We start from the raw sequence: 144,179 nt of genomic DNA, 5'->3' as shown, positions 1-144,179 counted from the left end.
TGTACTAAAAGATTTGATATTAGCCGATGGATATTTTTAACCCATTCATGCCTAGCGTCCTGAAAAAAGGACATTGCAAACAGCGTAAACCCAGATGAGACGCCGCATGATGCGGCGTCTAATCTGGGTCTACGCTGTTTGCTTAAAGGAATTTCTGTAAGAATTGTTCTAAATATAGAAAAAAATTTACTTGACATCCCTTATTTTGGAAATAAATTGATCCAACTTAGAAGGATGGGAGAGTCCACTGGGCATAAATGGGTTATTCAGAACTGTTCACAGGCTGAGTTTCGAAAATTATTTCTTTTTTTTTAATTCTTAAAAGATTTCTGTAATTATATTACTGTTTCAGTATTTTGAAATTTCGATTTGTGTATTCCACCAAAATTGACATTATTCCAAAAACAAAAACATAAGAACAAGTCACTCAAAATGGTTGCATATTTCTGAGGATATTAACAGAGGAAAACAAATCCGTCCTATCTTGTTAGATTTTAATACCAGTATTTAACACAGGTGTTTTTGAGGTACCATTTAAATAGGATACAATTGCAAAATAATAAAACACTGAACTTTAACTGTAATGTATTGCAGATTTACTGATGTATGTTATGTTAGAAAGATCCTGTAAAAATGATCTTCTAACTTTGCACACAGTTCCAGCTATTTAAAAACATGTATACGTGTTCATCATAAACTGATGCAGTATACATTTTATGTTACGTTAAAACTTATTTTATTTTTCGTTTGAACCTACTTTATTTACAGCATAGAAGCACATCCAGTTACTCCGAAATTAACACCGTTTTCGAACTGTCGTTATAATTACAAAACTTTATTTAAGTAATATCTTTTAAGTAGAATGCTGAACGCATTAACTCTGCTGTACTTAACCCTTTGCATGCTGGGAAATTTGGCGTCTGCTAAAATGTCGTCTGCTGGATTTCTTAAATTAGCATTTTCTTCGATTTGTTTCAAAGAATATTATCAGAATAGCAAACAGTTTGGATCCTGATGAGACGCCACGTTCTGTGGCGTCTCATCTGGATCCAAACTGTTTGCAAAGGCCTTCAAAATTCGGTTCCAGCACTGAAAGGGTTACAGAAGTTCATACCTAAAATTGATGATACACACCATAGAAGCATATCAAGCCACTTTAATTTTTTAAACTGTTTAAATACAAAATTAGAACTATATGGGCTTTCAGTTTGCAATATGTTCTGAGCAAAATAGTGTGAACGTTTTGCTGTAAGAAAAGGAGGTATATACTTATAATGAGCATTATAACGACATGTATCATGATTACACTTGACCATGTTCTGATATGGTTTTAATCCGATTAGAATTTAAGAATGCTATCTATTTTTTCTATTCAGAATAGGTAGCCAAGACAAGGCGCTAGCAAATGTATAGTTTCAGGTATGTCAATATTAAAGTATTTTCTTATATTCATTATTGTTTAGGTTTCAAAATTACTTATTGCTTCTTTTTTCGAATAAGTAGTATTTAATAGTAACTTTTTATACAGTCTTTAATAGAGAGTTTGTAACAATAGATATGCATAATACATACAACAATGATATATCATGCTTTTAATTCGTTAATGTGTAATTATAAAGAACCATTGTTATTCATATTATTTTATATAATCTGATTACACAAATTGTTAATCACTAATAACGAGGTGGTTAGTATTTACTTTACACGCGCATATAATTTTGCAAGCCCGCTTTTGCATGTTTATATGTTATCCAACCAATAATTTTGTGATGCATGTATAATTATCATTATTATAACTATCACAATTATTATAGGTTTGCTTTAGCGGCTATATTTGTCATTACATCAATATCTTTGCAATGCATCGTATGCCAATGTACATTTTATACATTGCATTATTATCATTATTATAATCATTACAAGTTTGCTTTATCGGTTTAGATGTGATTTAATCAACATTTTTGAGTTGCATGTTATGCAAATTTACATGATATACCTTGCATCATTATAGTAGAAAATATTTATTATTATTATTATTATTCTTTTTCGTATAAGTAGTAGTAGTAGTAGTAGAAGTATTAGTTGTATTAGTATTATTAGTATTATCATAACTAGTAGTAGTATTTATGTTTTAAATGTCATACATTGATATCCTTATATATTGCAAATTTGTAAACACTGTATGCATAATCATTGTCCACTTGGGATGATATTGGCCTTCTGGGTCCGATATGAAATAAACAACTTATTTTCTATTTTTGTTTTCTATGTTGCTTTTTTATTTTTAGATATCTTTCCACTAGTATCACTGTACAACATTTTGGTACACTTTAACGGCTTGGGCTATGGACTTTGGCAGCTTCATTTAAATACATACCTAGCAATCGTCTAATTGTTTCCTTTAACTTTAAATGGAGACTTAAAGAGGACCTTTTCTGATTATTTAAAGAGATAAATGCTGAAATAAATTGTCTTTATGACACACATTTCACCATTTATTCGAAATGGTGATATGTTTGCATTTAAAACTAATGTTTAGTTAATTCTAGGGGAACATGCATGTTCATATCCAAAAGCATATATTATAAAATACAAATAAAAATTTAATAAGTTATACCAATAAAATAAAAAATGATTAAATTTTTTTTAATCCCTTTAAAAGAGTTTAATGCATATATATATATATATATATATATACATATTGTCTGCAGGACTTAAATTTTCCCCGATATGTATATTACCATGTATTTTGAATGGGGATCTAAATGCTTTTAAACTTACGGTTCAGATAATTCGAGGGGAACATTATTTTCATATCGTACAGCAAATATTATAAGATACATAAATATTTGTTGATTTGCACTGTAATTATTGTTTGCACTTGACGTTTCTGTTACAATTATTACAATTACAAGTATCAAAATATAAATGAAAATCTTAACAGTGGATTAAGGTTTACCATAAGTGATCTATTTTTTAGTAACTGCTTAAAGGGCTAGGTTCACGAAGGGTTGAAATATGCCCTGTTTCAGAATTAAATGAATTTACTTTTATCTTATAGGGCAAACTATTGTATATAGGAAAACAACATATTTATAATTAGTATCGCTTTATTATGGTTGCTATGGCAACATGATAAATACGTGAGAATATTTGTTATGGTATATAAAAATCAATTGCAAACGTATATATATACATTATACGTCATCATGAAAATTATAAAATTGTACATGAGTATTGAATACACACAGCATGTTGTAAAAAAGCAACAAATAGTTGTTGGTTGTCATGGTAACGAGTAAGACATTGACATTTTTCTACATTTTTTGTCAAAGACATCAAAGAATATAAAGAATAATTTAACATGCACAGCATACTTTGCCTGATGCATACCCAATTGATCGGAATATATGCAGGTAAGTTTTAATTAATAATTTCTGAAACTACAATTGCCGTTTCCATGGAAACAATTTAAATGTATATGATATATGCCACTTTTTAAAGTAAATATCGATCGGCAAACAACATAAACCGAACAACTTAAAAATATATATTAATTATTGTATTATTCAATTGTTTAATTACTGCAATAAAAAATGAATCTTTGATGATTAAGATGTTACTATGGTAACGGATTTTTAATTAGAATGCAAACAAATAATGTACATACTAAATACAAGCTTAACATAAAGCATCCGGTTGGCAATTTAAAATAATAAACCAGTTACCCAGTATTACATTATGATAACAATTTGTTATAATTCACAATACTTCATGGTATTACATATCATAAACAACAGTATTTTATACAAGATTTGACGTCTTCAGCGTTACAAACGCATCAACGTATCAAAATGTTACTGACATAAGCAGACTTGCATATGATAATGTATTATAATGCACAATACCTCATGGTATTACATATCATAAACAACAGTATTTTATACAAGATTTGACGTCTTCAGCGTTACAAACGCATCAACGTATCAAAATGTTACTGACATAAGCAGTCCTGCATATGATAACAATTTGTTATAATGCACAACACTTCATGGTATTACATATCATAAACTACAGTATTTTACACAAGATTTGACGTCTTCAGCGTTACAAACGCATCAACGTATAAAAATGTTACTGACATAAGCAGTCCTACATATGATAACAATGTGTTATAATGCACAATACCTCATGGTATTACATATCATAAACAACAGTATTTTATACAAGATTTGACGTCTTCAGCGTTACAAACGCATCAACGTATCAAAATGTTACTGACATAAGCAGTCCTGCATATGAAAACAATTTGTTATAATGCACAACACTTCATGGTATTAAATATCATAAACAACAGTATTTTATACAAGAATTGACGTCTTCAGCGTTACAAACGCATCAACGTATCAAAATGTTACTGACACAAGCAGTCCTGCATATACCTTAATTACGTCAAATAACGTACAAATGTCTCATCTATGAGTGTATACTTTTCACTTCACAGACAACGGATTTTAGTTATGTAACAAAATGATACAATATTACATTTAAATATTCCTATCATCCCAAAAAGATTAACGTGTTTTATCAGCCGAAAGCTTTTAACAACAGCTGGCAAGGGACTATAAAAGCGAATGTACCGGGTGTTTCACATAAATCTTATAAGTGACACGCACATATGTATCTATTAAGTACGGAATCCGGATAGTTCCATCTATAATCTCGCCCTTCTTTCATCAAGGGCGACAAACGAAGCGACGCACGAATTTTTGCGCGACAATCGCGGCGACGCACCATATTATGCGCGACAGTCGCGGTGACGCACGATATATTTAACACAATACATCGCCCTTGTGTAGGTAGCCCATAAGGCTATATGTCGCTTTGAATATCTCGTGCGACGCCGCGACTGTCGCGCATAATATGATTAGCGTATAATCTGACGGTGTATTGTGCAAATAAAGCAAACATACCTTTGTAACTAGCCGTGAAGAGTTTGCCAAATCAGTTGGTAGTTGTTGCTTCCTCGCGGCAAAAATGACGGCATCTGCGCGTGGATCCCGAGCTCTTCAAGCAGAGAGGTGGCATCACGGAAGCCTCTGTCGACAACAAATATGTCGTTTTCCTTGACCCAGTTTTTAATTTCTTCGATGTTGATTTTAATTATATGATGCAGAATTGATGCGTCGTTATTTTTGCTGTTGGCCAAATATGGACCGATTACGGAAATAAAATATCCTGATGTTGTTACAATAACCATGGGTTTAACTAATGGTCTTCCCTTGTGCATACTATATGTTTGCCGTTGAAATTGAAAGTTTCCACTTTTTTGAATGTAGATGTATGTTCCGTCGAGAACGAGGATGACTTGTTCCTTATTTTCCGTGAAAAGAAGTTGTGCCAAATTACGCGTATGTTTATTTATTACATCTTCGCGTGAAATGTGTGAAAAGCCAAGATTAAAAGGCACAAAGTCGGTCATAAGTACTTTTCTGGATGTTTGTATGGCTCTTCTGACGCTTGATTTTGAAACGTCAAACAAAGTTGACAGGACCTTATTTGATAGACCTGACTTTAACTTAAACAAGAAAATTCCAATAGTAGTTGCTACAGTTCTAGCAGTTCTAGCAGGCGTGTTTCTTATTGATAATTCGACGGCTTTCAAGAGTGCTAAAAAGTTCGACACCGAAATGCCGGTAAGATTTAACAAGTCTTCTTCACTGAAAGTTGTTAAGTCATCAAACGACAGCCTCTTACTTTTTGAACATACGCAGTACTCTCGAACTGCAGTAAGAAGATTAAGAAGAGATGATCTGTTTAAAAAAAACATTGTCTATTGTAGACAATTTTGAAATTACATTTTATTCAAAGGATGTACCATTTTGCTTGAAATGACCGGGACAATACCTACTTTCCGCTGTTATTAAAATATTATGTTGAATGAAGGTTTCTGTCCTTGTAGAAGTAGGAACGACAATCAATTTTGGTCCAGGTTTCTTGCAAATGAAACAATAAGCATGGCTTTTTGATGTTGTTTTAATATTCAATTTGATTGAAGGAGGACTGTTTGGGAGAACATTTTGCGGCGGCAATGAGCTGGTAGAGGCACAAGAAGGTTGTTGTGCACAAGAAGGTTGTTGTGATGCAGCGTAACACGCTGGCCGACTACACTTGCCACAAATAAATTGATCTTGTGTTGTTTCTATCAGGAAATTCTTTTTTAAATATTTTGCGACATGTTTATTTACAGGACGGCGTTGGTGTATTTTGAGCCGTTTTTCGCATAAAATACACGCTTTGAGAGGCATTCTGCAAGAAAAAGAAAAATTATATTAGATGTTTCTCTTTAACACAAATATAAAACTAAAAAAACGTTAAAAAATTAGGTGCAATATTTTTTACAAAGTTACGTTTTTATTTTTGCAGTTATTGTAACAAAAAAAAATGACTTAATCGAGAATCGAACTACAACCATCCGCGTGGAAGTCTGACGCTACATCCATTACACCACACAGACTATCGTTAAAAATATCGATAATGATGTATATTTATTGAGCAATATGACGTTCACTGCAAGTGTCGTCATCTTAAATGGTTTTAATTGTTTAAATCGTAATTTCTCTCAACTTGCACGTTTTCAAAAGCTTGAACATTTTTTCAACCAATTCTATACAACTATATATAAATTGCGATAGAAAACAACGGTTTTCACAACAATATTGCTGGAGTCGTCTGCAGTCGCAATACACCAGAATAATCGAATGGATCTGTCAACAATTTATTGACTACTGAGTATTTCAACAGAAGGAACACCATTTTTACGATAATAAAACATTTAAAATGGTAATTTTAAATGTATGAAAGTAAAATAAAGATTAAAACTTACGTGAATGCTAGTGATCCTTTAAAATTATCGATCTGAGTGTTGACTACATGTTGTCATGGAGCGATGTAAACAATCATGCAAGAGTTGATGCCCTTCCTAACCGTAGTTAACAAAATTCGTATATTTACAAAAAAATATTTTATCTTCGCATAAATGAAAAGACACATTACACTGTGCATGGAAAACGTGTTCTAAATATAACCACAGTATGAATCAACAACAAAACACATATAATTTACTTTGTGTTTTAATGTGCAAAACAACGAGGCATTTGGGTTACACTGTAACTAACATCTACCAATATTAAAATTCACAAAACTTCAAAATTGAATATGAAGGCATATTTCCGACACAACGTAATTTTTTGATTGCATCTAACTCCGAAATATGAATCAAAACTTAAAATATGAAAGTGTGGGAAACTTGCCTTCATATTCTATTATGTCATTAAATGTCTAAAAATTGTCAAAATTTAGGTTATTTTGCTGAACTATACATGTTTGTGGTCAATTGTAGAGATGTTTAACGCAATTTGTAAGGCAAAAGTGCTTTTTAATGAGACAGATAAGATGTTAAGCTCCACAAATATACCAAATTTATGATGATTTTTGAAACTTATTTTTTTACAATTTCATAGGGCATATAAAGCTGCTTCGTGAACCTAGGTAAATCTATCTCTAATGGATATTATTTTAAAAAGAAACAACACATATTTAAAGCAAATTATTTAAAAGAGTGAAAGCGTTAAATAAAAACATTTCTTATGAGAATCTCGGAGAACTTTAAACAATGAAGTCTCAAAATAAAACATATAGAGCGCTTATTTGCAGGCCTGAAAGGTAAGCTCAACATTTCATTTTACTTAACAAGGTTATACGCCATCGAGATATTGGTGCAGCCTCAAACAAAAATAAATAAATAACACAAACGATATAAAACCTAAACAATGAAGATGATCGCGAAATAATTAACCAAACCAATAAATGCTTTTTTTTTAAACATGTTATTATGACTCCCTTTATAAGCAAACAAAAATGAATGGAGCTGCGAAGATGCTAACGTAAAAAAATGAATTAATTGTCCAAAATTAACTGAATGCATTCGAAGGTGACATAACTATAGAGGAATACAGTTTACAAAAGTTATCAAATAACAAAATCCCAGGAAGGTCTAACTTTAATGCATACGGAATATTACGCTAGTCAATTGTTCCAAGAGTTTGTATCACTCGAGTGGCTTGTGTGATGCGAAATAGCACAAGCCACGAGAGTGATACTAACTCTTGGAACAATTGACTAGCGTAATATTCCTTTTATTATATACAACAACTAACGAAAACAGTTAACAAATGTATTTTTTACTTTAACGAAACTGACAAAATAATGACTAAAACGGAACGCCATAGTTTATTTAAGACGCGTATGAATACAGTTTATGTAAATTAACGTGTAAACATTCTAACCGGGAAAACACAGGTTTCTAACACGCTTACCTTAATGCCATCGTTAATCCAATTTTTATAACAATCAAGTTGACAACTTTAATCCGATGTTTATAACAAAAACGTTTAAACTATATGCACTTCCACTGCTATCTTCCATGTCTTTATCGAAACTTAGTTTTAACCACACTATTTTATTGTATTCCTATCGAAATATACATTTATGCATGATAAACACACATTCGAAAATACGTTTTTAACACATAGTTTACTGCTAAAAAACACCAGGTCCGACATGTTCTTACAGAGTTTAGATAAAACTATTGTGTTTTGTCACAGAAATGGCGTCACACGATGTACTAGGTAATATATTGCGTAATGTAAAATATTTCTATTTTCGGTGCGTGTAATGTGACGTCATTAAATGGGTCGAAGTAGTCCGGCTAGTATGGTATTACGGAATTGGAAACAGCGAGTAGCGTAATACGGGATTTTTTATTTCAACGAGTGATACAACCTGTATTTTGTAAAAAGCATGCAACATGTATATAATAAAGGTTTGTATTAATGTTCTAAAATAAATAGTATTTTTTGTTGCCAGATCCCAAGATGAATCTTTTAGTTGTTGTAATTTATCGCTAACACAAATTCAATGTATGATTAACTGTTTTTTTTAAAGGGGGATAAATCTAGGTTTTTTATACAAATTCGGCGATCAATCGAGTACTCATTAATAGATTTACATTATTCAAGAATAAGTTCGTTAGAGAGAGATACATAGGAGAGCAAAAAGGAGAGTTAATATATTATATTTTGCACTACTTTGAAGAAAATAAGATCCTGGGTTTACTTCTCATAATACCGGTAGACATTGATAAGCAAGTCCATGCATTTTCGTTGACTATAGTTACAAAATGCTATTTTCTTGTTTTACTTCGGTCCAGATATAAGTCGTTGGTTTAATACTTTATGTAAAGATTTTAAAGGGACTGTCAACCGCGATTAACGAAAAAGAAAAGTTTTAAAATACCGTTTCTTTTTTAATAATTAGTTTATATTTATTACAATATCACGACTGGTATATTGCATTAGGCCAGAATTTTTTAATTACATGATCTTCGGATTTTTGTTCTAAAAGTGTCGGGTAGGAGGACGGAAAAAAAAAGATGGGTGACCAAATATGCACTCATTTTAAAAATGTTATGGTATTTAGTTCTTTTTTTTTTTTTTTTTTTTTTTTTTTTTTTTATTCAATATAAAACATACAATGTAAATATGTGCATAAGCAAGAGCAAAAGTGGTATAATACAACAGTTATAATGTCAAACACATATTATACATGATATGCTAGTATATACTGTTTTTTTTTCTTTGATTGCCTGTGGTGTATGCTGTTATTTTTAAATGTAATAATCAATCATAGAGATGATTTGCGGAGAGTTAGGTAGAAGACAACTGGACTGGGTTATGAAAGTTTATGCGTTTCCATTTTTGTTCAAAAGTATGAAGTTTATCGTTGTTGAGGGCTATTTCTTTTTCAATTTGGATCTTTAATTTTAAATAGTTTATAAAACAGTTGAAGGTAGGTATTTGTTTTTTGTATTTGAAGCTAAATATAAAATATTTCATGAGTATGATAATGTGGTTCACAGTGTTATTAATTTCTGGTATTTTAAAAGTATTCACACCGAAACTGATATTTAAGAGAGACAGTTTAAATTTTAATTGTTGTTTCTCTAGAAATGTTGTTAACTGGTTCCATAGAATTTGAATATGTTTGCACTCCCAGAACAGGTGTTTTATTGTTTCAATGTGTTCGCTGCATATATCACATAAATTTGTGTTGGATAGTTTGCACTTAAAAAGGTATTTATTTGTTGCTATGATTCTATGCACATATTTATATTGAAAATTTCTCAGTGTGCTATCTATAGTTGTTTTATATGGCATGATAAATATATGTTTCCAATTAAATTCATGTTCTCGAAGCAGGTTTTGCCATTTATTTTGAATCTTGGAGTTTTCTGCAGGGTGTTTAATTTGTAGTTTGTAAAATATTTTGTTTGTTTTGTTTTGTTTTGCAAGTATGTTTTCCGTGAATGATGTTTGGGTACATGGTGTGTTATTTGAATTAATTGTAGATTTAATATGTATGGGTATGCTTTTAATTAATGTGTAATACATTAGGAAATTGCTTGAAGGTATTCCGTATATATAACATATGTTCTCAAAAGAATAAAAGTCATTTATTCTGTAATCGTACAATTGGTCGACATATTTAATGTTTTGTTCAAACCAATGTTTATAGAAAAAAGTCTTATTGTTTGAAGTTATGTCTTTATTGTTCCATAAAATAGTTTTACTGGTGATTTGGGTTTCTAGATTATGAGTAACATTAGTCCATGCTGATAAAACACTCGATAGAAATATGTTTTCGTTTGCAATTTCATGCAAAATGGTATTGTTGATGTTACATTCAAAAAGTAAGGAGTCACCATATTTTTTTAGGATTTTCTGGTAGAATGATTTCCATTTACTTGTATTGGTTTTATCTAGATATCTTTTAACCCAGCTGCATTTGATTGCATTCAAGAATGAGTCGATGTCCGTTAATTGGATACCTCCATTTTCTACAGATTGAATTAACTGGGTTCGCTTAATTTTATCAGGTTTACCGTCCCATATGAAATTAAATATTGCTGATTGTATATCTTTAATAATATCATTTGGTGGGTTTGGGAGGACTGTTAGTGTATAAATTAATTTAGGGAGTGCAAACGTTTTCAACACCGTGTTTTTTCCAATTAGTGTAAGTTTACGATGCTGCCATGATTTTAAACAATTTTTAAATTTTTGTAATTTAGGCAATATGTTTTTTAGAATTGTTTCATTTTCATTGTTTGTAAAGGTTATTCCTAACGTTGTTGCTTCATCTGATGTCCAGTGGAATTTCATTTCTTTTTTAAGTTGAATATTACTTTGTTTAAATTTACCTACTCGTAGCACAGTGCATTTACTTGTGTTTAGTTTTAGACCTGATGCCGTTCCATAAAGGGTTAGCGATTCTATAAGGTTATTGAATGAGTCACTATTGTCATTTAAAAAATAAGTTGCATCGTCAGCAAATAAGGACTGTTTAATTTCGTCGTCAGGTTCTAGCGATATTCCTTTTATATGTTTATTTGATTGGATATAGTGTGATAGATACTCGATGCATATAATAAATAGCGAGGATGAAAGTGGGCATCCTTGTCTTACCCCTCGTTCGATGTTAAAACTGTTTGAAAAAAATCCATTGTTAATAATAATGCTGTTTATGTCGGTGTAAAATAGTTTTACCCATTTAATTAGACTTTCACCAAAATTCATATTTTCTAAACAAGAGAACATAAACGAATGATCTAGTGAATCGAAAGCCTTTTCGAAGTCTGCAAAGAAAATAAGGCCTGAATTGTTTGGTTGGTTGAAATAATGTATGCATTCTTGTATCAGACGTACATTTTCACCAATGTAACGTCCTTTTATGAAGCCAGATTGAGATCTTGAAATGATTGATGGTAATATTTTTTTAATTCTGTTGGATATACTTTTTGTTGCAATTTTATAATCATTGTTCAGTAAACTAATCGGGCGCCAGTTTGATAAGGATTCTAAGTTTTTTCCAGGTTTTGGAATGAGTGATATTATACCTTGTTTTTGTAGCGTAGTTAAGTTTTCGTTGTTAAATGAATAGTTAAGTGAATTAATTAAATGTGTTTTAATATCGTTCGAGAATATTTTATAAAATTCGATTGTGATGCCGTCAGATCCTGGACTTTTGTCATTTTGCATTTCTTTAAGTGCTAGTCCACATTCATATTCATTAAGTAATCCGTCACACAATATTTTTTCCTCTTGGTTTAAAGCATGATGTGTATTTTTAAACAGGGTGTTAGTTTCAATATGTTTTCGTTTATAGAGGGTTTCGAAAAATAAACGTTGTTCCTCTAGTATTTGTGTTCTGTTTGTTATATCTTTGCCATTGACTACTAATTTGTGTACAGTTTTTTGTTCACTTCTACGTTTTTCGATGTTTGCGAAGTATTTTGTGTTTTTTTCATTGTGTTCAACATGCTGTGCACGCGCTCGTAGTAATATTCCATTGAGTTGTGTATGATAGATTCCTTCTAATACTTGTTTGTTTGATGTTATTTCATCTTCAATGGCTTTGGTATCATTTGTAATTGTGTCATGCAATTGTTTTTCAAGTGTTTCAATTATTTTCATGGTCTCAGTTTCAAGTTTTTTTGTTTCTTTTTGTTTAAATGATGTGTATCGTATTGTTGTGTTACGTATATTACCTTTAATTATTTCCCATAATGTGTTGGGGTTAGCATCTTTGTTATTTTGAGCTGTATTGGTTATTTCCTGTTTTATTTGCGTTTGGTATTGTGTGTCTAATAAGATGCTGTTATTAATTTTAAAGTATCCTGGGCCCCTTTCAGGTTGTATATTGTGCAGTTTAAGTTCAACTAGAGAATGGTCGGTCATAAATCCTGGTTTTATGTTGCATGTATTAATAATATTGCAGAGTGACTCAGATATTAAGAAATAGTCCAATCTGCAAAATATTGTTGGTTTTGTGTTTGAATGCCAAGTGAATTTTCTCTCATTCGGATTAACTGTACGCCAGAGATCGATTAAATTGTAGTTTTCAATTATGTTATTCAAAATTTGTCTATTTTTTGAGTGAGAATATAGGTTTCCATTTCTTTTATCTAATAATGGGTTTAGAACAATATTGAAATCACCTCCGACTATAATGTTTTTATCTTGGTTACTTATTATATACGATTGCAATGTCTCGTAAAATTTGGATTCATCTATGTTAGGGCCGTAAACGTTTATTAATGTTAATTGTGTTTCGTGTATTTTTATATCTATGCTTGCTTGTCTGCCAATTATTATTTCATTGAAGTTATCCACTATTATTCCTGTATTACTTTTTATCAGAAAGGCGATGCCTTGTTTATTTGTATGTTGTCCACTTAGATAAATGTCTCCGTCCCATTCATTTTTTAAGGTTTGTGCTAAGGTAGGTGTTAGATGACTTTCCTGTAAAAGACATATATTATTTTTTTTTTCATCTAACCATTTAAAAATTTTAGTGCGTTTGTCTATGTTATTTAGCCCTTTTACATTTAGAGTACATATTTTAATACTCATACCAAATGATAGTTAAGTAAATGGTAATTTTCTGTGCGCCAGTCCAGTTGGCTGTTAGTACCGTTTGTAAACAAGGGCAAAAATTTTAAGTTAATGATCTACAGTCTAAACGGTGATTTGAACAGCATCCAACAGACATTCTAGTTACAAAGGTTACAGCAATATTGCAAAAGAAACAAAGACCAAAATATAGGTATCTAGACATAATACATATATCTGCAATCATATTGTATATGAACAACACGATACAAAAAATAACGCTATTATGATGTAAAATGTCTTAAGAGAAATGCTAACAAAACAAACAACAACAACAAACAAGTAAACAGCACACAGGCCAATTTTTTAACTTTAGCAATAGTATTGTAGTACGGGTATCAGCTTACTGATTTACAAAAGTTTTCAGAAACAAGCTCAAGTATATGAAGCTGAAAATTGATTTTTTAAGGTAGTTGAAAAAAGTCTTTAAAATATGTAGATCATTTTATCTAAACGTCACTTTTTGTTGAATACAGTGTATTGCTATGTTATTAGTGTAACCAGTATAAGTTTCTACCAGACAAAAAACGTGGTTATTTTAAGATGTTTTGTACAAAAAATTAAGATGTGTGGTTATGTAAACATCAGGATTTTTTAAATAAAGATGGTATATATATTTCGCTCAGCTACATATTATCTATGCACTGAACAGATTTTGTGTTTTTTTTTATATCTTTATTTACTATGATATTTTTATGTTAGCATTGAAATAGTTTTTTCCCTTCTTAAAAACAATTTGTTTTACAGTATAAACTGTGTATATATAAATGTTATAATGAACATCTGCATAAACATAAACAAGTAAGATACAAACAGTGTTTGATTAACAGTATACAAGATACAGTAAATATAAAAACTATTTTTAATAAGTGTTAATAAGATCGCATGGAAAGATATTTGCGTACTAAAAAGTTGTTACTAAAAACAATTTTTAAGAGTTCACTTTTTCACAAAAGATACTTTCAACATAATTGAATACCACTGGATCCCGTGTGCCTTTTGTGCAAGTACACACAGTTAATCATTAAGAAAACAAACTAGATATGCCGATATTAATTTAACTATTTTCAATATGTGTTTCTATGACATATATTCGTTCACTAGGTGTTGCTACTAAGTATAATTTCCATTAATCAATTTACATTTAACAAATGGCAGTTTTGAACATATTGGAAAAAATACACATCACTAGATCATAACTAGATCATAACAGTTTTTAGTTCTGATACACAAACATGTATTAGTAACAAAACTAATATTGGTATGAAAATTCAACTAGGGAGACAAGAATAGGCATACTAGTAGTGCACAGTTATAAAACAAACGGTTGGTACTTTAATTTACGTGTAATAGTATTTAAAAGAAAGCAAGAAAATAAACACTAATAATATATATGGTACAATTTCTGGTGCGATTATTGGAATTTCAGAAGGTTTTTCATTTGAATATTAATTAATTAAATTCTTATCGTGCACATGAACACATTTAGCTTCAGTTGAAAGCGAAATAGAAGCCTTATTTACACACGAATTGTTAAATTAAGATTAATTGTGTTATGTGGATTTGATTTTATTTGAGACACAGATGCACCAGCGATAAGAGTCACTCAAACAAATTAACAGAAAATTTTCAGAAGGTTGACAGTTTGAATATTAATTACGTAAATGCTTATCTTACACATTAACACATTTAGCTTCAGTCGAAAGCGAAAATGAGGCATTATTTACATACAAATTGTTATATTAAAATTTGATTTATTGTGTTATGTGGAACTGGTTTTATTTGAGACAATATGTAACAGCGATAAGAGTCACTCAACAGATTAACAGATAAAATCAGCTTTTCTTACACATTAACACATTTAGCTTCAGTCGAAAAGCGAAAACGGGGCATTATTTACATACCAATTGTTATATTAAAATTTGATTAATTGTGTTATGTGGAACTGATTTTATTTGAGACAATATGTAACAGCGATAAGAGTCACTCAACAGATTAACAGCTAAAATCAGCTTATCTTACACATTAACACATTTAGCTTCAGTCGAAAGCGAAAATGAGGCATTGTTTACATACGAATTGTTATATTAAAATTTGATTAATTGTGTTATGTGGAACTGATGTTCTTTGAGACAATATGTAACAGCGATAAGAGTCACTCAACAGATTAACAGCTAAAATTGAGTTGTTAATTCAACGTTTTAGTGTTTTCATGTACATATGAACAAATATATTATATTGTATTTAGGTTTTTTATTACAAAAAACAAAACAAAAACACAACAACATGTCACTATGTAAATAAAATTGAATTGTGGTTTCAGTTACTTAAAAATTACTGAACAGTACAGATCTAGTATGTGATTGGCGACAGTAGTACAGTATGCGCATTATAGTTAAAAGTATAATGTACATGTTTATATAAACCTGTTACGTTTTTGTGCTTTTGTTGTAAAAATGTTTTTAGGATATATTGTTTCATTGATATTTATGAATGATCTCTAATTTATATTGTCTTTTCGATTAAAAAACAACAACTGATACTTGTGCATTATCTATATTTTAATAAAATCTATTGGAAAAAAGGCATCATTTGAAAAACAACAAGCCAAAAAACTGTAAAAGAGAGAAAAACTTGCGTTTTTTTAACAAAGACTTGACCAAAAACATTTATAGTACAGCCTTTATGGGTATAGCATTAATACATCTTTGAAAAATAGATTAGTCAGAGCCTTTTACATACCACATGACAAAAAGAAACGTCGATAATATTCCATCTATACCGTAATTCATAAAAATACACTGCCATGATTTGGAGTATTATTTGAGTCTTTTAATGAAGAAAAACATCATTAAACATAGTTGTTGTTATTTTGATTATAATCATGGTAAATTTATAAATAGGGGGTGCAGCTTTTTTATGCGACAGAAAAAAACACACCAATACGGTTTGCCAAGGGAGATAGAAAGAGTTGACTTGTAGTTAGCAGAGTTACCTTGCCTCTATTGATCGCAATTTATGTTATATATAATTTACACGTTTATTGAAATTAGAGAAACACGAACAATGTGTAAAAAATAGTCAAAGAGTTCAATTTAAATCGGCGTAATCGCCTATGGATTAGGTACTGTATCGTTCGCACACATTGTATGCTTACAACTTAGTTACGCTTTTGCTGTGAATGTTTTTGGTTCCCATTGTGCACCTGTTCGACGCTTTGGGAATAGCTTTTTTTTGGCCATGATTTTTCAAGCCAACTTTTGTAATCGGCATATTTTATTTGCACTGCTTGCTGGTTTCCCTTGAACAGAACATATATGCTTCCCTCAAAGGACCACGCCCTTTCTACGTTCTGAGGATCCTTAAGTCGCGTCGAGGCAAGCACTTCCGCATTTAATTTGGTCAGGTCATCGTTAACAAATATGCCGGATCCTTTGAATCTTTTCGAGTTCTTTACTATGTCAACTTTTATCTGCCGGCGGACGAATTTGATTATTACAGGTCTGTTTTCCCCTTGTTTGAATTTGCCCAGCCTGTGTGCAATATCTATGTCGCTTTCGTTGATCGGAATGTTCAAGTACCTGTTTACAAGGGAGACAACCTGGTTTGTCACAGCTATCGAGGATTGACGGTCTTGGTCACCGGGGACGCCTGTCATTCTCAAATTATTTCTCCTGCTATATTGTTCAGCGGTGTTTGCAATTTCTTCGTATTTGTTCGATTCTTTATTTTTTTCGTTCACCGTTGCATGGATTTCACTTTTTAGCTTTTCGATTTGTGTGTCTTTTGATTGTATTTCTGTTTTTAAAAATTCAATGTCACTCTTTTGCTCAAAGACAGTCCCTTCGAGTATTTCAAGCCTTTTGAGAACTGACCCAAGTAGTTTTTCCTTTAACTGCTCAACAGTTTCTTTGATGATATCTTTTATAAAAGACGTATCGTCTTTTGTGAGGACTTTTGACAATTTTGCGCTTATTTCATCAAGCTGTTTTTTAATGACATTTTCAGAATGACTACCGTTTTCTCCTGGTACCATTTCAGTATACGTTTCGATAGTTTTTTGTTTTTTGTATCGGGCTTTGAGGTTTTTTTCTTACTCTTAGCGTTTGTTTTGCTGTTACTATTTTCAAAAACTGTGTTGTCTAAGAGGCTTGAATCAGTATTTGTAGCCTCGCTCGCAGTGGAGGAATGTATTCGCTTATGCATCGCTGTACTTTACCGCCGACTAGCGGTATTTTTCCTGATTGTTATACTTCTCACTGGCTAAGATAATTAGTTGATATACACTTCAGCTCTATAAATTGCTCATGCGTGACGGATTAAAATTGCGATAACTTTTCCGTGCATATCGATATTCAATAACAGTAAAAAGCTGTAGTAAATATTAAATTTATACCCCACCCATAGGGGTTTGCCGTTTTCAATAATTTCTTCTAACAAATTTCTTTCAGCAAAAACATGTCTACATACATTTTGGCAGCACTTCTATTAGTCCATTTATAATCACTATCCACACCCTCAATCCTTTAATCCTGACCTTATGTGCTGTTTAAAGTATAAATTTCTACATTTGTAATTTCATGTTTATATCAACCGGAACCGGAACCGGAATTTAGTTCTTTTTAATAAGCAACAACACCAATTGTTTTCAAACATGTTGATGTGCAAAATGATCATAATCAGACTGTAGGTCTTGATGTGCAGTTTTTAAATTAGTTTGAATTAAAAAAAAATGTCTTAACTGGTTCAAAAGGTATGCAATTTTTTCAGTTGTCCATAAAAAACATTTTGGTGATTTTTTTTGCCGAGCATTTTGGTCATAGTACCTGTGCGTTTTGCGGACTTCGTGCGTGGAACTGGCCCAAAAAAAGTTGTCGCCACTTTATCGCCGGTTGAAAACCGCAGGTAATTCCAACTTTATTAATAAGGACAATCATTTAAGGAACCTTACGACATTAATGAATAATGGCATAATATTTTTATTACTTTGAGAAGTATGTTAATACATAAATAACATTAAGTACCTTCATAAGTCTTTATAAGCTTTATTTTTATATAAATAAGATTTTTTTCCACTTGATAAACCATATAACCAACATTATATAATAACGTTAACAATAATGTAACAGTATGCTGCATAAATGTTTCAGAATTATTTATTACAACCTAGAATCACACAAATATACATCATCTGAAAGGAAAAATAAATCCAACATCAGAAAATAAAGCATCTCAATTCAAATTGTTAAACAGTTACATTTGGTCATTTGGACATGATATACATCAACTTCTGTTTATTATCAAATTTTACAATTTCTAAAACAACACCTATTTTAAAAAGGTTTTCTGTTAGCTGTGGTGGTCGATTTCCAGGTTTAATTAAATGAATATTTTTCACATCTATTTCTTGACAGAAAGGCCCATGATAATTGCCACCATCCATTCTTGTTGTCTGAAATAACACAAAACATATTTTTACAAACTATATACAACAAATCAACACATAAATATCACTAACTTTATATGTCCGAATTTTAACATATCCGAAATAAAGTACATCGAGGGAAAGACCTACTTTTGATTTCAGAAATAGTTGGTATCTTAACTAAAATATATCGTTCCCAGAAAATTAAAATAATGAAACTGTTAAACATAAATGCTCACAAATGCCTGTTGAAACAAGCTAACATGTGTTTTTGTAATGGTATTGATTAAAGAAATAGCGTCCCTAATAATCGTTATAATTATTGATCTTCGTGACAGTTTATCCCAGGATAACATATTTGATAGTTCAATGTCATAAAGAAGCCGTTAATCCGATAATAACCCCCATAAACATAACTATTTTATTTGGGCATTCATGGCTTGAAATCGTTTTAAAAACTGTTGATTTTGCGATTTTTGAACTTTTGGTACGAACCAGTTTGGAACAAAACCGAAGTTTCGTACCCATTTCGTACCCATTGAAAATAACGAAAAAACACATTTTATATGCACACATTCTTCACTACAACTGCATTAAACAGCACATAAATTGTATTCTCTAAAATATGACCGTATTTGTGCGTAAAATATGGAAGGTTTAAAGTTGATAGGCGTAAATGGGTTACGCATTTCGAGAACCTGTTAAATTAAAATCTTTCTTTTCTTATTGCTTTCATAATAATTTTTAGTCATTTGAATACTATCAATTTTATAAAGTTGTAAAGAAATAATAAAATATTTAATTACAAATCGATTCCATTCAGGATTTCATTAGACGGTTGCATAATTATTGGGAAATTAGCAGACTTTGCTGATGAAAGCGTTTTACATAGCGTTCTTGAACAAACAATGATGGCGTAGCTTTTGGTAAATTCCAGCACATGTACATGATGAAGGATGTTCACGTATTCATGTGGGTAATTAAACTGGGATTATTATGATGATTTATAACTCATTTGAACTTTTTCTAAAACCCGGCAAGCGTTCCGTGTTTAAAAGCCACTTTTGGGATTCGAAAAAAATCGAGATTTTTTTTTTTTGGCTTCGTCAAAAATTGGAGTCGGCGGGTCCGAAAATCATTTCATTAAAAAAAGCTGGCCTTACTTGAAAAAAGTTAATATTGTCAGTGTATTTGGTAATAAAATTTCGCGATGTGAAATCGAAAGTAAATCGCGAAAATAGGTGACATAACGATATACACACTATAAATAACGCAGGTAGATTGATCATTTTATATATAAAATATATACAATGTACAACGTATGCACAATTTGCATTCCTGGGTTTGCCACGTGACGATGATGATCAATCTACTTGCGTTATTTATAGTTAACTGGTAGTTACCTGGTAGACATACCCAGTAACATTTATTACCGAATATAGCTGAACATATGAAAACCTAATCAACTTTCTTCAACTAATGTAATATACCAGTCGTGATATTTTAATCAATATAAACTAATAATTGTAAAAAATACGGTATTTGAGAACTTTTATTTTTTCGTCAATCGCGGTTGAACTTCTCTTTAAATCAGCTGTTTGTCAGTGCGATTACTTATCTAATTGTTATGTTTATTCTCTGCGCTTAAGTGCTGTCACTTGTATTGAGATCTATCGACAATATAAAAGGTTTAACAATATATAATGATGTACTTGATCAATTATTGCCCCAGTTTGCGGACGGTACTACTATTTTGTTAGACGGTACTGAACAATCCTTTAATGAAACGCTGTTTTAGATGATTATGCAAAATATGAATGTAAATTGTATTTATATGTTTATGAAATAGCTAACAACAAATGTAGATCTGATATCATAGAAACGAGATTAAAATTAAACAAGATAAAAAAAACAGCTTTTAAATGCTTGTATAAATGTCAACGGTGACCATTCACGCATATTTAAAATATTGTTCATGCTGAATTGACTTTACGCATTGTATAACAGTGTCAAATAACGCTTTAAAACATTTTGAATTTAAATCTATAAATAAATGTATTTTGAAATGTGAGAATACCAATGTGTTTTTAATGCAAGATCTGCAGGTATTCAAAACGAGTATAAACTCTTCAATCGATCGGCTGTGGTTTAAAGATTTGGGACTATTGGTAAAACATGAAGTTATCGGGTGGTTTATACGTACCGGTTGTTTTTTGTCCAAGTTTTTTCAAAATAAGATCACTTGATTTGGCGCAAATAACAATTAACGGTTTATTGTTTTAATCAAATACTCACATTCGGTGTCATCAAATAATTGATGGACAATAGTGAATCGGTTGTTTAAAAGAAGAAAATGCCGAAACGAAGCCTTCATGTTCTGATAGACAATCTGAAGACGGTGTATTTTCCGGGCGACACGATAACCGGACGTGTACAGTTCGACGTAGATGTAGCCCTTACAGTAAAATGTAAGTTACCATCTTTTGTGTAACCCATTTATGCCTAGTGGACTCTCCCATTCCTTCTAAATTGAATCAATTTATTTCCAAAATTAGGGAATGTATAGTAGATTTATTTCTATATTAAGACTATTTCTTACAGAAATTCCTTAAAGCAAACAGCGCAGACCCTGATGAGACGCCGCATCAAGCGGCGTCTCATCTGGGTCTAAGCTGTTGGCAAAGGCCTTTTTTCTAGACGATATGCATAAATGGGTTAATACGCGTGTTAAAATGTAAGGTCACGAGTATGATTATAGTGGTATATATAGAGAATAATAGGTTAGCGTTGAATACAGAGAAGTTTATGTTGCGATGCTTAGAACGCCGGAAGCGCGAGCCTTGGCGAGCGCTTTCGGTGTTCGAGCCGAGCAACATAAACTTCTCTGTATTCAACGCTAATCCTAGTATTCTATTTATCACATTTGATTTTTTTCAACGTGACATTTAACATAATAGATCTAATAACCTTAACAATAATTTTAATTCAGTCATAAAAGCGCTTAAAATCTAACAAATGTAACCATGCGTAGTGTTATACATGTATTTGTTCTGGTACGCAAAATAGTCTTTAAAAAATTCACACACAAACTGTAAAACTAGTAAAAATATCACCATATGCCTATATTCAATTTTACGCAGTATGCGAATTTTAATACATTACGACCGCGAAAAGATGATTTTACTTTACTATAATGCATTTTATTTTCGAAAGAAACTGATCAAAATCCAATATGGCGGCGATTGCTCCTGACAAAATGCTGTCGATGTCAACATATGTGTACACCATCGACGACCTAGTTCTGGCTACCATAACTTTAAATGTCGCTTTTTATGATTTTTGACTGGCGCGACTTTGTACAGGTCTGTCAATACAAAATAAACTGTACGCTGAAGTTTTATTTAGCTATCGACGACCTTGACAATTTAGACGAGTAAACAGACCATTGCAGCGACTGACAATTTATTTGACAAAATATACAGGGCAATACGTTTTCCGACTTCGGACGACGAATTTAAGGACGCGCAGAATGTATTTTTTATATAATGTTATGGGTATGCCGTGTGTGATCCAATGCATCAATGGCGCCCATGTTAAAATCATTTCCCCGAGAACAGGGAGCGACAAAATTACAAACAAGAATCAAAACACGTAAAAACTAGTATCTTACCTTTAATTATCCTTTAAAATCCATCTAATAATCCATTTAACTCAATAATTGACAATTGTGCATCTAGGGTCTTTAATAATTATTTTAGCATAGTTAAATAATGACCCTTATGCCATTCTATCACTTTATTCAAATGAGTTTATGAACGCGATAAACTTTCTTCTTCGTCACACGCTACGTCATGTACTCTACATTACTGCTGTTCAAATGAACCGGAGCAGTTTATCTAATAATAGCCGTTGAGTAAACTCGGTTGCATTTGCAGATTTCTGCATACAAACATAATTATGTTTAAACTTGCACAATATTTTATTTATCTATGGTAATGCCCTTTAACGTTTTCTAGATTCACAATAAAATGATATATAGAGAATACAAGGTTAGCGTTGAATACAGAGAAGTTTATGTTGCGAGGCTTAGAACGCCGGGAGAGCGAGCCTTGGCGAGCGCTTTCGGTGTTCGAGCAGAGCAACATAAACTTCTCTGTATTCAACGCTAATCCTAGTATTCTATTTATCCAATTTGATTTTTTTTTCAACGTGACATTTAACATAAATAGATCTAATAACCTTAACAATAATTTTAATTCAGTCTTAAAAGCGCTTAAAATGTAACGAATGTAGCCATGCGTAGTGATATAAATGTACTTGTTCTGGTACGCAAAATAGTCTTAAAAAATTCACACACAAACTGTAAAACTTGTAAAAATATCACCATATGACTCGATTCAATGTTACGCAGTATGCGAATTGTAACAAATTACGACCGCGAAAAGAAGATTTTACTTTACTATTATTAATGTTATTTTCGAAAGAAATGATCAAAATCCAATATGGTGGCGATTGCCTCCTGACAAAATGATGTCGATGTCAACATAGATCTACATGTACACCATCGACGACCTTGACAATTTCGACGAGTAAACAGACAATTGCAGCGACTGACCCTTTATTTGACTTAATATACAGGGCAATTACGTTTTCCGACTTCGGACGACGAATTTAAGGACGCGCAGAAAATGTTTCTTATATAATGTTATGGGTATGCCGTGTGTGATCCGATGCATCAATGGCGCCCATGTTTAAATCATTTCCCCGAGAACAGGGAACGACAAAAGTACAAACAAAAAGCAACACACGTTCGAACTAGTATCTAACCTTTAATTATCCTTTAAAATCCATTTAATAATCCATTAAACTCAATAATTGACGATTTTGCTTCTAGGGTCTTAAATAATTATTTTAGCATAGTTAAATAAAGACCCTTATGCCATCATATCACTATATTCAAATGAGAACTCAATAAACTTTCTTCTTCGTCACACGCTACGTCAAGTTCTCTATGTACATTACTGCTTGTTCAAATGAACCGGAGCAGTTTATCAAATAATAGCCGTTAGTAAACACCGTTGCATTTGCAGATTTCTGCATTACAAACATAATTATGTTTAAACTTGCACAATGTTTTATTTGTCTATAGTAAATGCCCTTATTGTACAAGAAAATAATGTAATATATAAATACAGAAAGAATGGAAAACATTCCATTACACAACAGATAAATGAGTGGATAATATTTACACAGCTCTATGCCTAACGTGAATTAAATAGGAAAGCAAACATAGCAGATTATTCATGAACTGTGCGATATGTGTATGGCTTGTTGTACATTCTTAATATTTAAGTTAAATGTCAAAAGTAGATCTATATGCTTTGGTTATAAACAATGCACATTACACGAAATAAGGAAAATGTGATCAATTGACAATTCAGATATGTCGACATACAGTACATGTAGATAACATGCGAAATAAGTCGCGTTTATAATAAATCGTCAAAAAATGGGGAAAATGACGCAATAAGTATGTCATTTTATGACGCCATCAATCAGCTGATTCATTATACGGATGGCGAAAAATTATGTCACATGACTAGATTTAAAGGTTGAAGGTCGTATAATTTTGAAGCTTAAGTTTTGTCGACTTTGTTTCTTATGAAAAATCATTCAGTGGTAAAGTAAATATAAATAAAAAAATAACATAACAATAATCGTGTAATTTTATATTTTATTTCAACATTTCTTTTGGTGAATATGTCATATATATATTTTTCTGCAAAATATGCACATTTTCTTCTAATGGGTGACCTTAAAATTCGATCAATTAACCAAACAATATCGACCTAATTTTAGCGCAAATCGCATGACGTCATTTAAAAAGTAGTCCGTTCTCGTGACAGGTATATTCCACAGTGTTGAATACAAGCAAGTATATTCCACAACGTGTTATACCGTCAATGTCGCGGTGAAAATGGGATAAAATAAAATGTCGTAACACCTTCTGGATATTGTATTTATTATCTGTATTAACAATAATGAAGTATCAACGCTTATAAACAGGTGTTGGGCGAAAAATCTCCGATCAACCAAGAAAAATAACGTATACAATCTTTAAATATTACACGATACTAAGACTTTATCTTTTTCTTGTTAGAGGCATTACAAAATATACACATAAATCCAAAAGTATAAACATAATAGGCAATAAACTAACAAACATTCTAAGAAGCCGAATGCTCAAGAAGGCACACCCTGTAAGATTTATAAGAAAACACCATACTTTAAATCACATTATTTACAAGCACCATAATATGGCGATAAACATACGCATTTGACATTTTCATAAACGCTGTTTAGCCCCGCACTTGATTAGTAATCCCTCTCCCAAAGTCTACTCGAACTCACGCCTTTAAAGGCATACGTCATTGAAAGTGTATGCCTCGTGTATACTTTATATCGTAACAATAAAGTTCTGCACTTATAACCGATTGTGCGTTGCCCACTTAACGTGTGTCCAGGGAAAAGTTTTTTTATTGTTTAAATATCAAAAAGGGCGTTTATTAAATGGAGGCTTAAGTGATACATATTTAATACATATTTCTTCAAAAAGATACTATTTTGTTTGGAAATAAAATACCGAATAACCGTTAATGTCACCTTTAAAAAAATGTGTACGCTATATTCTCATCAGCGAAATAACACTGATACTATATTTAAGATCATTCCATATATTATAGTTTAAGTAATGTTTGGAAATATATTTCATGACACGTTTCAAAAATAAAAAATGTGTGTACACTTACCTTAAAACACGTTTCAAGTATACTTTCAAATACTAAAATAAATAATTCAATTGAACATATCAAAAATGGTATCTTTTCACAATTATAATCAAACCAAAACATATGACGCTCACAAATTGAAATGAGGTACATTTTGGTGTATGTATTAACCACATATTGAATACAACTTGAAGGCTAGATAGAATGAAGACACCAACACAACCCCTTCTTTTTAAGCCATCGTTCTGAAATTTGTGGGATGGGCGCACGTTCACTGGACGGGAGACAACAAAAGACGAGGATAATGTATCCGTCATTGAGAATTTTAGTAGCCAAGAGGATTACTTCAACATAAACCACACTCTTCTAAGCATAGGTGAGCAAAGTCCCCGTTTGAAGTCCCGAAATGTTATTACATGTATGTTCAACGATGCTTATCCGTATGTTCTTATTAACATTCAATGCAGAGAAATCGCTTTTGGTGACATTGGGGGAAGGTCACAATGGAGAAATCAAAGATATCTAAGCAGAGATATCCAAAGATATCTAAGCATAGGCTGAGCAAATTTACAACTACAGTCTTTTACATTTTTCGTTAAGTTGCACACTCAATTTCGGATTTAGTTCAATATACATTTATTTTTAAAATGTATAAAATTCTCCCAAACACACATTGAGTTAAAAAGAATTACCAAACAAGTGCTTCATGTTGAAGCATCGAAAAACATTACAAATCGAAAAGAACTTACCGATATCTGTAGAAAAATTAGATAGATCTTGAGGTACTATTGATACTATTATATTATGCATAACACATGTTTTATTCTAAACGTGCATTAATGTCCCATATCCATCATCTAGGTTGCTGCTCTAATAGATTTTAATGGGCCGATACAAAGTTAAGTACCCAGAGCCAGCGGGCACTATTCGGTGTGGGTGCCCTGCTCTCCAATGGTCGTAGTGTAACCACGGTATTGAATTCTTGGACAAATATTAACGACTTTTCTTTAAGTGTAATGTTCGTATCAATAACTATGTAGTTGCCAACAAATCGTTCATAAATTCCGCGATGGCCAGTTTTAATAAATTATGGTTGGTGTTTACAAAATAAATCATGACAAAATCTAGGATTTGGAAACGGTGTAATTGATGCGCTCCGTTCAAATTGAATCACTTTAGTACATTTTTTATTACAAGTAAACTAAAAATTCGTTAATGTTATCTAATGAGACTCTTGACCTTTCATCAATGTAAACATTTGTTAAACTTTAAGAGTGTAAGGTGTAATATACGATGTAGCAAAGATCAGTTCGGCCTTTTAGTAAACCTAAAAGGCAAGCCCGCGGCTTCGGCCCGTTTACCGTTTTGGGACTGCCTTTGAGCACCACACTGCTGACACATTTGGTGACATAATCAATGACGGTATATCGAAGAAATGTTCGTTCACCGTTGGTCAATATGTTTCATTTTTGTTATTTACGTCAAAATTGTTTCTTAAATGTATTATTTAAGATATAGTTTTCAATTGTTAGAAATATACAAGTAGCTTTACGCCAATGACGTGGTTTGACAGCTGCGATTTTATTAACTTTATGATTGTTAAGTGATTTACAAATTTGGAAACCCATTTCATTTAGCCACTAACTGGCCCAGACGCAATCGTTTTGTCACTGAATTCCCACACATACCCATTTAGCGTTGCGCTGCCGTACAACATTCCGTCCTCGTACGAGTCCCAAATCGGACGGGTGCGCTACATTTTGATTGTGGACGTTGAGATACCCTGTGACTATAACATGCGCGCTAAACACATTATCGCCGTGATAGATCCACTGGACCTGAACACCATTCCTAACCTCGAGGTAAATACTGACAGCCTTTATGACCGCTCAGCAAGTAAGGTTCCTATAGCCTACGCTTTGGTGTGCATACAAAACATACACAATTTCATAAACGTTTTTAATGTGTAACAGTTTCGTGGTTTATTTAATTAACGTGTTTATTATCTGTACATTTATTTTCCGTTCACATGGCATGACAATTTTAATAGTTTTTTTAGATCTCGCCAATATCACGGTCGTAATCCGCAAAACACTTGTTACAATGAAGATCTGTACAAGCAATGCCCTTCGAGTATAGTGTCACTTTAGTTAAGACTTCAACTATTTGATAAGAAATTTTGACAATGCTATGTTAAATAACTATTTGTTGTTTGTCAAGAGTAATATACGGAATACTTAACCGCTTACAGTCACGAGCAGAGAAGACGGACCAGAAGGTGTTGTGATGTTTGTGCTGCGCATCGGATCCTATTTCCGCTCATGTCCGTCTTGAGAGACAGGACTACGTTCCCGGCGGAGACATTCCGTTTTGGGCGGAAATCAACAACCACAGTAACAAGACAATGAGTTGCAGCGAAGCCAGGCTTCTTATGGTACTCAAACGATTTGAGCATGTGTATCTGTAGTATCGGCCTTCTTAATGAAAACATCGAAATATTTTAAGTGAACATATTTAAAACCATACATGTTGATACGTCAATCTATAATTTAATGTGCATTCTTGGAAGTTACAACAAAAACTGCATATAAATAGGAAACGTTTCGCCAAACAACTGGCTAGACTAAGCCCCATGCCGTAATCAGTATCATGTACACCGTTCCTCATAATATCGGCCCTTCTGATTGGTTGCTACGGTTTGTTTCTACGTGCATGTTCTTATTTTATAAAAAGTTTCTTAATGGAAAAACGGAACTCTTGTCCATGTTTTTCTCACATTTTCACAATTTCACAAATAAGCGGCTTATAAAAAATTTGATAAACCTACTAATCAACCAAAAACTAAATAACACGATCATGTGTTATTATAACATCGGTCGGCAATAAACATGACCTACTTTCAAATGAAAACCAGAAATCATCAGAAAGATCGTCGTAATATAAAACAAGAGATTTTAGCAGATAGTGGTATAAATCTTTTTTAACTTGTCAAACATGCCCCGAGCCTAGGGCGGTTACTGTTAAGTTGTTTACGTCTATTTACTTTCCAAATGCCACGAGAACATCTCTTAGACTATTGTTCCTTGTTCTTTCAAGACAGTGGCTTCTATCGATTTCGCCGACATTTACTGTTGGTTTAAAGGCCTCGCAAACTCCAACTACCGAGGCGTTGGTGTTTTAACTATCGGATTCTGGTATGCAGGAAATCCGCAAACAGTTTCGTTTGCTGTACTGCTCAGCTTCGTCTGAGCGAAGTTAAACGTCTAGATTACATTTTGTAAGCTTTTGGTTAGTCGCTGTCAGGATGTTGTTTTCATTTTCAAGTTTGCAAACTTTTGATAACAGTCAAGAAATCACTCGAACGACAATTGTTTGCATTGATGTCTGAAGCATTACCTCGAAAATGATTTGCTTAGTGCATTTTAGCGAAGCGGCGATTTCATCAATAGCGCCCTGGTCCAGATAAATATTCGATGCTGTTGGTATGTTCCGAGTATTCCTGTGTTGCAGGGTTTTGAGGGAAGGTTAAATTTATGATTGTTGTATTCCTAGTTCAAATTCTGGTGACGATGATTCCCTCTTTTAGTGTTTTGAATCTGTGTAGATATATTGAACATAATACGAGTATAATACTTGGAACAATGTACTAGCAGAACCCGATTATCGCGAGTAAGATACTCAAGAGTTAAGTATGATCAACACTTGAATAACGGTGTTCTGTTGTACTTAAGCGAGTAAAGTACATGCATGTTTATACTTGTTTAAAACTGTTTTGATGACAACAGTTTACATCAGCAACTGAAAAACGTTAACGTTTACTCTATATTACCTTAAGTTCCTCTCAGGCTTAATATCCCAATCCCAAATCACCGAGATAGCCACCAAAACATCGCATTTAGACTTCAAGAAAATTCAAACAAACTTCTCGCTATATTATCGGAAGGAGTGGTTTAATAAGTTCACTCGAGACTATGATTTCCAAGGATGCTTACTCTTGGACGAATTTTAATTTATTTTCTTTTTTATTAAGATGCGACACAATACATGTTTAATTGAATTTTTAAAAGAAGATGAATCTTAAAAATGAACCGGTCCTTCCAAAATATGGTATATAGGAAGTACAAGAAAAATGCTTCTAAAGTTGGCAGTTTTAAAATGGGACGCAGAATTTCTGAGATTTTGACACTTAGTAATTTCAAAAGTTAATAAAAGCAGCAACTTCAGTAGAGATAATCACATAACAACAAGAAAAAACAATACCACACCAAACAGATTCGAGAAATAATTTTTTTTTAAATTTATAGCGTTTATTCACCTCCGTACAATACACAATTTATTGTAAGTTTGCATGTTAATATGTTAATATACAATAGCGTTATTTTAACAACTCAAATAGGTTGATACAATAGAGGTAAATAAAAGCTATACATTCCTTATATATTTAGACATGCATACAGTTCACACACACACACATAGACACATACAAAAAATGCCATGTTATGATAGAAAAAAAGAAAAGCTTTGGACTTCAGAAAATTATAAACTTAAATCAGACGTTTGGACTTCAGACAATTATACACATTAATCAAATGTTCTAATTTAATAATGTTATTAAATATTTTAAGCAAACAAAAAATTTACGATAATACTTTTCTATTGATCTACAAAAAGTTTAAGAATGTGCCCGTTTAGTACTTCTTTTTCTATATATTTTGTATTAGATTGGATTTCCCAAGCTTTTCTAAGATAATTATTCAGCCCTATTATTGAAGGTAATAGACCCTTTCTCTTGCATACAAATATATATTTTTTAATTTCTAGGATGGGAATATTAATATCAGTCATGTTAATATTTGTACAACCAAATAACATCGTTTGACATGAAATCTCAGTACATTGTTGCACATTATGTGATCTTAAAAATTCTACAACATAATTTACAATTCTCTTTGTAAAAATGCAGTCCCAGAATATATGTAATAAGGTTTCTTCATTTTCACTACAGAAGGAACATAAATTGTCATAAACAATGTTTATTTTAAATATTTTAAAGATTGGGTTCCTAATATTCTGTGTACAATCCTTGTCGGGAACAACTTAGTGTATGTGTCTCTAGATATAATAAAAACAAGTGCATGCACTTTTGTCCATTCAACGTTATTAAAAGTGTATTCCATTCTGAATGGCAAGTGGGTATTTCTGTATTAAAGCTAAAACATGTTTACACAAGTTTGTTTTGATTACCCCCAAATACTATGTTATTCAAGTAAAATGATATAAATGCACAATGTATAATTGGCTTTTTTATGAATGGAAGTCCTGATAATCTGATAAATGAATGCCTTCACAGTTCTGATTAAACCTTCATAAAATAGGAAGTTAATTTTACAACCAATGAGATTTTCTATAACAGATTGTTTTATAAATTCTCCAGAAGTACACAATATATCTCTTACATATCTAATTCCCCTATCATACATATTTTTATTATATACAATATTCATACCTATCTTAAAATTGTGGTTATAAAATAAAGGCATATCAAGGATATCTTCACACTTACTAACATTTTGTTTATTGATATACTCGATGTTACATGTAAGGACATATCTCCAAAAAACAATTTTTTAAACTTATCATAATTTTTTCTATATAATTTTTCCTAAATTAAACATTTTCTTCACATCAAAGATAGAATATACTAGTTGGAAACATTGTCCATCACTTAATACAATTTTCCTTAACCATTGTCATTTTTATAGTTTTTTGAAAAGCATATATATCAGTCATGGCAAGTCCTCTCTCTTCATAGAATTTAATAGCAATAGTTTGTTTAATTTTTGCTGGTCCATTCCATACACAATTCAAACACAGGCTATTTATATGTTTTAAAACTTTTTTCTCCTGGACTTGGAAGAGCTATACACAGGTGTGTAAAAAGGGGAAGTAATAGTGATTTAACGACAGGTTATCTTTCCAAGAGATGTTAAAGTTCTTCTTTTCCAAAAAATTATGATAGTTTTGCAGCTTTTCAAGCTTACTTGAGAAGTTTATTTATATAATTTTTTTTAAAATCAACATCAAATAATATTCCTAAAACTTTAAAGTTTGTTGTGCCCCAGACTAGTTTATATTTAGTTTTTATTGAGTGTATGCTAAACATTTTGGAGCCAATCCATATAAGATTTGTTTTGTCATAATTGATTTTTAAACCAGAACATAAGGCGAAGTTATTTAAAAGATCAAGGGTAGCATTGAGAGAAATATCGGTGCCATCCAGTATCATCAGCAAATTGAGAAATTTTATATTCAATAGTAGTCTATCACTATACCTTTAATTGCATGATAATTTCTAATTTTAATTGCCAAAATGTCAGCACAAAGAATAAAAATATAGAAACTTATTGGATCTCCTTGTCGGCAGCCTCTTTTAATTGTAATAGATTCTGATAAAAACCCATTGATTTGAATAGCTGTCGAGGTATTATGTAGGAAAAGTGAAATCCATTTGTTCAATGTTGTAACAAAATTAAAATAATCTAATGTTTTTTCTATAAAATCAAACTCAAGGGTATCGAACGCCTTTTCAAAGTCAATTGTCATTAAGAGTCCAGGGATATTGTTATCTTCTGTATATTTCATAATGTCATATAAAAGTCTGGTATTCTCACCTATAAATCTGCCTTTAATAAATCCTGTCTTATCTTTAGAAATTAGAGTATCGAGGATAGTTTTTAATCTGTTAGCAATAGTCCTGGATGCAAGCTTGTACATTACATTTAAAAGCGTTAATGGCCTATGGTTTTTCAGAAAATGTCTAGGTTTATTATCTTTAGGTATACATGTGATTATACCTTGTTTTTGAGTAACTGACATGGATCCAGAGGTAAAACCATAGTTGAGGCTTCTCACTATAAAGTGGCCCAAATCTTTCCAAAAAACTTAAAAAAAATATGCTGTGAAACCATCTGATCCTGGGTTTTTGTCATGCTTCATATTTTTTTAAGTAATTGATATTTCCTTAAGTGTAAGAAGGCCTTCTAATGAGTGAGATTGTGCATTGTTTAATTTAACTGTGTTAATGCCTTTAATGTCATAATTTACATTATAAGAGTCATTAAAAACAGACTTTGTATACAATGTTTTGTAAAATTGGGCAGCTTCTTTTAAAATACTATGATTGTCAAATAGCCGTTGACCTTCGTCGTTTTCAATAAACGGGATGCTTTTACTAGATGCATGTTGTGTTTCTAAGCTACAAAAATATTTTGAAGGTTTTTCACCTTCATCAATCCACTGTGCCTTAGATCTACTGAAAGCTCTTTTCATTTTAAAATTCCGAATGCCTAAGAGTTCTTGATGCAATAGATTAAGCTATTCAATGTTTTCATTTGTTATATTGTTTTCAATGTCTTCAATTGCTTTTAAAATATAATATTCTTTTTCTTTTCTTTTTGTAGATTTGAAGCTCGAATATGATATGGTTTTTCCTCTGATTTCCATTAATAAAGTTTCTAAAAACAGTTGATCATTTATGGTAAACTGTATTAAGTCATTTTCTATAGTATTCAGACATTCAATGTTATACAGAGGTAAGACATATTGCTGCTTAATTTCTTCAATTTTTTGTTTTATACATTGAAGATATTCTAGGTCATAGAGTAACGAATTATTAAATTTCCACAGGCCCTTTCCATGTTCTAGTTTGCTAAAATTCAATTTCAAAGTAATAGGGGAGTGATCTGATCTGTAGCTTACGTTTATTTCCGATTTCCGGATATACTGACTGAAATCATTAGTTGTTAAAAATAAGTCAATCTGGCTTGTTGGGCAGTGTTGGGCTTTCACCAAGTTAAACATTTTGCATCACCGTTTATGACTCTAAAAGTATCTATTAGGTTTTCATCATTGATTACAGAAGATAACAATTCCCTCGACTTCTTATTATTATTCAATTGGTTTTATAGTTGGCATAATCAATATTCACATCAAATACTAAATTAAAATCTCCACATACAATTTATGACTTATTTCCTATGGTCTCTATTATATTAAACAGTTTACTATAAAACAAAGGAGTATCATTATTTGGTCCATAAATAGTACACAGAGATTCGAGAAATAATGACTACTTTGAATTACATTCATTACCGAGGACAATCGATTTCTTTGAGGATGCACCTCTATGTTCTCTGATAACTCATGATGTAATCTGCATATTAACCCGTTGCATGCTGGGTAATTTGTCTTCTGCTAAAATGTCGTCTGCAGAATTTCTAAAATTAGCATTTTCTTCGATTTTTTTCAAAGAATACTATCAGAATAGCAAACAGTTTGGATCCTGATGAGACGCCACGTTCTGTGGCGTCTCATCTGGATCCAAACTGTTTGCAAAGGCCTTTAAAATTCAGCTCCAACGCTTTAAGGATTAATTTACCGCATATGCTATCTTCGAAATAAAACAATTATTGCTTCGTTTTCAGGATGTCTCGTACCATGCAGAGGCTAGAGCTTACGAAGAGTCAATCGTTCTCTCCCAAATCAAGCATCGCGAGATTGAAGGTGGCGGCACTGACGCCTACGTCAACAAGAAACTTCATATCCCTGTGGTCCCCCCTTCGTTCCTTAAGAACTGTAGGATAATTGATATCCGTTACTATGTTGTGGTAGGTGGCATTTTTGAAAAAGTATATCCACTGATGTTTAAGGTACCTTTAAGTGATCGACTTCGGCTACGATATCACAGCATAGCCCGTTTTAAAATGCTGGCATATGCTAATATATTTTGTTGGAGCCCTTTTAAAAATGTTGATATCTGCTACTGACCCATGATAAAGCCTGATTTAAGAGACACACTTCCTTTATCTGTCATGTTGTGACCCGTTTTAAGAGTCTTATATATACTACTATTTTAGTGACCCGTATGCAATACTTAGACGGGTATGTTACTTCGTATTACACTTATATATGTTAAAATTTCGTCGTAACGGTATGTCCCATTTTCAAAGACTGACATCCGCTACAGAATATTTGTTATTTAAGGTCCATTTTAAGATACTTATATCCGCTTCTATGTCAAGTATAACCCATTGAAAGAGACCGATATATGTAACTCTCTAAGGTATTACTAATTTTAAAATACTGATATATGTTTCTATGTCATATCATGGCTCGTTTTAAGAGACTGATATCCGCTACTATGAAATGTATGATCCGTTTTAAGGGACTGATATCCGCTACTATGAAATGTATGATCCGTTTTAAGAGACTGATATCCGCTACAATGCCATGTATGATCCGTTTTAAGAGACTGATATCCGCTACTATGAAATGTATGATCCGTTTTAAGAGACTGATATCCGCTAATATGAAATGTAAGATCCGTTTTAAGAGACTGATATCCGCTACTATGCCACGTATGATCCTTTTTAAGAGACTGATATCCGCTACTATGAAATGTATGATCCGTTTTAAGAGACTGATATCCGCTACTTTGTCATGTATGATCCGTTTTAAGAGACTGATATCCGCTACTATGAAATGTATGATCCGTTTTAAGGGACTGATATCCGCTACTATGAAATGTATGATCCGTTTTAAGAGACTGATATCCGCTACTTTGCCATGTATGATCCGTTTTAAGAGACTGATATCCGCTACTATTAAATGTATGATCCGTTTTAAGAGACTGATATCCGCTAATATGAAATGTAAGATCCGTTTTAAGAGACTGATATCCGCTACTATGCCACGTATGATCCATTTTAAGAGACTGATATCCGCTACTATGAAATGTATGATCCGTTTTAAGAGACTGATATCCGCTACTTTGTCATGTATGATCCGTTTTAAGAGACTGATATCCGCTACTATGAAATGTATGATCCGTTTTAAGGGACTGATATCCGCTACTATGAAATGTATGATCCGTTTTAAGAGACTGATATCCGCTACTTTGCCATGCATGATCCGTTTTAAGAGACTGATATCCGCTACTATGCCATGTATGATCCGTTTTGAGAGACTGATATCCGCTACTATTAAATGTATCATCCGTTTTAAGAGACTGATATCCGCTTCTATGAAATATATGATCCATTTTTAGAGACTGATATCCGCTACTATGTCATGTATGATCCGTTTTAAGAGACTGATATCCGCTACTATGGAATGTATGATCCGTTTTAAGAGACTGATATCCGATATTATACCATTAATGGTCAGTTTTAAGAGACTGATATCCGATAATATGCCATGTATGATCCGTTTTAGGAGACTGGTATCCGATCCTTTGTCATAATATGGCTAGTTTTTAGAGACTTTATCTGTTTCTATGCCATGGTAAACCCCCATTTTTTGAGACGACTAAAAGTCTAATATTATATATGTACCAATTAATCGACACTGATATCGACTTCAATGTCATTGTATGTGTCGCCTTAAAGGAATGTATCATATGTTTCGCCATGTACTGGATTTTCTCATTAAATGCTTTAAATTGATTATTGAAAACATTGGGACTAAATATCTCACGTAAAAAAGAATACAATTTTAAAAATTGATAGAAGTAATCCTCAACTGGACTTGAACCATTGATCATTGGAGTAAAAGTCTAGCACTGAAACCACCCGGCCATCCAAGCTTATATATTCATGTATTTTATTTTATATTTTATATAAGTAATTCTCGTTATGTCACAAACATATATAGCAACCAAACACTCCAAATTATTCAATCGCTTCGCGTTTGTAAAGCTTTATAATTTCCAGGTGTTTAAATCGTCAAAAGACGCAGTTAAAGGACATATAGTAGAGCATGGTAAATCTTTAGTATTACTTTTAGTTACAAATATCATAGCTTTAACACAAATTTGCAAATTTGAAACATGTTTTGTATGTTCTGTACAATTCAGCAAAACGCTAAAGGTCCCTTTAAGACACTGACATCCGTAACAAACACATTGTATCTTCCGTTTTTTAGAGATTGATATCAGCTTATGTCATATATTGCACTCCTTCAAAACCTCGACGGTGTTATAATACTGTCCGTTTTTATTAATATTAGCTTCTATGGCATGCATGGTTCGTTTGACAGACATCCGTTATTATGGAAAGGTATGGTCTGTTTTAACAGACTTTTTGTCGCTTCTCTGTACGGAGTGTTGGCCAGCTGTAAGAGACTGATATCCGACTCATTTTAGAGACTGATATCTACAGCTATATAATGTGTTTTGTCGCTTGAAGATGACGGAACGGGCTACTTTGTCTTCCAAATATTTGCATGATAGTTTTTAATACTTTTTCGACATATGTCGAACTGCTTTGAAGCGGAGCACATCTATGCTTACAGATTCTCGCACGATACATTAATGACGGTAATTTGTAGTTGTTTTTTCTAGGGGATACATTATACACGGTCGTAAATCACGATCGCCACCTCTTTTTTAAGATGCATTGATAAATTAGCCAATTGATGAATGATTTAGGATGAATTAATCTTCGCTGAGTCGCACTACATAGTCCGATTTTTTTTTAAATAATGCGATACATGCTTGAAAATATAAACACAAAACATAAACAACGTTTTCAACCTATAAAATAATCCATTAAATTTCTTAACATCCGGACCTAAGTGCCACATCGGAAGTTGCATTGGCTCATTTATTAATGCATCTCGAAAAAGAGGTTGCGCCCGTGGTTAACGGCCGTGTTGTAAATCGACCTCATGCCAATTCGCCCAATGTGAGAAAGCTATCGTCTTTATATTTTGGTTAAGCGCGGAATGTCTTGATATATTTAACGGTCTACCGTTTAATTTAGTCAATACATATTTGACAATAATGCGTCATCAAATATATATTAGTTTTAGTGTAAGCGTCATGCTAATGTAATTTGCAGTAACTGTATGTTCGCAGATAACAGTAGAAATACCCGGTCCCCACTTCAATCTTCATGTTCCAATTGAAGTTGTGATTGGCTCCATTCCTCTCCGATCCGTCGCCCAGCAGCATGGACTCGCACTTCCGGATCGCCAGGCTCCTACTGCCCCATTAGCAAACCTGCCGTTACCACCCCCACCCTACTTAGGAGCTCCCGTGGGACTCTACAACTTTACTGCGCATCCTCCTCCACTTCGTCAGTAATTCTTATTAGATTAAAGAAGTTATGTAAATCTTTACCAAGTGTGATGCAATTAATGCATATATAGCCCCCAGATTAATAAATAGCAACATACATGTTGCCGTTTCGGACAATTATTTTGTCAAAGTAACTTTATATTAAATGGCTGTTAAGTTGATAAAAAGAGAAAAACTTTGCTTACTTTTTCACGCCGGGTATGCAGATACTTTGCTAACGGATGGCACTTCGATAACAGAGAACAACCAAAGCCCAGCGCGAGTGGAGAGGTCTAAATTTTTTTGCATTTATGTTCTGTTCATCTAATTTCAGATACAGAACATTGTTTGGTCAATTAATGGTATAGAATTTCGAATTGTGTAGAAATAAATTAGCGGAAAAAACGGTGGATGGTGTAAAAAACGATAAAATTCCATCGATAACCATCATGAATTGGATGATCAGCACATATTTCCAACAAAATACAAATACTTGTATATAAATCAAGAACGTGCTTACTTTTCGAAATAAAAGATCAATATGTCCATTAATGATACAACAAATAACATTGTAGTTTATTAACGTATTTGAGAAAGAGTTTAAAGAGTCGGATGCCAAATTTTCATCGACACTTATTTAATCGATCATCTCAATTACAAATGGCTCTATCCCCTATTACTCGGTACTTTTTTACCAGATATAACGCACTTTTAAGTGAATCAGAAATGTAGATTTCGCCACGGAATGCTTTTATGGCTATGCATTAGTATCGTCTTGATGATGCGATTCTTAGAAGCACCAAGTAGATAGGATTTTATGAAGAACAAATATGCATTGCCTCTTAAAGACCCCTTCGATCCCATTATTTAGAGTCCTGCTTTTAGTAAAACTAGAAATAGCGCGGCAGAGGCCGACGCGTATCCCCACGCCGCATGTTTGACCCAGGGGCGCCCCAGGGTTTGTAATGGGGCCATGCATGGTTGAGATTAACCGTATGGCCATGAGAGAAGTTCAGTGTCAATTCGAAGTGAATCGATGTAGAAATGACGAAGTTATAGTAAAAGGCAATTTAGGGTGGGTGTGGCCTATGTGGGCGGGGCGCCCTAGGGTTTTTTATGGGGCCATGCAAATATGAGATTGACCGTATTGTCATAAGAGACGTTCAGTATCAATCTGATATGAATCGGTGTAGAAATGAAGAAATTATAGTAAAATGCAATTTTGGGTGGGCGTGGTCTATGTAGGCGGGGCGCCCCAGGGTTGGTAATGGGGTTATGCATAGTTGAGATTTACCGTATTGCCATAAGAGACGTTCAGTATCAATTTGAAGTGAATCGGTGTAGAAATGAAGATATTATAGTAAAAGGCAATTTTGGGTGGGTGTGGTCTATGTGGGCGGGGTGCCCCAGGGTTGGTAATGGGGCAATGCATAGTTGAGATTGATCGTATTGTCATAAGAGAGGCTCAGTATCAAATTGAAGTAAATCGGTGTAGAAATGAAGAAGGTAATATAAAATAACCTAAAAAATGAGTGAAAATCTCTGACCCGGCCCCACCCCGACCTCCATAACTTTTGACCCAGGGGTCAAATCAAAATTCCTAAAAGTACAGGGTCGCACATATGCTCATAGCTACCATGTATGTAAGTTTCAATGTTCTAATGCAATACTGTAGGAGGAGATAGTGGCCAGGACGGACGCTTTTTCAAAAAGCGTGGGGATTATAAGTAAACACGAACGGGTTGATCCACATTATCCATTGCATTTTCCTCTCTCTGAATCACAAGTGACCACAACAAAAACAAGTTCATTATGTAGAAAATCTTTTCCGATCGTCACTTGAAATATATTTGTTAAAAAAACGTTTTAATCTTATATTGCAAATATAATTGTAATAGTAATGTGTTTTTGAAAACGAATAACGCCATCGGTCATATTTCGCATGTGTTTATTATAAAGTTATGCATATATTCCCATATTTGTCACGCTTGACTATGCACATTGATCCGTATTTAAACATGCTTGGTAAAAATAGGTTTAATAAACATAAATCTATTTCAGGTATAACATAAAACTCTGATATCACAGTGTCCAATTTGTTGATGCGGCGTCTCATCAGGGTCTGCGCTGTTTGCTTAAATGAAATATTCAATCCAATTTAGAAGGATGGGAGAGTCCACTAGGCATACATCGGTTAAAAACAAAACTTAGGAACTTACCTCTGTCGCGTGGCTTTTGTTTTTCTCTGTTATCAAAGTGTCATCGGTTATCGAAGTATCGGTATTACCAGCGTGTCTATTAACATTAACAAGTTTGCCAGTGTTATTACTTTAATTGGTCCATAATTATACACAACACTTTGTAACACTGAAGCTCAAATGAAATGAGCGCTATTGTCATTCACTCGTCTATAATTATATAAAAGCTTGTTATTTGTTTTCCAATTTTAAGCAAAAACGACATTTTTCCCGGAGCATTAAAGCCTTTAATTGCTCCGTCATTATAGAAACGTATGTACATTGTGTTGCCCTGTTTTAGCGCCAACACATTTCGTCCAGAGCGCTCTTGTTGTTTAGTTGCTGTTCATTGAAACGAGTATTATATATCTTGCCTTATTTTAGCGCAAACAACTTTCGCCCCGAGCTTTCTCGGAGCTCACAGCACCAAGGAGGCAGGGGACAAGGACTACACCTATGGAAACACGAAGTTCGCACCCTTGTACACGTACTATAACTGGAGCAATCCTAGTCCTTACACTTGAGATCAATGGATAATTTGCTCGTTTGTGTACTAAATTGAATAGCCATGTACATGTTGTAGTTAAGTAGTAAAGACATATGGATTTATTATTCAAATCCATAAACTGTTTTTGTATGCGCTTATGAAGCAATGGCCAAAATGTTAGCTACATACATTAGTAACAATCCACTATTTTATTCGCCAATAGAAGAATTAACCCAGTTGTGCCTAGCGCCTAGAAGAAAGGCCTTTGCAAACAGCGTAGACCCAGATGCGACGCCGCATGATGCGTCGTGTCATCAGGGTCTGCGCTGTTTGCTTAAATATATTTCTGTAAGAAATATTCTAAATCAAGAAATTAAATTTCTAGACACACCTAATTTTGGAAATAAATTGATCCAATTTAGAAGGATGGGAGAGTCCACTAGGCATAAATGACTTAAGGCTTGCGTATGGTAACGGTAGCTGTGTATAATCACCGCGTTTTGATCTGTTAGTATGTATTATATATGTAGCAGTTGTATATCAGTTGTATATCTTTACTTGCCTTTAAAGATTACGTATGCACTGTTTTGCTCTGTGCAATATGCTGTACAACATTTTAAATTTGTAGTAAGCTAACGTATTTGCGGACATTCAAATATGAAAAGAGTCGGACGCCACATTTTCATGGGAACCTCTTTATCTGATCATCTCAATGACAATGGCACTTATGTTCCCGATGACCCGACACTTTTTGACAGATATAACACGCTCTATTGAAGTAAACCGAAAACTGGAATTTAGCTGTAGAATATGGTTATAGTAGGAAGGCAATAAATAAAAATTTATGTACTGACGTAAACACACAAAGGCACAACGAAAATTTGCCTTATTGTTCTTATTATCATGAGTATAATGGCATGATAAATATTTGTTTCCAATTAAATTATTATTCTCTAAGAAGGCTTTGTCATTTATTTTGAATCTTGGAGTTTTCTACAGGGTGTTTAATTTGTAGTTTGTAAAATATTTTGTTTGTTGTTTTTTTTTTGCAAGTATGTTTTCTACGAATGATGTTTGAGTACATTGTTTTTTATGTGTATTAATGGTAGATTTAATATATATGGGTATGCTTTTAATTAATGTGTAATACATTAGGAAATTGTTTGAAGGTATTCCGTATATGTAACCTATATTATTATAAGAATAGAAGTATTTTATTCTGTAATCGTACAATTGGTCGACATATTTAATGTTTTGTTCAAACCAATGTTTATAGAAAAATGTCTTATTGTTTGAAGTAATGTCTTTATTGTTCCATAAAATAGTTTTACTGTTGGTTTCGGTTTCTAGATTATGAGTAACATTAGTCCATGCCGATAGAACACTAGATAGAAATATGTTTTCGTTTGCAATTTCATGTAAAATGGTATTGCTGATATTACATTTAAATAGTAAGGAGTCGCCATTTTTAGAATTTTCTGCTAGAATAATTTCCATTTACTCGTATTGGTATTATCTAGGTATCTTTTAACCCAGCTGCATTTGATTGCATTCAAGAATTAGTCGATGTCCGTTAATTGAATACCTCCATTTTCTACAAATTGAAATAACTGAGTTCGTTTAATTTTATCAGGTTTACCGTCCCATATGAAATTAAATATTGCTGATTTGATATCATTAATAATATCATTTGGTGGATTTGGGAGGACTGTTAGTACATAAACGAATTTAGGTAGTGCACACGTTTTCAACACTGTGTTTTTTCCGATTAATGTAAGTTTACGGTGTTGCCATGATTTTAAGCAGTTTTTAAATTTCTGTAATTTAGACAGTATGTTTTTTAAAACTGTTTCATTTTCATTATTTGTAAATGTAATTCCTAACGTGGTGGCTTCATCTGATGTTCAAATGAATTTCATTTCTTTTTTATGATGGACATTACTTTGTTTTAATTTACCTACTCGTAGCACAGTGCATTTTGTTTGTTTAGTTTAAGACCCGATGTCATTCCGAAAAGGGTTAGCGACTCTATAAGGTTATAGAAAGAGTCACAATTGTCAATTAAGATATAAGTTGAAAAGTCAGCAAAAAGGGACTGTTTAATTTCGTCGTCAGGCTCTAACGATATGCCATTTATATGTTTATTTGATTGGATGTGATGTGATAGATATTCGATGTATATGATAAATAGCGATGATGATAGTGGACATCCTTGTCGAACCCCTCGTTCGATGTTAAAACTGTTTGAGAAGAAGCCATTGTTAATGATTATACTGTTAATATCGGTATAGAATAGTTTTACCCATTGAATGAGACGTTCACCAAAGTTCATTTTTTCTAAGCAAGAGAACATAAATGAGTGATCAAGTGAATCGAATGCCTTTTCCTGGGTACATTGATGTTTGTGACGTCATACGACCTACTTTCCCAGTTGTAATCTACATGCATATGTCATTGGGTTTATATTTTATTTTTATTTTCTCTGTGACAGGCGTTTCTTGTTTGATTTACTTTTTTAGCAGTACCTAAACAACCAAGCAATGTAATATGGAACTTTTACACCCATTATTGCTGCTTCTTCCTGTATTTGTGCGATAATGACCTGAAATATAAACTTCATGATGCTATATTTTTAAATCTTTTTCTATAAAGAAGGAATGTAGTTGACACTTGTTCATAGTTTCATTCCATCGTTCCTCAAAAAGTTGTAACTCTGTTGCTCTGGTATCTTCAATACCATTGAGTAATTAAATGGTAATACAATTGAACGCGTTTTAATTCCCTTTTATTATTGTTTAATTTGAGTTACAATACTATGAGGTTAAATTTTATTTACACTTAAATGTATTATGAATATTGCTCGGCCAAGTGTGAGGTTGAGCGCTCCAAAACCGGTTTAAACCCCCAATGCTTTGCATTGACTGTTCCAAGGCCGTGACCCCAGCTTTATTCTTATTTGTGTTTATGTTGTTTTGTATTGTGCTGTAGTGTGCTGTTTTGTTCTGTTTGGGCAATTGGTCACTTGCCTTAAATAAAGGAACTTCTAATTGTTTATAATAATAATTCAATAGTACTCCAGCAGCTGGAGTTTCACTTCTTTATATTTTCAAAGTCTGCAAAGAATATTAGACCAGAATTATTTGAATTGTTGAAATAGTTAATGCATTATTGTATAAGACGAACGTTTTCACCAATGTAACGTCCTTTTATGAAACCAGATTGAGTTTTTGAAATGATTGATGGTAATATTTTTTTAATTCTGTCTGCTATACTTTTAGTTGCTATTTTATAATAATTGTTCAGTAAGCTTATCGGGCGCCAGTTTTACAAGGCTTCTAAGTTTTTTTTTTACGGGTTTTGGAATTAGTGATAGTATACTTTGTTTGTGAAGCGCAGTTAAATTTCCATTGTAAAAGAATAATTGCGTGAATAAGTTAAATGGGTTTTAATATCATTCCAAAATATTTTATAAAAAATCGATAGCGATGCCATCAGATCCTGGGCTTTTGTTGTTTTGAATTTCTTTAAGAGCTAATCCACATTCATATTCAGTCAGTAATCCGTTACATAATTGTTTTTCCTCTTCATTTAAAGCATGATGTGTATTTTTAAAAAGGGTGTTATTTTCGACATTATTGCGTTTGTAGATTTCGAAAAATAGGCGTTGTTCTTCTAGTATTTGATTTCTGTTCATTATGTCTTTGCCATCGACTACTAGTTTGTGTATAGTTTTGTGTTGGCTTCTTCGTTTTTCAATGTTTGTAATTTCTTTTGTATTTTTGTCATTATGTTCAACATGTTGTGCTCGCGCTCGAAGTATTATGCCATTGAGGTGTGTATGATAGATTCCTTCTAATATTTGTTTTTTGAAGCAATTTCATTTTCAATGGCGGTGGTATCATTTGTGTTTGTTTCATACAACGGTTTTTCAAGTGTTTCAATGTATTTTACGGTTTCAATTTCAAGTTTGTGTTTTTCTTTTTGTTTAAATGATGTGTATCTTATTGTTTTGTTACGTATATTACCTTTATTTTTTTTCGATAAGGTGTTTGGATTTGCATCTTTGTTATGTTTAACTGTATTGATTATTTCTTGTTTTATTTGTGTTTGATATTTATATCTTATAGGATGCTATTATTATGTTTAAAGTATCCTGGGCCTCTTTCAGGTTGTATTTTATGTAGTTTAAGTTCAACTAGCGAGTGGTCAGTCATGAAACCTGGATTTATGTTGCATGTGTCAATAATATTGCAGAGTGACCCAGATATTACAAAAGTCTCATCTGCAAAATATTGTTGGTTTTGTGTTTGAGTGCCAGGTGAATTTTCTCTCATTTGGGTTTACTGTACGCCCGATGTCTATCAAATTGTAGTTTTCAATTAAAGTATTCAAAATGTTTCTATTGTTTAAGTGAGTATGTTTTCATTTCTTTTATCTAATAATTGGTCAAGAACAATATTGAAATCACCTCCGATTATAATGTTTTTATCGTGGTTACTTATTATATAGGATTGTAGTGTTTCGTAAAATTTGGATTCATCTAAGTTAGGGCCGTAAACGTTTATTAATGTTAATTGTGTTTCGTGTATTTTTATATCTATACTTGATTGTCTGCCAATTATTATTACGTTAAAGTTATCCACTGTTATCCCTGTATTTTTTTTTTATCAAAAAGCGATTCATTGTTTATTTGTGTGTTGTCCACTAAGATAAATATCTCCGTCCCATTCGTTTTCAAGGCTTGTGCTAAAGTAAGTGTTAGGTGACTTTCCTGTAAAAGACATATATTATACTTTTTCACCTATGTAAGATATTTATTTATACATTTAAGATTCCTAAAAATGTTTAACTATTTTCTTAAATAATTTAACCCATTATATATTTTGCTGAAACAATATCGGTGAGATTTCTGAGCGGTGTCTTAATCTTTTTTGAAACTGTCCTACCATCCCAACTATTGCCAGACATATTCACAAAAAACATTTAAAATACTTATATAACAATAGCATGATAAGTAAAACTAAATATAAACAAAATATAATACGCAATTCAATTGGCTTGTGTATTAAAAACAGTAGTTTAATATAACTATTTTAACATAGTGTTGAAAGATGGTATTCACTATTGATACAGTTTCTCTAAGTTCATTTTCAAATGTGTGTATCAATTTAGTACACATCATTTATGCTTATCTGTCACATAATTGCGGTTTCTGCTTTGTTTTTAATGTAGATATTGTTAATGTTGTTCCTGTATGTGTTTTATTCAAAACATTTATGTTGTTTGGTCTATGACCTGTATGATAAACCGATCATTTATTGTGATATGAAGTATCACACATTAAAATATCAATCAACTCCTTATATGCTATATCTATAATATAAAGAATACACAAATTAAATATGCATTCATGAAGAGTTAAGCAAATTATAGACCTTAAGATGTTGCTCTTAAATCTTTTTTTCTATTTCAGACAAAAAATGATGAACATAAATTATATGTAGACCTGTGTTTCGTAAGAAAACATCGATTTTCGCTCATGTGCGTGGACATAGGATTTATAAATAATGGACTGAATTATACTGCATATTACAGCAGCCCCTTTAAGTACACAGATATTTGCTATGTACATCGGGACTATAGAATCATCCTTTAAGTTGCTAGTTCATCATTCAAGTCAAACTTGTACTGCTCTGGGGAAGCATACTTGTACATATGGAAACAACGAAGTAAGCTCTATATAAAAAGGGGGCATGCGTATACGGCAGCTTACCGGGTTTAAATGAGGTTAGTTGGAACTTACTTCGGATATTTTCACCCGGTAAGCCCTTTAGGCTCTACCGTGTTTGCGCTTCTCTCGTTTTTGTTTGTTTCAAGATCGTAGACGTCGGGATAAAAAAGGTTTTTTAAAGGAATACCGCCCACAAATCTGTTACCTACTTACGTGGCGTTCGTGAAATCAGATGTAAAAGTAAAAATATCATTTACTTTTATAACACACTTTATTGACGCACGTTTACAGTAAAATATAACTAAAATCCCGACGCCTTTTCATCTCTGATAACTAATTCATTGTCGAAAGAATTGGTTTAAACCCTCTTTTTGGCACTGACTTACTTTTAAGCACATTTTGGGACCTGACGTCCCAATGACAAACAGCTTGTTCCTATGTTTTTGAGCTTGACACGAAATACCTACCCATCTTTAATAAAATTTATATGTCTACGCACCCCCCCCCCCCCGTTTACAAACATAACTTAATTCATTGAAAATTTGTTTAATCCATGATGTGTATGTACAAACAAACCTCATTAAAGTAGCTAGTTCATAATTCAAGCCATACTTGTACGTCGTGGGAAAGCATATGGGATCTTGTTTTCCAGAGAATTAAGCGTTACATTAAAAAGTATGACCGAAATAATTGTACGCCTGATTTATTAGATTAATCCATAATGACAGTGTTGTTATTAAAACACTTTTAGCGTTTAGTTCACGTTTATGACACGTGATACGGATTAATGTTTCTGTATATGTTTGTTCGTTCGCTTTCTCCCCAAGTTTGGACCTTTAAACAGACATTCGCAATATTAGGTTGTATTAAATTGTTTGCATTTTCCCTAAAGAATACAGTCTTAACAGCGATATTTAACATGTTTCATATGAATGTGTATTTTGAAATGTCATACCAGACTATTATTCATATTTACTTGCATATTCAATCCATGCGATTTAGTTCTTTTCTGACTTTTTGTGATATGAAACTATTTATGTAAATCGAAACGGGACGCATGCTTAAACGATTGTCTTTAGAAAATGTTTGCTTACTTATTTGCAAAATCGTCATTAAAAACACCGTGTTGTGTCGCTTACAATTAACAAAAAATATGTTGCTGTCCGTAAGGACCAGATACGAAACAAGCGAACGGCTTTTCATTGTCATTTTTATTTAGAATATAAGTAGTGAATCTACATTATTGGGAAAATGAAAGTTCAGTTATAACTTGTTATTTGTCTTATGATATTTAATTAAAATGCGCAAATGATGTTTATATCGCATGACAGATCTTGTCTCGGAGATTCTACTAATTGATTGATAAAACAACTCCTATTAAAAACTTGTGCACTCTAAGTATGCATTCTTGTACATAAGGATTTATTTTAGCGACATCAGCTTTAAGGTGGGTTCCCACTGCCGATCCGATCAACTCAATCAACCCGATCACAGAAATTTCCCGACCAAACCCGACCAAGCTCGACTAAAAAGGGTATACACGACTTCTTCTCGACCTCTTGTCGATAACACACGACCCCCACACGACTCATTCAAGACACCCACTCAACCATCTTTCCGATTTCCGCTCGATCACCTCGACCTATACGCGAGCCCTATACGATCTCAGCTCGACCAAGTGGACCTCAGCTCGATCGCCACCAGATCTTCACACGACCAGATCGTGATGGTCGTACTACAGTTGTACAAAGCGATCTAATATAACTCGGGTAGAGGTCGAGCGGATCGGGCACAGAGCTCGTGTATGGTCAAATAGCAATCGGGAAGTGATCGTGTACGGTCGACTAGCCGTCGGGTAGCAGTCTAGTAAATATGTACATCAAATCGAATAGAGCTCGAGTGGATCGTGTAGCGATCTAAAATAACTCGGGTAGAGGTCGAACGGATCGGGTACAGATCGTGTTAAAGATGTCAATCCGATTGCCACACGATTGCTTTACGATCAAATCGATTTTCTAATAATACTAATACTCGACCACTTCCCGAGCGCTTCTCGATCCATTTCCTACTCGACCGCTACTCGATATTTTATGACATGTCAAAAAATATCGGGTAGAAAGGCCGACCAATGCCGACCTACTCGACCGCCCCCGACCACTCATGCCGACCGAACCAGACCAGTACCCGACCGCTTGGTCGGGCTTGATCGAGTTGATCTGATCGGCAGTGGGAACCCAGCTTTAAGCTCTTAAGCCCTTGGTAACATTGGGGATCATAATAGGGAAACCACAGATATCTAAAAATAGTTTTGTTAAAACAATCAAAATTATCGATATTTTTCACTTCTATTTTTAACTGTTTAAAACAGTGAAATACCAGTTTTAACTCACTGATATTTCCCTATATACCATCGGAAAATATCAAACGAATGACATTATGCACTTCTTTGTAGAAAATGAGATCCTGTGTTTACTTCGCAAAATAGACTTCGAAAAGTCATTCCATGCATTTAAGTGGTCTATTTTCACAAAATGCTCTTTTCTACTTAAAGTTCAGTCCGGTGCTTTCACTTGTATTGAGATCTTAAAAGAACAAAGAATGTATAACAATATAATATGATGAAATTGAACATGTATTGCCCCAGTTTGCGGACGGTTCTACTATTTTGTTTGATCGTACTGAACAATCCTTTAATGCAACGCTGTTTAAGATGATTATGCAAACTGTAAATTGTAATAAAAAAATGTTCATGATATAGCCAACAGCAAATATAGATCTGATATCATAGAAACGAGATTGAAATTAAGAAAGATAAAACACAGCTTTTGAATGCTTTTTTAAATGGCATCGGTGACCTTTCAAGCATACTTAAAATATTGTTAATGCTGAATTGAATTTACTCAATGTATAACAGTGTCAAATAACGCTTTAAACCACTTTGAATTTAAATCTATAAATACATGTATTTTGAAAGGTGAGAAAATCAATGTGTTTTTATGCAAGATCTGCAGGTATACAAAAAGAGTATTATTATCGATCGATCGACTTCATTTAAAGATTTGGTATTGTTTGTTAAACGTGAAATAGTCGGGTGGTTTATACGTCTCGGTTGGTTAATTGCAGAAGCTATTTCAAAATTAGATAACTTGATTTGGCGCAAATAGCAATCAACGGTTATTTGTGTTAATGAAATACTCACATTCGGTTTTATGCAATAAATAATGGGCACTAGTGAAACGGACATTAAGAAGTAGAAAATGCCGAAACCAAGCCTTCAGATTATGATAGACGACGAGAAGATGGCTTATTTTCCGGGTGACACGATTACCGGACGGGTACAGTTCGTCGTAGATGTAGCCCTTACAGTAAAATGTAAGTTACAATATTTTGTTTAATACGCTTGTAAAAATGTTAGGACATGAGTATAATTATAGTGGTATATCAGAGATCGGGATATTTTTTTCTCAGATGGGATTACTGCCCCATATATGAAAAAAACAATGGGCACTTACAAATTTTAATGGGCACTTAGCAAAAATGAATTGGCAATTCTAAAGATTTATTTTGGGTAAAAAATACATACAATAGGAAAATCAGCGTCAGTAAAATTGCGACCCCATCAAATTTATTTCCGAGTCTGTCAGACTGTGATGCAACTATATTGTTTAATATATTAATTACATTAAACAAACCCGATATTATAGTAGATTAAAATAGAAATACCTTGTAATCTGATAATTAGTATAAATAATCCAATAAAACACTGCCATCATTTACGATATATGTGTTTAGGAATGTAGTAAACACGGGCGTCCGCCATAAATAGGAAATGTACAGAAAGTTTATAAATCGGAACTAATCGGTATATCTCATGACAACAAGTCAAAAACTTTAACAAGCATTACCGCGAAGACGCGGGGATCGATCTACCTCGTTTTCTTTATGAACGATCTCGCATGTCGAGTAAGAGCGAACAAATAATTTGTGTAAGAGTAGTTAATCTTATATTAGATTTATGCAACGTGGATCGCATTGCGTAATGGTGCGCATCGAATTACAGAAATGATGCGCAGTTTTACGTTTTTATGGGAAAAGAACGCACTGCGCACCATTATCCCAGTCTCTGGTATATAATTACATGTCGTAACACCTTGCGGATATTTTATAATTTGTATTAACAATTATGAAGTATCAACACTTATAAACATGTGTTGTGCGCAACTTTTGAAAACTCTACGATCAACCAGAAAAAATAACGTATACAATATTTAAGTATTACACAATACTAAGACTATATTTTTTGCTTGTTAGAGGCATTACAAAATATATACATAAATCCAACAGTATAAATATAATAGGCAATAAACTAAGAAACATACTACGAAGCCGAATGCACAAGAAGACACACACTGTAAGATTTATAAGAAAGCACCAATATTTAAATCACATTATATACAAGCACCATAAATGGCAATAAACATGTGTGACAATTTTTGCCGGTACTTTATCCTTTAGGTTCATTATTCTTTGAGTTAATTCCTATTATTAACATTAAAACGAAAGTACGTTTCCCGCCGTGTGCATGCATTTGTCTTTTCGGTAAGTTCCACGCAAATAGCTTGTGTATTTAAAATTGATCATTGTATGTTCATGTTAATACGTTAATGATTTAATAATAAAAGTCGGTTATTTAGATGCTCGATATGTATGACATAATATAGTCGCAGTATTCTTCAATTATGGTTTGTAACGGTAGGGTTGTGTTTTCATGAAATGAAATAGTAGGGTGATGTCTTTAGGTAACGGTTCACGTGAACTATCAGTATATAAAGCGCTGCTCCACTTGGAGCAGTCAGTCTGCGTTCGATTGCCGAACAGATCATAACGTTTAATACGTTACAGTAATTAGAGACCATATAGCATTGGAAGTATCTGTGACTTTGGATACCTTTTGAGTGGAGGTGGCCCAGGTGTTGCCGTATGGGCAATGTTGCCGTATAGGCGTTTAGGGTTCTTTCTTCGAACAACACGTTTGGGTTACTCAATATATTAAATTTACGATGTTAATTATAAATATACATCTAAATATCATGAATCGTATGCAAAGAATGACATTCTCTTATAATAAGTATACATTTCAATTATATGTAAAAATGATGTGTTCCGACGGTAAGATACCAACAAAATTAATACACAAATACTACTATTAAAACAAAATAAATACAATAAAACAACCAACAGACATGAATATAAAAGATACATCAAATGCATATTTACCTAAATATATTATATTGACGATGTTAATCATAAATATACATCTTAATATCATGAATCGTATGCGGAGAATGACAATTAAAATAGTCATTCATGCACACGGATGCGGTTGAGTGAATAAACTCATGCGTGACAAGCCAAAAAGTGTTAGTAAAAAGAGTTCAACTTTCTTCTCAGTCTCTACATACTAAAAACTAATCAAACACTACAAAAGAATGCTACTAATCCTATTTACAGGTAAAATCTACTCTGCCCAATCATTAAACAACGAGAGCAATGTTTTCCTTTAACAATAATTTACTTCAATATCATTCAGAATAAATATATTTATGAAATAAATATATTTACAACAACGACAATTTAAATACGTCTATAACACAGGCAACTTTGCGCATAACATACCATAGCTTGGAGGGTAAGCTTGAGACTCATATATTAGTTCGGGTCACAGGTCTCTTATGGTAATATTAGTCAGTGCACGTTTCTGGTCTCTTAGGTCAGCCTGAGCTAGGGACTTCTTTGTGACTTTCGAGTAAGGTGACCCAGGCAACTTTGCGCATAGCATACCATAGCTTGCCGGGTAGCCTAGATACTTATATATAAGTCCGGGTCGCAGGTTTCCATTCCAGTTAGTGCACGTGTCAGGTCTCGTAGGTCAGCCTGAGTCTGTCAAGCTTCTTATTGTCGCTTGTACTACACTGGTCTTGTCTTCCTTGCATAACGCATAAACTGGACACTCTGCAGACACGTTAATTTAGGTCGAGGTGACTCTAATCGACCCAAGTAAACCCAAGACAAACCAAGTCGACCCAAGTCAAACCAAGTCAACCCAAGACAACCCAAGTTAACCCAAGTCGACCCCAAGTCAATCCAAGTTAACACAGGACACCCAAAGACACCTCAAGTCGACTCAAGTCGACCCAAGTCAACCCAAGTCGACCCAAGTCATCCCAAGACGACCCAAGTCAACCCAAGTCGACCCAAGACACCCCAAGTCGACTCGAATCAACCCATGTCGACCCAAGCGCGGTGTAAGATTGTCTTCCGAAAAACTAAATATTAAAATACTTATTTTAAATTTTGTAAAGCCTGATTGATTTATGTGTTCTTTTGTTGTGCATGGTAGGAATACCCTACCTATCCATTCTGAACTACCCCCGACCATACCCTTCGTATTCAAGCCAACGTCTCAGCAATTTTCCCTCGACCGAACAAAGACAACTGTGGTCGCCATCTTGGTTGACAATGTAAACAAAACTGACAGAAATGGACTTGGCTCACATCTCCTGCTGTCTGCTCACCTTCCTGTTAATCATAGGCTCAAGCATCCGTCACTCCTTCCAAGATGTCTCATATACCAAACTTTCCCCATTTCAAGCTTTTTAAAGTTGTTAACTACCAATCAATGGAGGTACAATGCTCGATTGTAAACAGACGCCTAAACACTCTGTCTCTGTAACCCAGGTGTACGCATGGACAAGCTACACACATAACTGTATCTTTAATACTGCTGATAGCCATTTCATCAGATGTTGAGCTCATCCCAGGTCCCCGTTAGCCGAAGTATCCCTGCCAGATCTGCACTGTCACTTGGAAGCAGAAGGGTGTGGCATGTGACGACTGCCAACAATGGTACCACGAGCATGCATATGAACTCTATAATCTATGACTCTGTGTAATTACAGCAATATATAATGGCACTGTGACCATTTTGGCATGACATTGTATTTATAGTCTCTAGCGCCTCAGCCAAAAGATCAAAGCCAGTGAAAAGACGTATCTACCTATGGAAAAAAGCTGACCTTGTCTCATTGCAAAACAAAGGCCTCCAGTTTCAGCAATTCTTCAAAGGTACATACACAACCATAAGCAATATAAATACAAGGTGGGAAGACATAAAATATCATCTCATCGGTTTAGCCAGCCATGGATAAATAGAGAGATCAAACAACTTAGTCTTAGAAAGAAAAGAGCATATGTCAAATCAAGATCTAGCCAAACTTCTAAAAACATAAAAAGATATGAAGAACTTAAGAAAAAATCCCAACTTGCCTGTAAAAATGCCTACAATCAATACATAACAGACATTATCAGCCCAGATTCCTCATCTAACCCAAACAAATTCTACAGTTTCATTAAAATCGAGAAAACTGACAGCCAGGGAATAACTCCATTGAAGGCCCAGACGGGCATTACACACTCAAACAGCGACACAAAAGCTAACATCCTGATGAGTTTTCTTCCGTCTTCAACAAGGATGAAGACATAACAACAATCCCTGACATGAGACCAAGCCCGCATGACCCTGTGGGGCATATAACTGTAACTGCGAAAGGTGTGTAGAAGATCTTTGCTGGACTGGACCCACACAAGGCAACAGGACTGGATCATCTCCCAGCAAAACTGTTAAAAGAAGCAGCAATTGAGCTCTTACCAGTTTTCACACTGTTTTTCAAGGCCTCGTTGGAACAAGGAACCATCACTGATGACTGGAATACCGCCAATGTATTGCCAATATACAAGAAGGGGGACCGCAGTAAAGCAGAGAATTACAGACCTGTCTCACTGACATCTAAAGCATGCAAGACATTTGAACACATCGTTGCAAGCTCAATCATGAAATATCTGGACAAAAGCAAGATATATACAGATGCCAAACATGGTTTCCGTAAACGCAGATCCTGTGAGACCCAGCCAATCCAGACAGTTCATGATCATGCACGCAACATTGATGCCGCTGGCCAGATCGATGTCATTCTATTAGACTTTTCGAAAGCAATCGATAAAGTCCCCCGCCAACGCCTTCTAACAAAGCTCAATTTCTATGGAATAAGAAAGAACCTTCTGGAATGGATTTACAGTTTCCTAGGAGAGCGGAGCCAGAGAGTAATCATGCATAGCAGCAAGTCGGGAGATACGCCTGTACAGTCCGGAGTCCCTCAGGGCAGTGTCCTAGGACCTTTCCTGCTGCTGCTATTTATCAACGATCTACGTGAATATGTATCGCCAGAATCCAACACTAGAATGTTTGCAGACGACCGTGCCCTCTACTGCCACATCAAGACAGATGAAGATGTTAGAGCCCTACAACAGGATCTTGAAGGCCCTTAATAGATGGGAGAAAGATTGGCTGATGGAGATTCACCCTCAAAAGTGCCAGATACTCAACATAACCAACAAGAAAAAACCTATTAAATAACCCTATAACATTTATGGACATATATAAGAAGACGCGGACACAGCTAAATATTTAGGCCTCAACTTCCAAAAACCACTCAGCTGGAACCATCACATTGACATTAAAACAAGAAACGCCAACAATGCCAGATCATTCCTACAAAGAAGCATTCAACAATACACCAAAAGACCAAAGAGCTATGCTATTTAACCCTGGTGATGTCAATTATTGAATACTCCTGTATCATCTGGGATCCATTCACCAGTGCAAATATGTGTAAGCTTGAGATGGTGCAACGCCGAGCCGCAAGGATGGTCTTTTCAGACTACAGAAGGACCAGCAGTGCTACTGCTTTGCTCCAGCAACTAAGGTGGTAATCTCTCCAAGAGCGCAGAGCCCAAGCAAAGGTTGCCATGATATACCGCATCGTCAATGGTCTTGTTGAAGACCCTACATCCAACCTCATTGCCATCAGTTCCGCAAGAGGTCATGGACTCCACTATCAGGGTCCATTTGCTGGAACCCAGTGTTACCAAAAATCATTCTTTTCAGACACCATTCGCCTCTGGAACAGCCTTCCCCAGTCAGTAGTCAGCTGCGCAGCCATCGACCGCTTCAAGACGGAAGTGCTACCAGTGACCATCCGATAGGAAACAGAACTTGGCGTTTTAACCTGCACTATATATTGAATTTTTATTCTTTTTTTTTAAATTTCAATCTCATCAACTGTACATAGACACATCTTACACCGCAATGCGCTAGTACGAGTATACGCCGAAAGGTGTCTGCACTGTATTGGAAGTAGAAGAAGAAGTCACACATGGCATATGAAACCGGCTTGTATTGTGATTAAACGTTTATCATTCCAATGATACAATAATTATAAATCATTAATAGTATAAATAGTCATTGATTCCAGTTTAAATTGAGGAAGTTGAGTATCGAATCAAACGGCTTAGGAAAGCCCCAGGAAAATCCGTGTGTTGAAAAATACCACTGGTGTTTGCTGTCATTGTATATATCCCGAAGAAACGGTAAACACGTTACACATGCCCATGTGATCTTTTCATAAAAGCTGTTTAGCCCCACTCCTGATTAGTAATCCCTCTGCCAAAGTCTACTCGAACTCACGCCTATAAAGGCATACGTTATTGGAAGTTTACGACTCGTGTATACTTTATCTTCTAACACTTTCTGCAATTATTTCTGATTTTGTGTTGCCTACGAAACATGTGCCCAGAGAAAAGATTGTAAATTGTTTAAATATCTTAAAAAAGAGCATTTATAAAATGGAGGCTTAAACATGTAAACATAATTCTTCAAAAAGATAATATTTCGTTTAGAAATAAAATACCAAATTACCGTTAATGTCTCCTTGAAAAAAATGTGTACGCTATATTCTCATCAGCGAAATAACACTGATACTATATTTAAGATCATTACATGTATTATAGTTAAAGTTATGTTTGGAAATAAATTTCATGATATGTTTAAAATAACGAAAATGCAATTACCTTAAAACTCGTTTCAAGTATACTTGCAGATACTAACATAACTCATTCAATTGAACATATTAAATATAGTCACTTTTCACAATTTACAATCACAGACCAAAAACATGACGCTCAAAATTTTTGATGATGTACATTTTGGTACATATTCAACACAACTTAAACGCTAGAAATAATGAAGACAACAACACAACCTTTTCTTTTTAAGCCATCGTTGTGAAATTCGTTGGATGGGCACGCGTTTATTGGACGGAGGTAAAAAACGGCGGGCATACGACTTACGTGGAGGAATTTAGTAGCCACGAGGATTACTTCAATATCAGCCACACCCTTCTAAGCATAGGTGAGTAAATTCCCCGTTTAGCGCCCCGAAATGTTATAACATGTATCTTCAAGGGATGCTTATCCGCAGTTTTTTATTAAAATTCATTGCAGAGTAACCGCTTTTGGTAACATTTCGGGTCACAATTGGGAAATCAAAGATTTCTAAGCAGAGATATCTAAAGATATCTAAGCATAGGTAAGCAAACCAACAACTACAGTCTTGTTTATTCAGGTCAACGTTTTTGTTAAGGTGCACAATCGATTTTCGGGTATAGTTTAATATATATATATATATATATATATATATATATATATATATATATATATATATATATATATATATATATATATATATATATTTGAAACATATGAAATACTCCCAAACATGCAGATAGTTAAAAAGAATTACCAAAGAGTTTAACAAGTGCTTCATGTTGAAGCACAGAAAAACAATGCAAATCGGAAACCACTTACCGATATCTGTTGAGTAATTAGAAATATCTTGAGGTACTATTGATAGTATTATATTATGCCTTGCACATGTATTATTGTAAACGTGCATAAATGTCCCATATCCATCATCTAGGTTGCTGTCCTAATATAGTTTAATGGGCCGATATAAAGTATAGTACCCAGAGCCAGCGGGTACTATAAGGTGTGGGTGCCCGCTCCCCAATGGTGTAGTGTAACCAAGGTATTGAATGCTTTGACAAATATTAACAACTTTTTGTCTAGTGTTATGTTCGTATCAATAACTGTCTCGTTGCCAACAATTTGTTCATAAATTCCATGAAGGCCATTTTAATGAATTATGGTTGATGTTTACAAAATAAATCATGACAAAATCTAGGATTTTGAAATGGTGTACTTGATGCGCTCGGTTAAAAGTGAACCACCTTAGGACATTTGATAAAACAAGTAAACTCAACATTCGTAAATTTTATCTAATGAAACTCTCGACCTTTCATCAATGTAAACATTTGTTAAACTTAAAGACTGTTAAGGATAATATAAGAAGTAGCAAAGATCAGTTCGGCCTTTTTGTAGAACAGTGACCTAATAGTTAGCAGAACAGTGACCTAATAGTCAAGCACGCGGCGTCGGCTAGTTTGCCGTTTTGGGGCTGACTTTGAGCACCAGACTGCTGACACATTTGGTAACATAATCGATGACGGCATAATGAAGGCATTGTTCTTTCACCGCTGGTCAATATGTTTCATTATTTGTGTTATTTAGGTCAAAATTGTTTCTTAAATATATTATTTAAGAAATAGTTTTAGTTTTCAATTGTTAGAACTATACAAGTAGCTTTACGCCAATTACGTGGTTTAACAGGTAAATGATATGTTGGAAATTGCGATTTTATTTAATATATAATTTTTAATAGATTTACAGATTTGGAAACCCATTTCTTTTAGCCACTACCGGCCAAGACGAAATCGTTTTGTCACCGAATTCCCACACTTACCCATTTAGCGTAACGCTGCCGTACAACATTCCGTCCTCGTACGAGTCCGAAATCGGACAGGTGCGCTACATTTTAACTGTGGACGTTGAGACACCCTCCTGGTCCTTTAATATGAGCACTAAACACAGCACTCAACACATGATCACCGTGATGGATCCACTGGACCTGAACACCATCCCCAACCTCGAGGTAAATAATGACAGCCTTTATGACCGTACAGCATGAAAGGTTCCTATAGCCGTAGCTTTGGCGTGCAAACAAAACATACACAATTTCATAACAGTTCTTAATGTTTAACCGTTTTGTGGTTTATTTAATTAACGTGCTTCTTATGCATACGTTCATTTCCGTCCACATGACAGTTTTTAATAGTTTTGAATCTCGCCAATATCACGGTCCGAATCCGCATAACACTTTTTACAGTGAAGACCTGTACAAGCAATATCCTTCGAATATAGTGTCACGTAAGTTAAGACTTCAACTATTCGATAATAAAATTAAATAAATCGTACAAAGACGTCACTTTTGTTTATTAAAATATCTTAAGTACCAAACATGTTTCGGCCGTAGCCTTCATCAATAGTACATCAATATAAACAAATACAAGGAAGTGACGTAAACGTCTTACAACAATGTAACGTCGTTTTGCGGAAAAATATACATAGTACATCATATTACATAATACAAAAGACAAAGATGGATCAGTGATGATTCAACAGCCTATAAGTAATAATATAATTTATTAAAAAAACGTTTTTTTATAAACTATTTGATAAGAAATTCTGACAATGCTATGCTAAATTTTAATTTGTTGTATGTTAAGAGCAATATACGGAATGATTATCCGCTTACAGTCACGTGCAGAGATGACGGATCAGAAGGTGCTGTGCTGTTTGTGCTGCGCATCGGATCCTATTTCCGCCCATGTCCGTCTCGAGAGACAGGGCTACGTGCCCGGAGAGGAAATTCCGTTTTGGGCGGAAATCAACAACCAAAGTAACAGGAAAATGAGTTGCAGCAAAGCCAGACTTCTTATGGTACTCAAACGATTTTAGCACGTGAATCCGTAGTACCGGCTCTCTTAATGAAAACATCTAAATATTGTAAATGAACATATTTAAAAACAGACATGTATAATACGTCAATATATAGTTTAATGTGCATTCTTGGACATAACATCAAAATCTGCATGTAAATCGGTAATATTTCGCCAAACTACTGGCGAGACTAAGCCAAAAGAAGGATTCAGTATCATGTACACCGTTTCTCATAATATCGGCTCTTCTGATCTAATATGTTACTATGCGCATGTTCTTTTTCTAAAAATAGTTTCTTAATGGAAGGACGAAATTCTTTTTCTTTTAATTGTTTTCTTCTCAAATAAGCGGCTTATACAAACTTTGATAAACCTACGAATAAACCAAAAACAAAATGACACAATTATGTGTAGTCATAATATCGGCCTGGAATAGACATTACCTACTTTCAAATGAAGGCCGGAAATCATGAGATAGATCGTCGTAATAGTCACTAATATACGGGAAATAAATTAAAAATTATAAAACTGGAAAAACATTTACTGTCCAGCACTTGTTGATGGAGTTTTGTCAAAGGAACAATACACTGTGGAGGCGCTTAGAATACTATGTGAATAAGGGATAACTCTTGCTCAACTGTTTAAAGATTGGTTACAATTATCCCTTTTGGACATCAGTTTCGTTATTTATAATGGTACTTACTTAAGTATCCAGTACATCCACATACTTATACTATCGTTTGTACTCATTCACTCATATCATGTACGATTTACAGACCATTTTTATACCTTTTTATAATAGATTCATATGTAATACCATTCGGTGTACATTCAACACAATTTTTTATCGGCGAGTATTCGTATAACACTCCACACATGAAATAACCACTAGGAAAAATGATATCACAAGTGGCGTGTAAAATATATCATAATTAATAACACTCTTGGTAATCAGACGGTGTATTGCATAATTTAGCCTCTGGTTCAATGATCGCAATATGTTGAACTACTTTCAATATGGCCGTATCCATAGCATCGAAATTTAAATTGGCAAATGCCAGACAAAATATTTAAATAACTGAAGAGGCTCCAAAAAAAAAGAGTTGAAGACGAGTTTAATTTCGCCAAGTTTAGAAATACATTATTAGGGTTTTAAAGTAGAATATTGTTATTGTCCACAGTGTTCAAAGACAATGAACTGGTAGTGCAACTGTTTGTAAAAATCAAATTGGAAATTGAAAATAACTAAGCATTCGTCATGGTGAATTATCATCAGCACCATTTCTGTGGAGCGTTGCAATATACAAAATACTAGTGTTTCATAGCAATGGTGCAGTTCACTAACCATCAAGATTGGTACATGTATGCTTCAATACAGCCTGTATTACAGGAAAAATGTTTTTACACATGTTTACTTTATTGGAATGTGTATAATTAAAATAACATCATACATCATTATAAATGTAACACAAAGTACATGTATTTCTTGAAAGAAGACAGAGTTGTCTCAAAAATAAAACCGGTCTTGCAAAATTTGATATATATGAAATACAAGAAAAATGCTTAGAAAGTTTGCAGTTTTAAAATGGGACGAAGAAGTATGCGTTTTTGACCTTTAATAATTTCAAAAACTAATTAAAACAACCACTTTGTTTCCAATAATTAAATAACAACAGGAACAAATATAATAACACACCAAACAGATTCGAGCAATAATGACTACTTTAAATTGTAATGATTACCGAAGAAAATCGATTTCTTTAGAGATTAGCCTCAATTTTATCTGATAACGCATGATATAATCTGAATATTTATTTACTGCATGTAATATCTTTAAAATAAAACAGTTAATGTTTCGTTTTCAGAATGTCTCGTACCACGCAACGGCTAAAACTAACATTGTGTCAAACTATCTCACTCGAATCAAGCATGGCGAGATTGCACCTGGCGGCACGGACGCATACGTCAACGAGAAACTTCACATCCCTGTGGTCCCCCCTTCGTTCCTAAAGAACTGTAGCATCATTGATATCCGTTACTATGTTGAGGTTGGTAGCATTTTCGAAGAATGATATCCGCTGATATGTAAGGTTATTTTAATTGATCGATTTCTGCAATGATGTCATAGCATAGCCCGTTTTTAAAAGGCTTGCATATGCTAATATTTTTTGTTGTGGTTCTTTTTAAAATGTTGGTATCTGCTACTGATCTATGGTATAGCCCGTTTTAGAGACACATTTCTTTTACTTTGTCATGTTATGACCTGTTCAAAGAGTCTGATATCTGCTAGTTTGTTTTGTGACCCGTATGTCCTATGTTGTTATGGTATGTTCATTCGTATAACACTCAAATCTGTTACAATTAAGTCGCACCGTATGTCCCATTTTCTGAGACGGATATCCGCTACAGAAGTTATGTTATTTAAGTCCCATTTTAAGATACATACATCCGCTACTATGTCGTGTACAGCTCCTTTTAAGAAACTGATATCTGTTACTATCTAAGGTATAACTAATTTAAATATAATCGTATATATTTCTAGGGTATTATATGGTCAGCTTTAAACGACTTCATCCACTTCTATACCATGGTAACACCCTATTTTACGACACTAATATCCACTTCTATATCATTGTATGTGTCGTCTTATAAGGAATGTTTAATTGATTTTGGCATGAAATGGAATTTGTCATTAAATACTTTAAATCGATAAATGAAAACATTGTAACTTAATATCTCACGTAAATAAAACAATATTACAATTAAAGAAAAGAAAGAAGTGATACTCAACTGGGCTCGAGCCACTGATCCCTGGAGTAAAAGTCTAGCAGTTAAACCATCCGGCCATCCAAACTCATATATATTTAGAATTGTATTGTATATTGTATATAAGTAATACACGTAATTTCATATAAGTATAACGATAACAACAGAGCTCTCTATGTTAGAGCATGGTCAATCTTTAGTATTACTGTTCCCTCACAAATACCACAGCTTTTTACAAACTAGTTGTCGCCTCTCTGTACGGAGTGGCAAGCTTAAAGAACCTGATATCCTACTCATTTAGGGACTGATATCTCTACAGCTATATAATGTGTTTTGTCTCTCGAAGATGATGGGGCGGGCTTCTTTGTCTTCAAAATAGTTGCATGGAAGTTTAAAAGAATTTTCTAACATATATTGAACTTCTTTTAAGCGAAGCACATCTAAGCTAACAGCTTCTCGCACGATACATTCATGATGGTTATTTGTAGAAGTGTTTTCTAAGAAATGCGTTATATACGGCCGTTAATCGCGGGCTCCACGTCTTTTGTAAGATGCATAAATAGATGAGCAGATTGATTTATGTTTTAGGATGAAATAATATTCGCGGAATCGCACTACATTGTCATATTTTCAAAATAATGCGACCAGTGCTTAAAAACATATTAAACATATAACACCGTATCACCCTGTAAAATAATCCATGACATTTCTAAACATCCGGACCTGAGCGCCGCTTCGGAAGTTGCAATTGCTTATTGATTGATCCATCTAAAATAAAAAATGGCGCCCTTGATTAAGGGCCGTGTTATAAATCGACCTCAGGCCGATACGCCCAAGGAGAGAAAACTATCGTCTTTATATGTTGTTTAAGGTCGGAATGTCTTAAGATATTCAACATTCTACCATTTTACTTAAACAATAAAAAATTCACAATAACTTGTAATCAAACATATACTAGTTTATGAGTAAGCGTAATGATAATGTAATTTGCTGTAACTGTATGTTCGCAGATAACTGTAAACCCATCCGGTCCCAGCTTCGATCTTCACGTTCCAGTTGAAGTTGTGATTGGCTCTATTCCTCTCAGATCCGTTGCCCAGCAGCATGGACTCGCACTTCCGGATCGCCAGGCCCCTACTGCCTCATTCGCAAATCTGCTGCTACAGCCCCCTTCCAACCTAGGAGCTCCCGCGGGACTCTAGAACGATACTGCGCATCCTCCAGCACTGCGTAAGTAATTATTATTAGGATGAGGGAGTTTTAAAATACTTTACCAAGTGTGATGCAATTTATGCATGTGAATGAAGCCCCCAGTTTCGTAAATAGCAACATTAATGTTGCCGTTTCGAAAAGTTATTTTGGCAAAAGTGAATTTCTATTCAATGGCTGCTAATTTAATAAAAAAACGAAAAGACAATCTTTACTTACTTTTTCATGCCGGGTATGCTGGTATTATTATAACGGATGGCACTTCGATAACAACGAACAACAAAAGTGAAGCGCGAGAGAAGAGTTCTTCAGCTTTTTTGCATTTATGTTCTGTTTAAATGGTTTTCAGACACAGAACATTGCTTGGTCGATTAATGTTATAGCATTTCCTATTGTGTATGTTGCCGGTGGGTTTCCGTGAGGTTCTATCGTGGAGGATAAACTCGTTTGGCTGTAATATATTTATTAATGGTAATTAATATCATTAATATACAACAAAGAGATGTATACTCTTTGAATGTAAAGAATCGAATGACTTTAGCAATCATACGATTCACGAGATCGACATTAAACATATCAGTGCACGGGAAAAGTGATGAGTGATCTGAGTATTAGACAAATTATAAACGTGCAACTGTATGGATTAGATGAGCTGAACATATCTAACCTAGAGAAAAACGACCTTACGAATAAATCGAATACTAGTAACCAACTAATCAACGAGTACAATAAGTATTAAAATAACTACCGTTATAAACTCATAGACAAGTCGTGATTTACATTTAAAGTAAACGATATTTAGAAATTGGTACAACAATAAAACAACACAACACAATATAGTTTTATATTTAATAATAAATACGATCTGTAACATATTACCGTCCTCCGATTTTGATGTCGTCCTCGCGCAATTATCAATAATACATTATGAACGCGTGAAATCGTCTAAGGAGGATCTCTAACATTTGGAACGTCGAAAAACGCAACTCCGATCATATTAAAAACAGACAACTGTAGACAATAAGGCATATTTAACGTGTAATTATAGCACATACATAATATACACTAGTATACTTAATAATGAATAAAACATCATGAATATACACCTTGTAATTTATTTAAAATAATAGACCTTTACACTAGGTAATCTCCAGTGCGCATCCACGCTGGGGTTGTTGTTGCGCGCTTTGTTTTGCGCGGTAACAACCCTGTTTCTCCAGGCTTCCGCTTGTGTGGTGGAACGTACACCGACTTCGATCGGCCATTACACCTCAACGTACTGCGTGCTGACGACTGGTCCGAACGCGATCTATCGGATTCTGCATCTGATGTTTCGTGCGTGTTTGTCGTCTCCGATTCGGACGTAGACTCCGATTCAGATGTAGATGTTACGTCTAGCGGCAGTTGGCGGATTGGTAATAATTGGTTCCGGTGAACTGTCTTGATGATATTCTTATCATATTCGTGCTGGATCCGGAACACCGGAATCGACGGGTCAGGTTGGCCGATCACAGTATATGCATGTTCTGCCCATATATCGGCGATTGTGTGAGTTCCTTTTAACCCGTAATTGCGAAGTAAAACTCTGTCGCCCACGTGAATAACAGTTTCACGTACTTTTCTATCATACTGTTGTTTTGCTTTCTTTCCACGTTCTTGCGATACACGGCTGGCTGTTTTGTAAGCATCCCCTAAGTGCTGTTTGAGCTCTTTAACGTATGTTGACGGTGCTGAGCCTCCAACACCCTGTCGTTTCAAACCCAGTACTGCATCGATCGCAAGTCGAGGGGCGCGTTCAAACATTAACTCATATGGTGAGTAGCCAGTGCACTCATTCCGAGTCACGTTATACGCATGTACCAGTGCTGGTACTGCAGATTTCCAGTCTGCCTTTTTTTCATTGTCCAGGGTGCGCAACATCTGTAACAGTGTACCGTTGAATCGTTCGCACTGACCATTGCCCTGCGGATGGTAAGCAGTCGTGCGCGTTTTCTTTATGCCTGTTATCGCACAACGCGTTCTGATCACGCGCGACATAAAGTTCTGACCGCGATCGCTGTGCAATTTCTCAGGAAACCCGTAATGTACGAAATAATTGTCGAACAGAGCTTTTGCCGTGGTGCGAGCTGTTTGATTCCTTGGTGGAATAGCTTGAGCATATCTCGTAAAATGATCCGTGATTACGAGTATATTCTCATAACCTCCCTTTGATGCTTCCAGTGAAAGAAGTCTATACAAGTTGCATAGGTGCCGTCGAGGTTATATTTACTAGACCCGTGGCAAAAGTAGGGGCAGTTTTACTCCGAATACATCTGTCGCATTCTCGTTTCCATTTCGTTATGTCACTTGACATTCCAGGCCAATAAAATCTTTCGCTGAATAGAGATATTGTCCTATCTCGACCCTGGTGTCCCATATCATCATGCAATGCTTTAAAAACATGCAACCTGGCCGATTCTGGCAAAACAACCTGTTGTACGGTTTGTTCATGTAATGTTGTTTTACGCATTAGAATCCCGTTATCAATGTATAGATGCTTCAGCACGCGGACATACTTTTTAACTTTCGGCGGAAGTTGACGGACGTTAGTCTGATTAGGTCGCCAGTTCAGAACAATAAGTGTCTTGACCTGTGAAATTGTTGGATCAGCATTTTGACCGTTTATCCAGTCATCGGAATTTAGAACTTCCGGTGGGTTGCAGGCTTCATTTATTTTGGTCTGATCGACAACAGGACTTGAATTCATAGGGGTTGAATGCGTTACCAGGACGGCTTGTACCACGTCCTGATCTAGTCTCGAAAGTGCATCGGCCTCAACATTCAACTTTCCTGACCGGTAGTGTATTTTAAAGTCATAGTTCGCTAGTGCGGCGACCCATCTATGACCACATGCATCTAGTTTGGCTGAGCTTGGCACAAATGTTAGTGGATTATTGTCCGTGTAGACATCAAATGGGATACCATACAGGTAATCATGAAATTTATCGGTGATTGCCCATTTGAGAGCAAGAAACTCCAGCTTATTTGCATGATAATTCTTTTCCGATGTTTTCAGACTGCGGCTCGAAAAAGCAACCACTCTGTCCACGCCGTCGTGTTCTTGATACAACACTGCACCAAGACCGTGCGAAGATGCGTCCGTATGCAACTTAAACGGTTTCGAATAGTCGGCATACGCCAGAACTGGGGCTGTTGACAATTTCTGAACAAGTGTGTACGAAAGCAAGCTGTTGTGCCTCACCCCATGTAAACTTTTTCTTCGTAATTGACTGGTTTCCGGATGTACCGATCAGGAGGTCGTTGAGGGGCCGGGCTATCTGGGAAAAGTTTTTAAGAAACTTTCGATAATAACATGCGAATCCTAAGAAACTTCGAACCTCTTTGATAGATGTCGGTACTTTCTATTTAAGTATCGCTTCGATCTTACTTGGGTCGGTTTTGATACCGTCTTTCGAGACCAAATGACCTAGATATATCACTCTCGGTTTCATAAATTCACACTTGGAGGCTTTTAGTTTGAGCTTATGGTCTTTTAAACGTTGTAAAACTACTTTAAGTCTTTGAACAGCCTCTGAAAAATCATGACTGAAAACAATGATGTCATCGAGGTATATGAGGCATTCTTTTAGGTTTAATTCGCCCATACAACGCTCCATTAATCGTTGGAATGTAGCCGGGGCATTGCAGAGGCCGAATGGCATCCGGTTACACTGAAAGAAGCCTAAACTGCCTACTTGGAAAGCGTGTTTTTCTTTTTCTTCTTCCGCCATCTCTACTTGCCAGTACCCCGCCTTCAAGTCAAGTTAAGTGAAGTAACGGGAACCGGAAAGGACGGTGAATGGTGTCGTCAATGCGGGGAATGGCATACGCATCCTTGTGGGTACGGCTTTTCAGCTTCCTGTAATCAATGCAGAAGCGTATAGTTCCTACTTTCTTCCGGACAATGACCACGTTGGATGAGTAAGGGCTGGATGATGGCTGAATAGCGCCGATGTCCAACATTTCCTGCACATGCTCACGAACCTCATTTATGAGTCCAGGCGGTACGCGTCTGTAAGGTTCTTTAAATGGTTCGTTATCACTTAGCCGTATTTTGTGGCGAACGAGATCGGTTTTACCCAGATCTAACGGCCCTGCCGAAAAAACATCCTTCATTTCAAACAACATGGATTTTAGTTGCTCTTGTTGTTCCGGTTCTAAATGATTAATATCAATTTTCAAACTATCACAGAATCTATCCCTATCTTCCTTGTTTGTTTGTTGTGCTGCACACGTCGCGTTTAATGGTGTCTGTGCGGTATCTGGTGTCCATGAGCGCAGTACCTTTGCAGGTTGCAATTCACAGAGGACGGTTTTAGGGACAATTTTAATGGGTTTGGCTGACAAGTTGAAAATGCGCACCGGAACTCTGGCAGTGTTTCCTCGGCTGTCAAGGCGGACAACACGCGGGCATACACCAATTCGACTTGACGCCTTCTCTGATGGCTCAGTAACAGCGGCCGAATCCTGTGTTGATTTTCGAACGAAACCGGATATTGTCATAGTTTCGTATGGTGGTAGTTCTACAGTGGATCGGTTCGTAGAAACCACCAAGCCTATGTTCGTCGCCAGAGACGTAGCCATTAAAGGGGCCTTTTCACAGATTTTGGCATTTTTTAACTTATTCATTAAATGCTTTATATTGATAAATGTAAACATTGGATCGTAAAAGCTCCAGTAAAAAATCAAGAATAAAATTAGAAAAAGGAAAAGAACATTGCCCGGAGCAGGTTTCAAACCAGTCACCCCTGGAGTCCTGCCAGAGTCCTGAAGTAAAAACGCTTTAACCTACTGAGCTATTCCGCCGAGTACACATACTTGACGTATTTTATACCTTATATAAGCAATCTTCGTAGTTTCACAAAATTTAACGACAAAAACAGAACTCTCCAAATTATTCAATCGTTTCGCGTTGCAACGCTTTATAATTTTTAGGTTTTAAAATCGTCAAAAGATGCATATAATGGCTATATTAGACCATGGTAAATGATCAGTATTACTGTTGCCTCACAAATATCATAACTAAAACGAAAATGTGCGAATCTGAAACAACTTTTTTCAATTTTGTCAATTTACCAAAGCGTGAAAAGATCCCTTTAAAGCTGCTTTCCATTCCTCAGATAAGTTTTCTAATGGCAGTGAGTGAAGGTGTCGTATCACATTGGTACCAATTATAACGGGTACATTGATATTGTACTCCGTATTGGGCACTACCAAAACAGGTACGTCAAAGGTTTCTTCACCTATGTTTGGAACTGATATGGCTGCTTCGATGTATCCCATATACACAAGTTCGGTTCCGTTAGCTCCTGTTATTGACAGCTGTAAATCTTCTAAGCTATAGAGAAATGGCGTTGGGTCCTATTTGTTCATAACAGTTTTGACTGATAGTCGTAACCATGGCTCCACTGTCAATCAAAGCCCGTGTTCGTAAGCCATTAATACAAATATCGGATTCGTTGGAACAACCGATAAGCCTATTAAATAAATTGCATTTTCGTGGTTTGGGGTCAGAACTGGAAACGTCGTCTATTCGACCCTCAATGGCGACGTTTGTTAGTTTAAATGTTCCTTTGATGCTGGTTGATTCGTCATCAATTTATCGGGGTTTGTAGTATGATCATTATTTCGGTTATTCTGATAATAATTGGGGCGTCTCCGGTATCCACCTCTCTGAAACCCTCTCTGTCGGTATTCACCTGTGGTATTTGCAGCTCTATCATTGCCACTCTGCCGACCCGTGTGTCCTTCCTTTTTCAAGTCTTCCAACTTTCGATCGAGACTCTCAATTTTCTTCATTAGCTGTTGCAGTAATTCGTTACTTTGACACGTATCTGTCTCAACAGCAAGCTGACTCACTTTCCCTATCTTATGTTTGGTATCCTTGTCCTTAAGTAGCTTTACCTCGAATTCCTCTTCGCGTACCTTATTTCGTAGTTCCTCATATGGGACATTACTTTCGAAGTGAACCCTGGTGGCATTTCTCAATTCTTCGCTCTTGAGGCCTCTCCAAAACCCTTTCTTTAGCATGGACCGCCTCTCTTCGTCATCAATTTTGGTCTTTCTAGTTACTTGAAGGAGCATTTCTTCGAGTCGTAAACCCCACTGTGTAACGGACTCGCCAATTTCCTGTTCTGCACTGAGGAAACGGGATAGTAATGTGTCGGTACTGGCGACATTTCCGAAATTGTCTTCAAGTTCGGTCATGATTTCATCAACCGTTGCATCAGCACGCATATGAAGCATCTTTTTCTTGGCTTGCCCTTTAAGTGCTCTGCGAAGGCCTTGTTTGACAACGTGGTCCGCATATATAACTTTCACACTGTCTACATCTAATTTGAAGTCCTCGAATGAAGATTCGCTCCTTGGTACTGGTACCTCTCCTGAAAATGACGAGATGTTCAATTTAATTTCTGTGGCATCTGTCATGCCGTCTTTTTGAATTAGCGTTTTGCCGTAGCGCAAAACGTCAGCATCTGGTAATCTTGGTTCTAATGCTGCCTTTTCTTTTTGAAGAGTTTCGATCTTACGCTGAAGTTGGTCAATCTTCTCTTTACTGCTATGTTCAAGCACAGACGCCTTGCCCACTGTCTCATTTCGTTCATTTTTCCAGTAACCGTCCGATGTACGATTCTCTCGCATCTCAAGTTTGCATTCTAGCTTCTGTATCCTCTCAGATAATGAGATTTCCATATCTCTTAGCTTCATTTCTTGAGATAATAATCGCTCTTCTCTTCTCTCCAAACTATGTTTAATGTCTCGTTCCTTTTGCTGTAAGTCAAACTCTTTACGTTTCCAATATTCATACATATGCTCTTCTCTTTCCCGATGTTTGCTTTCGCGATCCTCTAGCTCCAGAAGCCGCCGTCGTAACTCTAACTCCCTTTCTGTGCGTTCATTTTCTTCTCTGTTACGGATAATGTGTGCTTGTCGTCCGTATCTGCTGTATGTTTCCGTCTCCTGTTGTTGTGCAGACTTTTGATGTTCAAACGGCTTGGTTTGCGTTTGTTCGGTATCACCAACGTACTCATCAAATGTAACGAGGTCACCGACATTTGATCCAAGGCTATTGATTCTTTCCCGTAATTCCATACGTGCTTCTTCTAGAAATCTGTCTAAATCTTCAAGATTCTCTCCCTCGTGTAATGGAATATGAGACGAAACACGTTGTTGTCTGGATCTACTCGTAATTCGCTCCTGTGTTCGTAATGGGGACTCACATGCATGGACCGATTCATTCAGGCGAGTACGATTCCTCTCCTGGATATATTGTCTACCGTGCCTTATTTCTTCCATCTCTTTTTCTATATTTATCCTCTGCAATCTCTCCCCTCTTTCACTCACATTTCTAAACTGTTCTAAACTCATCGTGCTAGCCTAACCTGTCTACTATATATACTCAATACTTATATCTATGTACTTATGTAGAGGCCTCTTTAAACTAATCAACAACTAGCACTACTATCAATAAATACTATTCTTTCAAGACAACACTATCTCCTTAAAGCACTATATTATCACAGCAACCTCACGATCACCTCACGTTTCGTATGAAGTTGGTTGCAACATGAAAAAATACTTCTTTCAAACATTCAAATGATGCAGTATAATTAATTCACTGCCCTTGCTCGTAATCTACACACATTATCTCCCCTGAATTGCACTTCCGTTTGCCAGCTTTGAGAAACACTGATTTTATTTTATTTTCAAACGCACTCAATTTGCTTATTTTCTTTCAATTTATTTGTAATGTGGTCAATTTATTTCAATTTATTTGGAAATTTCCAAAGTTAATTTTACGTGCCGGTATCCTGAATCGAACTCAGTTCTCCCGCGTGATAGTCTAAAACGCTATCAACCGCGTTAATTTCGCTACATATTTAAGCGAGCGAAATTAACAATTTTATAGTTCGATACGCGCGTCACTCTCGCGTGCAAAATGCGGCAAATCACGACGAATTACCAATGTGTATAATACAAATACAGCGTATTATACACGTAATGCATTACAATGCATGGTTTCATGTACAATTTTGGTATAAGAATATTTGGTAAATATTTCTGTCGATGCTATAACGTCCACAGAAATATGAAATACTTGTTTACAATACTTAAAATCAAACCCGATACTGTGACTATCTGGACAGATGTAAAGGATATTAATCTGAATGATAATTAATTAGGGATAACACAATAATTCTAGTCTGTCTAATGGTAGAATTTGAAGGTATGCTCTACTGAATTACACCGATTGTACCGATTATTGCGTGCTTAAGTAAAACGGTGTTAATACATCGGTTAGTGAACGAGACAAGTTAGATATTCGTTCTTTTCCAACTTAGCTTAAAATGTAAACAATGAAGCAAGTATATCAAATACGTCTAAATAAACAGTTTCGCAGTTGCGTCTTAAATTAACCCCAAGATAACCCGTGACCAATATGCCAAATTTCGTAAAATTGAAATCGAAGTATACTTTATAATTTCGATGGTCAACTTAGTGATTAATTTTACGCAAAATTGCAAATAACATACAAATTGATGCAAACAAATATAAACAGAAAAATACACTCACCAAAATCCGTCGGATCAGCAAAGAATAAACAAAACAATATACTTAGTCCTATACACTATGTAATAAGTCCGATAACAGTGTCAATGCACTATCCAGACTGAACGGCGAATCCAATCCTGGTAACGTAGAATGAAGAATCCTGACGTTGACGTACGTACGTAAAAGTTAATGTGTGCACATTTATACCGTGAATGTCCCGGGAACGGTTTCTCCGTGAGCAGACAGACCATAGAACGTTCAGCAAACGCGTGTTGTCACTAAACAATCCAAGTTCAGTCGACTGTCTCTTTGGGAATAACTCCCAAATATGTCTCTACTATGTCAAATAGCAAAGGCGTATTTTGGCCAATTTGAGCAAAATGCTGTGCTCGACGATTCAGCGTTAAACAAAATACTTCAATCCTTGTTTTCCTGAATACCACGACGACTTGTTGGGCGCCAATGTTGCCGCTCTGCCGACAATAAAAAATTCGCGGTAAAACGATTGATTGTGTAAAACAAATCTATAAAATTCCATCGATAATCAGCATGAATTGGATGTTCAATACATATTTCAATAAAATACAAATACTTAGATATAAATCAAGAACGTGCTTCCTTTTTGAAATAAAAGACCAATATGTCCATAAATTGTATTACATATTACATTCTGGTTTACTAACATCTTTGATACAATTCAAATGTTTAAAATCGGATTCAAAAAATTTCATTTACACTTTAACCGATCATCTCAATGACAAGGGCACTTCTATTAACGATTCTAACACGGCACCTGCCAAATTTTATATAAACAAGGTAGAAAATCGTCTATGGGTTATTCTGCAATAATAATAATCGGAGCTAATACACTGAAAGCATGCGCTGTAACTTAACAAAACATGCCGATACAGTTTCCACCAGCGTAATAATCCGGTATTTTATGAATGAAAGTCACGTAGGCAAAATACTACGCTATGATAACAAATGCGTAAAATTGACCCATTTTCCCACAAATATCGTCTGCTGCATCGATACTAAAGGCCCCATTAATTCCAGCACAATACTTCATCTAACATCAATAAATAAAACCAAAGATGTAAAACACCTCATGTTCACAAACAGTGAAACACAAATAACGAATGAAGATGAGACGTTGAGTAAACACTATTTGTAATTTGTTTTGTACAGTATGGTTTTTTAATTTCAATTTATTGTAACAAATACAGTGTTATAATCGTTGTAGATGTAACACTATTGAGTTAATTGAAAGTGCACAATGTAAACATGTACGTTTACACAAGTTGTTGTTGTTCTTAATTAAAGCAAACGGGAGAAATGACACGTTTTATTTCCATCCAGTTTGGCTGTTATTGAGGGCGGATATCTGATCGACAGAATACGATGATACGATACGTTGTATAAATCGTTAGTAAAAACCACGTTAGAATCAAAATAATTTGTGTACGTTATCGTTTGTTGTCAAACAACCCACGGCCGGAAGTTTAGATGCGTGGTTTCAAATCACTCGAGCTTCGCACTCTTGACTTAATCCCTACGCATCTAAACTTCCGGCCGTGGATTATTCGACAGCAAACTATAACGTACATGAATTATTTCTTAATTACACTGCACTTTTTACCATATATAACACACTCTTTTTAGTGAATCAGAAATACAGAATTCGTCATGGAATACGTGTGTGGCTATGCATAAGTATCGTCTTGATGATGTGATTCTAAGGAGCACCAAGTATATAGGATTTTATGAAGAACAAAAGTGTTTTGCCTCTTAAAGACCCTTTTCGCTCCCGTTATTAAGAGTCATGTTATAAGTAAATTTAACTCACGTATGCCTTGCGTCTAGAAAAAAGTCCTTGGCAAACAGCGTAGACCCAGATGCGACGCCAAATGATGCGAAGTGCCATCGGTTATCGAAATATGGGCATTACCAGCGTGCCTGTTAACATTAACTATTTTACCAGTGTTATAACTTTAATTGGTCCAAAATTATACACAGCACTTTGTAGCACTGAATCTTAAACCACGTGAGCGCTACTGTCATTCACTCATCCATACGTTTATTAAAGCATATTTTTTGTTTTTCAATTTTAAGCACAAACGACATTTAAACGGAGCATTAAAGCCTCTAATAGATCCGTCATTTTAGCTATGTATGTTAGTTGTTGCACTGTTTTAGCGCCAACAAATTTTGTCCAGAGCGCCTTGTTCGTCATTTGATGAGAAGTCAAACGAGTATTTTATATCTTTCCATGTTTAAGCGCAAGAGAAGTTCGCCCAAAGCGCACTCTGAGCACACAACACCGCGGAGGCAGGGGACAATGAGTAAACCTACGGACACACACACTTCCCCCCCCCCCCGTGTACACTGGAGAAATACGACTACACACACTCAGTTTGAGATCGAAGTTTAATTTGCTCGTTTTTGTACCGAATTGAATAGCCATGTACATTTTGTAGTTTATTAGTAATGACATGCCTGTATTATTCAAAGCCATAGACTGTGTGTGTATGCGCTTATTAAGCAATATCCCACATTTTAGCTATATTCATTAGTAACAAGCCACTATTTTATTCGCCAATGGGATAATTTATCCATTTGTGCCTAGCGTCTAAAAAAAAGGCCTTTGCAAACAGCATAGACCCAGATGAGACTCCGCGTGATGTGGCTTCTCACCAGGGTCTGCGCGGTTTACTTAAAGGAATTTCTGAAAGAAATATTCTAAATATAGAAAAAAATATACTTGACATTTCTAATCTTGAAATTAAATGATCAAATTTAGAAAGATAGGATAGTCCACTAGGCATAAATTGGTTAATAACAATTCACTATTGTATTCGCCAATAGGAGAATTATGGAATTCGTACAAACATTAATATCACTCCACTATTTTATTCGCCAATGGGAAAACTAGGGCATGCGTACGGAAACAGTAGCTGTGTATAATCACCGGTTTTTGTTCTGTTTGTATGTATTAGATATGTAGCAGTTTTATTTCTTTACTTGCCTTTAATATTACAAAAGCACTGTGTTGCCCTGTGCCATATACTGTACACAATTTTTATTTTGTAGTAAAATAAATTTGCGGACATTCAAATATAAAAAAGTCGGACACCACATTTTCTTTATATGATCTCCTCAATGACAATGACACTTCTGTTCCCGATATCTCGACTAGTTTTTAACAGATATAACACGCTCTATTTAAGTCAACCGAAAAAGCATATTTCGCAGTGGAATATTGTAAGACATGGAGTAATGTTTATTTACTGTTTGATATTTAACCTATGTTTCGAATGCTGTCTGCAGTTAAGCAATAGTATTGTATGAGACTCTAATGATAACAGACTTGAAAATTTACCTGGATTACCAGCTACGCGATTGTTTGAGATTAAATCCAGATTTTTGTAAAGTTATTGTACACATGTTCACTTATTGTTATTTAACCCTAAGTGGCGTTGTAGCTGAGAATGACGTCATTTTTACGTACACAATCTGCTGTCAACATGTTTTTATACTGTATTATTGTTTTTATTGTTTCAAAATACTATTTGCATTTTAAATAGCAAATATGCAGGTAATTTATGTATTATTATATATTGTATAGTTAATATATAGTAAAATGTTATATTTTTCATTAAACAATCCAAAGTTGTTGGTGATTCTGTCAGTCTTCTGCTGTTCACGTTATGACATGCTAATTTTTAGCAGAATTCTGCGGTAACAGAATTTCTGAGAGTATAAAAGGCCGTGATTTCTGAGGTTGAATCACTCTAACCAGAACGGTTGGGTCGGTAGGTGGTAACGCAAACATATGAGGATAAAAGAAAGACAAAAGCTTTAAAAGTTGATGGTTTGTAATTAACAACCTCATAAGAAAAAGAAATAGCATACAAATATAACAGAAAAACTTGCAGAATTTTAACAGAAAACTGGCAGAATTTTTACATAATTATTAACTTATAACTCTAACTTTTCTCACTTAATGTTATCATTGACATAAATGTATTATGTTCATAAATGTGTGATATGATGAAAATAATAAATGCTATGTTTGGCAAAATTCACAAAAAGTGTTTATCTTTCACTTCTTACTTAAAGAAATAAGAAATTAATATTTTTAAATGACACGATTCGCTACCGCCTCCGAAGATATTTTATATTCACAAAAGTTGGAATCGTGACATATTTTGGTGGCAGCGAAAACTCCATGCTACCAATTGTGTATTATTTCTGCAGAATTTATACTTTGCAGATTTAATGGATTTGTAAAAGAATTAATGAATAAATTATATTAGAAAAAAATAATATTTTTTTGAACCGTTCTCATTTTTATTTAACTATGGACTGAGATATGGTGCTAACACGACATAGAGCTCGTTAAGAAAGTGATAACATTCCACTTAGGAATGAGAGGCAGAATGTTGAAAATACTAATAGTGCATAATTACAAATAATTAACACAGATGAACAATGTTGTTCTTCTTATAATGGACAGTCACAGTGTATGGCTAGTTCAAAGTTACATATGAGTGCTGGCGACACACATGATTATAAAGCAATGAGTCAAAGTATTTCAAACATTGAGGCAAAAGTTGCAAGCCTTGAACATTCTTTATTACATGTAACCCAGGAGTTAACAAATGCTTTAAACAATCTAGATTCGCAAAATAATAGAGATAAATCTCGTGACTGTCACAGGCAAAACATACTTCAAAGTCACAGGTTGGCATACAGTGAGAGTGATACTGATAGTGATAGTATTCCTGACCCAGATAATCTTATATCCAATTAATCAATGCATGTTATCAGGGGCAAACAAACATTATCCGAAATTTCCTCCCTTCACAGGTAAAGAATAATGGAATGTTTGCCTTCACAAGATTTGATGATGTTGCAAAAAAGCAAAGATGGACACTTGATGAAAAATTAGATGAAATATTACCTAGATTAGAGGGAATAGCTGGTGAATTTGTTTATGGTCAATTGAACCGTGACACTAGGTCAGATTACAAATCTTTATGCAAAGAACTCTCAAACAGATTCAGGATAGTTGAAACCTCTAAAACATTTTGGATACAGTTCAGTACACAGAAATAAAAAATGTGGGGAAACAGCAGAAGAGTATGCTGCAGAATTAAAAATGTTGTATGACAATGTCCATGTCAATCGTGATAAAGAAACAAGAAAAGAGGATCTTTTAAGAAGATTCCTTGATGGTTTAATTGATGATAAGGCTCGTTTTCAAGTAGAATTCATATAAGGAACCAAAAAATATTGATGAAACTGTTTTTCAAACAGTATGTTTCCAAGAAACAAAACAAAAGAAAAGGTCTAATAATGAAAATATTCGACACATATTAACTGATTCATATACCAGTGATATAGAATGTGATGTTGCAAGAATTGCACCAGGTAAAAATAAAACAAGGCTCATTAAGAAAGAGGTTAACAGTGTTCATGAGAACCTATCAAATAAAATAGAAAGCAATGACATGGACAAATTGAGAGAAATTGTCAGAGCAGAATTAAATGCATTTACTGCCCAACAAAACCAAGTAGAATATCACAAAAGTTGCACCACCGCACAAAAAGCCCAATTTATGAAGGATAGGTCACATACAAACAGTTACATAAAAAGCAGAATGAACTATGGCAGGAAATGTTTCTATTGTCATGACCCATCGCATATAAAAAGAAATTTCCCCAAATTACAAAACATGCAAAGTCAAATAACTGAACAGTGTAAAATGCCATCAGCATTCCCATCCCAAAGTTATATGCACAAAGGGAAAGAAAATCATGCCTACACCAATGGTACACAACTGATGAGTCAAAATCAAAGCAATAAAGGCAGTGAAAATCAATGGCACCATCAAAACACCAATAGTTACAGTTATGCAACCCCTGGCGCATGTTTAATCTAGATAGGACTGAGTTAAATGGCCAAGAGACAGTCCAAAATTTTGAAGGCCAAAGTAATGTTGCTATTACAGCAAATAATCCTATTAGGCGAGGTTTCCCATTATCAGAAAGTATATATATTGCTGGATGTGTTCAAGGAGTACACGTTAATTACGTTCTTGATACTGGTGCAGAAAAAACTGTAGTTTCCAAAAATATTTATTAAAATTGATGATTCATGTAAACCATCTTTACAAAAAAAAGCAAATTACTACATGCAGGTGGGGAAGCACTGACAGATTGTGGAAAATGTGATTTAGAATTACTAATGAATGGATTTAAAACAAAATGTGAAGTTATTATTGCAGATATACAAGATGATGTTTTACTGGGTATGAACATTTTAAAAAGACGTAACGGCAAACCTGCTGATATTATACTTAGCAAGAACAAAATTTTACTCAATGGCGCCGAAATTACATGTCATTAATACAGTGATAATAATGTACGGAAAGTTAAGGCTGCAGATCATTATGTTATTAATGGCTATATAGAACAAACAATGGATGCATATATAGACAGATATGACATGGATGACAATAGAAAGTGTGCTTACATGTTAATTGATGCATCAGCTGGTTTTAAAGACAATTTCCATATTATGATGGCCACAAGTTAAGCAAATATCAATTGTGCCCCAACAGATAAAATTAGACTGATAAATCCATTTCCTAATTATGTTTCAATCAATCAAGACACAGTGATTGGTACAGCAGAATTTGTAGCAATTGACCCAGTACAATTACTTGAGTCAGAAAATATGCAGGACCTCAATACAAATTCAACAAAGAGATTACAATTTGTTCAAACACCTGTAAAACAAAGTCCTAAGTAATGTTTCTCAGGACAACATTAAAATATCAAATGATAACAGCATAAGTGAGCAAATAACAGAACATTTAAAACACTGTATACTGACTCAGTTAAAGACAGTAATCAGTCTGATATTAAAAATATTGCAAATGTTCTTATAGAATACCAAGATGTTTTCTCAAAGGATGAAAATGACATTGGCCTTACCAATTTAACTGAGCACACTATTGACACTTGCAAGGAACGGCCAATCAAACAAACTTTTCGGCGTGTTCCAATTGCTTATCAAGAAGAAGAAAAAAAGGCCATTGATAAACTTCTTGACCAAGGGGTAATAAGACCATCAAACAGCCCTTGGGCTTCACCACTTTGTTTAGTAACCAAAGGATGGCACAATAAGGCGATGCATAGATTATCGTTTGTTAAACAAGGTCACTAAAGTAGATGCATTTCCAATACCAAAGGTGGATGAATGTATTGACACAAAAGCAGGATCTAAATATTTTTCAACACTAGATCTTACATCAGGTTATTTTCAAGTTTCTTTGCACGAAAATGACACTCCCAAATCAGCATTCACATCAAAATATGGGTTGTATGAGTTTACCTCTATGCCGTTTGGTATGACCAATAGTGGAGCTACTTTTCAAAGAGTTATGGAACTTGCTTTAAAGGGTCTACAATGGCAAACATGTATCATCTATATTGATGACTGTATTGTATTTGGAAGCACAGTGGATGACCACACAAGCAGGTTGAGGTTTTAAACAGATTTAGACAGGCAAATCTAAAGCTCAAGCCTACAACATGTGAGTTGTTAAAAGATGAGGTTACATTTCTTGGATACAGGGTGTCTGCTAAAGGTGTCAAACCAGATCCGTGTAATGTAGCTAAAGTTTTACAATGGAAGGTCCCCGAGAATGTAACAGAGGTTAAACAATTTCTTGGTCTTTGCTCGTATTATCGTAAACATGTAAAACATTTCAGTACTATTATAACGCCATTGTTTGATCTCACCAAGATTGATAGTTCTTTGAACTGATTAATGAATGTCAAATACCGTTTGACAAATTGAAATATTGTCTTACAAATCCAGATTCCATGACTTTACCAATAAATGATGGAGAATTCATTTTAAATTGTGATGCTTGTAATTTTGGTATAGGTGCTGTATTAAGTCAAAAACAAGGTGGAAAAGAAAAAGTAATCGCATACGCTAGTCGTACATTGAGTAAAACAGAACGAAACGTTTGTGTGACAGATAAATAATTACTTGCTATTCGATATTTTGTCGAATACTTTCGTCATTATTTACTTGGTAGGGAATTAAGAGTGAGATCAGATTATAGGGCGTTACGTTGGCTTTATAGCCTGAAATTGCCTACAGGCAGAATAGCACGTTGGATAGAAATCCTATCAGGATACACATTCCAAGTTGAATACCGGCAAGGTAAAACACATAGCAATGTTGATGCTTTGTCAAGGTGTCCCAATCCAAAAGATTGTAATTGCCAAGATATTGATACTGAGGAAATGCTTAAATTTGGACCCTGTTTCAAGTGTAGAAAAAGAGCGTTAGAAATGGATTCAAACATCCATGATATCTCAAACCAAACTGTATGTACAAATAAAATATACAATGAGCCTTTAAAGGATTGTTCAATTACTGAATCAAAGGTCAAGGACATACATGTAGTAAATGAGTCTATGTCAAATGTCAAGGTTACAATTACTGGAACAAATAAAGAATCAACAAGAAGTGTTGATTGTTTATTGTTATAACTGTTGTTCAGCTGTTGTCTGAATGGAATATATTTTTTGTTTGGCCTAATGAAAAGGTCAATGTTTGAGAAAATAAGGATTGTTTTAACAGTACTTACTACAGAGACTGTTTACAGATTTAAATTCAATTATGTGTATCGTTAAGTGTGTAGATCAATTACTACAAGGTCAAAAACTGGTTCCTTAGATGATTACATTACATGGTCAAACAGTTTTACCATACACGACATGATAGATTTGCAAATGAAAGATAAAGATATCGGGCCTATATTAAAATGGCTGTCATTGGGTAGCAAGCCTAATGAGAATATGTCCAATTTAGAAAGTGTGGTTACACGTCACTATTTGCACTGCTGGGATGCATTGATTATAAAGGATGGTTTGATTTTTAGGCGTTTTCATAAGGAGGATAATTCAGGAATATTTTTACAATTATTAATTCCTAAGATATTACAAAAAGATGTTTTGTATTAGATGCATAACAGTATCTTATATGGTCATCTTGGTCGCAAAAAGACACAAGAAAAGTTGTTACAGCGATACTATTGGTATGGTGTTAGGGAAGATGTTCATTTATGGATTGAACAATGTGACAATTGTGGTGCTAATAAGACACTTACAATAAATCAAAAAGCTCCTTTAGGAACACTCACAGAAGGCAATGTTTTAAACAGATTATCCACTGATGTTTTATGTCCACTGCCTTATACTCCAAGGGGTAATAGGTACATTTTAACAGTGACAGATCATTTTTCGAAGTGGGTGGAGATAATACATGTACCTGATCAAACAGCTGAGACAACAACTCGAGTGATACTAAATGAAGTTATTGCAAGATTTGGGTGCCCTATTTATATTCATATTGATCAAGGAAGCAATTATGAAAGTAAAATTTTCTGAGAATCATGTGAAATTCTTGAAATTAAGAAAACGATAACAACATGTAGAAACCCAAAAGGCAATGGTCAAACTGAGATATATAATAAAACATTAATACGCATGATCAGGGCTTATCTGTCTGATAATCAAAATATCTGGGATTTAAATTTAGGTTGTTTAGCAGCAGCATATAGAGCTACTCCCAATGAAACTACGAAATTGACACCAAATTTATTAATGTTAGGTAGAGAGGTCAGACTACCTGCTGAGATTGCTTTTGGTAAGTTTGTAAACAGTAAAAATGAATTGATCTCCTCTTATGGTAATTATGTCTTAAAACTCAAAAATAAAATGCTAACTTTCCATCAAATTTGTAGAAAACATTTACAAAATGCTGCCCAAATACATGCAGATTTAAACGAGTCAGGAAAAACATTTAATCAGTACAATGCTGGTGACATTGTTTGGTATTTAAATGTGAGAAAAAAAGAAGCAGTATGTACTAAGTTGTTAACACCATACTCCGGTCCATATCTCATCCAAAGTAAAATTAGTCACCAAAATTATATTTTACCATTTTCTAACTCTGTGACTGATGTGAAAGTTGTACATCATGACAAATTTAAACCTTACAAGGGTACTTGTCCCCCAAAATGGATTTCCAAATAAAAGAAATTCAATGTAGATAAATTCTGCAAGTTTTACTGCCAGAAACAGAAAACTTGCAGAATTTTAACATAATTATTAACTTATAACTCTAACTTGTCTCACTTACTGTTATCATTGACATAAATGTTTTATGTTCATAAATGTGTGATATGATAAAAATAATAAATGATATGTTTGACAAAATTTACAAAAAGTGTTTATTTTTCACTTCTTAACTTAAAGAAATAAGAATTTTATTTTTTTAAATGACACGATTCGCTACCGCCTCCGTAACACATGTATACCTTAGTGGTTTGGGTAATGTTTATTTACTGTTTGATATTTAACCTATGTTTCGAATGCTGTCTGCAGTTAAGCTATAGTATTGTATGAGACATCTAATGATAACAGACTTGAAAATTTACCTGGATTACCAGCTACGCGATTGTTTGAGTTTAAATCCAGATTATGTTAAGTTATTGTACACATGTTCACTTAGTGTTATTTAACCCTAGGTGGCGTCGTAGCTGAGAATGACGTCACTATTACGCAAACAATCTTAATGTCAAATGTTTTATACTGTATTATTGTTTTTATAGATTCAAAATACTATTTGCATTTTAAATAGCAAATATGCAGGTAATTAATGTAGTACTATATATTGTATTGTAAATGTGTAGTGAAATGTTATATTTTTCATTGAACAATCCAAAGTTAGTTGTGATTATGTCAGTCTTCTGCTGTTCACGTTATGACATTCTAATATTTAGCAGAATTCTGCGGTAACAGAATTTCTGAGAGTATAAAAGGCCGTGATTTCTGAGGTTGAATCACTCTAACCAGAACGGTTGGGTCGGTAGGTGGTAACGCAAAAATATGAGAATAAAAGAAAGACAAAAGCTTTAAAAGTTGATGGTTTGTAATTAATAACCTCACAATCATTGACATAAATGTATTATGTTCATAAATGTGTGATATGATGAAACTAATAAATGATATGTTTGACAAAATTTACAAACAGTGTTTATTTTTCACTTCTTAACTTAAAGAAATAAGAAATTGATTTCTTTTAATGACACGATTCGCTACCGCCTCCGAAGATATTTTATATTAAAAAAAGTAGGAGTCGTGACAATATGGTTATAGTTGGCAGGCACTACATAAAAGTATGTACCAACGTAAATAAAAAACGTCACAAAGAATATCTTGCTTAATTTAACTTATATATCAGGAGTAATATTTTGATTATACTGTTTATGACATATTTAATTATGCCAAAACACCTTGTGTATTAAAATTAAGTATGCAAGAGGATACAAAAAAATCAACCGGTTAACCTTTTGTCGTAACTGGTTAGTAACCGGTTAACCGAAAAACCTTAATGCACGAACTATCAACCTATTTAGGAAATTTATTTATACTTCAAAGATTCCTAAAAAAATGTTTAACTATTTTCTTAAGTCATTTAACTCATCATATATTTTGCTGAAACAATATAGGTGAGTATTCTGAGCGGTGTCTTAATCGTTTTGAAACTGCCCGAGCATCACAACTATTGCCAGACATATTCGCAACAAACATTTAAAATCTTATTTAACAATAGCATGATAACTAAAACTAAATATAAACAAAAGATAAAAGACAATTCAATTGGCTTGGGTATTAAAACAGAAGCTTAATATTACTATTTTAACATAGTGTTGAAAGATGGTTTTCACTATTGATACAGTTTCTGTAAGTTCCTTTTCAAATGTGTGTATCACGTTTGTACACATGATTAATGCTTATCGGTTACATACTTACGGTTTCTGTTTTGTTTTTAAGGTAAATATTGTCAACAAGGTTTAATGAACGAGAGATACATATAGAAACATGTTACACATTATGCTATAACTCACGTCAGATCATTAATAAATATAGACATGGAAAGGCTAAATGCATTATTTGTTACGGACTTCTTTTGGCATTCTGAAAAATAGAAACCGCAAATAAATCAAATTTAACTTTCGGACATGACAGTTTCGGAAGGATAAGTATCTATACCGCCGCTTATTCATCGATTCAAATGTGTTTTGTTACAGCGGGGTGGGTGTTCACATATTCTGGTACAACATATCAATTCAGTATTTTATTTTGAAAAAAAAGGCTGCTTATTACTTGTTTGAGTGACAGACATAAAAAAGGTGCAGCCATTGATACACTTCTCGAACAATTTTATAATAATATTGTGGGAGATGGTGAGAGCTCTAACAGTGTCACCGCTTGAAATACATTATTTTTAATCAGTAAACGGTAACGGAATAATGAAGACGCTATTCGTTGTCATATCAACCGGTAACCAATGTTGACACAAACCAATCAGTCAATCTATAGCATTTAAGAAGGACATGAAAGGACTTAAAAACATTCGCATACAAAGTCATATTTCAAATAAATTGTTTGTTCACATGATGACAATTTTAATTCATGCCTCAGTTTTGTTACAAAGTTATACACCAATTACCTCGGGAGGCAATATATACGACACCCCTCATCTGCCTACATATGTATTAATTATTGGAATATTTATCTTTTAGCAGTACTCTTGTTGTCCGGAATAAGCAGTTTGACACCGGAGTACATGAAAAGAAGCATTAACCAGTTCACACATCGGTTACGGAAATTAACTTCAAAATAATGTATAGTTTCTCTTCAGCAATATCCTTACAATTACATCAACGTCTGTATGAAAGGAAGTATGTGATTTCATCAACCAGCATCGAAGCAGCATATCAAAAACATCAACGTATTATTGATACATTAACACCATGTTGAGAGTATGTTATTATTTGTGTATAAATTAATGCAATGCGAAAGAGTTACTGACGGATAATTTCTCTCAGTAATCAAACTATCTGTAGTGTTCAATCGCGATATATTTAAATAAAATGCATGGTGTATGTCTATATTAATAACATCGTTAAAAAAAAAACTTGGCCCTTAATTTAAGACGTGTTTCATTTTGCCAAGCCAACAAACCAGACATTATGAAACTTGAAAACATTGTTGGCAGTGCCTTAACTGTAGCATGCTCCTTGTTGTGGGATAAAAGTTATGCAATCAAATAAATGGTACTTCATCAAATGAAAAAGTCGCCACACTAGTTTTCGTGAGATAAATTGTTAAACAAAATATTTTTTTAGCAAAGGTATGTAATTTAAAGTAAAGTATTGTCATTGTTTCGTAATTTTAATAAATACATTGACACACATTTACTAACAAATATACTGTTTGAACCATTGTAAAATAATTTCACTTGAAAGGAAATGATTTTATTTGCTTTCCTTCACCGGTACAAGAAGAAGAACCTAAACTGCGTTCACTGTTATAATATGGCTTAAAACACAAAACACTCTTTTAATAAAACACGTTTTTCCAAAATATCGATGAACAGTGCTGCAAACGCTTCATTATGTTGTCCATACCAATTTATGTTGTTGTTTTTTTCATAAAAGAAACGGTATTTGCTTTTAAATTGCCAGGAGTGTAATTTCGCTGGTAAAAACAAAATATAATGATCCATGTTTCATTATATGACACTTTCTAAATAATGCTATTGTGCCAATCTAGGGATAGTATATGTAATATAACGTTTGATTTCGATAATGTTATATGATAATATTAATTTGCCGTGGGGGTTTGGTTTGATGTATATCTTTAAATGACAGAAACCTTGTCATGTGATCAGTGCTTTGATTAAGTTAATGACTTTGAATTTCAGTTTGAATATTACGTACTTACGTATTATCTACATCATAAAAACAATTTTCCGAGTTTAAATAATAGCACAAGCATGGAAACACATTTAGAGAACCTTTTAATTGTTTTAGTTAGAGTATTCTTAAGGTTTTCATTCGTTTGTTTCCCGTACATTTAGCGATAAATATGCTTAATTGCCTGCATGGCCGATCATATTATATGCGCGTCGCATCGCCCACAAAATGTTGTGTATCTTTGTTCATTATGTTTTAATTTTCTAAGCAAAAATAGTTTTGATATAAAAATGTTTTTAAATAATTCTTAAACTAGTGATACACTATCTCACAGTTCAAACAAATCAGCAAAAAAACATATACATTCAGAACATGCATCCTATAACAGTGTCCATTTGGTCAAGAAATTGGCTTTGTCAACTAGCTTGTTGCTGATGCGGTTGCGCGCCTTGCTACCAAGCCAACCTGGTTTCGAGAAACTCGCTGCGATTGCACGGATGTCGATAGCACGAACAAAAGCTTCCTGGGACACATGCACAATTGTTGGGAAGCGATGTTTATTTTCACACCACCATGCAACGGGTGGCCATCGAGTTGAAAATTAACACGCATGTTTGTTAACTTTACCGCGCATCTTTGAAGCAATGACAATTATAACATTTAATGTCTGACAAGAGCATTGCATAACAGGTGCCACGCTCGGCTACGGGTGCAGTTTTGAATAAATGAAAGCTTGTCAGATTTTATTTTAAAGAACACAGTGACCTTGACCTTTGACCTAGTGACCCAAAAATGGGTGTGGCGTGTAGATGCAACTCATCAAGGTGCATCTAATTATGAAGTTTAAAAGTTGTAGGTGGAAGCAATTTGATTTTAGGTGCCAATATTCAAAACCTTAACAAAATGTTATGGTTTTAGCACGACGCGGACGGCGGACGTTGGACGGCGGACGTCGGACGGCGGACGACACAACGAGTTGGCTATTACAATACATCGGGTTTTCTCCGAAAACGCCAAGCTAATAAAACTAGTACGACGTTAACTCGATAAGTTTCTAACCACCAATTCAATTCTTGATGAAATTCTTACGTATACACACTTTATTTTCGCGATCAATCTAGGTAGGATATTGGTTTACAATACATCAACATAAGCCGTTCATTGTATTAACTGATTTTTATCGCGTTTTTATGAATGTATAAATTACGTCTTCGTTCATAGCACCTATGCCTCGCAGTTTGCTATTTAAATTGGCACTAGTAAAACAAAAAATAGCGTAAATTAATCAAACGTGTCCACTGTTTGTAACCACCTAAGGTGGTGAATAATTGCTTTATTAATTTGTTTGTCTCAAGGGCAAGTTGGCAGTATTTCGAACGTTAACGTAAAATCCTACGATTTATTCCATGTAAAAGCATAAAAATAATTTTTTTCAGGCTTACCTTTTCTCGAAAATGTAACCGGTTAACCGCTTAACTGGTCGTATCGGCATGTTAACCTGTTAACCTCCTTCATTCTTAATTAAAATACATGTATTACCATTTTAGCGTGACGTTTCAATTTACTGTCGGTTGTTAAGTTTAAGCTTAGATATATTCACATCGATGTCTGCAAGTTTTGCATCGATCTCACTTGTGTCGCGTTTGACAATTCAAACCTTTAAACATTTGGCAAGAAGAGTCACAATAAAAAAAACGTATTTCAAGTAGAAGATAAAACTTCGACATCAAGGGTGCCCATCTTGTTGAAAGTCTCCCCTATTGGACGTGTTCTTTGGGAATCAAAGTGCCTACAACAGCATGCATACCACACATAAACATGCTCTATCTACATTCATTTTAAATTGAATACAATCAAAATGTATCATTTGAAGCACACTTAGATTATAATGAAAAGTGTAGTCATGAAGGACTGCATAACTCTATAAACATCTTCGTATATTAAGTGAAGGCATGTTTTAAAATAAGCATGTTGTTGTGGTTCTATCTTTTGGAGATATTGGAAAAGTATTTATAGGTTAAGCATAAGTATTCACTTCTAAATCTCTGAAATATAGTAAGATACTGAAGTAAAACACTGCACTGAAAAAGGTGCATAACAGTTGATTTTTGTTTGTGTTAAGTTCTTTCTTGCTTTGAACATGACATTGTGTTTATTGATTAAATCGATTCACATTAAAATTAGGATGTATACTGATGAATTTAAAAGTTCATGTTTAACCCTGGCTGTTTGTTTTGTACTGTCAGTAGATGACCTTATTATTTGAATAATGCTTAAATTTATTTGTAATGTTAAGGCATGATCAAACGTGTTACATTATGGTACTGTCATCATTATGTAATACTCGTCCTAATACATTCTTATGTTCTACAATAAATTGTATACACTGCTTATAAACAAATGGCTGAAATATAATTGTTAAAATACTCATACACACTACATACATGTGTCCTGAGATACTTTGAGAATATTTATTTTAGTTTAAGGGTTTAAGGTAATGTGAGTTATTCTTTTTGGAGACTCGTGATGGAAATAATGGCGAGTTAATGGTTAAGTGATTACAATAGAGGATCTGAAGTATTAGATCCCTTTGTAACAGAAGCATTGGTGAAACCTTGTCTGGAAAATAAATACATTAACATTGGGCTTTTATCAGGAATTGTTGACTCTGTTAGGTATTAGATGCCTTAGTAAAATGTTGAAGGCAAGCTGCTCATCATAGTTATGACATTGGTTACTATTCGATTTTTTATTACATCAAAACACAATACTATATATAGATTATATAACTTTTGCCATTGTTTATCTGTTAATCAACAGCCATTGATTGTAATAGCCTACATACAGACGATATCATTGTTTATTCATAGATAAATACTTGATGGAATTTGGAACCAAGTTATTCTGGCAAAATAGTTACAATCGGAAACTTTTATTTATACATGAATACATATAGGATCTGGCACGAGTTGTCTTATCATACGATATTGTATTAAACGAGTTCAGAAATTGTGTTAGTAAGCGAGCCTTGTGCGAGCTTACTCAAAATTTTTCTTGACGAGTTATATAAAATATGGTATGAAATGACAACGAGTGTCATATATTTTTTCATCACATGCTTTTAAATAAGCAAATTAAATAATTATTTACGCAAACCTTATGATTAATCCCGAATATTGTTTACATTTCGTGACGTCATTTGACGTTGCAACGTCATTTAAGCCAATAAACAAAATGCGATTGGTCAATCGAACGAAAAAAAGCCAATTAAAAAAGATAAGAAAGTTTATAACACATGTGTAAGATAAAAAATATTCGTAATGGTTATATTACATGGGAAGCAGGATATGGCATATGATAAATAGTTTTATTATATACCTGTTTAATGCATTTAACAAAATACAGGTTGTATCAATCGTTGAAATAAAAAATCCCGTATTACGCTACTCGCTGTTTCCAATTCCGTATTACCATACTAGCCGGACTACTTCGACCCATTTAATGACGTCACATTCCGCGCACCGAAAATATAAATATTTTATATTACAAAATATATTACGTAGTACATAGTGTGACGTCATTTCTGTGACGAAACACAATAGTTTTATCTAAACTCTCTGCAATTTAAGGACCTGTCGGATGTGGTGTTTTTTAACAGTAAACTATTTGTTAAAATTTTTATCGAACGAATTCAAAACGTATTTTGGAGTGTGTGTTTATTATGCTTAAATGTTGATTTCGATAGGAATACAATAAAATAGTGTGGTTTAAATAAAGTTTCGATAAAGACATGGAAGAATAGAAGTGGAAGTGCCTATCGTTTTAACGTTTTGGTTTTAAACATCAGATTAAAGTTGTCAGCTTAATTGTTTTACACATTGGATCAACGATGGCATTAAGGTAAGCGTGTCGGAAACCTGTGTTTTCTCGGTTGGAATGTTTGCACGTTAATTTACATAAACTGTATTCATACGCGTATTAAAAACTATGGCGTACCGTTTTAGTCATTGTTTTGTCAGTTTTGTTAAAGTAAACAATACGTTGACTGTTTTCGTTAGTTGTTGTATATAATATAATAAAAGGAATATTACGCTAGTCAATTGTTCCAAGAGTTTGTATCACTCTCGTGGCCTGTGCTATTTCGATCACACTCGAGGCTCCGCCTCTCGTGTGATACGTCATCACACATGCCACTCGATTGATACAAACTCTTGGAACAATTGACTAGTGTAATATTCCGTATATATTCCATGAAAATATAGTATTATGCGTTGTTTTTATTATGTTATGGATTTCGTTTTTCTTCTGCTTTAAAATATATAAATAAATCACATGAAGAAATGAGAAGCTAGTTCATACTTTCTGATTAATTATTGCATTACACAGCGAAACAAACATAGCTACAACAATGTAAAGGGAGCAAGTTATTAAAATATATTCTTAAATGTTTAGTTGAATACTGTACAAAAGAACATTCAGTATTTAAAAACGACACATTATAAATAATCTCTTGTAACTTCATCATGATTTAACAATTTAGACGGCTAAAATCTAAATAGAGGAGCTTTGCTCTGGGAAAACAGGGCTTAATGCATTTGTGTTGCTTGTTTTGAATTACCAGATAACCTGTTCAGTCCGCACTTATCAGGAGGACACTGTTCGCTTTTATTGTTTTTACAGTCAAGATATAATTTTTGCGCAAAATAAGCACTCACAATACCGCAAGATTCTATTCGTTGCGTGAGTCAGTACGATAGGCCGGAGGGGCATAGCTAAGCATTACTGATGGAACCATTCCTGGAATAATGCGACCACACGAACACCGGTATTTTGTCATTTGAAGAGATCGATATACTTACCTTAACATAAAAATAAACACAAAACATTCCAGCACACCAAACTAGATCACCATTAGTTCTATGTGAGTTTATGCTGATATGAGCCAGCACTGAGCGCATTCATTATCGTTTAATGAAAGCAAATAGGATCTAGCAGACTCCAACGCAACACATCAGATCAGCATTCAAACTTTAGTTAAGCCAATGCTTATCTGGCTCAGCACCCAAGTCTGAAAAAACCAGATAAGGCGATAGAGAACATTAGTTCTGTATGATATGTAAATACAATCCTAGCCTCATCATACAGGCGTAAAATAACAATAAGCATTCTTAAGTTGTTAGTGAAAGCTTGATATAGCCAAGAACCCAAGCGGACTAAACTATATCAACATTCGTTTTAAATAAGTAATGTCGATGCTGATTTACCAGATCAGTTTGCAATATTTGTTTAATGAAAGCAAATATTGATCTAGCACATAATTCTGAAAAAACATTTCCTATAAGAGTAATAAATGGGGCTTAGCACCCCAGCTTAAATTTGACATATTCATATTTATAACGAACACAGGCACGGTTCCTTTACCACGTGACTTTTTAAACAAATAAGTATTTGTTCATTAAAGTGCAACCGCGCGTTTGAACGGTTAGAAAATTTGGGGACTTCAAACTACAAACGCGCGGTTGCACTTTACTGAAAAAATACTCTATTTAAAAAGATCATGATGCCTATAGAAAACTCTCACGAATGGGTGGTCTCTCCACTTTATCCCATTACAAATTGTACAATTTTTAAAAAGAAATCATTTAAAAGGTTAACTGGGTCGCGCTTTATTCTCCCAACACATATCTTAAAAAGTCACGAGGTATAGGCACCGTGACCGGACAGGGTTATTGCGTTGGGATGCTGAGCTATATCAGTATTCATGGTCACTTAAACACGACTGCATAGATGGTTCGCCGTGTTGGCATTTTGAGTCGGATCAGCATTTCTTATGTAGAAATAGTGTTGAGATGGTTTGTTGCGGAGGGATGCTGGCATGCTAAAATTCTGAACTAGATCCGCTTTGACTTAACATACTTGTTAGGAATGCTTAGATGATATTGTGCGGTGGGATAGTGAGCCAGATCAGGATTGGTTTACTAATTTAGTCATTACGAATACTATTATAGAACGAATGCTTAGCTTTTTATACTCATATTAAACAGAAAGTGCTCTTGTATGTCGCGCATGAATTCTCAACACATCTACATTTGCATATAACCATAGAAGACGAATGCTGGTGTTGCTCGATGGTGCTGAGCCATATAGAACTAATACTAATCTGGCTGATCTGGTATGTTGGGCTGAAATGCTGAGCCGGATAAGCAATCACTTTACTAACGTACCTTCTCTAACATTTCGGACACCCTATGTTTTAGCCCAAATAATTATATTTTGTAACACATATTTGCGGACACCTGGATATTTCCTTTAGAGTAATAACTATAACATTTCGTGGCAATTGAATTTTATACAAAGTCTTACTATTAATCTTGGTCCATTGACACATTGCAAACATGTGTAGCGGTCCCGGCTTTGGGCACTACAAATATAGGAATTGCCAAATGGTAATACTAGTTTTTCGTTTGACTACCTGGCTAAAGTGATTTAAAGGAAATTGATTATTCCGTAATTTGTTGAGTAACACTAATTCAAATATAATTAACAACTAAATTACGTCTAGGGTGCTTTTGATGCATATGGCTAGTGCAGCCAATTGTTTAGACATGGATAACTCTTATCCAGCGGATAACTTTTGGTTATCTTCAATTTTAGGATATCTTTTTAGGTAAGCGAGTGTATAAAACAATATTTATCCGAACAGGCGCGCGTTTATGATAAGTTTTGGATAAGATTATCTTTATCCGAATGAAGAACGCGCTGACAAAATGGCTGACATTGACATACCGAACGCTAGACGACCAAGACTATTTCGACGACTTGACAGATTTACGGAATCTGACGACTCTGAAGAAATACGACGACGATTAATATTTACACCTGACAACATCGACCGCATAGAAAGACTTATCGAACATAGACTTGAGAGACCAACTGGACGGAATCAACCCTTGACACCGAGGCAGCGAATATTGATGTCACTGAGATTTTTTGCTTCCGGAATTTTTTTGCAATTAATAGGGGATACTTTTGGGGTGGATATTGCCACGGTTTCAAGGGTCGTGACCAGAGTAACGGACGAACTGTGTGACCTGAAAGACAGATTTACTAAATTTCCGACGACGGACAGACATAAATCAATGACTAAGCACAATTGTTTTCAAAATCGCCGGGTTTCCATCCGTACTTGCGGCGTTAGACGGGACCCATGTTCGACTAATTGCTACCCATGAACACGAGGAGCAATATGTGAACATAAAACACTACCACAGTGTTAATAAACAAGCAACTTATGATAATAGAGGTATTTATTAATTTGTACACAAAGCATAATCTTACCTTTAAGCTTGAGTATTTCTTCATTACATAAATCCATGTATTCTATATCTATACATCCTGCTGTTTTACACACCAGATCAAAGATTCCGTAACACTTATTCATGACCTGGTACAATTAATTAATTCCGTTTCTCGTTTCACAAAACACGTCCTTTTAGTCCTAACTCTCACTGTGTTATGCATTTGTTGCGCCCAAAAACTTGCGTATACTCATTTCACATGACGTAACGATTCCAAAGAAATACAGTCTGTTCCATGGTTTAAATATAGTCTGATCCGCTGTGTGAAATGGGCACGTAACGGGGAATCATCAAGACATATTATTATTTTCTTGCTACATTGTAATAATAATAAAAAGATCTTTATTTGAATAATTTAGTATATGGGTATGTCTAGATTTTAATTCTATACATTTTATTATATGCAATCATATTTCAGGTGTATTCACCAGCATAAATGCCACATGGCCAGGAAGCACCCATGATGCCCATGTGTTTAGAACCTCACTTCAAAGTGATTATTTGGAGGCTCATCGTCATGATAAGTGTATAATCTTAAAATGAATTGATTACTTTTCACTGCGCTTTCATTTACTGTTATACCTGGTCCTGTTTCTCATGTATACCTTTCATTTATGAAAGGTTATTTTAAAACAATGGATGTGAAAATAAATTATGAATTTTATTAAGTGGACAATTGTTCTGCTCAAAGGTTTGGAAGATGGAATTTTGTTGGGGGACAGCGCGTACCCTTGCAAAATCTTCATCATGACACCTTTCCTGCATCCTGGTGAGTGCATATCTGTTGAACACCTTATCTATTTACAAGTCTTTACATTGTGTTGAATCTTTTCTTAAAATACATGTCTTTGTTAACTTTCATGAACAATGATACGTTTCAAATAAATTTTGTAAATATCGCATGTTTACACCAGGATCCCAACAACAACAGAAGTACAATGATGCTCATTTAAGGACCAGATATGTCATTGAAAGAACATTTGGTGTCCTCAAGCGGAGGTTCCATGTTCTTCATGGAAAGGTATTACTTTAAAATAATTAGAAATGTGTCAATATTCACTATAACGTTAATTTTTACCATGAAATATCTTAAATATGAGCCTTACTAACAAAATTAAATTTCTTATTGTTACATTATGTTTTGTAAACATTAAGGTACGAATGAAGCCAGGCAAGGTTTCACGCGTCATCAATGCATGTGCAGTTTTGCACAATCTTGCTAAGGCGTGGGGTGAGAGGGAGGAATTACCAGAGGAAGAAGACCCTCAGCCTCAAACACATGTTCAGCTAGATGGCAACCCTGATGGGCAAGCTATCAGGGATGCAATAACCGCTAACTATTTCCGGTTTGAAAATAATTATTTCAATCCATAAACATTAAAGTATGTTTATGGGCAATATTAGTAAAAAAATATTTCATAACATCTAAAAGGTTGTTTTATCTATTGCTTAACAATAACAAATAACATTTCAATAATGAGCATGAACACTAATAGTAATAATTATAATACTATTGCATATTGAATAAGATTTATAAAATAAATTATAAATAATATTAATAACAATAATTATAATAAAAATTAACAATACATAAAATTATTTGCAGATAAAAAATGAAGATGATTCACAGTTTGTCTTTTGCAAGCCCCAGCAGGTTTGTTTCTTGCTCAAAGAATACCTTTTGAGCCTTCATCATCAACAACTGTTCCTTCTGGACTTCGATTGCGGCATCGCAATATTTCATTTGCAGATCCTTCAGGGTCTGCTCTTTTCTGATTGATTGGAAAGAGCATTATAGCATTTTGTAAATAAACATTTATAAAAAGTAACCTAATTATTTCAAAATCTTATTTATTTTCATTGTTCAGTGTTATTTGAAAATAGAACAAAAATGGTGATATACATATGCAGTGTTTATGTGTTTTTATGTCCCCACGACTATAGTTTGTTGGTTGGTTTATTTGCCCAAACTGTAACATTTTTCCATAACTTTTGCAATATTGAAGATAGCAACTTCATATTTGGCATGCACGTGTATCTCATGGAGCTGCACATTTTGAGTGGTAAAAGATCAAGGTCATCCTTCAAGGTCAAAGGTCATAAAAACAAATCCAAGGGAAGTAATAAGCTTTAAAGGGAGATAACTATATGAACCTGGCAAATGATAAAAAAATATAAATCAAAGCGGCGCAGAAGGAGACATAGGATTTCTGAAAAACACATTTCTTGTTTTTAAATCAAATTAAGGTTTAATATTTTTACAATTTTAATTTTATTTGAAGGGCCTTTTCACAGCTTTTGGCATGTATTGCAGTTTGCCATGAAAATAATACTTTATATTGATAAGCAATACTAGTAATATCCCAAAATATAACAACAACAGAACTTTACAAATTATTCCATTGTTTTGCGTTTCAATGCGTTACAATTTTCAGGTTTTTACATCGTCAAAAGATGCATATAATGGACTTTTTAGAGCACGGTAAATGTTCAGGACATGTATTACTGTTTCGTCATAAATATAAAAAATGCAACGAAAAATTGGGAATCTGGAATAAAATATTTAATTTTGTCAATTGACCAAAACGTGAAAAGTCCTCTTTAATGCATGATATTGTTCAAAGTATTACCTTTTACCACTGTCTGGATTTCTGCTTGGTTTCGTCCTGCTATCTGTGTTGACATTTATAGGAACAGGGACCCTTAGGACTGAAATGCAAATATTTATTGAAAATAATGATCCTTACTACAGTCAATTATGGAAATTTAACTGAATCATGCACTTATTTATAATATTAAGTTTCAATAATTTGTATGGAATAAAACACATTAAATTTATTTAACCTATCATGTTAACTTCACAAGTGTGGTCAAGACATGTCTTGAGTTTAATAGTGTATTATAATATTTACCTTTGTCAGAACTGTTTTCTCTTGATGTTTCTGAAAAAAAAAATCATTTATTAGTGCAGTAATACTATTATTTAAGCCATTTTTTGATGCACATACACCAATAAATAAACAATAATCGATTTATTGAGTGATAAATTGTTATGTAATGTCATTTGTGTGTTTTTCTTACTGTTCCATATTAATTGTTTATCAATGCTGGGAATTAAAATGATAGGATGTCTTGCCTTCGTTGATAAAGTATTATTACATTTGCATTAAAAGTAAAAGTAAAAATATAACTTGCCATTAAAATTTCATTATGGACAAATCAGGTACTATACTCAAGTTCACTATAGTCGAAGAAGCCTAATTTGTAAATACATAAACATCATTAAGATATATAAAAAGTAGCTGTATTATTATATTTAAATATTCATAAAAATAATACCCCTAATGGAGCCTCACGTGCATAGGCAAACTTATGTCGGAGTCGTGGTGATGTCATACACAAGAGCATATAACAATTTATAAACAAACGCATAATTTCTCTGAGTATAAGTAAAGTTGCAAGAAAATATAGTCATAATACGATTATTTTGTCAATTCCTCATTGATCGCTTATCATTCAAGGCATTTGCGTACATATTAATATTTGTTTAGTGTCATTCGAAAACATGAATTCTTCCAAAAGACTACACAATCTAAAAATACTATGCATAGAAGCGTGTAATACTTTATCAGTGACAGAGTGATTTGTGAGCGACAATGTGGCTCGGAATGAGTTTTGTTTCTTTACAAGGAATTTAAATAAATGGACTTAATTACCATCAAATTCAAGCAGGTCAACAAATCCTGTTGTTGCGCTGCGCTCAGCACCTATAGAGAAAAAAACTATGTAAGGATTAAAATGGTTTTATGACATTATGTGAATATATTGAATGATAGGTAAGAATAGTTTGACACATGTATATTATCATTATTGGCTGGCATAGAAAATGTACGCACTGCGCAGTGTAAGTCCTTTCAGTGGTTTATGATTTTAGGTATAAACAATTTTGTGTTATATAAATAAATAAGTAGATCTAACAACTGTAGTGAACATTTCGTAATCAATATGTTTTAAAAATAATTTAGGACACTGGTTTTGACATACCGATGCCGATGGTGGCTCCCGGAATGCCAATGAACGATGGCGTGTCCTTCATACTATCTATGATGGACATAGTTACAGTGTCTGTGGCCTTCATCGATTGTCTACCCCCCGTCTTCCGGGCGTTCTTCCTCTCCAGCGTAACACTATCTCTTGCTTTCCCCACCATTTCCCGATATTCTTCTAAATAAATAACACGACGTAAAATTATTGCTAATATAATGCTATTCTTTTAAATTTTATTTTTGGAACTTATTTTCTTATTTATCAATGCAACACAATACAGTTAGTCACATTCGCAAGGGAAACTTAATTGTCAGCTGTTTACGAAAAAGGCAAATTGTACCTTTCTGAAAATGAACGAATAACATAAAAGCATTTCTTTTATATTATACAATATACATACTCTCTATATAATAGTCTCTATAAATAGTATACTCATTTGTGTCTCATACGGCGCTATGATTGTATGCGCATGGACTTTTGCGTATGGAATACCTGCAATTTAATTTCTAATGTATCAGTAAAGTATACATAGATAAATATATATAAGTATCACACATTAACCAATGACCGAAAATATATTTCGCATACCTTCCACTTCATCAATCGTGCGACATGCACACCACAGGCATTATCTTTTTGCGTGATATCTCCCCACGCATCGTCCTGCATTTTTGTCGTGACACGGGTTGAGCCACTGGAAAACTTCTTTGATAAAACGTTGTCGAACTTCAAAACCCCTTCACGAATTATTGCCATTTCCTCGTGCGAAAAATTGACCGGTCTTTTTTTCGTATCGTTTCGGCCATTGTTTTAGATAGACAGATACAAAACTGTTGTCGTCTGAAATGACACTTTCCGCGAAACCGTCTTTACCGGAACTAGATAAAATGTGCATTGTGGGTAATTTGTGTTTGGCTAACTTTAACCAATTCGGATAAAGATATCCAATGCGACTTGCACTTTTATACAATAGGATAACCACATTGGATACCATATCCAACAACGGGTAAATTTAACCAAAGGTTATCTTTTGGATTGGCTAAAGTTATCCATATTTATACAATTGACTGCTGGTTATTAAGTTTGGTCTACTACCATGACTTGCAGGACCGGCATGAGTCTTTTTCTAATGCGTTCAGGGTACTAATTTCCCTATTTGCAAATTAGCTATTGTTGCAGCAGCACAGTTACAGTGTGAGTAAACTCACGATTTAGTGATGCCGTGAAGCTTGACGCTCCCCGACCGAAGTGTCTGTAATTTGCGTAGTTCTGTCTTATATAGTTTCCAAAACCATCATAGGAGGAATGTTCCATGTAATGAATTGGTATTTCGAGATAGTTTCTTATAGCAATATCATATTAAATTTGCTCGCTATTACTTTGGAAAATATCCGATTGTTATTAAGGACGATATATCAAGATAAATAAATATATTATATATGAAAACGATAATGATTTAGGACTAACACCTATTATTGGAATGTACTATTCCTAGTTTGTTTGTGAAATGTGGACAAAAACTAAACATATCCGAATTATGACTATGTTTTCAAGGTTTTCTTGCAAATATTATATGATATGCATATTGTCCTAACGTGCGTTGATATAATCTATTTACATCGGTACCCAAACATCTTCTTGAACACTTGCAAGGGTAGAAAACAACTTACTTTCTGCTACTCAAAATATTTAATTCTCGTGGTTTTTGTTTCCGGTTTCGTTTTGTATGGTTAGTCATCAGTAAATAATGGGCTAAATACAGGAAACAAAGGTATTGCTCGACCAGGGCGCTACAAATGTTTTTACAACCGAATGACAATCATTAAAGCTGGTAGGTGATTTCAAAATGTCAGTGCACCGTTACATTTGCCTTTGTTGGTTCATATAGCAGCGCTGATTATTGATAAAAATCTTTCACTAAGGAATAAATCGCCTCGTTATCTGCCCTTTGTATGAACCTCTCAGGGTAGAACTCTTTGATAGAAACTGGTGTGAAAGAGTCCGAACCATCGCAGTGTCAAAAACCTGCCGGTGCTTCATGGATTATGCTGTTGGCTTCAGATCACTTTGTAAGTCTTATAGTTAATATATTGACAAATATCTTGCTAATAGCATTACTTATTGATATTGCACAATAACTATTCGGGTTCATTACGGATCCTTTCTTGTGAACGGGAGTTATTATACTTTCTCTCCAGGTTTCAGGGAAATTGCCACCTGCGTAAATGTTATTAAAACTCTGTGAATGAATGGCAATGTTTTTTCGATAGTGCATTTAAACATTGCTATACACAGCCCGTCCGTACCTGATGAACATTTCGATGCAAGTGACTTAATATTATTTACTATTTCGTCCTCTGAAATTGGTTCGTTTAATTCACGGGTGTGTATATTTGTTTGCAAGGGAGGTAACACCTGGTGCCCGTGCGTATTATCGGGTACATTCGTTGTGCTTGCCGAGAACAGGTGTTTAAAATACTCGTACCACTCTTCGCAGGAGATCGAGTCATTTAATGTATTGCGTTTTCCTTTCGCTCGTTTTATATTGTCCCAAAATAACTTTGGGTTATCGCTATTTTCCACCAAAACCTAACGTCGTTTGAGCTCAAGTTTTTTTGTTTTTTTTTTTGTATTTACAAATCTGCCTGAACTTGTTTTTGTCGTTTAAGTAGTTAGTGAGATCCAGTGCCAAGCTGGTTACTCGAAATTTTCTTAAGCTACTATATTTTTGGCGCTTTAATTCCTAACATTCGGTGTCCCACCACTCAGGTTGAGTAACTGGCGATTTATTCCTATGGAATCGACCACCTATTTTCTTCTTCATGCAGTCCGCTGCGGTTTGTATTATTTCAATAAATTTTGATAATCTACATGTTTGACCACCACTGGAAATAGACCTTTCAAAGGTGTCGTATCTGATATTGAATTGGTCTAAAAATGCTTATTTAAACTGGTCATTCCATGGGAAGTGATATGCACTTTGCATACGCGATATGTCCGCTCCATCAGTCGGTGCTGGCTTAGCAAATTTAAGAATGCACTTCAGTGGCAATGGTCAGAGAAAAGATCTGGACAAACTTCAAATCGTTCTATATAATTAAACAGTTGTGTTGACGCGATTACATATCCACGGTACTTCTTCCACCATTTGCGACGCAGGTAATTTCTCCTCCGCGGTCACCATCTACTCTGCCATTTAGAATGTGTATGTCAAGAGAGCAGCACAGATCGATTAAGGATGTTCCAAACCTGTTTAAAACACAGTCTTTTGTGGCTCTTTTTTCATTTAAAGTGTCGCAAGGGTAGGAGGTTTCCCCCACAATGTGATCAATATCGTCATTCGGAATAAAATATATTAGATCACCCGTTCGCGCGTTCAGATCACCCGCTAGAAGGATGAGTGCAGATGGAAAGTCGGAAAGAATAAATACTAATTTCAGACGTAAAATGTCTATACCGTCATCATTGTCTGCACCGTATATAACTGATCTTTCCGATGAGATGTATGTAAATATCATAAATGGTTCATTGGAATATCCCGTCAGATCGCATGACACGTTCACAACAATGCACTCCGTCAGATGTCCGTAGACCCTTCTAAAGTATTTGCATAAACTGTCTTTGATGAATACTGCAACGCCCCATGATCCACGATTGCCATTTCCTATTCGCATATTTTCGAGCGTGTGTAATTATTTAAAAAAATGTGTAATATCTTGATCTTTTGTTTGTCACGTTTCGTTTAGCGCAATTGCATCGAAATCTTCGTAAAAACATTTAAAAAAGCGAGTCATTCGAATATTTTTTAAGTCCTTGTACATTGATTGAACATAAACTAAAACCATTTACACTATTTACATCGTTTGTGTATTCTGAGCCTTGGCCGTTTTCCTACTTTGCATCTAATATTGGTTTCTTCGAAATGAAGTCATATTCGTATAGCTTCCCGCACACCATTAGTTTATCCTGTTTGTATCTGGCTGCCTTACCTTCATTTTGGCAATGCTCAAGGAATGGATACAGCGCGGTTCGTGCTTTCACAATTCTATCCGGTAAATCTTCCACTACTCTACCACTGACTTTACAATTCTTCCGTTTATCCCTAAACGCGCCCAGAACCGTTTGCCTATGTTTGAGCAGTGCAAACCTAGCCAGAATAGGTCGATCTTCGGTTAGTATATTCGAAGTCCATGTCCGTCAAGTCAATACCTAATTGTTCGAGTATAATCGACCGGACTTTTTGTTCACATTGTGCATTGTTTTCTAATCCATCGTGGTTTATTCCATAAAATTTCTTATTATTTTTTCGGAGAATGGTTTCCTGTTTTTCCTGAAGTTTATAATTTTCGAGTATTTTTTCTTCACATGTTTTTATTTGTTCGTATAGTGAGTCCACTTTTTCTGAAAGTTGTTTGTTTTGCTGCATCTAATATTGGTTTCTTCGAAATGAAGTCATATTCGTTTTTTTCCCCTTGAAATGTACCCTATTATGGTGCGCAATACGTTGGGCAGACTGGTAGATCACTTAAAACACGTTTTAGGGAACATTTTTTTAAATTAAAAATAACAATAAATATTACAACTTCATTTACCAGCATTTTAATAAAACGGGTCATAGCGTAACAAATATTTCAATTCAACCTGTGGAGCAACTTAATTTTAATAATAGTACTTCAAGTCAGTGCCAATTAAAAGCAAGGTGCATGTCGGAATTTGAATGGATTAAACGTTTGAAATCAGCTTACCCACTTGAATTAAATGATAATATTCTAAATGTTGGAACTATTTCTAAAAATAAATCGATTAATTCATTTTCTCTGTTTAGTAAACGTCTAAGAAATAAACGTTCACACGGCATTAGGAAAAATGGTAACTTAAGGCGTAAATTTAAACGTCTGCTTTCTTTAAATGACTGCTACACTTTATTACAAAATGGGGGAAAACATAAATTACTAAGTGCACTTTGCTCCCTTTCTGTTTCTTCGTTGTCGCATATTGATAAGGAATGTAAACTTATTTTACCTTAATTAGACCCTCTATATGAATGTGCTTGTATTATTGAATCTTTCACTGACTACTATCTTAAACCTTTTATTGAAAATGCACATAACAAAACTAGAAATCGTATCAAAATTGAGTTTTGTAACAAAGGTCTTGATTTAATTGACCTTCCAAAAATACTCAATGATAAAAACGTACGTCGGTTGATTCCCCTTTATTTCCGCAATACTGAATCACCACTTATTTGCTACAAATATAGTAAACCTGTAAGAAGTATCGTTTTTAATTGTAATTCTATTTCCACAGATATTAATGTAATAAGAAATTGTCCTACATCATGTGACTGTTCTAGTTCCAAATATATATATGGTCCAGTTGGACATGTTATTACTGGGGACCTTAATTTCATTCAAAATAAAATCCTTAGAAATTACTACGCAGAGGCTCTAAGTATAGATTGCCTATTCCTGTTGATTTTGATGACTGCATTAAGAAAATCGTAGCATCCTTACAGGATTATTGCACTAAATGGTGTAGGAAGGAAAATGCTGAAATTACTGCACTCAATGATTGGAAAACGAAAATATTTAGTATGGCGATGAATAAAATATATTTTTATGATACCAATCCTTTGGCCTTACCACATTCACCTAAATTTAATAGACAAAATCTTTGTTAATTGCTCGAAGACTTAAAATCTAAATTCGTCATAGTTCCTGCTGATAAGGCTGCTAATAATGTTATTATAATATGACGACTGTTTTATGTTCAAACTATTTCACAAGAACTTTCACAAACTACATCATATTGTGATTACAATAAGCAACCTAATGAAATTATTGCCGACCATATTGCCGAATGCAAAAAATTAAATGTAATTGTCAATATTACTGACAGGAAATTGCCATCACTTTACTGGTTACCTTAATTACATAAAACGCCATATAAAAGTCGTTTTATCGCTAATTCAGTGTCTTGTGACACCAATCAATTATCAGTGTATCGTACTTCTGCATTGAGTGCTATTAGATACCATATAGCTAAATATTGTAATAAAGTTTATGAAAATAGTAATAATAACCTATTTTGGTCAATTCAAACTCCTTAGAAGTTATTGATAAAATTGAAAAGAAAAAATATAAGGTGTCACAAGTAAGCACTTATGATTTTTCTACATTATATACAACGCTTCCTCACGCTTTAATAAAATCCAAACTTGTTTCTTTGATTAAAAAAACTTTTGCTTGAGAGAAGTGTTCGTATCTAGCTTTAAACACTAAAACAGCTTTTTTTACTAATCATATATTAGATAATTACATCATTTGGACTGGTCTTGACTTTTGTACAGCACTTACCTTTCTCTCTTGCATAACTTGTTTGTTGAATTTAATGGAAAATATTTAAACAAATTATTGGCGTTCCTATGGGTACTAATTGTGCCCTACTTATAGCTGATCTTTTTTTATATTGTTATGAAAGCGAATTTATGTTAGAATTATCTAAAACTAAACAACTATATTTGATTCAATGTTTTAACCTTACCAGTAGATACATTGATGACATACTTAATTTAGATAATCCATTATTTGAACAATATATTCACAAAATCTACCCAAACGAACTAGTCTTAAATAGATCGTCTCAATCCAATACAGACGCTGCGTATTTAGACTTACATCTTACTATAAATAATAATATGATTAAAACTAGTTTATACGACAAACGGGACGACTTTAACTTTGATATTTTGAATTTTCCGTTCCTAGATGGCAATATTCCTAAAGGTCCATCCTATGGTATTTACATTTCACAGTTGGTACTTTATGCCAGAGCATGTTCATGTATTAAAGATTTTAATGATCGTAATCTTATATTAACAAAGAAATTTCTAAACAAGGCTTTTTGTATCATAACCTGAGAAGTAAATTCGCTAAATTTCACTCAAAGTATGGTGTTTTAATTTCTAAATATAATGTTTCTTTAAAATGGCATTTAAAAAATGGAATTTTCCATCCATCATTTTATGGAGATGTTTTGAAGCGTGTCCGCAAATTAAAATATGTTATAGGAAATGCTCATATTAAACTTTTTAATTTAATTAACTCGTTTTTATCAAAAGGATATGATGCTGATGTACTTAAAAACACGTGCTTGATGGTTTTCGATTCACTATATCTTTCTTCTCTTAAAATTTGGAATCATTAAGTGATATTATTGGCATTTGTCTCTGTGGAACATAATTGTGTCTTTGTGTCGTAGGAACAAATCTACTTGATAAACTACATTTAGACTCACATCGTACACTGAATCATGAATTTCACAGGCGTCTGTTTATTATACAATTTTAATATACGTAAATTAATAAATACAATAAATAAAACGACACATAACTCCAAAAAGTTAACCTCATTTTCTACAATTTCATTTATATCATAAACACCGCGGGCGCCAGTCTAAAGCACATGGCATAAATCAGCGTGAAGTTGTTTCCTGTGGCTGCAGGTTTTTACAAGACAATAGTTCTATTGTGAATTCGCACTGGAGAATCGTTAACGCATATCTGTATACACCCCTGAAGAAGTCCCACTTTCACTGTTGTAATCTTCGTGCATAGGTCATTGGTTTTATATCGTTCAATTTTCATTTCATTTCATCTCTGATAGGTGTTTCTTGTTAGATTTATTTTTTAGCAATCGCATTAACAACAAAGGTATGTAATATGGATCCTTTACACCCATTATTGCTCCTTCTTCCTGTATTTGCGTAATGATGATCTGAAATATTAACTTTATGACGCTATATTTTTAAATCTTTTTCTATAAAGAAGGAATGTAGTAGATACTTGTTAGTAGTTTCATTTCATCGTGCCTCAAAAAGTCGTAACTCTCTTGCTCTGGTATCTTTCCTACCATTGAGTAATTAAATGATAATTAAATTCAATGCGTTTTAATTCCCTTTTATTATTGTTTAATTTGAGTTACAATGCTATGAGGTTAATTTTTACTTACAATTAAATGTAACATGAATATTGCTGGGCCAAGTGTGAGGTTGAGCGCTCTAAAACCGGTTTAAACCCCAAATGCTTTGCATTGACCGTCCCAAGGCGGTGACCCCAGCTTTATTCTTATTTGTGTTTATGTTGTTTTGTATTGTGCTGTTTTGTACTGTTTGGGCAATTGGTCACTTGCCTTAAATAAAGGACCAACTGATTGTTTATGATAATAATTCAATACTGCTACAGCAGCTGGAGTTTCACTTCTTTATATTGATTTCGATATTTTCGCGTTTTAAATCATTGACGGATTGTTCAAGTTCATCAAATTTCCTGTTTATCGTTTTCACATCTCGACGAATAATTAACAATATGGATGCTACATCGATACTGCCTGAGTCCGAGTCCTCATCACCAATAGCGTCAGCGTGTATCTGATTTCCGCTTTTCGTCTCCGTATTGATCGTGTTTGTAGAATGTAACCAATTACTGAATGACGTTTGATTATTTTCTAAAGCACTTCCGGAAGGCTGCTGACTACTGACCAACATTTGTATTGGAAGGCTGCCGAAATCATCACTGATGCGCCACAAAGTAGTTTAAAGTGTTTATAACGGGGTGGGGCAAAGGATCCCTCATGGCAGAAACCGCTCTCAAAAACATACTTGAAGCAGTCTATAGAGAAAATGCGCAAAATTGTGCACATTGGGACACGAGAAACTGCCCAGAGGGCTTCGCGGGACCATCTTCTTGTTGAAAAGTGCATAAACAGCCAGCTTACAGCATAAATGACCCAAGAAGATTCAGACATTCAGATACTGCTGGATCATGCAAAGGATTTGTACTCGTCCCTTCTAAGGGGCAAATTGACGCTAGCAGATGATATGTTATGCGATTTATATCAAACCCGAGAGGGCTTCAGAGAAGAAGAAACATGAACTTGCCCAGACCTAAAAGACAAGCATAGTATGGCTGAATTATCCGCTTATGATTAACAATTCAATGGTGTTGATTAAAGCATATCGTACTTGGTGTTGGCTGATGCATTAGCAGGCAGTGACAGATTTACTATTCATCTTCGCTTCAGATAAGCGACCTAGAGGAAACGCACCCAGAAGTTTATCGAAAGTTCGGTATTGGTTTTCACGTTGTTCGTAGGAGTCATCAGTGCTATGCTGGGCTAGGACGGGATCTTGTCATTGAGCACACATTGATGATGTGTTTATAGAGCATATGTGGTCTTACTCGCGGCAGTGAAATGACCGAGGAAATGCAAACCCCTTGGTTCCTATCTGCATCATCCGAGCACAAGAGTGGGATGCAGGATTTCACAGATCTGACCTATACTTAAATTCCTAAACACAAAGATTAAACTGAAGCGTGCAACAAATGGGATTCTTTTGATCTATAGTAAATGCAGACATAGGTTACAACATGCTCTCCATACGCAGCTAACCCTGCTCTGAAAACATGGTCTATAAGATAGTGGCTGAGTCAGATGTGAATGTTCATGCAGTTGAGGCGGTTTGGAAAACGATCATGACAGATATCATAGGAAAGTCGGTCTTTGCTTATAAATTCACGAGAAAATACAGAGCCAAAGCTCTTGGGAATAGCTTGGCTGTTAATATCGCTTCTGACCGTGCTTTTTATCATGCTCTTTTGTTCCAGCGTTTCCAGGTGGTGTCAAAATCTGGAGATCCTTCCCTTGCCGTCGTATTGTCTTTTGAACTTTGAACTGAGCTCCCATCCTGCTGCCTCCTTTGAAACCAAGAACATACTGTGTACAGCAGATAAGCCTCAGATCGCTCAGGCAATGTGAGAGTATGCTATAGACACATCATGTGAGACTGAGATGAACTGTATTCATGAAACAGATGCATGATGGTGGCACTTTGCTGAATTCTTAACCTTGGAGAAGGGGACTTATATAACGCAATAGCCGAGTCTTATGTAGATTCATAGAAAATGCATAACGGACAAGCGACAGTTGGGTTCGATGGCTACGAAGATGGTCATTATAACAAATACAACACATGTAAACCGAATTTAAATTCAAACTAGTCAAATTGTTGTGTACGAAATCAAAATCAAGTAATATTCACAGCAGTAAAACCTTTCAGAGAATTTGTTTCTTTTTTTTTCATTTTTCAATCCTGACGGCGGCCATCTTGAAAACGGACGCCATTTTGAAAGTTTGTATTGGCTGACGTGCTTTATCAAATCTGTAGTTAATGAAGAGTATATGTGCCAAATTTGGGGCTTGCATCACAAACTGAAAGATTTCTTGATATATAGACTTAATCTGCTGAGCTTATAGGCATGTATACCTGATATACGATAGATAATGAATGCAACATCGGGCGCGAAAGCTTCTTATAAACTTCGAAGAACACACCCATATGGTAGATAATGGTTCACCCAAAAGCATAATTTGGTTATTTACTTAACACGATTGGTTTATTGGAACAATAAGTTGTGTTAATGTTTTCGTCGTAGGTGCTTAATAACGGTTGAAGTAGATATAACGTACAGAAGTAGTAAAAGTTATTAAGGTAATTGAGTGTAGCGTATTTTGTTTTGAGTTGAATCTTCCCACCTTTCTGCACGAGCGACGCACAACTCACACAGAACTTGAACAACGCAGATCGACAATTAGTTGAACATTAAATAATGTTCACAGGTAATAACATTGTTTTTACATGTGTCATCGCTAAGTATTCTGGATTTAATGTTTTATCATATTTCGGATATTTGTTATTTGAATGTTTGTGAAATGTCCTGCTCATCATACCGCCATTGCTATTGATTGTATTTCGTTTATTGCTAATATTATAATTATTATTATTATTATTATTATTATTATTATTATTATTATTATTATTATTATTATTATTATTATTATTATTGTAATTATTATTATTATTATTATTATTATTAGTAGTAGTAGTAGTAGTAGTAGTAGTAGTAGTAGTAGTAGTATCATTATTATTATTATTATTATTATTATTATTATTATTATTATTATTATTATTATTATTTTTATTATTATTATTATTATTATTATTATTATTATTATCATTATTATTACTATTATCATTTACATATTTGTTGCAGGGATGTATCAATTATTTTTTTAATTATTAAATAATTAAAAAATTAATTATTAATTAAAACACAATCCACGGTTTCGTATGGTATCATCTCTGGAACAACTTTTGTTTATGATTATACTGATTGCTTTAAAGGGGTCATACTACACAATATAAAATTCTAATATGTGTACTTGGTCAAAGTTAAACCATGGGGAATTTTTCTGTAAAACAACATCAACAATACGAAATGGTTTTAATAACTGCAAACATGTCTTTAAGTTTTTTATACTTCATCCAAATAATTCATAAAAATCTTTTATTGCAAAGTGCTCACTATTTTTACATTTTTCCGACCATGTCGATATATTGTCTACTAATCTTTGCAAATTATGTGTAAAACACGGTATTCTTTCCAAAATTCTTATCATTATGTAGTTTACCGTTATGAACTAAAAAAGAGGTTTGAATTCAAATCACAAGTTGCCCTCGGCATAGGATGATCAATGTCTGTCAACTCGAGATTAATATAGGTATCACGGAAAAAACAATTTTTGGAAAACCCCACTAATCTCCTGGTACAAATACAGCTGACCCATTTATAATCCTTTCAAAATCACAAACCGTATCAAACGTTAGGATTACAGAAAGCTTTATTGTTTGATAATGGTTAACCAGCGTTGTTTGTACCGGGGTGATTAGTGGGGTTTTCTAAGCTCGTGCTTTTCCGGGATGAGTCTATTAAACTACGATGATGATAGCAATATAATCCAGCTTTCGTCCGATTCTTTAATTTGTGTCTCCAGTTGTATACCCTGATCCTAGCTCGCTAAACGTGTTAATATCCGATTCAATAATCTTAAAAATATCCCCCATCAAATCTAGAGTAAACAGGGGAACTGTCGGGTGCTCTATATGTCACCGCAATATACATATCAGTTTCAGTATTACAATAATGTTTATCAAGTTTAACCCATAGTATACATCTAATTAAATAATCACAATCGTTTCTCTTTTTTGTAAATTTTCCCTTTTATACACAAGAATACCCCCACGTGAACGCGTTGCACGCCAATTTAAATAGCGTCTATATTTTGAATGTATTTGATCCCTGAATCCAGACAATTTGATATTAGTTTTTGAGTTCGTCCATGTTTCCGTTAAACACATAATGTCAAATTGTGAAAGAAATTTCACGAAATCCGGCGATGATAATTTGTCCGCTGTAAGCCCTTCAATGTTTCAGGTTACATGTTTACAACACTCCCACAATCCTCATAGGAACTCGACTTGTACTCACGGCCGTCGATGAAAACATGGTCCACCCTCAGGAAGGCCTCCTGTTTCTCCCATCTGGCCTTTTTAATGACTGGTATCAGCTTCTGTATTGTTTCCATCATCTCCCTTGGGTATTGCTCCGAAATTCCATACGCGGTCCTTTTGAGCTCCCTGGACGCCTTCCTCACTCTTTCTCTAGCAAGATACTAAGCAAATTTTGCGGCTATCGTCCTTATTTTTGTTCTGTTATAACGACCTATCCTATGAGCACTGTGTAATTTAATGTCTCTGGACGCATTTTCAACCAATAATTTTGACTTAAATTGAATTAATTTTCTTTTCGAAAACAACTCATCTTTTTCCTCTGGTATTATGTAAAACAGTAAATTATCCCACATGCTTCCACATTTGACATCAGTTACTTCGTGCTGCATGAGAAGTTCATGTTCTTTAAGCGGTCCAGCCAACAGTTCGATTTCCTTCTTTTTTTCATTTTAATTATCAAGCATATTACTATCATATTTGCGGCTTTGTTCAATTTCTAGGATTTTGCTCTCAATTTAGGACACTTTTTGGTCCATGCCCACACATTTCAAAGAAAGAGAATCAATTGTTGCTTAAATGGTTTCTAGCTTTCCGAGTTTGCTTTTCTACTCTTCTCCTCCTGTTTAAAACATAGTAAGCAGAGCATTGAAATCTTTTTTTGCAGTTAATACATTGCATTGATGCCTGATATAAACGATAATTAATTATTTTTTGCTATTTTCTCATCGAAAAAGCAATGTTGCAATGTTTTAGACTGTTACCGGTGAATATTTCGAACTGTTGACCGGTCAATAGTTTAAACTTTTCCCGCTCGTGAAATTTGAACAGGTAATAACACAGTTATTTTATGTATGCTTGGTGAACAGTCAAAACTGTTGTCCCTCGGCCGATAGTTCCAAAGTCATCCCTGATACCTTGACAATTTTGACTGTTCACCGCGCATCCATGAAATAACTGTATAATGTTAAAGTTACACGGCTGCGGTGACATTGAATTGGACCATTTACTTGCCTGCAGAAATTAACAATTTATCTAACGTTATTTGGTGTGGATGTCGCTGCTCCTGAGATATTCGCACCTCTTCGATTGTCCGCCATATTGCCCTTTGCAAGTGTACTCTTTCTCTTGTATGTGTGTTCAAGGCATTTATACTCCACAGAACATATTTGCACTCATTTTACACTCATGTTCACCTTTCAATTATTGTTCAAACCGTATATTATTTATAAAGTATATACATATCTCCACTGGAAATATTCCAAACTACCGCGCTGACGCATAAACACTTCCATCTCCTTAAGTACGTATTGAAGTACGGTGAAGGTTTGTGTTCAATATGACTTTTAGGTTAAGGTTTGCATACAATAAGTGCTTAAAAATTCATGTGCAAGTGCAACAACTCATATATCTTGCTGACATGTAGACCTAGCATAAATGTCCATTAAACATACTTTTGCCTGTAATATCTTCAGTTTTAATGGACATATTGTGCTGACATTTTATGCGTTATAAGCTTACATGGAGACCTATGTTGTTATTGTTATTGTGGCCAGTGGTTTCTAAAAAAGAAAAAAACATTGCCCATTCATTAACTTTAGTTTGGATGGTGATATTGGTCTGTTATTTTGTTTGTAAGTAGCTTTAATGCAGTCCTAGGGTGGGATTGCATTTAGGGCCAGTTGGATCGACGTCAATGTTACTACACTCCCGGTTTCTGCTCATACACTGTAATATGTAGGCATGTTTTGCTGTAATGTTCTGTGTGGCTAGCTTTTATGCAGACCAAGCTTGTCCAATTTATTAAATTAATCTAAAACTGGTAACAATCTAAACATCTAAATCCTTAACATGACCACATTTCTTGTTTTAATGTATACACGTTCACCGTTCAGCCATATAGTAATTACTTTATAAATTATACATATATTCAATTTCAACTTTAAATATATCTTTGTTGTCATATATGTAGCCAATGGTGGTAGTGGTGGTTGTGGTGGTGGAAATAGCAATGGTAGTGGTGGTAGCGATGGTGGGGTTGTTTTGGTGGTGGTGGTGGTGTAAATGATGGTGGGGAGGTGTTTTTGGTGTTGGTGGGTTTGCATTAAATGGTGATGTGTTGTGGTAGGGGTTATGATCGCAACAGTAGTGGAAGTGGTGCAAGTGATTGTGATAGTTGAGATGATTGTGGTGAAGGAAATAGTTGTGGTGGTAGTGGTTTGTAAAGTGGTTGTTGCTATGGATACGAGTTATAGATGCGTTTTACTATTACCTTGTCATTGTACACTCACTGCACGTTGGATAAAAAGCGTTACCCTGGTTGATAATTGAAGATAAGCTATTAACTGAACACATGGGGTATACGAGTTGCGAGTTGGTTGTACTTAAATGGATGAGCCCATGATGTACGCGTTTTTTCAGTTTCAGTTCAGACACAGTGGGCGTACACTTGTTCCCTGTTTTCTACAGTACTCAATCAATCGTCCCCGTTGGTGCAAACGTAGCTGAAACCTCGCCCACTATTTATATTGTAGTTTTATTCCATTATATTATATAACAACCTGTATATATGTTACTATGTTTCTGAACATGCGTACTCATGGAATGTGTGTCTATTGTACATTTAATAATTCTGAACCTAAACCAATTACTCGGAACGTGTTTTGCACGCGGATCAAAAATATGTTCACACATTGGCTGAGCTAGAACTCAATTGAGTAAAGAAGACTGTGTGACATCTATGCACTTTTTTTGCTTCACAGTGACTTCACTTTTGCTATCACCTTTTGCTTAACGCCGCCTTATTATCATAGCGCAATATTATGTAGTTCTATTTCTTGTATTTACCTGTATTATTATATATTTTATTCTTGTTGTTTTACTAACATAAATAATGCAAGTAAATAACCACAATACATTTACTCTATTGAACGCCACGCTCTGTCGTTACGCCGGATGTTTTGAAAGTCACTGAACATAAAGTAATAGAGGTAGCAGTTGCACTAGCATTATTAGTGCCAGTAGCAGCAGCAATTTGAACTTGACAATTCTTGTTTACTTTTAGTATGTTTTATGGAGATAGCAGAATAAAGATTATATTATAAATTAAATAGTAATATCTTATTTTTTATTTCCGTTTGGCTTAAAATTAAATCGTGAGATTATTAAAAATCAGGCAGTCGATCAACTAAATGCCTAGTTTCTTGTGTTGTGCCATGAATATATAAATTTTACATCGCCCAAGGACACGAAAGGCATACATATGTACACGTTACATAGTCAAGTAAGTGATTAAAGGGAAAAAAGTCTCTAATATTTGTAAACACTAATTATAATGCACTGTTTGTGAATCCGTTGCACCAAGTGTATGTAATAGCTTATCTCCCAAAACACAGCTCATGCATTTCATGTTCAATAAAAAAAAATCAAGAACTATAAAACTTAAAAATAAAACGAGAGAATATAGCCACCCAAAACACTGGGTTATTAATAGAAATACATCTGAAAAATATCAACAACAGTTTTCACACCTTTTTAATTTCAGACCTCTGCACGAAAAACTTTACAGCTTTGAGCTTATTTATAAACAATAACTAAAGCTAAAAGCCATTTTAAAAACAAAAAGTCACGCATTTGTTTGCGAGAACTGTTCATGTTCAAAATATACAAAGTTTGTATTTATATTGGACAACAAATACAAATACATGTCCAAAACATACTGATAATATTTAATTAAGAAACATATATATTAAGAATACATTTTCAAGATTAACAACAACATAGTTCTGGGTCGAATTGCTAACAAGGTTAACGTTAATACTTGAAATCCCGTTTCTAGAAAAAATCCTCATCGGTGGACATAACAAACAACGCTGATGCTTCTTAGGCACCCATGTTAGTTTCATTCAAATACGTATATGTGATACGGTACATGATTTCGATATGAATAAAAATCTAGCACATTTCGGACCAAGAATAATTACCCTACAGCCTGTTAACTTTATATTTAAGTAATGCAAAATTAATAATAACTGTTTTAAACTTTTCTTCACCATTATTCAGCATACCAATGTGCATACAATTTGAAATCGCATTGTTTCGTTAAAAGAACTTAATCAGTCCAAAATTAAACGGCAGTAAGCTTAACTTGTCGTAAAATGTTGTATGTCACTATGGCATTAATCGTAAGACATATACCAATATACATGCACAATGTTAAGCTTTTGTTTATCAAGATTATAGAAACAGTAAATATTCCACATCACGAAAGGAAGCGTTAAAGAAAACTGCTACTTTTACAGTAAGAAAATTAAGGAAAAACAACAACACAAAAATAATATAACTTAAGCAATCGTAAACATTCAATAGCAAACATAGTTTGTATATTATATTTAACGCATGTTTTATCACTCAAAACCGAACTGCTGCCTTTATTCTCACTCCAGCAATCGTCAACAACAAAACAACAATATACCAAATGTTACTCATGAATAAAAAGCTGTTTCAGCGGGTTCAAATTATGCAAACGTTAAAAAACCCTCTAATGTCAATGTGTTTTTGTTTTTGTTAAACATTGAAATAAATATATGTTTTTTTTTTCAACATTTCTTAGAAGATATAAACGATGTTAACTAGTCCTCCTCCCTTTACAGGGTTGAATACGTGTGAATAGACAAATATGTCCCAGATGTTTTGTACCGAGGGTCACTTGCTCGAGCAACGTAAGTTCTTTGTTTTAAGAGGTGCATGTACGTCCCTGAAAGCTTTGTTGTCACTGGTGTTACGTATGAATCGTTTGACGTAACAACTTGTCCTTTGTGTTCAATGTTAAAGATATGTCCATTGTAAGCGTTGCAGTCATTGGTATTAGGTAATCGTCGTCGGTGCTGCTAGTGGCGCCCGGTAATGGGGGAAGTTCCCTGTTAGACAGATGTCGTGCCCTTGTGACATCCGCATTGACATCATTCTTGTTCGTATACAGATCAATGTCTGCAATGTGATCATACTCGTTTTCTTTCAGTTCATAGTCCGCCATGGTATAATGCTCACTTCCCTCCAGAGTAAGATAAGAATGATATGGCTTCTGTTCGTCACGTTGCTAGGTTAGAGAAATATATAAAAGGGTATTTATCATTTATGGTGGGCGCCATTCCTGCAAATATCATCCTGTATAAATAGACACCAAATAAACTAAATAATTAGGATATTCACAACCTTGGTACTAATGTCACGAATTTTATTATCTCGTGTTGTTACATTTTAAATTAAATTTTTTAATTAATATCAATCGGGAATGTTCACTGAAAAACACATTGACGTCGCATCACAGCTAGAGTGCGACATCGTCTACAGTCATTGATTTAAGGTACTTACTTAACCGTGTAACAAAAATCTAATGACATCTTAAATCGGTATAATATTTGTACGATCGTTCAAGAATTCAGGCCAAAAGGTCGGCAGGCAATCAGATAGTAAGCAAACGTTTCCAAGAACAGCAGCTTTCTATAAGATATAAGTCTTTTCCCCAAAACTAGGTGTTTTATATATAAATAATTGTACATTATTGTTTTATTATCAACATTTCAGGGCGTTAAGAGCAATTTTATTTAAATACATGCGTGCTTACCAATGGGTTGCTTCGCACCTTATGCATCTTGAAATCTGGGTCTGCGTGCACATTGCGTTCATCAATGTCAGAATTGGGAGAGCCATGGGTATCATGTCTGCGTCGTTTTAAATTTCAAACGTTAAATGTAAATCATAGAAATAAATAAATAACATAATTAATTAAGTATTTAATTGATAAAAAAATAAATAAATAAATATATCAATAAACCAATAAATCAATAAATCAATCTATAAATCTATAAATCTATAAATCTATAAATCTATAAATCTATAAATCTATAAATCTATAAATCTATAAATCTATAAATCTATAAATCTATAAACCTATAAACCAATAAATACAAAAATAAATTAACTTATTAATTAATTAATCAATTGATTCACTAATTAAATGTTTAATAACTGTTTAATGATCATTCACTCGCACAAATGTGTATGTGTTGCCGTGCATCACATATTGTTTAATAATTGAATTGCAGCATATGTATTAAGTGAAATCTTAGGTTTAAAGTTTTATTTCAGAATACATAACGCTTTAAGCCAATGCGTACACATACATACAATACACAATATGGACAACCGTGGTCAGTGACATACAGGCATATAAATATACTATTTTAAGCAATATAAATTTAAAATTTATAATGAAAGAATTATATACAGTTAACCATTGACATTTACTTCATTAGTTATGTCTATACCTTCACGTTAAATATACATGTACCATTGGCAAATATCATTAAGTTTACTTCTTGTTTATGATGACAATAACTGCTGAAGTGATGTAAACCAACACCAAGACACCAAGCCCAGCGCCGACGTACACAAATGTCGACGATTCCGTAGTCGGTGTGGCAGTTGATTGTGAAGCCAGCGTTTGAAAGGTTGACGCCTCTACATTTTAATAATAATTAAAAAAAAGACATTGATGCTAAGCATCAAAAAGACCCCTATTAACAGTTGATATTGCGGCAAAAGTTAAACATTTTTATAAGTGTTACTTAACATTATTAAAATTGTATCAATATAACATAACGAAAAATATAATGAACACTGATGAAGTATAAGCAATTAATCCCATAATAGACTGTCTTATGGCAAATACAATCTGTTTAACAAGGAATCACAGCAATGCAAGGTTGGTGCTATTTCGTCATTAAAGGCATGTTGTTTACATTCAATGGTTCATTTTAAAGGGTGTGGGGGGGGAGACAAACAAACTCCGTTAAATGGATTCACCAGCATGGCTTTCGTAAAGGTCATGGGGTTTATCGTCAGTTGCTTGATCTATATATAAGCTGTAGACATTGACTTTCTGTGCAAAGAAAGCTGAAGGGATGAATGGTTTTGTGATTTAACACAAATATTGATTTCGACAATCTTTCCTTGAACAAAAAGAAGTCATCATCAACAAAAACAAAAGCAAGCGATTAGAAGCCAATCGATGCATTGGGTATACCATTTTGGAAATCTTTAAACAAACATCACACATGGAAAAACGTTTTATTTAAGATTTGTTTCAACTATACTTTTATACCATTTAGGTCAGCCACACTCGAAAAAGCGTAACCGAGGCAAAACAGTGGTATTTATTCGTACAAATAAATTCGATTCCGCGTTGCCATTGACTTTCAGGCAGTATCACCTTTATGCCTGTTCAAATTATTTTCTTATCATTTTCCAAGAGGAATAATGCACTTACTGAGATGTTGTAACATTTCGTTTTTAAAATGTTGCACACTTACGAGTTCATTATTCATTTTGTATCTACCCGTCCACCCCTCATATTTGATGTTTAATTTTCATTCGCGTTAAATTAGACCGGCATAATTAAAAGTGTTATTTTTTCAATTGGTCATTTGCATTTTAAAATACAAGCGGATCTTAATCAGAAGGTTATATTTTTTATTGAAAAAGAACACACGCTTTTTTAAAGTTTCTTTCCTACTGGTGCAGCCGAGTTTCTATTTGTTAATACTTTTTCCTTGATAATATTTATGTTTCAGTATTTCTATGAAATTATCATATGTTTAAACCCTCAATAAACATAAACATGGCTCATATTATTGCGTTTATCGCTCCTCCACGAAAGAAGTTCAACTAACATGCATATCTTTACGGACATAAATATACCATTGGCAATAAATATTGATTTAATAATGTATACGGCACATGACATATTTTTTTGCAACAAACGTTCACCATCACATTGGGTCTTATAAAACAGATACAACTAAATACTAGTCGACTGGCTGCTAAATGGCAGCAAACTAGTTAACAATACTCAGCAGCAGCATGCAATCTAAAACGTTGCACCTACCGTCTCTCTGCGTGCTGCAGTTGAAATCCGCTTGGGTGAGATTCGCTATGTCACGCCCCTTCAGGTGCGCGGGCTGAGTGCACTTGGCGTCGTACACGTTGAGCTTGTACATGCCGCCCTTTACTGCCTCCATAAGCCATCGCATCTGGCAGTCGCAATTGAGCGGATTGTTGAGTAGAACTCTGGAAAAACGATATCATTTAAATGACAGCTGTTTAACTATTTAACAAGCGTTCGGTTTGTGTTAAATTCTGGTATAAATGTGGGCTAGCCCTACAACTGGTTTAAACCCCAAATTCATTGCATTAATCGTTATCCCAGTAGTGATCGTTTCTATTTATAGTTGTTGTTCTATTATCAAAGTAGTGGATTAGAGCAAGCATTTATATTCTGATGTAGGTTCTAGAGTGTCATTGTTTGCTTTATATAATATGTTTGAATAAAATCTAAGCTGCTTTGCGCTTACGCTGAGTAGCCTAACACCAAAAGACGAAGAAGAATCATCATCATCGTCATAATCTTCTTCTTCGTCTTCTGCTTTTTGATAAATGGTCAGTATAAACGAATATTTGACTGGGTATCATATAGGTGTGGAGATCAGGTTGACAAGCACGTGAAGGTTCTAAACCAATTAATGAAATGTGGAAAAAAGTAAGTAGGGTGTGTGATAATTGTGTAGATTGTTATTTAGTTAATTTGAAAACAAATATAATTAATGTATGACAGTTTCCCTTAGTCAAAACTTAAACTTAACTCAAAACGGCCGAGCATCCGTCAACCATTATCAGAGTTGTTTAATATTAGGTTCATATGTTTTGAATAGCGCTGTATGTTTGCAGAAAGCTTATTTTCAAATCATCAAGAAATGTAACAAATCATTTTTTTATAAAATTGGAAGAATATTCCTACTTTCCGAAGATTGGAATTTTTTCCCTTCTTTAAATATTTGAACAATGGGTAAACACTGCGTAGAAATAGGACATTGAAATATTGATAATAAGTGTATTTACAGACAAGGAAATATTGTGCAATACTATTTTTTCACTTAATAAAGTTAATCGTTGCATATATACAATAAAATAAGACTTTTCCATAGGTCGCTTTTCCCATTTGAAACAAGAGATTTTTTTCTATTAATATACTTAAAACAAAAATTAGCACAACTACAACACTGCTAAAAGTTATAACTGGACATGAACGAGCCTACTCAAAGCAATACACAAATCCAACAAGATTTTGTCAGTGCATAAAGTGGGAAAAATACCCCTTTGTTAACAGATGAAATAACATTGAAAAACAGAAAAACTCATGTGAAAAAGTAAACATTCAAAAGAAAGGCAACGTTCGCATACAAATTTTGTAACACAGTAATGTTAAGCAAAAATATTCAAGTATTAATCCCAAAAAGCATATATCAACATGAAATGTTTTTGTCAAAAACACTATGACCCCAACTGCGCCGCTATGATTTGTTTATTATTTGGCAGGCTCAGATAGTATCCACCTTTAAAGCTTACTACTTCTCTTGGATTTGTTTCTTTGACCTTTGACATTTAAGGATGACGTTGACCTTGACCTTTTACCACTCAAAATGTGCAACTCCATGAGATGCACATGCATGCCAAATATGACGTTGCTATCTTCAATATTGCAAAAGTTATTGCAAAATGCTAAAGTTGGGGCAAACAAACAAACACACAAACCAACGGACAGGGCAAAAAACAGTATGTCCCCCGCTATAACAGTGGAGTGATGGAGGACATAAAACTGTTTTCGTTTATATGCATATCCAATAGATAAAAGATACTTTAGTTTGAAAAGTGTGGTTTCGCAAAGGTTTTACGTTAAATGTGCAATTAAGCAATGGATTTTATTTAGCATATTAGATAGTTCGATTTATTTCAGAAGCGAATGCGTTTTCTGATCAATGTTTTATGAAAGGTCTAAAAATCAAATAATAACATATTGTGTATGTGTATAACTTTACATGTGTTATCTGTACTTGATTTTAACTCTGGAAACCTCTTACAGTGTATTTAGGTTCGTCACTTCTCTAAATACACCGTCTGGTATGGATTCGAGCAGGTTGTCGGATAATATCCTGGAACAAAAACAAAGTCAACTCAAGTAATCAGCGATAATCATACTGTTTCGAAATGATTATTTTTTAAATAAGCTAAAAATATGTTAGCATTATCTGCATATGCCTTTATATAGGAAATACTATATTCAAAACCTTACGCAGCAACAGCCAGAATAGTGCTCAGTTTCATTATTAAACAGCACTCTTCACTGAAAGCGCAGAAAACCTCGAAGTCGAAAGGACAATCATAAGAACAGGGAAAACAACAGAAACCGTTATTCTGTTCAATAAAGCAGACCACAGACTGATCCGTTTAAACATGGACAGTATTTCTAGATGACGCGATTCTCTGAACGCCTATCAAACAGGGCTCTGAGCTCACAAATTTAAGCAACAACAGTTAACACATTTATAAGGTTATCCGTGCTGAACACCATTTAAGGTAACACGTTTCCAAAAATACACGAAGCAGAATAAATTCCGTGAAAGCATTGAATAAATCAATAAGTTGTTTTGTTGTAAAATAAATGATGAGAAAGAAAATTAATGATGATGCTGACGATGACGATGATGCTTACGATGAAGATGATGATAACGATGACAATGATGATAACGATGACGCTGATGACGATGATGATGACGATGACGATGATTATGACGATGACGATAATGATGACGATAATGATGACGATGACGATAATGATGACGATGACGATAATGATGACGATAACGATACTGATGACGATGACGACGATGACGACGATGACGACGATGACGACGATGACGACGATGACGACGATGACGACGATGACGACGATGACGACGATGACGAAGATGACGACGATGACGACGATGACGACGATGACGACGAGACGGCGATGACGGCGATGACGGCGATGATGGCGATGACGGCGATGACGGCGATGACGGCGATGACGACGATGACGACGATGACGACGATGACGACGATGACGACGATGACGAAGATGACGACGATGACGAGAATGACGACGATGACGACGATGACGACGATGACGACGATGACGACGATGACGACGATGATGACGATGACGACGATGACGACGATGACGACGATGATGACGATGATGACGATGATGACGATGATGACGATGATGACGATGACGATGATGATGATGATGATGATGACGATGATGATGATGGAGATGGTGATGGTGATGGTGATGATGGTGATGATGGTGGTGATGGTGGTGATGGTGATGGTGTTGATGTTGATGATGGTGATGGTGATGGTGATGATGATGGTGATGATGATGTTGATGTTTATGGTGATGATGATGATGATGATGATGATGGTGGTGGTGGTGATGATTGTATAAAATACAACTTATTTAGGGAGTGTAAAGTGTTTGTACAAAAACAGCTATTTTCTCATTAAATTGAAAACACATTATTTGAGTATTATGAAGCTCAACAAACGGATGAGCAACCGTTAACCATTATACGTTTTATTTTTTTATTTTGTTATAACAAACTGAAAATTTAACTAGGCATTTACAAAACTACTTAAATCAATTATAAAATCCCATGGGATTTGTTTTCCAGATTTATAGCATGCGAAAACTAACCCATAGGAAAAATACATGGAAAAATGAAAATCCCATGGGGCAATGTTACAATCCATTAAGAGAGGAAGTTTTGCGCACTCATGTCATACTGTTAAAATAGTATTAGTTAAGCGAACATAACCAATTATTGATCACAAAGAAGAAGAATGTATCATATATTTTTTCTCATATTAACATATTTAAAAGATTAATGATACTTTAGTTGGCATATTTTCGGTTTCGCCAAGATTTTCCGGTAATCGTAATTTTTTATTATAAATGGAGTTTTATTCAATTTCGTCATATGTTTGGGACACTGTCAATTTTTTTTTTTTACAATGTAATTTTTATTTGTAAACGAGAGACAGTGATGCAAACCTCTAAACCTTAATATAAATTGAAAATGATAACTACACAATCGTTCTCTGTCTTGCATACTCTGAAAGCATCTTACAGTAAGTTTAGACTCGGCACTCCTTGAAATTGAACGTCGTTTACAGGTTTGACATCGGTGTTTAAATCCCTGTAACAAAAACAACGTCAACTAAAGTAAGCAATCATATGTATAATGCTATGAAACACGTACTGCAATCTTGTAAATAAGCTATACATTGTTTAACATACGTCTGCTTATGCCTTTATATAGGAAAAACTTACAGACTAGTTTTGAGTCCAAAACCAAATGTAGCAACTTTTAAAATATTTTCAAGTTTTATTTATAAAAAAACAGTACTACCAGAAAGGAAAGAAAACAGCGAGGTAACAAAGGAACAATAACACAGAACAGTCTTCCATTCAATCAAGCAGACCATAAACTGACATATTCATACATGGGCAACTGTAAGGTATGTATTTCAAGACAAATCATGTATCTATGGTAACTCACCCAATGCTTAGTTGAGCCATGCCACTGAACGACGACTGAGAAATACTGCGTAACCGATTGGAATTCAGGAACCTAAAGTAATGTTAAAGCGCCATGTGATATATAGAAAATATTATTTTGGTGTGATTGTGTACATGAATTTATCACACGAGTTGAAGAAAGGTTTACATGGCGAGGCCTGCCGAGCCGTGTAAGCCTTTCTGAGACGAGTCGGATAAATTCAAGTTCACAATCACACTAACATAATATGCTATTTATCCTAAAATATTATTTTATATTTAAATTGTTTGTTGATGCAATCAAAATAGTAGTCTTTAATTGTTTAATACAATATAGCAAAACCACATTACATTATCTGAATATAACTTTGCGTAGTAATATTAAAATTGTTTTATGATCTTTCCCGTTTACGACACTCGAAATAGTCCTTTAAAATTCCACGCAAAAGCGGAGTAACAAGACAAAATATCGCTATAAGCCTCAATTCAAATGTAATCAGCATTCTAAATGCTACACACTCATGTAGAACACAGAAGGTTTTGTTCAAACTAAAATTCTAGTTTCACCACTGCCAAATACCAAAATGGCTGCCAGTTTAAAATTCAAATTGTGTACCCCTACGTCAAGCATGATTCAGCATTTATGTCCGCCGATATTGTTAATTTGAGTCTATAAACACCTCTTCTTTTTACATACTTTTAACTTACTGGCATAACAAAGTCAAACATTTCCTGGTTCTTGTTCTTCTCACCAAAGTTGTTTAATAACCGTGTTTTTTTTTGTCAAGTTTTGTTTGCTTCCATGACGAGTTAAAATTCTGCACACAACATAAAATGTACATTGCTTTATCGCAATTTGGTATAAAAACATGCTACCTCAACTTTAATCCAATGCTCATAACAATAACGTTTGTAATTGTTCTGACCCAAAACACGATTTAAGAAACCGTTTTCCTGTCGCAGCGAGTTATTGTATTACTATCGAAATTTACAAATATACATGACAACCACACAATCCGAAATACGTTTTGGATTCGTTCGATGTATTAAACAATATTTTGTGTGATAAAAATCACGTCCGACTTGTCAATCTGAAAATCCAGAGACAATATTTACTGGTGTGTTTCGTCACATAAATTACGTCACGCGACATACGTAATAAATTGCGCAAACAATTGAATGAAAAATAAAAGTACGCAAAACCGGTTTTGAGATAAATTTCAGTGGAGAAGCAAAATAGGGTGATATGTTATATATACGATAACACACGACAGAACTTGGCCGGACGTCTAAAAGATCCAAATTTAAGAACAAAAGAACGAGTAGTGAAAGGCCAACAAAGTAGTCCCTAGTAGGTGTGGGATAAAGCAAGGTGTGGGATAAAACTTATCTTTTCTGTATGGATCGTATTTTGTTCCATAAAATCATTAAGCTGTAGGATAAAACATTCTAGCAAAAAAGGTTAACGTATTACAAAGGCTCCCGGTGAGGTTTGAAAGAACACCAAAGTTAACAAGTTTCCTGGTAATACAAGTTACAGATGCATTCACGTAAGACCATTTAATTGGCGAGTCTAGTTCGAGGCAAGTAGAGTTATATCCAGCGTTCCCATGCTAAATAATAGGTAAACATGTTTGCTGGTGGCTATGTAAAACACTGCCATGTTATAGTTATCTCTAAAGATGGGATATTTGTTTAAGTCGAGAGATGGTACTTTGTAAAATGCAATACATAAATTGGACTAAACTGTGTTTATTTATATGACATTTGAATTTCTTTGTTTGTGTTTGTTAGGTTTACACCTTAGAATTCTTAATATGTTATTAAAGTAAACAAATAGGCAACATGCACCCAACGTATCCATATATTTCACACTAATTTTATGTTTATGTTGTATAATGAAATACAATTGCAAACATGAAAAATAAACTCCCCTTTTTTCAAGATATAAATACATTTTTTTTACAACGCAATACAATTGGAAGACAAGACATGTGTCAATAGGGCTCAGATTCCCTCGCATTCCACAACTGTCTCAAAAGTCCACCTATGTCGAAAATAAATACACAGGCTAAATTTGACTCTTGATCATGAGCACGATCTTCAACTAGACGACATATGACTATATCAGATTGGTAAGGCTTGTGTAATCTAAACAAATGTGCTCGTCTGCATTGCATTTCCAGGAAAGCTCTTGTTTGGGACGGATTGAAAACATATTTCTTTCCAAGCGAGACGCGTCTATCTATCTTCTAGGAGATAAAGGATACTTAAGTATTAAGTATGACTGTTTTTTTACAACTGAAATGTCATTCAATGTTGTTAAATGTTCGTATTAATTAAGAATAGTGTGAGTTTTTGTAAAACATTATAAAACTAAAAAATAAATCTTAAAATAATCATATTTTGTATTTAAAAACGATTTTCACTAATGAAACAGTTTGAAGTAAATAGACGATTACAAAATTATAACTTCACATAAGTTATCTGAACTGGATTTGAACTCTACACATGTCTTACAGTACGAATAGACCGGGCACTCCTTGAAATGCACCGTCGGATATTGATTCTAACAGGTTGTTGGATAAATCCCTGGAACAAAAACGATGTCAACTTAAGTAATCAACGATTATCATACTGCTATGAAGCGCTTTATTAAATATTTAAAATAAGCTTAGACTAGGTTAATATCAATCTACTTATGTCTTTGAATTGGAAATATCGGCATGTTGCAACAGTCCGAAAATGACACAATTTAATTGATAAACAACATTCTGCTCAGAAACAAACATAAGACAAAGAAACAAAAGATACAGTTGTTCCTTTCAATAAGAAGACCAGATGGTGCCACATATATACATGGGCATCTGAAGGGAATGTATAACAATACAAATAATATGTCTATTGGGACTAGGGTTCCACTCAAAAGACTCTATTGAAACTCACAGTAATGTTAGTCGCAACATGCCACTGAACGCCGCCCGTGGAATGTTGCGTAACCGATTGTAATTTAGATGCCTGAAGTAAAATAAAATAGCGCCACGTAATTACACAGTCATGCAACACATATAAACATATTTCAATCGTCCCCCTTGTGGATTGAGAGAAAATCAAAGTAATCAAGTTTCCATATCATACAAGCAACCGATGAAATCAAGTAAGACAATTTAATGGGCGAGTCTAGTGTTAGGCCAATAGAGTTATATCCAGCGAATATAAAAACATTGAAATCTGGAGTTAAAAAAACCCATAGAACTCTAATGAGTACATATTAATCCATGATTTTAACGCAATCCAAATTGAAGATAGGCTATTGACGTATTGTGGGGGTTAATTCTAATTTTAATTAAAATAATTTCCTCAAAGAAATATGACTTCACATTCCTAATCTGTATTGGATTTGAACTCTTAAAACGTCTTACAGGTTGACAAGGATCGGCAATCCTTTAAATGCATCGTCGGGTATGGATTCCAGCTGGTTGTTGGATAAATCCCTGGAATAATAACAGTCTTCTGAAGTAATCAACTGTACTTATACGGCTACGAAACACATAATCAAATATTTAAAATAAGCTATACTTGTGTTAACATAAACTGCTTATGCCTTTATATAAGAAAGACTATATTCAAAACCACACGTTGCAACAGCTAGAATATTGCATAGTTTCATTGATAAACAAAACTCTTCCCATGCGACAAGACAATCATAAGGCAAAGACACACACAAGAGAAAGTTATTGTTTCTTGTTCCTTGTCTTAAAAAGGGAAACTGTTTCGTAATGTTAATGAAATTAATGATACTTAGTTAAAATAAACGTAGTCTGTTTGGGCAGGACAGAAATACTTTTGTTTAAGTCTTATGGACACTGAAACCTGGGCACTGTGCGTTTTTAAATTTTATAAACGCTAAATTATGTAAATAGTTACTTGCACTTGACAAATTGAAACGGTACGCGGCTATATAATTGTGGTAGAAATCTGTGTCTCCTAAAACCTGGCCAATGACAGAAGGGAACTGCATTAAACAAGTTTATAAAAAGCTAAAACTAATTGATTTATACGACGCGTAACATTATCAGGGTGGTGGCTGTTTGTATACACTACAAGCACGTATTAGTCCATTTTCCAGTAAAACTCGTGTTTTGGTACTCATGTTTTATTTTTAGTAATTTACGAACGTGACCTGAATCTAAATGGTAAAAGAGCTATTTGAGCTAAATAGGGTAAAACGGCTTAATTGGTAGAGCATTTAATCCTAAGGAACATGCTTCGATAACTGCACATCGGCTATACACATGTTAAGTCGTAACTCAAACTGCGTTCTCCATCAATCAAGATCGTATTAAGCATGTTAAAACGAAGATTGTATTACTTGTGGTAGACTTTTTATCTTTTTTTCCCCAATATTTTAAGAAAGAATTGCGAAAAAGTAACTTACCAGAAAGGACACGTCGATTTATCTTCATTAGGCTAGGGCTACTTTAGTTTAGGAAAAAGGGTATTGAAAAAGTTATCCGGTGACCGTTTTTGTCAATTAAACTTTATTCAATCTTGTCGATAGTGTGTATTATTTAAAACTCGTGATCATTTTCTCATCATCGTTTTGTTAAATGTATCAACACATCGTATAACAATATTTTTTTTATCTGAAAACAATAGAATGTGACGCAATAGTCTGAAGTCAATGGACAATTACAAAAATTATAGCTTCACATTTGTTATATGTACTGGATTTGAACTCTGAAAGCAACTTACAGTCTCTCTAGGTTCGGCAGTCCTTTAAATGCACCCTCGTGTATAGATTCGATTAGGTTGTTGGATAAATTCCTGGAACAAAAACAACGACAACTGAAATCATCAACTATAATTAAACTAGTATGAACAACAAAATGAAGTAGTTCATTTAAGCATAGAATTGTTTTCCTTTCATCTACTGATGCCTTTATATTGAACATAATAGTAGTTGTCTCTATTTAAAATCTACTTGTAGCAACGACCAGAATATTTATTAATTGCATTCTTTTCAGAAACAGCAGAAAACAGCGCAGCCGAGAGGGTAATCATAAGAGAAAGAAACAACAAAGAAAGTTTGTCCATTCAATGCAAAAGACCTCACACTGCCACTTACATACTAGGTTATCTGAAAGTTTTGTATTACAAATAAATCATATGTCTATTGGGACGAGGGCTCTGCTTAGGATACTACAAAGCGGTTTCACAAAATGGCGGTAAAAGATGGCACGGGTTTGAAATCTACAGTCGGCATTTGTTTTCTATGTCAGAATGCTTTTCGAATGTTTATGAAGATGTTTTGACCAAGCTATTTGTTATACAAGTTTGAATATTTTGTTATGTGTTTTTGGACAAGTCGTCTGTAAGAAATGCTTTGTATATTGCTGTATGTGTTTTGTTGATACTTTTACCATAAGTATTATGGCTTAAAATTGAATGCTCTCCTTAAATAATATTTTGGCGTGAACAAAACAAACTAAAACACCACTGAGTGAGTTTACATTTATTTTGTTAAATAATGGGAAAAAAAGTTCGCTTACCTTTTCAATTAAAAGATGTGTTACCCCTCTGCTTTACTGTGGTAACATACCTGTGATTATTATCATTATTGTCATTTTTAATGAACGTCAATGTAAATTGTACTTCCAAATTGGAAATAAATATGTCAAATGCTTAATATTGACTACAATTGAAGTATCATTAATAGTTTATACCAGATCATTGATATTGTTGAAAATGACTATTTCATTCCAAGTGCTTAAACCAATTCATAAACAACAATTAATTAAGTCTCGGTTAACGACCACTCAAAGGCTTGGGACCTTCTTTAATTGTAAAGTATACATACAACAATTAGCAATACATCACAGTTAAAGAATAAGACATTTATGCAGTTGACAGTATATTATTGTAAACGAATTGGACATTTAAACAATTGGCAGAACATTATTGGAAAATCGTTAGACATGTAAACACTAAGTTTAGTTTAAACCAATTTATTTCAGCTTGAATGCATAGCAGCCTTCGGTTTATTTGAAACGTTCTCGAGTCCGTCTCCTGAAACTAGAACCAGTACTTGGTATCTTTATGGGGGGATATCTAAAAAAGGCTCCCACAGTGGGGATCAAATCCGTGACCTCCGGATTGCTAGGTGGACACCATATTCCCTACGCCACGTCGACCTTAACATTTGAGAAGAATTGGCAGAACAATTAATTAACAAGAGTGAAACCTGCTTTTAAAAGGTGTAAGACATTTAAACAATTGGCTAGACATAATTTTAAAAGAGTAAGATATTTAAACAATTTTCTGTTTATTATTTCAAAATAATGAAACAATAAAGCAATTGGCAGAGCATAATTGAAAACGAATTAAACATTCAAACAAGTGGCATAAATTTATTGTAAAAGAATAAGACTTTCAAACAAGTGACAGTACATTATGGTGAAAGGATTTAACATTTAAACAATTGACAAAACACAACTGTAAAATAATTAAACACTTAAACAATTGGCAGTAAATTATTGTAATTGAATTCAACATTAAAACAATTGAGGGTAAATTATTGGAAAACAATTCAACATTTAAACCAGTGGCAATACATTATTGTAAAATAATTAAACATTCAAACAATTGGCAGAAGATTATTGTTAAAGAATTTAATAATTACGGAATCAACAGTGCCTTACTGTAAAAGATTTTAACATTTAAACAATTGGTCCTACCTCAATGTAAACATTTCGCAGAGCATTAATTTAAAAATATTAAATACACATTAACATTCTTTATATAAGACATTATTTTCAGGACTGTACAAACAACATTACATAGATAGCGTTTAACATTTCATAGTTACTGTACTTATTTACTTCGTTAAAAACATGCTGTAACTTGTATATGTATTTAAATGACGATAAGCTTATTATTCTTAAGTCTGAATAAACTAGTATGTTCTGTTCTGTGCTGTAAATTAAAATATCTTATTTCACTACTAAAATTCAAACACACAGAGAACTCAGTCACTTTTAATGGTAAAATCTAAGAAATCACTGTTACTTTCTGTTTTAAAAACACGTGAATCACTATCACATTTAGTTATACAACAGCCCCATATTACTTTAATTCACCAAAACACAAACAAAGAAGAACAATATGTTGAAGATGATTACTATGAAAATAATGATAATGCTTATAATAATGATACTGATGATAATGATGATAATAGTGATAATGATGATAATAATGAAAATGATGTTTTGTAATGATTGCAAATTGTTCGATGTTTTATATTTTATGAAATTAAGTACATGCATTTTAACAGTATTTGTTTATGAGACCTTTGAGTTGATACAGATTCTAGAGTAAAACACAGTATAATCCCCATGATACCCTTTAAGCGTGCAGTCGATTAAATATCAAATAACCTTTTGGACTTAAGCCATATGTTTTATAACGTGGTATTCGATACTGAAGCAGACACCGCTATTATTGCCGTTCCAATCCTATTAGACTGCCAGCTATCATCAATAGATCTAACCATTGGCAAGGTTTTTGTCGCGTGCGAAAGAAAATTATTTAGAAACGATGGGAATTATATAACAATTTTAACTGCATTCATTTGTGTTCATAGTAATTCACTGGTCGAACAGATGCATTACCGTAATTGCTACATGAGGGAACAGTGTTTTGTTCAACAATACCGTTGTGTGAGCGCGTTGTTCGTTTTATTGCAACGAGGAAAACATGTTGGTGAAATGAAAAAGCTAGCTTACATTAAACGTCCGTAACATTTAGCATTCTGCTATAAATATAAAGACGGAACCATACAGATGCATTGGGTTCACTTGTGTTGGATACATGGCAATAACAAGTATTTAATACTGTGTGTATATATCTCTCAGTTTCACCGTACATACTCGCAGTCATAACCGAATGGCTGCAACTTCCATCCGTATACATATTGCATGAATATACATCCTATGTGCTTTCGTGTACTAGTGTTATTTAAAACTGTATCATTGAATTGTTTTACAATTACAATATATACACAGCTTATTGAAATTGTAGGACATTGAATGGCTACACGTACAAGGATTTAATTAATTGTGGAATCTTACAGACGATATTTTAGCTGAACCAAAATATAAAATAACGAATACAATGTATTATTATGATTTCAATAATATGGAATCGAAATGATATAATCGGTGGTTTCGGGTTTATATCACCATGTATTCTGACACTATCTCTCGGTAAATCACCATCAAATTAATCTCAGAAATGTTTGTTATGAGAAGCACAATATGCAGATTTATCGGGAGCCTGATTCTGAGATTAATACTGCGTCGTCGATAAATTGATAACTGCTCAATAGTAATGCCAGCATTCAAATCAGCGTGTAATTGCAACTCAATGTCGTTTAAGAATAATGAAAACATAATTGGCGAACATATCTCTCCATGTAATAACCCAATGTCGGTTTAAAAAAATGCGGAAATACTATTCATATGTTTAACCCTTTCAGTGCGGGAACCAAATTGTGAAGGCCTTTGCAAACAGTTTGGATCCAGATGAGACGCCACAGAACGTGGCGTCTCATCTGGATCCAATCTGTTTGCTATTCGGATAGTATTCTTTGAAAAAATCAAAGAAAATGCTAATTTTAGAAATTCAGCATACGACATTTTAGCAGAAGACAAATTACTCAGCATGCTAAGGGTTAACACTCAAATTAATCTGATTATGCACAGCAGATCGAAAAACAGACAGAAATTTACTATCGATACCAGACAGAATGTGATTTAAACCCGAGATGCATACGATCCGTTAAGCCATATGCCCTTTTAAAATCGACAAAACAGCAAAATAGTTTTTGTTTATTATTGATATGGCGTTCAATCAATGAGGACAAATATTGAGACGACTGTACTATAGCCTGGCTTGAAACCGAACTGTGCGTGATTTTAAATTTTATTAGCAGTAACCCAATTGTGTAAGCGTTCGTTGAGTATACTAGTGAATAACTTAGCAAATCAACTAAGAAGGGTTATACCACGATAATTGTTGGGGATCGCCTTTTGTTAAACAGATAATAATCAGACCAGCTGTGTGGGAAATTCGCGGATTTGAGAATACGATTAAAAAACAGTTCCAATGCAGGGCCTATTACCTAGACACTTTCTTAAAAATATTCGTACATAATATTGTCCAAAGACAACGCCTTAATTTTACCTAATCGTTTCGTAGCCATTACGATTACCTCGATTGCTATGTTTCTGTCGAGCTCTGTATAAGACCTTTCAGAGTTTTTTTTATATTCAATATAAGACATACCATGTATACATGTTTATGATCATAATACAAAGTGATACCATGTAGCAGCAATAATGTTCAGATATGTTATACAATATATGCTAATGTATATACTTTTTGACCTTGTGGTTTCCTTTAGATTAAAACAAAAGGGTCAATATGTATTTTTTTACTTTAGTTGTTTGTGATAGGTGTTTTGTTTTCAAAAAACGAAAAGAAAAAAAAAGAATAGATATGAAAAAGGTTGAGTTGCATAAAGTTGGTAGAAAGCATACTGAACTTGTTTATGAAAATTTAATGTGTTTCCATCTCTGTTCAAATATATAAAGTGTACCATTATTTAGGGCTATTTCTTTTTCAAGAGTAATGGTTACTTTCGAAATTGCGAAAACAATTAATACTTTTTTCATTATTTATTACCTTCGTTTATAGCCAGGTTTTTTAAGTGTTCAACGACCTCATTTAATTCACTTGTTTTTCCGGATTTGGGGATCTTATTTGAACATTTTCTAAAATTATGTAGGTGACTTTAATTTCATGCTGTTCATCTTGAGTCCTTAAGTGCTATTAAAATCTGTATTGCATTTAGGAACATAATATTTATGTCAATTCTTGTTTCCTAACTCACACGATTGATCTCGTTATAAATTGTGTTATATCTGTGAAAGCATCCGTATATTCTTAACGTTTTAATTCGCACTCCGCATTTTACCATCGTTTTGTCGTGTGAATCGAATTTATTTGCATCGCAGTTTATAGTGTGCGCGAAGTAAGGATTATCGTTATACGTTAAATACTGGGTAAAAATTGAAGCTAACTCCTCTGTATAATCGTTATTTTCTATCCCTGGTATTAAACTTTACTCGAGGTTGGCAATGTTGCTCGATAATTCAGAAATAAAAGCTTCCTTGTGAATAGGATTCCATTTAACAAATGTATTTGGTCCTCGCGTACAGTTTTTCTAGTTGTCCCAATTGTTAAATTATAAATTAGAGGGCACGATTACAACAAAAAATTAAATCTTGTATTGCACAGTGTTCGATATATTCAAAATGTGTGCTGTTAAAATTTAGTCGACTATAAATTGTCCACTATGTGTAAAATAGTTATTCTACAAATATTCTTATCGTTATGTAATCTACCGTGAGCAACTCGTAAATGTGTCGCCATGCATAAATCTAGTAAGGCATCCCCGGAGCGGTTTGAATTCTATTCACAAGTTTCCCTAGGCATAGGATGACCAATGCCTATAAAATCGAGATTACTTTAACCCATTTATGCCTAGTGGACTCTCCCATCCTTCTAAATTAGATCAATTTATTTCCAAAATTAGGGATGTCTAGTATGTTTATTTCTATATTTATATTTTTTACAGAAATTCCTTTAAGCAAACAGCGTAGAACCAGATGAGACGCCGCATCTTGTGGCGTCTCATCTGGGTCTACGCTGTTTGCCAAGGCATTTTTTCTAGACGCTAGGCATAAATGGGTTAACTGACACTTCTTTGTGTTCGTTGTTTGTTGTTAGTGATCATTGAATAGAAGATGATTGAAGTGGAACATAATTCTTCTCCCCAACAACTACCCTTTTTATTCTGATCTTTATCCTCCTTACACTCATCATCTTCGGCCTCAGAACATCACTATAATCATCAAAAACAACAGCAATAACGAACACATCATTCCCACAATTATGTTCTGATGAGCTTATCATCATCAACAAAACCAACACCATACTACCGTCAACACCATTATCGTCATCGTCATTGTCATCAAGATTTTATCGTCATTATCCTCTTAACCGACATCATATTATTATCATGATTTAGAGCTTATCATCTTATAATATACGATCATACATCATATTATTATCATGATTTAGAGCTTATCATCTTATAATATACGATCATACATCATATTTTTATCATGATTTAGAGCTTATCATCTTATAATATACGATCATACATCATATTATTATCATGATTTAGAGCTTATCATCTTATAATATACGATCATACATCATATTATTATCATGATTTAGAGCTTATCATCTTATAATATACGATCATACATCATATTATTATCATGATTTAGAGCTTATCATCTTATAATATACGATCATACATCATATTATTATCATGATTTAGAGCTTATCATCTTATAATATACGATCATACATCTTATTATAATCATGATTTAGAGCTTATCATCTTATAATATACGATCATACATCATATTATTATCATGATTTAGAGTTTATCATCTTTTAATATACGATCATACATCATATTATTATCATGATTTAGAGCTTCTCATCTTATAATATACGATCATACATCATATTATTATCATGATTTAGAGCTTATCATCTTATAATATACGATCATACATCATATTATTATCATGATTTAGAGTTTATCATCTTTTAATATACGATCATACATCATATTATTATCATGATTTAGAGCTTATCATCTTATAATATACGATCATACATCATATTATTATCATGATTTAGAGCTTATCATCTTATAATATACGATCATACATCATATTATTATCATGATTTAGAGCTTATCATCTTATAATATACGATCATACATCATATTATTATCATGATTTAGAGCTTATCATCTTATAATATACGATCATACATCATATTATTATCATGATTTAGAGCTTATCATCTTATAATATACGATCATACATCATATTATTATCATGATTTAGAGCTTATCATCTTATAATATACGATCATACATCATATTATTATCATGATTTAGAGCTTATCATCTTATAATATACGATCATACATCATATTATTATCATGATTTAGAGCTTATCATCTTATAATATACGATCATACATCATATTATTATCATGATTTAGAGCTTATCATCTTATAATATACGATCATACATCATATTATTATCATGATTTAGAGCTTATCATCTTATAATATACGATCATACATCATATTATTATCATGATTTAGAGCTTATCATCTTATAATATACGATCATACATCATATTATTATCATGATTTAGAGCTTATCATCTTATAATATACGATCATACATCATATTATTATCATGATTTAGAGCTTATCATCTTATAATATACGATCATACATCATATTATTATCATGATTTAGAGCTTATCATCTTATAATATACGATCATACATCATATTATTATCATGATTTAGAGCTTATCATCTTATAATATACGATCATACATCATATTATTATCATGATTTAGAGCTTATCATCTTATAATATACGATCATACATCATATTATTATCATGATTTAGAGCTTATCATCTTATAATATACGATCATACATCATATTATTATCATGATTTAGAGCTTATCATCTTATAATATACGATCATACATCATATTATTATCATGATTTAGAGCTTATCATCTTATAATATACGATCATACATCATATTATTATCATGATTTAGAGCTTATCATCTTATAATATACGATCATACATCATATTATTATCATGATTTAGAGCTTATCATCTTATAATATACGATCATACATCATATTATTATCATGATTTAGAGCTTATCATCTTATAATATACGATCATACATCATATTATTATCATGATTTAGAGCTTATCATCTTATAATATACGATCATACATCATATTATTATCATGATTAGAGCTTATCATCTATAATATACGATCATACATCATATTATTATCATGATTTAGAGCTTATCATCTTATAATATACGATCATACATCATATTATTATCATGATTTAGAGCTTATCATCTTATAATATACGATCATACATCATATTATTATCATGATTTAGAGCTTATCATCTTATAATATACGATCATACATCATATTATTATCATGATTTAGAGCTTATCATCTTATAATATACGATCACACATCATATTATTATCATGATTTAGAGCTTATCATCTTATAATATACGATCATACATCATATTATTATCATGATTTAGAGCTTATCATCTTATAATATACGATCATACATCATATTATTATCATGATTTAGAGTTTATCATCTTTTAATATACGATCATACATCATATTATTATCATGATTTAGAGTTTATCATCTTATAATATACGATCATACATCATATTATTATCATGATTTAGAGCTTATCATCTTATAATATACGATCATACATCATATTGTTATCATGATTTAGAGCTTATCATCTTATAATATACGATCATACATCATATTATTATCATGATTTAGAGCTTATCATCTTATAATATACGATCATACATCATATTATTATCATGATTGAGAGCTTATCATCTTATAATATACGATCATACATCATATTATTATCATGATTTAGAGCTTATCATCTTATAATATACGATCATACATCATATTATTATCATGATTTAGAGCTTATCATCTTATAATATACGATCATACATCATATTATTATCATGATTTAGAGCTTATCATCTTATAATATACGATCATACATCATATTATTATCATGATTTAGAGCTTATCATCTTATAATATACGATCATACATCATATTATTATCATGATTTAGAGCTTATCATCTTATAATATACGATCATACATCATATTATTATCATGATTTAGAGCTTATCATCTTATAATATACGATCATACATCATATTATTATCATGATTTAGAGCTTATCATCTTATAATATACGATCACACATCATATTATTATCATGATTTAGAGCTTATCATCTTATAATATACGATCATACATCATATTATTATCATGATTTAGAGCTTATCATCTTATAATATACGATCATACATCATATTATTATCATGATTTAGAGCTTATCATCTTATAATATACGATCACACATCATATTATTATCATGATTTAGAGCTTATCATCTTATAATATACGATCATACATCATATTATTATCATGATTTAGAGCTTATCATCTTATAATATACGATCATACATCATATTATTATCATGATTTAGAGCTTATCATCTTATAATATACGATCATACATCATATTATTATCATGATTTAGAGCTTATTATCTTATAATATACGATCATACATCATATTATTATCATGATTTAGAGCTTATCATCTTATAATATACGATCATACATCATATTATTATCATGATTTAGAGCTTATCATCTTATAATATACGATCATACATCATATTATTATCATGATTTAGAGCTTATCATCTTATAATATACGATCATACATCATATTATTATCATGATTTAGAGCTTATCATCTTATAACATACGATCATACATCATATTATTATCATGATTTAGAGCTTATCATCTTATAATATACGATCATACATCATATTATTATCATGATTTAGAGCTTATCATCTTATAATATACGATCATACATCATATTATTATCATGATTTAGAGCTTATCATCTTATAATATACGATCATACATCATATTATTATCATGATTTAGAGCTTATCATCTTATAATATACGATCATACATCATATTATTATCATGATTTAGAGCTTATCATCTTATAATATACGATCATACATCATATTATTATCATGATTTAGAGCTTATCATCTTATAATATACGATCATACATCATATTATTATCATGATTTAGAGCTTATCATCTTATAATATACGATCATACATCATATTATTATCATGATTTAGAGCTTATCATCTTATAACATACGATCATACATCATATTATTATCATGATTTAGAGCTTATCATCTTATAATATACGATCATACATCATATTATTATCATGATTTAGAGCTTATCATCTTATAATATACGATCATACATCATATTATTATCATGATTTAGAGCTTATCATCTTATAATATACGATCATACATCATATTATTATCATGATTTAGAGCTTATCATCTTATAATATACGATCATCTTTATGAGAGTTTTAATCCCATGTTTCTAAGCTTTAATTCAGTAACCAGGCATGCATAGTCCTGATATAATGGCTATTGACTGATATTTCCGTAACAAAGTGAATGGCTATTGACAGAGGATTGAAATATTGATTATCTGGTGATTAGAAAAATGCTGCTGATTATGCTGCTGTTCATTATGACGGTGATGACGAATACAGTGACGATATGAAATTACAATGCTGAATGATGATAGATGATGATAATTATACTGATAATAGTTATGTTGATGATGGATCATGCCGAATTATGACAATAACGATGACGATGCGTTTTGTTTTATAATATAAATGTTATACTATAACGAACGCAATTTGAGTTTGACCAAAGTTGGGTCTACAACAAAATGCGTTTAAAAAGCTTCTGTTTTTAAATAGTAGCGAACAACTAAAAGGACTTAAGCGATGAGATTGTATTATCGCGATTGAGTCTTGTTTATATAGACATCCTTTAACAACAACTTAATGCGGTCATCTCCTCTGGAAACACAACCGTCTTAGCATCGGCCTTTTCAAGCAATGACCAGGCCGAAAATGTTCAAATTAACCGGGCTTATGAGAACAAACACATTAAGGAAATTGATATGGTACTTACAAGAAGCCGGTTTCCGGGTAAACAATGGGTATGGTCAGCAGTTGTTGTCCAGAGCAGTTTACACTAGTTCCATGAGCGTCAATTTCATAGCAGTTACAGTTGTCAGGACACTGGCCACTCGAGACACCTGTGCATAGCGCAAGGATCAGCGCCAAAACGAACGTTAGGTACGTGAACATTATACCCTGATGTGTTTCCTATAAAACAGCAATTGTGCGAGGTTTCAGATATTACCACTGTTTTTATCCAAATAATCTAAATAAAGAGAAGGAGAATGCTCACTTTTAAACACTTCCGTCGTATTTGCCACCAATAACACTTTAACTTATTATTGTCAGCTTAGTATTCACACTTGATTTCGTCTTTGTTGTAAACATTAATTATTATTAAGATAATTTGAACATTACATATGAAATAAGAAAACCATTTACTATGGACCAATACGAATGCTTTCATTAGATATTCATAGTACGACTAAGATTTGATTACAAAATGGTGGCGAATGATACAGCGTTTGTTCATTAAGTGTACATACATAAATAAAACGTTACTTCACTGCCAGACCAGCAACACATATAGAGGGATAAAGGTAGATTCATTAATTCAACTAACTATAACTCCAAAACATAAAAGTGCACATTCAAAAATATGCATACATACAAAACAAACTAGCTTATATGATGTCCCGAAACCCCGTTATTACTATCAAAGGGGGGAATGGTGGGAGAAAAAAATAGATCATACTTGCGCGCAATACTGGCAGACAGAGTCAGCCGTTCAAGCCAGTAATTTAAACATCACGGGACATATAATGCCCTACTAAAACCCTTACAATGTGCATCGGGTGTGTAAATCTTTCCTCTAAATAGTCAAGTAGCTTGATGTTTTTTAAACGTAAGACCACCATATAGAGGGGTAAGGGGATCTTTATTAATGATACTGACTGTATTTCGAAAACAAAAAAGCGCGCGTAATAACAAAAGCATGATAAATAAAAGTAGATGCGCTTATGGTAATGAAATAATTAAATTAATATACATTCAATTTGTATTAACGCAGTTTCAAGCATTGTTTAACATTCGAAGAGATGTATACATATAAAAGATAATGTAAGTCACTAAAACGAAGTCACTGGAAATACAGGAATCGACCTCATCCAAAGATTTATTAAATTAAATTAATAAATGCAGGATAAGCTTTAACTCTTTCAGTGCTGGAACCGAATTTTGAGACGCCACAGAACGTGCAGGATATAAACTGTTTGCTATTATGATAGTATTCTTTGAAAAAATATCGAAGAAAATGCTAATTTTAGAAATTCAGCAGACGACATTTTAGCAGACGACACATTTCCCAGCATGCAAAGGGTTAATTGATAAAAGGCTTATATATACAATGAAAATGAATAATTTTATGGACACGTTAACTTTGTTACTGTTATCATCATACCGTAAACTTTGTAAAATTGATTAACCCATTTATGCCTAGTGGACTCTCCCATCCTCCTAAATTGGATCAATTTGTTTCCATAATTAGGGCTGTCTAGTAAATGTATGTCTATATTTAGAATATTTCTTACAGAAATTCCTTCATGCGGCGTCTCATCTGGGTCTACGCTGTTTGACAAGGCCTTTTTTCTAGACGCTAGGCATAAATGGGTTAACGTTGTTACTGTTATCATCAAACCGTTAACTTTGTAAAATTCATTAAAATTCATATTTGAAGAATTATATGTAATTCTGAAAACTGCATATATAAAATAACAATACAATATTAAATGTTTAAACACTTTGACAGTTTATACTTTATAAAAATATATATCAGTTTACTTATAAATGTATTATCGAACAACGATCATAGCGTGTTTATAATTAACTTGCGAGTGTTCTTTTTACTTGTCACCGTAACAAAAGAGTTAAAGCTTATTTCACCTCTTGCCATTATCGTCTCATTAACAATTCTGATTTGTGTTATATACTGGCGTTACAAAACAGTACGCGAACAGCTGTTTGTTTACTTACAATTACCAAGGACAGCGGCGCTATATTGTCCATCTCATTTCAAACGAGGGATTCGACTGGCACATATCAGTTTATAATAAATTCACATACAGATGTTTACCTCGCATTTGCAAGAGAAAATCATTAACAGCAAAACATCGATCGTTGTGTTTGCAATTAAATAACAAACCAAAACATATTAAACATATTAATGTAAATACTCTAACAACCATAGCACAAATATTTTGGTATGCGTGTGCTTTGTTGAATAATCTAAGAATTAACACAGCGTCCAATCATTTTTGACAATATATAAGTCGACATAAACGTTACCTTAATAACTAAATGTAATATTAATTTAAACAATTGGTATTCGTATCGAATATTATTTGACTAGGTCTACTAGTACTGATATTTATTTTTAAAAATATCTCTTTCAGTGCTGGAACCGAATTTTGAAGGCCGTTGCAAACAGTTTGGATCCAGATGAGACGCCGCAAAGCGTGGCGTCTCACCAGGATCCAAACTGTTTGCTATTCGCATACAATTCTTTGAAACAATCCGAGAAAATGCTAATTTTAGAAATTCAGCAGACGACATTTTAGCAGACGACAAATTTCCCAGCATGCAACATGTTTTCAGAATAAATAAACAAAAACGACCTACCTGCCACTGCATGTAGATTGTGTAATGTTGCTTTATGTAACACGTTTATTCACTAGAGCTTTCAGTGAGCAACTAACAACACTACATTATATCTGTTCAGAATAGGAAATATTGTCTCCAGTCGAGAAATCACTGTGTGCGCCAAATAACCTCTCAGACACGATACCGCCAGCTTCTATTCGCTAGGGATAGCAGTAGGCATTGAACAATTTAGATAAAACCATCTCTGAAATTAGTTTTTCCCTCACTTCGTTCGTCCGAAAATAAATTAATTCTTTGCTTACTAGCAAACAAGTGACAACAAACATTACACCAAACACCAAATGTAGAAGGCGGTCGGCTTTTAGTGTAGCAGTTTTACCAACAGGATGTATGTAAGTAGACAAGTATATTAACAGATCATAGTTTTTGCCAATTCAAAACTCAGGAACAAAATATCATTTTTAACTATGTAATCCATATTAGTTTCACACATACAAAGCATAAACTCTACATAAACTCGAAAATACACATTATTTATTAAACTAGGATGTGTATAAAATGCAACATGACTCGCCCTTGAAAAAACAGAGATAAAAACCCTTTTCGAATGTCTAAGGAAAAGGCTCTGAAAACCTGTGTCCGTTTAGTCAAAATGTCATGTTGCCGAGTGTTGTGCCTCACCCATACAAGTAGAATAGAAAAAATACAATGTCATTAACATACTCATTCAACAGAAAAATTCTATATGAAAAATGTACATTTAAACAAATTATTTTCTTTACTGAAATGAACATATCCATCAACCGAAGCTTCAGATTTTCAACGACCGTGCTTGGCTAACAATTTATCATCTGTGATTTTTCCGCTATTAGAAGCAGCGGAGGCTCACCTTTGCTCTGAATTGCTTCTTAAAATATCTCCCTGGTCCTGGTATATGATAAAGGAGAATCTGTAGCGCACAAAACTTAATTTCCTTTATTTAAAAAAAAATCCAACTTTTGTAAAAATATATTAGTTTGAAATAATTTGAGACCCGCAGCGGCAATGTATATCTTTAACCAACATACCGGACATAGCCTGTTATATGTTTTTGGCACAATAACACTATAACCAGATTTTAATTGATCACATTTAGTATGCTCGATAAAAAATAGAAACATGAGAATCATGAAAAGAAAACAGTTTCATTTTTAAACTCGACAACTCATCAAATCTGAAAAAAAACAAGAATACACATCAAATGTAATCTTATATTTTTCACACTTAATTTCTGACCGTCCTGACAGTGAAAGTCAATGATTTTATTTAACATATCCACAGTTAATGGTTCTTTCTTTGTCACTGGCTTGGCCAAAATTCACTTGCATCTTTCAAATGTTAATTTTACAAACTTGTTCTTACAAGGATTTTGCTCGAAAACAAATCATGCTTTCAACGTATGCTGTAGAAATACGCGTCAACAATCGCACTCGAAAATTGTTTGTCCACTCATTCACTAAGAAAAACACATACACATGCTTCTTTTGCCGGCAACGAAATAAAATCATGCTAGCTGCACCATTTTTGAAATGTGTCAAAGATATAGGTCATACTTATTGTTTGTATTCTTGGATTTTGCTTCTCTGGCAATGTCCGATATCTTCTGAGCCGCGTGTCCCCAAGCTATAATGTGTACTCAAATTCACAAATATCGTCCCACACACTGCTATGTCCACTATGCTGAAACAATATACATGTATATATATAACGCCTTTCATTAAATCATTGTTTCATAGTACATAAATATTAAGCGAGAACATATCTTATTAGTAACTGCCTAAACAAACTAAACAAATCGTAATATCCTCAAGTTCATTTTATTATTATGAGTTTTTTGCTTTGTTTTATATAACCATATATTTACTCATATACACGTAAATGTATAAATGGGCTCACATCAAGTATGCTCATTAAAAACATATTTGCATATCTTAAATCAAATCAATGTGAATCATTAATACATACACATCACATATATCACCCGATACGACTCGAGTTAGTCTGTTCAACAGGCCTTAGGTTAACGGAGTTAGCCTGTACGGACAGGCAATGGTATTACCATCATACCATTTGGTATGGGGTTAGACTGTAGATAACCTGGATAAAAGATCTATAAATAAATAGTTTATTTATAGATTACGAAGGAAAAGGGATTAAGGTCACGGTATCTCGATCTCTCGATTATTTATTGAAAATAATGAAGAAAACGCCTTTTCAGGTCTTAAACCAATAAAGAATGGAAATATTGGTTATAAATTTATTTTTTAATCAATGAATTTAGAACATTTTAAGATTAAATATATTGCACACTGACAGTGAATAGATTAATAATTTTGAAAACACTAGGGATTTGTTTATAGTTTGATTATATTTAAGTATAAAATACCAAAAATAATAATCCAATTATTGTAAATAGAACAGGGTTTCATTCAATCGTGGATTTATTAATGTATTTACGTATTTTTTTATGAATTTATTTATTTTATTTATTTTTTCATTCATTCATGCGTTCGTTTATGCGTTCATTCATGCGTTTATTCATTCGTTCATGTATTTCTTTCTTTCTTTATTCATTCATCTATTTATTTATTTATCTATCTATTTATCTATTCATTCCGTTTGTGCGTACACGGGCTTGTACATTGGTTTATTGGTTCGTTCGTTCGTTCGTAATTTCTTTCAGTCAGTCCGTCAGTCAGTCAGTCAGTCAGTCAGTCAGTCAGTCAGTCAGTCAGTCAGTCAGTCAGTCAGTCAGTCAGTCAGTCAGTCAGTCAGTCAGTCAGTCAGTCAGTCACTCAGTCACTCAGTCACTCAGTCACTCAGTCAGTCACTCAGTCAGTCAGTAGCGAGCGAGCGAGCGGGTCGGCCTGTCGGTCGGTCGTTCGTGCGCTCGTTTGTTATTTTGTTCGTTCGTTCATGCGTCCGTCAATTTGTTTGTTTGTTCGTTCGTTTGTGCGTTCGAGCTTTTCTGCGTTCGTAATCATCATCATCATCATCATCATCATCATCATCATCATCATCATCATCATCATCATCATCATCATCATCATCATCAATAACAACAATAACAACAACATCATCATCATTATCATCGTCATCATTATCATCATTTTTTTATTTTTTATTTTTTATATCATTTCTTTATATATTTTGTATTATTTGTATTGTATTACATTAAATGTATATTTTGTTAATGCTGCCACGTTAAAACAAAATGCATGTTGAATGAAGTTACAAAAATCGATTGGTGATATCGTCACATAGCAGGAGGATGGGTGCCTTGGGTCATTTATGACATATCATGCCGACAGGGTGATTGATGTCGGTGTGTCATGCTACATTGTCCTGTTTATTGGACCCTTAATGCGATAAAGCCCCTTTTAATAATGGTGATAACTGTAATTTATATTGCTTAACAATAACAACGAGACTGCGAAAACAAATGCCACAGGTTATTTATTTGACTCTTTCTTCGTTTAAATTTATATTAAAAGTATATTGATTATCTGAAGTGTGACTGTCTTTAGTTTGAAGATTTAGTACGAAATTACATAAAAACTATAGGTGTTAATTTACTAAAGCAATTGACTCTTTAACATGTGTTTTTTTTATGAAACAACGAAAATGGTAGCAAGAAGTATCCTTTTTTAACGATGCTCGGTACATATCCCGATCGTGAAAATTAAGGTTGAAATAAAACGTTATATTTAAATTACTG

At 33.8% G+C, this 144,179-nt stretch overlaps 4 protein-coding genes across 4 annotated transcripts; 3 read left to right on the top strand and 1 right to left on the bottom strand.

Moving 5' to 3' along the window:
* Window positions 1-27,447: 27,447 nt before the first annotated feature.
* Window positions 27,448-41,531, top strand: LOC127843128 (arrestin domain-containing protein 4-like). Its single transcript, XM_052372972.1, has 5 exons — window positions 27,448-27,646; window positions 28,036-28,218; window positions 34,268-34,450; window positions 37,699-37,918; window positions 40,521-41,531. Exons 2-5 carry the CDS (start codon window positions 28,189-28,191, stop codon window positions 40,658-40,660), a joined length of 573 nt encoding a protein of 190 aa, XP_052228932.1. The 5' UTR covers window positions 27,448-27,646; window positions 28,036-28,188; the 3' UTR covers window positions 40,661-41,531.
* Window positions 41,532-49,464: 7,933 nt separating this feature from the next.
* LOC127843126 (arrestin domain-containing protein 3-like) lies at window positions 49,465-75,769 on the top strand. The gene is made up of 7 exons (XM_052372965.1): window positions 49,465-49,726; window positions 56,526-56,660; window positions 58,060-58,298; window positions 58,964-59,146; window positions 61,011-61,193; window positions 62,922-63,141; window positions 73,991-75,769. The coding sequence occupies exons 1-6, from the start codon at window positions 49,612-49,614 to the stop codon at window positions 63,111-63,113; spliced, it is 1,047 nt and encodes a 348-aa protein (XP_052228925.1). The 5' UTR covers window positions 49,465-49,611; the 3' UTR covers window positions 63,114-63,141; window positions 73,991-75,769.
* Window positions 68,716-70,527, bottom strand: LOC127840453 (calponin homology domain-containing protein DDB_G0272472-like). Its single transcript, XM_052368871.1, has one exon. The coding sequence runs from the start codon at window positions 70,525-70,527 to the stop codon at window positions 68,716-68,718; it is 1,812 nt and encodes a 603-aa protein (XP_052224831.1).
* A 17,519-nt stretch (window positions 75,770-93,288) lies between the features above and the next one.
* LOC127840452 (putative nuclease HARBI1) lies at window positions 93,289-94,300 on the top strand. Its single transcript, XM_052368869.1, has 4 exons — window positions 93,289-93,292; window positions 93,618-93,695; window positions 93,841-93,947; window positions 94,082-94,300. Exons 1-4 carry the CDS (start codon window positions 93,289-93,291, stop codon window positions 94,298-94,300), a joined length of 408 nt encoding a protein of 135 aa, XP_052224829.1.
* Window positions 94,301-144,179: the final 49,879 nt, after the last annotated feature.

Source organism: Dreissena polymorpha, chromosome 8 (genome assembly GCF_020536995.1).
Source record: "Dreissena polymorpha isolate Duluth1 chromosome 8, UMN_Dpol_1.0, whole genome shotgun sequence".
Lineage (NCBI taxonomy): Eukaryota > Metazoa > Mollusca > Bivalvia > Myida > Dreissenidae > Dreissena > Dreissena polymorpha.
This window is presented reverse-complemented; position numbering and strand designations above follow the sequence as displayed.

Bases quoted from the DNA above. Each gene is read 5' to 3' on its own strand.
- LOC127843128 (XM_052372972.1), top strand. From the start codon at position 28,189: ATGAGTTGCAGCGAAGCCAGGCTTCTTATG. The intron at 34,451-37,698 runs GTAGGTGGCATT...GTATGTTCGCAG, and splicing joins ATATCCGTTACTATGTTGTG to ATAACAGTAGAAATACCCGG. The intron at 37,919-40,520 runs GTCAGTAATTCT...GCCTTATTTTAG, and splicing joins TGCGCATCCTCCTCCACTTC to CGCAAACAACTTTCGCCCCG.
- LOC127843126 (XM_052372965.1), top strand. From the start codon at position 49,612: ATGCCGAAACCAAGCCTTCAGATTATGATAGACGACGAGAAGATGGCT. The intron at 56,661-58,059 runs GTGAGTAAATTC...CATTTCTTTTAG, and splicing joins CCACACCCTTCTAAGCATAG to CCACTACCGGCCAAGACGAA. The intron at 59,147-61,010 runs GTACTCAAACGA...TTTCGTTTTCAG, and splicing joins GCAAAGCCAGACTTCTTATG to AATGTCTCGTACCACGCAAC.
- LOC127840453 (XM_052368871.1), bottom strand. From the start codon at position 70,527: ATGAGTTTAGAACAGTTTAGAAATGTGAGTGAAAGAGGGGAGAGATTG.
- LOC127840452 (XM_052368869.1), top strand. The intron at 93,696-93,840 runs GTGAGTGCATAT...TGTTTACACCAG, and splicing joins GACACCTTTCCTGCATCCTG to GATCCCAACAACAACAGAAG. The intron at 93,948-94,081 runs GTATTACTTTAA...GTAAACATTAAG, and splicing joins TCCATGTTCTTCATGGAAAG to GTACGAATGAAGCCAGGCAA.